We start from the raw sequence: 144,179 nt of genomic DNA on the forward strand, positions 1-144,179 counted from the left end.
TATAAATTTTTCTCAGTCCTGTTGAACTGCAGCAGCTTTTAAACTGCCTTTTAAACTCAGGTGTATGTCACACTCTGGGAAAGCCTCAAAAAACCTCAAAATGCAACCCCTTTCTGTTCTTTGATTTTACACAGAATTTGGGGTTTTATATGACAGCTCCTCCCTGTTGTCACTGTATATGAAATCTTGACCCAGCTGACGTTATTCATGACTTTTTTAAAGGGGACATGGAAAAATGAAACAGGAAAGACATAGAAGCCACCTTTGCTGTGTGCTTTTTGTTGGTCATAGACAGTGCAATTGGGTGTGGTAAGACTCAAACACAAGACATTGAGAAGTTGTGGGCTACAGATTATAATGAGGATATATGTTACCTAAACTATCATGGAATTTGCTGAAAACTTTCCTCATATTTAAAAAAGCACCACAAAGACTCATTTATATTTGTTCAGTGCTAACTGAGACACCAATAACATCCAGAGGCTGGAGGAATTAGCAGCCATTTGGGAATGCTTGCTCTTATCAGAGGTGTCCCCTCAGAAATCTGTGAAACATGGGGTGTGAAATGGCCCCATTAAAAAAGATCATATGGAGGCCAGGCTTCAGTAGCAAAAAGTGCAAGTAGCCCTTGCAAAAAGTAGTTACTTGCAATGACAGTAAATGGAAAAGAGGAAGCACCTGCTGAAAAGGGCATGAAAGCATCTTTCTTCACGAATTTCCCATTGGCATCGAGAAAGTGCTCAGGGTAGAACATGTCTGGTTTCTCCCACTGCGACTCGTCGCGCAGGACTGAGGCCAGCAAGGGGATGATGTAGGTTCCCTGCAAAACAGGACAGGGGAATTAATCCCTGGACAAATTCAGGAAGAAGAAATGTTAAAAAACACTCCTGTAGGCATCTCACCTTGGGAATGAAATAGCCTTTGAGGGTGACATCTGCAGCAGTCTCATGAGGCAGATCCAATGGCAGGATATTGGCAAACCTCTGGATTTCATGGACAACAGCATCTGTATATGGCATCTGAGTTCGGTGCTCGATCCGTGGGGGGTTTGACCCTATCACTTGATCTATCTCTTCTTGGACCTTTCCTGAGGAAAGAATCAAGTATGAGAAAGAAACAAGGTCTCGTTCAGCCCTGAGACATCCTGTGCTTTATTGATGTAAAGTAGAAAAAGAAATGAAAATCATAAATTCTCCAAAAGTCTTTTTTTTTTCCATTTGGAAATAATGGAAGGTGAACAGAATTAGAGTATTTGATTGTTTCTTTACGAACAAGAAACGTAAAGACTTTTTTTTGCTCCCTCTCTTCTGTCTAAAGTTCTTACTCTGCCCTCTGGAGTCTTAGAAATCCATTTTGACTCCAAACAGCTCTGTACTATCAACTGGAATGGAGATGTCAGACGAAGGGCAATTCCCTGAATCTTCTCAGGTATCTGATACCTCAGTACGGTCCATTTAACATCTGCACAGGCCTTTGGTTTATCAACAGCCCATTTCTGAGGGAAACCTGGAACAATTTCTTTGCCCTACACAGGACAGCTTGTGTCTTATTAATTAATGAGATCTTCCTGAGCAAAGGGCCTGGTTTGTATGAACTCTGTTTATAATCTGTGGTAGATTGGCCAGTGTGTCCCTCACTGGGTCTGGACCACAGGGCACAGCATTACCTAGACTATAATTGATGGGAAATCTTGGCTTTTTGTACTGTGTATTAACAGATGTGTTGACCCTCCAGCCTCACATTTGGTTCCTAATGCCCTGAGTGTAACAGTATCTGTCATAAAACCACTTACTCTGAATTTCAGGGTATTTTAGCATCAGCAGAAAGCCCCAATATAGTGTGGTGGAAATTGTCTCAACACCAGCAGTAAACAAATTGCTCATCAAGCTTAACAAGTTGCCATTGTGGAAGTAACCATTGGTAGTGGATTTCTCCTGAAAAAAGTGGTTGAGATAAAAGGGTGAAAACGTAAAGCTTTCCATGTGAGAATGCAATTTATGTAGAAAAACATTTACTAAGAAGTAAATACTGTATTTTAAAATGAGTATGAAAGGCAAAGAAGAGCTTTGGGCTTGTACCTGGAGAATAATGCTGACCTAGGTTTTATATTCTGCATGATCTCTGTATTTACTGGGGCCAGCTGCAAAGGGAGCTGCTTTCTCTATGGAGAAGGTAACCCAGATATATTAGAGACCCCAAATAAGAGTCCCAGTAAAGCCCAGGTAGTGATTTTATTCTGTGATGAGTTATGTTCTTGAAAGAGCCAGAAAGTCTAGGACAACAGAGAAAGCAGATTAAAAAAAGAGGCAGCCTCTGTAAATATATGGATACAGTCTGAAGGAAATAAATAAGAATAAATGTTTGCTGAATAGAAGGGGTTGGAACTGCAACAGAGTGAAGTATCTGTTCAACTCTATCATTTTGTTATATGTGTTTTGTCGAAGATAGATTTCCTAAAGAAATTTAGCTGTAATTATAAGGACTGGAAGGAAGTTGTGTCTTCACAGAACCATAAAAGTTGGAATGAATGAGAAAAATTTCAGTTACCTCCTGCTGCTTAACCAGGAAAGCATCGATAAGGCTTCTTTGGTCATTTTTGTCCAGGTTTTTGAGATGTTCTAGAAAAGTAACTTTTACATAATCATGGAATTCATCTCTGTTTTGGAGAAGAGTCTTGTTAGCCCTTAACAGGAATCCAAGGTATGGGAAGATGTTGTACATCTGCAAGAGTGGAAGTTGTTAGAATTTACCAGCCAGAGGTCTGAAAACACTACAGAAACAAATTAGTGATATTGTGCCCATTTTGCAGATACAAAGTCAAAAATTAGCGTTAATATTTTGTTCTTTAGAATATGAAAAACTAATTCATGGTAGATAATCCATCAGGGACCACCAAATACGAGGAAAATTCTCAGCCCCAAATTATTATTTTGCAGGAGTAGTGTTGATGTCAGACTCAAACAGCTGCAAGTTACCACCATGGAGATGGAAATATTGTCCAGTAACTTTTTTTCCTGTTTTAACTAGCTTTACCACTAACTGTCTTTTATTTTTCAAAGCCTAAAGGAACAGAAATTAATCTGGTGTGAGGCAGCATTGCATGCAAGTATCAGAGAATATTTATTACTCCTTAGCACTCTTCAAACTATAGTTTAAGTTTGTTTTTGAGAGACTGGGAGTTTGATTGTTGGCTTCAAGATTTACAGACTGTCTCCCAAGCTTTGTTTTGCACAAGAAATTGCTCTGTAAACCTATTATCTCCCAAAGTCTTAGATTTGCCTGTTTAACAGAAGACACTCACTACCAGTATTGCTACTTTCCCGTGGAATCCAGTGGAAAAGCAACATAAGTATGTTTATCATTACCGTGACCAAAGGTTTCCCAGCAAGCCTCACGCTTTCATTGGTCAGATTTAGAAGTCTCACAAATCTGGAGTCTTTGTAGTCAAATCGTTTTCCAAGTAATATTGACACAATTATGTTGGCAACTGCTGCATTAATTATTTTACTGGCGTCAAAGGGCTTTCCTATACAATGAACAAAAGAATGTGTTATGTTGTGGCAAGAGATGTAATTTGTAAATGTAAATTTAATACTAATTATTGCTATTTATTTCCTATGATTGATTGCCGTTACTGATCATCATTCAATGCCAGAATACCATGCAATGACACAAAAATGCCAGAGGAGCCAAATCCATCAAATTCATTCAGCCTGTAGTACATTTCTTAAAAAGATCTGAACTTCAGAAGGTTCAGAAGGACTCTGGGTCCTTGAGCAAAACCTTAGAGGTGGCACTGAAAGAGGTTTCCCAGAGAAGCTGTGGCTGCCCCACCCCTGGAAGTGTTCAAGGCTGGGTTGGAGCAGCCTGGGATAGTGGGAGGTGTCCCTGCCCATGGCAGGAAGGTAAATGAGATGATCCTTAAGGTCCCTTTCAACCCAAAGCATTCCATGATTCCATGTTTCTACAGGTTTGAAGAATGAATCACCCACCCACCTTGTTGTGAGGCGATGGTGTCTCCCAGGTACCCGTATTCCTCCACAATTCGATCCTCAATGGCCCTTTTCCCCATCCCAAAGTCTCGTAAGGTTGTGAGAGTAAATCTTCGCATCACCTTCCAGTTTTCACCATGGGCAAAAACAACCCCTGACACAAAGAGAACATTTCAAGGTGGCAGAAGATTAGAAATAACTGATTTTTCTAGACACAGAATGGAGCTGTTTACTAGTAGTCACTTTTAAAACCTAACTTACTTCTGGCTGAGTCAAAACAACTTGTCTGAAGTATTGTCAGTCCTCAACAATAGTTTTGTTGCACAAAAAAAAAGATAACTATTTAAGATGTAGCTAATCAAATCTTAAGAAGAGTATATATCCTAAGAGACACTTGTCACTGAAAGAAAGATGGCATTGGAAATTCAAGTTCAAACCACTGACCATCATAGTTTGGAAGTAGAATTGAACTGAGATCTCATGTGTCTGATGATTTCTGGACAAAACCGACAAGGCATTAATGTCTTTAAAATTCAGGTAGTATCTTAAAACTTCCACAATCAGGTTTTTCTTTCCACTGAAATTTTTACACCAATATAACTAATGACTTCAGCTATATTTTTTCTCCAAAGAAAAAAATAAAGTGAAAAGAAAGCTTAAGTGAATAATATGTTCAAAAAATACAGCTGTTAAAATGTGCACAGAATTATTCCTGACTTTGCCCAAGGGTGTAATTTTTGGAGATGTAAATATGAAACTCTCATGCTCTCATTAGAATGAAGCTTCGGTATGAAATTCCCATTTTGAAACCCAGCTCAGTATACAGTATGTCCCCTTTTAAAATAGATCCCCAATTCTGTTTGTGTTCCATTCTATTACCATATTCAGAAAAAACACAAGTACAGAGCCATGTCATGAGAGCTAGAAATGCTTCTATGGCCTGGATGCCTGTTCTAGATCCTGAAATTGTCGCAATATCCACTATCTGTTGCTGTGGTTATTTTTAGAGTTGTGGCTGGTTTGTTGTCACTGTCAGTAGTTTCAACTTTGAATAAATCCACTGAAGTCAATGGCATTGCTCCCTATTTCCAATGCCTTGTGTGGCCTCAGATCCAAAGTGATATCCCAGCTCCTGCTTTGTCTACAGGAAGGAAAAAATGTTGAACAAGTCAAGCTGACAAAGGAAAAATAAAACCAACTTACCATTTCCTTTGGTCAAATCTTCAAAGACTGGGATTTTAGGTCTCTCTGCAAATGCATCTGCCTGGTTTACAAGAGCTTCCTTCACTGTCTCATACCCAGAAATCACAACTACTTTCCTGTGCCCCATCTGAACACTGAAGACTGGGCCATATTCCTTTGACAGCTGTCAGGAGAAGAGAACAGGGATTTACAGACTTTACAGCTTATGAAGAAATTCACCCTTTCAGTGCTGCTTATTTCCCTGTCCTGCTTCTGAATTTCTGCCATGTTAAATATTTTCCCAAGTCCAGGGAAAGAGAATTGATTTCAATAATGTGAATGTGCCAGACATTGTGATGGTTAATGACTAAATGGCACAGTTGGGAGTGGAGCCCCACTGTGCTAAAGTAAGCAGAAGTGTCAACCCTAGATCAGCAAAGGATTATGCTGACAGCTCTGTTTTCCCTCAGAAACCCCTCTAAATTTATTTTTTACTCATGTTTTCATACTTATTTCTATGCTATTGTGTTTCTTTTGTTCACGGGCTAAACCTGTTCAAACCTTTGCTACCATTATTGTATAACCTCTCCCCCCCCAAAAAAAAAAATCCAGATTTGTAGGTGCGAATATCCCTTTTGAAATCATCAGCAAGGAGGATGTGTAATTGCAATGTCTAAGTGGGAAAAACTCTAAGAAAGGAGCAGGTTCATTGAAGTCTTCGGACTCAAAGTCAGGAAAGCCCTGCAATAAACTGGGTGGAGAAAGTACTAGAAGAAAAACAAAAAGTTTATTATTCTGGCAACTGTTGGCCCTGAATATTAAGTGTATATAGTTATCTTCAGCTTTTGGGGAAGGAAGGAGGAAAGAGAGATGAGAAAGTTTTCTGAATCAGTGAAGGCAAGAAGCTCCAGTAAGGTCCAGACATATCAATCAGCGGAAAGCAGAGGGAGTTAGACCACATATCAAAATCACTCCTTATTCAGTTGCCTTTTCCTCAAAATTATCTCAAAAATAAGGTGGGCCCTTTTTATTAATTTGAGAGTTGTTTAAGGCTGAAACCTGGATGCATGAAGCTGCATGGAGTAAATATTACAGTAAAGAACAAATCTTTCTGCATTCAAAGTTTTCTACTCAAATAACCATCTCCTGTCCCTTGCTAAAGGATCATCCATGGATACAACATGTCAGGGACAGTAGGAGAAACTCTCTGACATCTTGGACTATGGGCTCATTGATATGTGTAGTTATGGGACCAATAGAAAAGAAAATTATTACCTGTATATAAGTCCTGTAGGGTCTCTTCAAATCAAATAAATGAAGGTTTCCAATTATAGGTAATGCTCTTGGTCCTGGAGGAAAATTCTTTCTCTGGTTGTCCCAGAAACCTGCTATTTTCAAAATGTATAGAAAAGCCAGGATGAACACTAAACCAATGGAAGTGCTGCTGCTCCAGTCCATCTCTGTTCAACAAACTGTTTGCCACAGAAGAGAAAAGAGAAAATGTGGACTCTGGATCTCTGTCCTCCTGCAAAAATTTCCCTTTGGAGACTTCTGTGTTAGTCCATAAACCTCTTTCCCAGATACTTTTCTTGCAATTTGTGACTGGTTTAGTTCTCTCCCTCTGTGCTATATCTCAGCAGGGTACAGAGGCAGGTAAATGTTTGCTAGCCAAGTGTGTGCTGGGTGAGAGTATAGCTCAGTGTCGGAGTATGAAAGTCCAAGAACATGGTCCTTGACCTGGTTTTTGGTATAAAAGTCATAAACTCTGTACACTGTCCTGGTTACTGATTAATTAAGTTTTTGTCATTAGTACAGATACAGCCTTGGATACCCTGAGAACTGAAATCAAAATGCCACTGCCCAAGGGAGTAGTGCACAGACTTATTTTTTTAAAATACCTAGGAATTGGCATAACTTTGCTTCCGTTGAATTCACTGAGAATTTCAAGTCACAGAATCATGGAATGATTGAGATTGGAGGGGACTTTGGAATTTGTCTGGTCCAAGCCCATTCCTCAAGCAGGGCCATCAAGAGCCAGTTGTCCTAGACTGTGTCCAGACAGATTTTGAATATCTCCAAGGTCCTAAACAATTCTAGGATTCTAAGGAGAGAGACTCCACAACCTTCTGGGCAACCTGGAGTGCTCAGTCATTCTCACAGCAAAAAAGTATTTCCTGATGTTCAGAGGAACCTCCCCTGTTTCAGTGTGTGCCCATGGCCTCTGGTCCTGTCACTGGGCACACATTGAGAAGAGTCTGGCTCTGACTTATTTGAACCTTCCTCCAGGTGTTTATACAGACTGATAAGATCCCCCTGAGTCTTCTCTAAGCTAAACAGTCCAATCTCTCTGTGTTTCCCTGTATAAGAGATGCTGCAGTTCCTTCAGCATCTTTGTGGCCCTTTGCTGGACTGTCTTCAGTCTGTCCATACCTCTTTTGTACTGGGGATCCCAGAACTGGACACCTCATTGAGAAAAGATGTCCTCTGTTGGGTGAGGAAAGAGGGCTGAGGTACAGTCTGACTCATGTCTTAGACTTTAAGAGAGTTGAGCAGCAGAGAGGGAGTTGTTAGAAGAAGCAGCAATGGAGAAGAAACCATCCAGGTCTTTCACTGAGACTGGCCAGAGAAGCTGAGCCACAGCCTGAAGAACAGTGTTTGGAAGAGTTTCTAGTAGAAGTCTAGAGCCCTAAATTGTACATGGCCTTGAGGCAAGAAGGTGAAGGCTGTGTGAAGGGAGGTGCCCAGGCTCTTATCTCCTAAAAGCATCAGGATCCCTGCAGAGATATGACCAGAGGCAGAGGAGAGGAGTCAGCCCCTGGGGATGGGGGTGCAGAGACCTAGAGGAAAAGTGCCCTGGCACATGGCTGGGAGCCTGGAAAAGGAGCTCCAACAAGCCTGCTCTTGTACTGCCTTACCCTGAGTCTGCTACTGTCCCAGGGTCTCTGAAAAACAGACCAAGACATTTCACCTACCTGGAATGCGTCCTGGAAAAAGTCCAGGGCATGTGTCCAGCTGAGTGCCAGTTGGCCTGATTCTACTCCACCTTCCCAGATGGGGTAAAAAGGCACAGAGAATGTCAGTCTTTCCACATATATCCGGAATTTAATTAACAACAAGGAGCTGAGGGGTGACTGAAAGGTGAACTTCTGCAGGAAGGCTTGTGAAGAAGAGGAAGAGCTCTCTTTTGGCAAGACTCTCACAATACATACTTTTTTAACAGGTTGATCCCACTGAGAGAGAAAGAAGACTATACGTCCTCAAGAAATGTCAAACAAATACAGTTGGCCATCTGATCATTAAATTCATGCATTTAATCAGCAACGGATTTGAATACAAATATGAAAAGAAATTTTATAAGCAAATATTCAGCCAATGGCTTTAAAATAAATTTGCCTTTCAATAATGAAATACAAAGATACTGCTCTGACAGAGCTGAAGAACTGTAAAACAATCTTCAAATTATGATCATCCACGTGTTTTGACAATAAGCTTGACCTTTGGTTAGTTTAAATAAGATATAATTAAAGTTTTTATTTGCTTAAAAAAATAAACCTTATTTAAGCTTTTTTAACGTAAAAACTAACATGTCAAGGTGAGAACAAAGGTAAGACAGAATGTTTAATGGTTATTGGAAGGAATAAAAAATTGTCAGTCTTTTATGAGAAAGAAAAGAAACACTGATGATCATAAACCTTGAATTTAGAGCAGTTTGCTTTACTTTTCAGTCCCAACCTCTGAGCTTGTCCTCCACCCCATCTCTTGTTTTCCTCCTTACTTTCCTTTCCTGCCAGTGTGAGGCTCCCTCATGGAAGAGCAAAGTTCTTGGTAAAATATTTTATGTCCAGTAACATATTACACAGAAGTTGTAACTAATTATTAAAGAAGCTCTACTGACTCAGGGTGTTTAAAGTTTTGATTAACTGGGAAATAACCAACCAAAGAAAATACCCTAAGACAGAGAACCAAATGCCACTGGCAGCTGAAGTATGGAGGTGAGCAATTAGGGAAATGACCCTTCAGAAGAACAAATCATACACTTCAAGGGCACAGTGACATGGGAAAGAAAGTAACATTTGAAGCTCTGATTAAACAAAATGATCTATCTCCCTCCTCTGTTTTTTTGAGAGAACCTGAATGACTGATTTCTCTGGGACAGGAAACTTCTGAGAAAAAAAGGCAGAGGACAATAATGAGTTCTTGAAGGATGAGGGTCTGGATTACTATGGAGAGATTACAAGGAGAACTGGAGAACCAAACTGCATAGTTCATTTTTCCCCTTTTTGTTTTAAAAACTAAAGATAACTGTTGAGGGCATTATTCGCCACAGAAGGTTCAGCCTGAATATTAGGAAAAAATTCTTCACTGAAAGAGAGGTTAAACACTGGAACAGGCTCCCCAGGGAAGTAGTGGACTCACCATCCCTGGAAGAGTTCTAAAAACAAGTAGACACGGCACTTCACAATATGGTTTACTGGGAAAGGTGATATTCCATTCCAGGTTGGACTTGATGATCTTGGAGGTCTTTTCCAACCTTAATGATTCTATAATTCTGAAAGATTTACTGACAGTGAATGGTACTTCTTCACTCAGGCAGTGTTGACTCACCCAGACATTCCTGGGTGGTCAACACTCAAAATCAGTGAAATTACCTCACCTCTGTAAGGTGAAAGAAAGACCCTCTGAATCCCCAAACAAGATTTTGAGGGGTGACATTCCTGTATTGAATATAAGATTTTTAAAGGCTGTCTACATATGGAATATTTTTGAAGTACTTCAATACTTTGCAAATTATACAAAATCCCTTCTAAAATATCTACATATGCAATATTTACATTGTTAAATACCTTCTCCATTTTTACAAATATGATTGTGTGAAAGCTTTGAAAGGATAAAGCATATTTTATAGCCAACAAGGTAGAACAGAGTCAATTGCTGTACATCTGCAAAAGAGCATATCTGAACTGAAGTGTATTACAACATATGTGTTTTCATCTATAGGTAGAAATGTGGAATATATAGCAGTATACAGCTGATATAACATGAAACAACCCTGACTAGTATCTTTCTAAAGTTTTTGAAGGAAAAATACATCAGCAGAACTGAAAACATATGTGCTATTTTATATGAGGGTTTTTCTCTTTAGTCTGATGAGTCAGACTTGAAATAAGATGCTAATATAGATAAAGTCTTTAAAGTTCACCCACTTTAGCTTGTTCTTCTGAGACATCAGTGGTAGCTTTCCATGTCCAAATAATGCACTGAAGTGTTCCTTCTGCTAGATTTCCCATCCATTGCTTCTCCCTGGATTACTCCATACACATGGGCACAGATGTGGGGTGTGACTCTGCTTCTGGCTACTCTCATCTTGTAGAGTTCCTTCAGCTCCCTCAATTTTTCTCTCTCTTAGCTGAGCAGCCACTGTCATTACTTCTCAGGTTGAGTTAATTTACATTAATTTAGCTTCAATTTTCTTCTTTCTGCTTTCTCTTGTTTTAGGAGACAGTGACTTCAAAGTCAGTGACTCACCACATGGAAGTCCTCTCTGAGTCTTCTGTAGGTTGGACATGGTTTCTTTCCAATCAGTTCCTAACAACTCATGCTTTTTTTGGAGCTAGCATTAGCTCAGTTCATATTTATTAACATTACCAGTGCCACAACCCAAAGACATATTATGCAACTACCTGATTCTCATAGCTCCTACTCAATTCCCTTATTGTGTCCCTGAAACAGTCTAAAGAAATCTGTGACTGTAATGAAATTTTTCACAATTTCACTTTCTTCTCCCTTTCAATACACATATTAACAATGAATCTTGATACTCATATTGCCACTTAGAGTAGCTCATCAATCGCTGTATTCTGTGCTTTGCCATAAGGATGACTTCAATATTTTGTTTCCTGTCGTAATCAATCTTCAAAACACAGCCCATTTCCCCCCCACCCCCATCCAAAAATAAGACAACAAACTTTCTTAAAAAGTTAATATAGGATGCTCTGGTGAGAAGCTTGTTAGAATCTGAATAAAAACTATCAATTAATTTCTTCTTGGTTACCTCTACACAGCTGAAGGTCTGTGATTGTAACACAGAGATCTTGCAGTTAAATATATTATCCTGGAGGAATCTTGAAACCCAAAATTTGTTACAATAGCTATATTGACTCAGTGGCAACCAAAGATAAAATACAGATAATTTTGATGATGAACAAATATATTAGAAAGACCTAATTAATTCGTCTGGGCTTGGCATAATGACTACATACTCTAAAATCAAGCTTGTTTTATATCACAAAAATATAGTTATTTACAGCTACTTCTTAAAACCCCCCGGTGGTAAGGAAAATACTTAGATGTTGTTTCTTAGTATTAGAAATGTAAAAGAGCTTCATTAGCACAAATATTACAGACTAATTATTTTTCTACATGGCAGCTTCAAATCTGCTGTTCTCATCACGGTTGCTGGAGTGAATTTCATGTCCTTTCTCCTCTTCTGGAACCTGCCATAAAAAACAGAAGAGTTCAGTTAATGAGATATAGACTTACTTTTGCCATGAAAGAAGACTGAAATGTGCTGAGAATGTAATTCTATTTGTATATATTATGTGTCTGCTTATCAACATTGGCACAACCTGACACGAACCACCAGTTCTGGATTCTGAGGGGTGAATTTAGGGTTTTGTTCATTGAAGAATTCCCTAATGCTGATGTCAGCCGTGAGAGTACAGAATATATATCTGGGATTTTCAAGGAGCTCTAAAGAAACAAGGAGACTTCTCTAAAGAAATATAGATGATGTTGTATGCCAGATATCAGTGTTCCTTCCCATTATCTGATAAAGCTCATATGGAATTGGGTATTTTTGATCAGTGTTAGTGATACTACAGGACCTTCAGTAGAGCAGGGGCTGTTATTATCACGGGTCAACACAGGCTGTAAATTCTTCAGGCATTGTAAAACTTTCTTTTCCTGACATTTTTTAACATTTACATGTGACAACACATTTTAGGTCTTTGACTTTCCCAAGGTCAACCAGCACATATCTTGCAGAGTTGTCATTAAAATATTTTAGGGGTTTTTTTTGGCTGGTTGGTTGGTTGGTTTTTGTTTGTTTATGGTTTTGTTTGGTTTTTTTTGTGTTTTTGTTTTTGTTTTTCTGTTGCTGCACCTGATCTTTTGGCTCAAAACTTTCCCTTAGACTGCAAACCTCCTCTCATCAAAAGCCAAATTGTGTGGTTGGTCCATATTGGAATTTAATTCATTTAAACACTTAACGAGAACTCCTTTTTGCTTCAGTACATTTTATTTACAATGAATGTATGTCATGTATTAATTCTTGCCTTGCCTTTTTGGGTTTGTCCTGGCATAAAGGATAAAATTCAGGTTGTCTAAATTAGGAGTATGTCATCAGTCTCTAATAAGGAAGAGGATAGTTGATACAGTGAGCACTTAAAAGAGAGATAAAGAGCTCCACTGACATATCAATCTGTTGGCTGTATTTCTACTTTTTGTTCAAAAGGCCATGACTAGCTAAGAAGTCCAGAAAAGGTCCTGAAGATGGCCTTGATAAATCCACAGCCCGAGGCAGAGCATCATTTTTGAAAGTTGACTCAAGTGTGCAAACCACCAACTCAGGAGAGCAGGGCTGCAGTGTGATGTACATTTTCCAATATCACGAAAATAAAGAAGGTTGTATCTTACCTCCCAAAAAACAGAGTCATCAAAGCAGTTCTGGTCAGAGACTTGTCCCAAGAAGGGCAGCTTTAGAATAGCACCTGCAGGAAAAACAGCATCAGAGGTTAAAAAAAATGAGAAAATCACCAAATAAATGTCCCTAAGATGTGCCCTGGGGAGCCAGCTAAGATTTCTGACTCATTTCCTTATCTACAGAAATATCCAACCATTTTGGAACATCAGGTCACTTATTCTGAGGGGTGATGCAGATTTCTTCATATAAACATGAATAAGAGCTTGTTTTTAATTGCTCAAACCTTTCCCAGACTTCAGACTGAAATTTCCTGGGCTTTTTTTGTTTGGAAGTATTCAATAACACATGGAAACATGTGACACCTCATTGAATATGTATTAGTCTCAAACTAGTTACTGTTCAGAATTTTAAATCTGGAGAAGAATTCCATCCAGAACAACATCTTACTATTCCTATGTGTATATATATATATATATATATATATATATATATATATAAAAAACTCAGTATCTTTGAAGCATGTATTCAGTAGGATATCTAGAATCATGGAATCATAGAGACATGGAGGTTGGAAAAGACCTCCAAGATCATCAAGTCCAACCCTGACCAAACATCACCTTGTCAATTAGACCAGAGCACTGAGTGCCACGTCCAGTCATTTCTTGCACACCTCCAGGGATGGGGAGTCCACCACCTGGGCAGCCCCTTCCAATGTCTGACAACCCTTTTAGTGAGAAATTCTTCTTATGTCCAACCTGGACTTTATTTGAAGAAAAAAATATTGGAAAAGCTGCATTTCTACGTTAAAGTTTCTGCCAGTGTGCCATCATGCATTACTTCTATTTTGTGTTATTCACACGAAACTGTTGATACATTGACGTTCTCCATGGAAAAGTCTCTAAGTTCACACACAGTTCAGTTGCTACATGCGTCAGACTGACCTGTCAATGCTCCTCCCACCAGTGCAATTCCAAGTGTACTTCCCAGGGCAGCGGCCTGCTTGCCAGGAGTTAGCTGGACACCATGCCTGAAAGGGGTAGGAAACAAACCATTGACTATTGGAAAATTGGTACACTTTGAGACTGATGGTTGGTCTTACAACATTGTGCTTGCTGCCTGCTGGACTAGGTGGCTCATAGGAAAATATCCTAGAATCATCAAAGTTGGAAAAGATTTCCAAGAACATTAGGTCCAACAAATCCTGCCATTGTTGTGTACAAGACAAATCATGACTTTAATTTGACTTTTGGTTTAGACTTCAAATGAAAACAAGTTCTTTGAAAAGATTATTAGTATCCTGTAAGCTTTTAGAGAATGCTCCCTGTTGTCAAAAAGATCAGCGTTTCGTCTTCTTGGAGTCTTATAAGATAGTGGAAAAGACCCATTTTCCAATTTGTTTTGAAATATTACAGTTGCCAGCAGTGCAATTGTAGAATCATAATAAATATTTTTCTATGTTTGAATGGTTCTGTGCACTGAGCTTTTTAATGATGATTTTAATTTATTTGTTTTCATTTGCATTTTTAATCTGGAACAAACTTGGCATTTAAACAGTGTGTTAAAGGCAGGAGATTAAGAAAAATCCCATTCAAACCAGAATATGATGCCTGTCATTAAATCAAAGGTGTATTTCTGAAAAAAAATATCATAATTAGATCCAAAGAAGGTAGAAAATTAAGATAGATGTTCAAAAATTAAAAGAAACCTTTCTCTCATCTCTCTGTAACTCACATTGTCTGGTCTGTTACCGCAGTTACTATGATGCCAGCGATACCTCCCAGAATTCCAGGCAAACCATGCAAATTATGAACTCCACAAGTGTCTTGAATGTTCAGCTTGGATTCCAACAGAGGCTGAAATGAGGGGAAATCGGAAGTTTATAGTGAGTTTATAGAATTCTATGATCTCTAGAATGATGTGCAAAAGTGCAGAAGTACAAAAATAAAATCATTATTATTAACATAATCAAATTATTAAAAGTCACCATTGTCTAGAGTTTGCTGCATCAGCCAATTTCTATCCTCCCTTTCTAGCAAATGCATGGAGCTCCAGGAAATCCAAAGGGCAATAAGTAAATGAGAGCAGAGGTGGGTCCCCAATACTTACAGTCAGGAAGCGGAACCCAAGGACAGAGACAATTCCAGCAAGGATCCCAATGCACATGGCACCAAAAGGGTAAATGCGTAGGTCAGCACAGGTACCCACTGCTACTCCTCCTGCCAGGGTGGCATTTTGAATGAGTACCTGCAGAGGGGACACAGAGGGGGAGGTGATAAATGAGGAACAGTTTCCTTTTAGGGCTGAGTACCTCTGAAGGCTCTCTTGCACACAGAACTTTTCCTTTTCTTCAGGTGAGATTTTTCCAATGAAGAGGGAACAGGAACTTAAAGCAAAGTTCCCTGTTACATATTCTTGCTGTCTGTTCAAAGTTGCTCTAAGCCACTTTAATGAAGTCCAGCTTTTGCAAAGTCACCAAAACTCATATGATCTCTTGAGAATCCAGGCTGAGCGAGTGAGAGCTGCCTCCTACAACAGCAGCAAATCCAGATCCTGATCATGCTGAGCTCAGAGAAAACTCCATCTGGGGGAAAGGAGTGGGTGAAAATATAGGGCTGGATTTTAGGGCCAGGAGATGAAAGGTTGTCAGCCTGGCAGCCTCAAGTTAGTTTGGTTTTCCCTGTTGTGCAGGTGCACTGTGAGATTGTCAGGGAATAGGTCCTTGCCTTGGGAGACCTATTTTGGCTCTTGTAATAAGATAACTCAAATAGGGCTGTCTTTGGAATAAGACCCAGAAGTCCACCTGAACACTGGACTAATGTCACTATGATCCAGCAGGTCCTGTGGACAAGAGAAAATCATCATAGATTCATAGAATCATTAAGGTTGGAAAAGACCTTTAATGTTATCAAGCCCAACCATTAACCCTGCACCACCACCTGGACAGTCTGCTCCAGTGCTTTCCCACCCTTTTTGTGAGAAATTAAAAGAAATAATTTCTCTATACTAGAGGTTCTTACTAATAATAAAATCAGAGAAAAAGCTATTACAGCACTCAAACCTGTTTGGTTTAGAGCTGATTAAATCACATAAAACTTAAGAGTAAGGAAATATTTTAAAATATAAAATATCCGTGTTGTGGTCATAGACTTGGTATTAAAAGCCTAAAAAAAAAAAGAAAATTAAACACAATAACTTTAAAAAGTAGAAGAACTAGCCATATTTTAACAAAATTCGTATTTGGAAAAAACCCCCAAACATTTGAAGAAAGACTAAACTCCACGCAAACATAAAGAAAATAGTATAAAAGTAAGTTGGGGATAAGAGGAAAGTGGAAGAAGACCTCCATTGAAACTGCTGGGATCAGTTGACGGGCTGAGTCCATTCTCTCCCCCCCTCCCCGAGAGGGATGCCTGGGGTGAGAAATATGCTCTGTGCACGTTAAATGCTGCTTTTAGGACTAGAGCTTTTGCTTGTGCTTACTCCCTGGTATATTAATTAGATTGCTTCGTATCAGAGCTTGTGCTTGCTTAATATTTGTATCAGTAGATTGCTTTAAAATATATTTTTGCAGTAGACGCTATCACCGACAACTTTCAAACCTTATTAATCTGTCAGAATTTGTATTAATAAAAAATATTATTCTGTAAATTGCTAAAGTGAGTCCTTGCAGTTGCTGGTGGCGGATAACACCTTGGCAGGACCCGCTGAGGGGTCCAGGCTCTGTTGAGTTACCCCTAACAAGGGAGGTCGAGGTACGCTCAATAGATCTGGTGGTGAAGGGTCTCCTTATGAAACACTGACAGACTGTTGGACACCAGGGTTTCAACTTTCCTGGGGGATTTATGAGCAAATACCTGAACTCCCACCTTTCACGTGACACCCTTATCATAGAGGGTTAACTTTATTTAACAGAGGTCATGATGTGATTCTTACCATACTGAATTTGCCTCTTTTGTCCACCAAGCTGGAGAGGGCAAATGTTACGATGGTACTTGCAGCCAAGGAATAGTAAGTGTTGATAATTGCTGTTATCATGTCTCCCCTACTTGCAATGGCAGAGTTAAAACTGGGCCAAAACAGCCAAAGGAACAGGGTACCTGGGTGAAATACAAGTCAAAACAAAGCAAAGGCTATTCAGTCATAAAGAGTATTTTAATGTGAAAGACCCAACACAACACAGGTAGCTACAAGAAATGAGGGAGATGATTAATAAGAAACATGGACTAGCCAAAATACTGGAAAAAATAATAGAATACACAGCTTTTGACACTGGCAGCTGGGATTTTGACACGTGATCTCTGTCAAATCTTGCTAACATGCTGTGACCCCTTGTCACCGGCCACTTATTGCCAGAGCAATGTGAAACCCCAATCAGAATAAGAGGCATTAGCAAGACAGTTCACATGCAAATCTTTTATCAGCTATAGATATAACTAATAGTTTTAGTTGTTTAATTGGTCTGTGAATAGATCTCATGGACACACAGGTATATGGTACACAGTCATTACCATGACAGGCACAACTCAATCCTTTTAATTGTGATGGTTTTCTATGGAAATACTTCTTAAAAGCAGAAGATTTAACAAAAAGGAAGTCACCATGAATGTACAGTGAAAACGCATCTTTACTTTGATCTTTCCTTTCTTTTAACCAAGGAAAAGCTGTATAAATATATGTGTATCACTGAAAATATGGTCCATGCATCAGGCTATAAAGAATTTACCTCTAGGAGTATACTTAGGAAAATGAATGCAGTGCAATAATAGGAAAACAGTTAAAAATAGAGATAGAAGAGGAATAAACAACTAACTGCTCAGCACTCACTCTTACTTCACTTACCAATCATGGCAAACATATCTGAGTGATAGGTAGATTCATCATTTTCGTGTTTGTTTTTCAGACCAGGACGATACAGCACTAAGGTTACAGCCAAACCAAAATAAGCTCCAAAAGCATGGATAGTCATTGAAGCTCCAACATCTGTGGCCTGTAATAGGGACCCAAAATAAGACCTCAGATTTTATACAACATAAAGATGAAGATTTGATGAAAGAGAAGTCTGGATTATTTTAATGGTTTAATTTCTATGGTAGAAACTAAAACCTAGAATATGCAAACAGGAAGTATTGCAAAATGAAAGCATTTGTTATGAAGAGAAAACAATTATTGCTAGATAGTTGTACCTGCAGTACTTCGGCAACTAGATGTTCATTGCATGCAAAGATGGTGATCTCCAGAATTGTCAGGATCAGCATCTGAATGGGAGTTGTTTTCCCCAGAACTGCTCCAAATGAAATCAAAGCAGTTGCTGTACTGAAGTCTGCATTTATCATGCTGATAGTAAGAAAATAGATAAAAACAAAACAAGGTAAAGCAAAAAACCATGAAAAAGAGAAAAGTAGTTTAAAGGCTGTAATATCCAACATGACATATTAATATGATAGAGGTTTAACTTTTCAAGTATAAAATTATCAAGATCATCTTTGGGGGTAAAAATTAAATGAAATCTTTCCAGATGGATTTTGTAGGGATCTTATCAGCTGCTGAGGAATAAGTGTGGGATGGTTTCCTCCTGCTTATACCATAAATGTGCTTAACTGGTTGAAATTATAATGAAAAAACAGATGAGATGTACATTGCAGATGTGCAGGGATAGCATAGAATCATTTAGGTTGGAAAAGAACCCCTAAGACCATTAAGTCCAACTGTTAACACAGCACTGCCAAGTCCACCATTAACCATGTCCCTAAGCACCACATCTGCATGTTTTTTTAAAAGTTTCCAGGGATTTGACTCCACCATTTCTCTGCACAGCCTCTTTCATTGCTTGATAACCCTTTCTCTGAAGAGATTTTTCATAATAACGAATCTAAACCTTCCCTGGCACAACTTGAGGCCATTCCCTCTTGCTCTGTTACCTGGGAGAAGAGGCCAAACCCCACCTGGCTACAACCTCCTTTCAGGGAGTTGTAGAGAACGAGAAGGTCCCCCCAAGATTCCTTTTCTCCAGGCTGAGCCCCCCCAGCTCCCTCAGCTGCTCCTCATCAGACTTGTGCTCCAGACCCTTCCCCAGCTCTGTTGCCCTTCTCTGGACACGTTCCAGCACCTCAATTTCCAGCCCTGACTGCCACTTGGATTTCAAAGATGACAGGGAGGTCTCGGCTTCAGTCTGATGGTTTATATCATTCTGAAAGTCTTGCATGACTTTCTGTCACTGTGCATCATGTTTGCATGACCTGTCAGGCAGGTTCAGCATTAACATGTTTTGGGGAATGGGAAAGGTAAATAAAACTACAAATTTGTCAAGAACTTGGAGCACAGAGAGGCACTAAATTATGGATCCGTCTACAAATGCCTGCCTGTGAGAATTAAGGAGCTACTTAGAGTATTCCTGCTTGTCCCACAGTAATGTTTGGATGCTGTTGCTTTCAAAATTGTCTACAAGTTGCCTCAGAAAATAGAACTTCAGATGTGAAAAACACTCTGAGATCTCAGTAGAAGCAGGATAGATGAATGGGAGAGGGATTAAAAGTTACTGGAGACATTGCTCATGAGGCCTCTTATTCTGCGATCAGTGTTCAGACCCTACTGCAGTGTGATGCTCGTGAAAATCACTCCTTAGGAAGCAGAAGAAAACCTTGTGAGTGGATAGAGATGCTGTTCCAGACTTTCTTCTGTGATCTTGTGAGTCATGGAAAGACAGATCCTTCCATGCCTGCTGGATGCAGGATATGCTGTGCTACTGCTGAAATCTTCCAGCTTCTACAAGTCCAGAGACTCAAAGCAATCTCTCTGCAGGACTTACGGCCCACACATAATGTAGCACCTCAAATTTCATTCCACCCTTTGGCTCCTTTGGCCCAGGTGTGGCCCCCTTAGAGGTGAAGAGAGATGGATTTTGAGAGGTGGACAGTAAGGCTTAATGAAATTTAGGTGAACCTAAAGTCTGATCTCATAGATAGTGTAGTTTATGGCTTATCCTGATATCCTAAGGGATAGAAATATCAATTTTTGTAAATTCATATATACCTTCTGACATCAATTTGGATTTTCCCTCCATGCATGTGCCAAAATCCTTGCATCAGGGTTCCCCACTGGAGACCGAATGCAGCAATGAGCATGTTGATGCCAACACTGCTGAATCCATATTTCTTCAGGAAGGTCATCAGGAAACCAAATCCAACAAATATCATCACGTGGACATCCTGAAAATCTGAAGGGAAAACATGTCTGTGTAGTGACAATGAAAAGTGACTGGGAAGTGCAGAAAGCTAGGGATAAAGGAGGATTTAATAGAAAAGAATTCTGAAGTCGTCTCATGGATATGACACATTCTTCCCCACTTCGTGACCAGTCTACTAGCTGAAGACTGAGTGTCTGGGAAATGCAAAACCTAATTATTGATAATATTCCTCCTAATATAATTATAGAAAGAACATTATGGTTGGTATCCCTAAAAACTACTGTACAAGACATTGATTTATTTACATGGATAAAAGAAAAAGTCATTTTAAGGTAAAGTTTAAATTAAAAAATTAATATCATTAGTCAACACACACTTAGTCTTTCTTCAAATGTTTAGACTTTTTTCTAAATATGAATTTTGTTAAAATAGGGCTAGTTCTTCTTCTACTTTTTAAAGTTATTATGTTTAATTTTCTTTATTTTTAGGCTTTTAATACCAACTGAGTGTATGACCACAACATAAATATTTTATATTTTAAAATATTTTCTTACTCTTAAGTTTTATGTGATTTAATCAACTCTAAACCAAACAGGTTTGAGTGCTATAATAACAGCTTTTTCTCTGATTTATTGTTAGTAAGAACCTCTAGTATAGAGAAACCTTTTCTTTTAATTTCTATTTCATTGCTCTTACATACCAATATGCATGGAAAACTTGAGACATTGAGCTGGTTAGTATAATATTTGGCTTGAAGTTACAATTCCAATTACTTTGAGCATTTCTTAGTTTTGCTATATGTGTTACCAGATTCAGCCAAAAGAGGGCCCAGAAGTATAAGTTACTGGAGATTCCTGATAAATTCTTCTGTATTCACAGTGTCATATTCCAGCCCTGACCTAGCACTGAAACACTTACAGGTGTGTAGTAACAGCCTTTATGTTGCATCTAAGAAATGGCACTGTTAGTTGGCTTGGAATTAGATGATCTTTAAGGTCCTTTCGAAGCCAGGCCATTCTATAATTCTATAGAAATGCAGGTGGTTCATAAATATCCCCAATCCTTTTGCCTCCTCCTCAGGCTGGACATTTTAAAGCTGTCTGGACTTATTTACACAAATAAGTGTAAATTAGAAGTCCCGGTTAAAACTAGGTTAATTCATGGATGTTGAGGACAAATTTTATTGAGTCTAGCCTAGCCTATACCTTGAGCTTTAACTACCTTCATGCTTTGTTATAGAGAAGAGTAGGTCTGGAATGATTTTAAATGATGAATAAAACAGCCTGATTTGAACTGAACTGTTTCAGTAACTGGTTGTGTTTAGCAAAGCATAGTAGTTCTATTCTGTGGGGCAGGAAAACAAAGATTGGAAAAATGCTCCAGCAGATCCTGAGCAAAACCATTGCACAGGATTCTCCAAGGCTGCCCAAGACCAACATAATAATTCCAATGCAAGGTGGTCAGTCTTAACACAGAGATGCTTGTGGTATCTAAGTTTATACTAAAACTGTTTTGCCTAAAGTAGTAAACCACAGAACCCTGAAGAGGGATGCATTGGTTTTCCTAAGCCTTGAGTTATGGATCAATCACAGGACAAGGCATACAGGATCCCAGTACTAAAGAAATCCTGTTGGAGTGCTTGAAGAACCATCACACCCCCTTGTTCTCCCATTCCAGCGGCACAGGGCACCTGAAATTGTCCATCCAGTTTGCCATGCCTGTACTTGTATCCAGTAGAAATAGTATAATGCAAAGCTATACGTTGGGAATGATCTCAGCTCAGCATTCCTTCGCTGAGTGCAAAGCTATGGTGATCCTCCATTATTATTTTCATTTTTTCCTCTGTTCAAAACAACGGAAACAGCTCGAATTTATTGTGCTGAGGTGTTTAAGACATATAAAATCAGGCCCTGCACTGCAGTTCTGAGAATATAAATTTACCCCTGGATGGAACAATTAAATCTCTGAGGTACAGATGTGTTAACATCCTTGGGGACGGCATGGGAAGCCATTTGAACACATCATTTTGTGGACTCAGGGGAAGTCCTGGCTCAAAGTATATCCTAATAAACCTATACAACCACAGCATTAATTTTCTGTCAGGTCCTCAGGCAAACTGTGCTTTTGTGTGCACTTTGTAGACAGCTAAATTTTAGAGGAAGGGGTCTTAGAAGTGAAAATACAGGTATTAGGAAATCCTGCTTTTTATTCTAGTTCTTTATTGGCCATGAGCTCTGTCAGGTCAACATCGACAAGTCCAGCATGACATCCCTGCTGTTTGCTTAGTTTATGTCTCTACTGGTAAAGTGAGCAGCCTGGCCAAAAGGCACATGGCACAGGTTGATTCACAGGTTGAACCTGTACAGCTACCTGTTCTTCACTCCCAATTTTTCCCACCTGTACTACTTATTAAAAGCAGTCCCTTATCCATGCTATGCTTAAAGTCATACCTAGGAGCAGGTAAAGGAGCCGGTTTGTATGAGCCAAACCTGTTCCAGAAGGTTGCTCACAGGTCAACAGTGTGGGCAGCTGAGGGACAGCACACAGGAGCAGCACAGTCATACACTGACTGTGCAGGGAGCCAAGGGAGACAGCAGGAAATTCCTCTCACACCTCTTAGACACTGGTATTATGGAAGAAATAACTATAGGTGGTCCCTAACTGGATAGGTTACATTTAAAGACCTCTTCTTTGTGATGTTGGTGAGGTTTCTGCCCTCTCTCTGATGCCTTTTTAAAATGGAGATATTAAATTAAAGCAGCCTACCCCAGGAGCTCCCCAGGGAACACAGTGGCCATGGTGATGTGTGTGGTACAGGCAACCTCCATGCAGAAGAAGTTTACTCAGAAATGCACCACAGTACTGTAAGACTATTAAATTGCTGGCATTAAGCAGAAGAATCCAATGCACTTTCCTTCATTTTCCCTTGTATAAAGGGGACTCCAAGAAAATGCAGTCAGTTTAGTACCAGAGCCAGAGGTATGATACTGAGAATGGAGGAGTCATTTTCTCTGTTCTTGAGTGGTGAAAAATCAGTAAACTGAATCTAAAGGTCCTGTGTCCTAAACATCATCCTTCTGGCTTACCAAATTATACAAAGATGGCTCAAACAATTCTGTTCTGTGGTTGTATCTGTTGTTGTCATGTTCTTTTGGGATAGAGTCAGGGAAGGGGTAGGTGGAGAGGTGTTTTAGGCAATAGCTATGTTAAAAAAAAAAAAAAAGTACAATTATCCGTGCTGTCAAATTATTACTGTGGTTTCTGGCATAGCTTTTGCCTAGGTGTCACCTCCTGGGTGACAGTGGACCAAGAGTCATTCCCAATATACTGTCTAGCTAAGGCCACCTAATTTAGGAACTTGGGTAGTTCAATACAATTCGGATAGTTCGATATGACCTCAGCTAAGAGAGCTGGGGTTGTTCAGCCCGGAGAATAGAAAGCTCTGGGGACACCTTAGAGCACCTTCCACTACTTAAAGGGGCTATGAAAAAGAGGGAGAATGACTTTCTAAACAGGCAGATAATAAAGGAGGAAATTCTCTGTTCTGAGAGTGGTGAGATCCTGGCACAGGTTGCCCAGAGAAGCTGTGGCTGCCCCATCCGTGGAAGTCTTCAAGGCCAGGTTGGACAGGGCTTGGAGCCACATGGGATAGTGGAAGGTGTCCCTGACCATGGAAGGGGGGTTGGAATGAGATAATCTTTAAAATCCTTTCCAACCCAAACCATTCTCTGACTCTGTGATTATCATTGATGTGGCCAAGTTGTATCACAGAAATGGAATGGGCTCTGGCATAGCCTAAGTCCCTGTATCTCAGGGATACTGCTGCATTTCAGTGGGGTTAACCCAAATGTGAGTGATTAGCTCCTGATGTTCATCAGCTGACTTGCATCTGGAGCTGAATAATGCTGTGCATTCACTGTTCTCTCAGCTAGACAATGCTCTCTGTGAGAATACATGACACAAGACTAGACCCTGAGATCACATTCCCCTGTAATAATCACTGAAAGGACAGTTAGAATGAGCCAAAATGAGGGATGCATTCAAAATTACAAGGGTACTACTTGTACTTCTGTGATCCTCATTAAGAGGACTGAAATCAGGGCTACAAGTCATTGAGACAGCAGAGCCAAGGAAAAGAATGAGAAACCTTCAATACTGCCAGGAAAACACAGTCTGCAGTTCTGCAAACTTTGTTTTCTGTTTATTCACAACAATCTTATCTTTGCATGAGGAAGAGGAGGGTGAGAGAAGTCAACAACTACTTCTCAGGCCAAAAAGCTTCCTCCTTCATTTCATCAAGCATTTGCAGAGCAACAAATCAACAGAAACATTTGAAGGCTGAACTATCATTGCCTAACGGAGCTACTGCTTTGGAAGAGAGCAGGGGGTTATCCACCTTGTCACAAAAACTATGGCCCTTCATGGAGTCTGTATTCTGCAAACATTTTGTAATGATGATGCACATGCTGCCCAATTTCCATGTTCTCATAAGACAACCTTTCAAAACCTGGATGATTAATGTTCTAATAATTTTAATTATTTAATACAGTTATCAGGATAGAAGTTCTGGCAAGAAACGCTCCCATCCATCTCTGGAAAACGCTGGAATCTTTCAAAGCAATACATAGTTCTCCAGGTTTTGACCTGCTGTGCAAACACTGGAACTATTTTCAGGACTCTTCTCTCCCAGAACAGTGAAATTCTCAGCAGTTAGGTACTTACAGAATTTTATATGTGCTCAACTTGAATTTATCTTTGAAGCCTGCTGCTTTCACACCTCAGAAAAATTTGTTTGCCCCAAAGCACGACTTTATTTTCTGTCTGTATCAGCAGGTCTCTTAAGTTATTCAGAAATCTTGCCTAGGATTAGCTTAAAGAAATTCTAACTTCAATAATTCTTAGACAGCAACACTTACGTGGGTATAAGGCGTCAGAGTCACTACCGATTTTATATTCCACAAATATCCCAAACAAAACAATGGTGATCACTTCCAGAAGGAGCGCTAGGATGGAGAACTTGAACCTCATGTTGGTGTCCGAGGCTGAAGGCATTGCTGCAGAGCAGGGGGCTGGGAGAGCTTGATAATGGGCGTTTGCCTCCAGCAGAGCTGCCTAATTCAGTGGGTCTGGGTGATACAGCAAAAAAAAAAAGAGATACAGAGGAACGAACACACCGTCACACCCACTATGGGAGGGAAATATTATGGATCAACACGGCGATTTCTAATTTCCCAGGCTATTTCTGTGTGTGAAATCCTGCTTACATGCCTTCCCCCCCCCCACAATGTGTATTGCAAACCAGCTCATTCAGCTACAGTTGTGCTTCTCACTGCCTCCCTTTAAAAAGGAAATAGCCTTCAAGAAAATCTCACAGACCCTGGTTTGCTGCACGTAGTCAGGAACACAGCAACTCTCAACTGTGTTTCCTGTGGTCAATAATATTTTCAAGTTGTAGCTCTTCTTTGAAAAGGTAAATAATTTCTCATCTCAAATAAAGCATAGAAAATCTCCTGCCTTCTCATATAGGATGTGATAAAGCAGAGAGAATCTCTTTCAGCATCCTGAAGACATACTTGATTTTATTTCGTTGTGAAGTTCTCATTCTCAGAACACAAGGTGTCATTGTAAATTTTATTTAGAAAGAAAATTATTGTACTTCTTTATAAGTAGAAAGGATATTCCTAGTTCTTAAAAAAGAAAGCTTTACATTATTAAAAAGGAATTTGAAGAAAACAACTCAATTTTTCGATTTGAATTATTGCCTTTTTTTTGCATTTCCCTTAACTCAGACAATGCAAATAGGTCAGAGACCAAATCTGTTACACGGTTTTAAAAAGCTCAGATTATAAGCTTTCTCAAAAAATGAAGGAGAAAACCAAATTTCACCTAGATTATTGTTGCATGATCTTTTGCTCTTGAGAGTCACATCACTTGTCAAAATTTGTTCTGGCTCCTCAAAGTTTCATGGATAAAAAGTCATATTGATGTGATGGCAAGTAACTTGGTCTCTCTTATTTCATCAGTCAGAAGATGGGCCAAAATTGTATAGGAGGAGCCTTTATTTTATGGAAAATTGTACCTAATAAAAAAAGGGATGATGTTGCAGTAGTAGACTAATTGGTGATGAAGCAGTAGAGCCAGGGTACAGCAGTAAAACACTGTATCAGTCCTTGGGTATAGAAATCAACTTAGTATATAGATTCTGGGAGATGATGTTCAACCGGGCTGCTGTCCTGGAGAGATACTGTTGGAAAACTGCTCACATGAGATTTAAAGAACTCAGTTATTTTTAAGGTAACTCTGTACTGGTGCACAGGGCAGTGCCATGGCTTTTTCTCTGTTCCTAAGTCCAATTCACAGTTTTCTAATATGATGGTAGAATTAGGCAGTAATCCAAACTAAGTTTAAAATTATCTCAGCTTTTTCTCCTCGCAAATGAGTCTGTGCGTTTGGAAGGGAAATCAAATTATTCAGCAAGAACACACCAGTCTATCACAGGATCAAACAAGTGGTAAAGCTAAAATAAGAACATACGTGTTTTTTTTTTTTCTTTGTAGAGACTGTATTTCATTCAAACAGCTCAAAGAGAGGAAACAGGGCTTTGTTAAAATACTGTTGCTCATCCTTGCTGTGCCACAGGATAAGACAGACAGCCAGGTTTGACTGTGAGGACCTGTGAGCTCTTACATTAGCACAGGAAGTGATTAAAAAAGAACAAACTCCTGAGCAAAGTTCATTGTTTTTTACCCATAGTTCGGCCATACATATCTTGTGTTTCTCAGTTACATAATGCTTTCCCTGGTGAAGATCTCACATGACATATGTGCAATTCTTATTTGAAGTCCTCTCAGGGGTACGGAAAAGTTTCCTTGTTGAAATCTTACTGGGGAAAGTGCCTTTTAATAGTGCTTAAAATTTGAAATGGGTCAACTCCATTCAATCAGGACTTTCTCTGTGGTTATTACTTTATATCTTAAATCGCATTCAGATACATAAACACACAGACACACCACTTATATCAAAAGAGTATTCATACCTTTTTCATTTTTTTTTTTTTTTTTTTTTTTTTGGGGCCAGAAATAGTAACTAAGCTGTTTTCCTGATGAGGTGAACCAATGTCCAGCAGCCACAGATCATTGGGTCATAGATATGTACAGATGATTTGCATGCAAAATAGGCACTCTGGAGAAATTTCAATATTTTTATACTCCAGTATTTTTTTCTTCTAAATAAATGAAACATTTCTCTCTCATCATGAGCAAGGTGGAATCTGTTACCAATTAACTTCAAATATTGCCAACATTAAGCAAAAAAGGGCTGGTACCATCAGCTGCCAGGGAGAAAGAAGTTGTTTTATCCAGAGGGTGGAGCTGAGCTACTTTGTTCACTGGATTTTTTGGGAAAACCCAGTTTGGCCTGACTCGTACCCTCTCTTTTTGCCTGTTACAATGGGCTTTAACTTGTATCAAATTTGGGTCTGGGCACTGCTTAAGGAAATGGCAGGTCTTTTGGATATTCTCTTCAAGCCTCTCCAAGGATGAACATCCATACCCTGAGTCACTAATGGTGGCAAGGAAAACAGTCCTGGCTTTCCTCAGCTAAACCTTGGACTGTTGTTCTCTGCGACTGTGACAAGATGCTGCTCTAACCAGAGCACCGAAAATGACAGTTTTAGACTCTTTGTAGCTCATCCCAACCTGATAAGACTTTCACAGGACAGCAAAAAGGCATGTTCACAGCATGTAGACTCCCCTCTCTGCCAAATCTGATTTCTCCAAGAAAAAAGGGAAAATCAAATCACAAGAAGCATTTGGCACTGACAAGGATCTGTAACCGCTGTCCCCTGTATACACAGCTCTAAACAAAAATAGCTTCATTTCTCTAGTGGAAATTCTCTGGGGAAAATTATCTAAAGGAGAGGAGATTATTCCCACTTTTTTTAGGTGTTTTGTGTATGAATGAAGTTCCCTACTAAATTGTTAAACTTCTACAGATGGTCATGGGCCCTAGATCATGCCATCTGTGGAGAATATGGCATGTTTGTCCTGTTAAATCATGAAAACAAGGGCTGGATCCTGCAGCCCTAGAGCACAGTTGAAACCTTTGTTCACAGAAGAAAATTAGTAGTTCCTGCATTTTGGTCTGATATATTTCCCAGCTGAGGCAACTTCCATATCAATGGCTGTTGGTCATTCCCATTTTTTTTTCCTGATTGTCTTGTTTCTGACACAGGTTTTTCAGGTGATGGGCAACAACCACCTGCAACATCTCATTTCAAAGTCTTTCTGTGTCCATCCAGATGCTGCATAGGGCAATCAAAATGTACACAACTGGATCTGCTGGTCTTCAGGAAATTCCCTTGTGTCTCCTGATTAGCTTCATCCCAATCCCTATGGCTATAAATGCCATGGAAGAAGTGAGATTGTTCTTTAATAAATATTGTTGCACACCTGGATCTACTAAGTAACTTTAGGTATTTGTCTTTTAAATGGCTGTTGGGGCTTTTATCCTATTTTCCCAAATGATGAAAAAAGAGGGTGTTTGTGGCATAGCACAACCTCTATGTAAATAAATGAGAGCAGTTATGGCAGAGTTTCAAGATTCTAGGACGATAAAATCCCCTTTGGACATGTTTGTTGGCTGACAAATGCTCAAATCAAGTTCAGGATGTCTCCTAGAAGAGGCTGATGTTATTTGAGACTCTGAGCTCAGTTCATTGAAGTATGAGATATGAATATCCCCCAGTCAATGATGTGGATTTACAGAGCATGACCTGGGTGCACACCAATCTTCAAGCTACTTCTTGGTGTGTGCTCTTGCTGTGAACACAGCTACAGAGAGCAGGGAGGTAGGATAAGGTGCAGCCCATCTGCACACTGTAGCAAAAACATTTCTTAGATCTCCTGGCCTTTGAGCTGAGTAAGATTTTTTCAGAACATTGACATTTATCCCATTTCTGTGGTGTCACAGTAGAAGTGTTTTTTCATTAAACACTAACTTTAATTCTTTAAGTCAGCAGATCGCCTACCTCTCCTCAAGTTGAAAGCTCAGCCAAGTAAATGCAGTTTGTCCATGCAGTCCTTAAATAGCCTTCACCTTAAAGAGGGAACTAACAGCAAGTGGGTTTTGCAGCTCCTTGGACAGCAATGATGAGATTGTCTTGAGTGGGTCCATATCACCCCCACCAGCCTCTTACCTGATTTCTTACAAATGTGAGGAAAATAAAGTCATTAAGGCACCACTTAAAATCTGTTACAGGAAACACTAAGATGTCCACCAGAAGAGCAAGTGGAAATGGACAAAAACCAGTCACAGATTATAGGTAGATGATGGTTTAATTTAGGTCAATATTAGAGTGCCTCTTGCTGAAGTAATTGCATTTTGTTTTTCCATTTGAAAGCTTACAGACTTTGTTCTCTAAGACTTTACTTGATTACTATACAATACTTTTATTCTTTCCAGTGAGCAAAGAACTCATAGGAGTAAACACTAGAAGGAATTCCAGAGAATTACATGCAGTTAAAATGTGTTTGGCTAAAGTGGGACTTGAAAAGGAGCATGGTTGGCTTAAAAACTTGACTCTCTCATATTTGACTTTTATCGCATGAGCATTGCAAAGCAGGAATAAAATGCAGAGGCAGAAGCTTTTGGTTGAGGTGTATCCCAGAGTTGCAGAAAAGCTGTTTGCAAGAGATAACAGAGCTGTTCTCCCTTCTGCAAGGGCCAGTGAGCTTGTTTGTACTGCTCTGGTGATAAAAAGGGCCTACTTCTGCTAAGATGGATGATTTGCATACACCTAAAAACTCTACCTATTATCCTGTGAGAGCAATAAGAAAGAGTAAAATAGCTACAATTACATGTCTGTTTTTAAGTCTCAGATGGCACTTACAAAAGTTGTTAGTGATAAGTCATGTATGTTTATTGACTTTTCTTACGTTACTGTATTTTTCTTGCTCCTCACCAGTTCTCTGTGCTTACTCACAACTGGGCACTTGAGGTGGCTGCTCCTGCCAGGATAAAGTCCTTTACCAAATCTTGCTCTGAGGGTAAGTAGGTGTTAAGCTTCTGAAAAAGCCCAAGGAGATGACTGCAGACATGGCAGTGTGTCATTTCAGTTGTCTTTCCTCACAGAGGATTCCTTCTAGATTTCAAAATCCAGGCTGTAGCTGCGAGTACACCTGTATTTGTGTTCACTCTTTGCATCATGCCAGAAGAGCATTAGGAAAGGGCACTTCTACAGAAAGTTGAAGAGAATTGGGTTGAGTCTTGGGTATTAGGAAAGAATTCTTTACTGTGAGGGTGTTGAGGCACTGGCACAAGTAGGAACCTTTAAAGATCACCTCATTCCAACCCCCCTTCCATGGGCAGGGACACCTTCCACTATCCCAGGTTGCTCCAAGCCCTGTCCAACGTGGCCTTGAACGCTTCCAGGGATGGGGCAGCTACAGCTTCTTTGTGCCAGGACCTCATGACCTTCACAGCAAAGAAATTCTACCTAATATCCAATCTAAACCTTCCCTCTGCCAGTTTAAAGCCCTTACCCCATGTCCTGTCAGTACATGCCTTGAGAAATAGTGACTCTAGACAACTACAACTATGACATTAGTTGATGTAACTGCAGTGTTAAGTGTATTCATCTCTTTGCCTTGTCTGTAACAAGCTGAATTATAATCCCTGCCTTGTGGCCCAGGATCTTTTTTTCCTTGTATCAAATTTTTACCACTTTTCTGTGTTACTGAATTTTAAGGTGTCTCTTCCACTATTTGTGAATGGTAATTTTGGTGATTTCCATTTCCCCATTTTCTGAAAACTGGATATATCCCTTTGAACTTCATGAATCCTCTTTATTTATTTTGCCACAGATGATGATTCACAGTTACAACATTACTCAGTAAAAGGCTGTGCTGTTCCTGCAAAAGTCCTGTGTGCTCTCTTTGTTGTAAGGAAAGGCCACATCACCTGAGTGATGATTCCAGGAAAACTAGCATGTTTTCTGTTTCAGCAAGAGAGCCTGTTCCCATGCCTTCCCCTTCATTTTGCCCTCCTGTTGAGAAGGTTAAATACTTCTCTCTCCTCCAAATCTTGCAGAATGCACAAATGGTACCGAAATCTGAAGCGAGATGCATGATGCTAAGTTTGCCACAATAATTGCAATTCATGCATGAAGGATCAAAGAGAGTTCAAGGAGTCAAAATCAGGGAATGTTCCTCAATGGAAAGGTCTGTTAGCTTCAATTTCCCTAGCTAAGGGAGCTCCTGGGTTCCTTCACACAACGATCCATCCACAGCAGCCAGACTGAAGGGGGTGTTTGGTAGATTGAGACTGTAGAAAGCAGTAATCTCTGAGCCACACCACAAGTTGAACTCCAACATAAACCGTGTGGTTTGTACTTGTGTTAACACTGATCCACAAGTTCTAATCATTTTGACCTTGGCACGAGTTGCAAATGTGGGTAGAACAATTAGTACATAAAAAATTCCTACAAGAAACTCCCCTATTGTTTGTTTTTCCTGTGTACAACTAACATCTCCTGCAGTTGCCTGAATATTGAGACAGTAGGGACTTTGTTTGCAGCTTGAGAACTGACCAGATGAAAGCCACGATTTGTGACTTTCGTAATTAATTTACATCGCTGGTTTTTTAGTTATCAGGAAGTGAATACTAAATCACTGAGTAACCAGAGGTAGCCCTGTGCTATTGAACTGACAAGATGAATTTATTATTTCCTCACAATGGGCCAAGGACAAATTCAATGAACAACTGCAACCCAACTTACTATCTAAAACACAACACCCCTTCCTGGACAAGCCAACACTGGAGGTACTACTGTGAATTGGGAGCAAATAAATGGGTATATAAAGAAAAATAACTTCAGTGGAAAAATCCAGTCTCTGAAACATTCATGCCAAGCTGTGAAAGACACAAGTTTTCATGCCATAGCTCATTAGATGCCATATAGTTCTTAGATACTTCCCATTTACCTCTAAAACATGCATAGAAGCAATAAATAACTCCTATAGGACTGGATAAAAATCTTTTACCCTGGTTTGTTCAACAGATATGTCTAGATCTGCAATGACTCCTAGTGTGAACCTGCTGGAATAATCTAAGCTCCAAGGGTTAAAGCTTGGTTTATGACTTAGTATGGTCAATATTATGACAAAGTCATCTGGATTGGTTTTGGGTTTCAAATGCATCCATCCTTATGTTTATTGATTACAGAAAGGATGGTCCAAGGCTAATCCAGGAGACAGGGCCAAAACCAAGACTAGAGACAGGCACAGATGAGACAGGCTGAGCCAAAATGGGGCTCCTGGGGCCATGGGCAGGTGGTGGGAGAACCTTCAAGGGGACTTGGGCAGGGACATTAACATGAGTGCCCTGAGTACACTAAAACCTCCTCAATGCTCATTATTAAATACTAAGTTTGGATGACTATTGATATTTCTGGTGATTTTTGTCTGTCCAGCAAGCTTTCTATATTTTTGGATGGCTTCTGCCTTATCACAAGTTTTTTCTCCCAATCCTTACACTCTACAGTTTGCTTTCATTTCACTTTTCCCTCCTGGTCCTTTATACATTTCATTTCCATTGCCTCTTCTCTCCTTTCCGATTTATAAACTGATTTCCTCAGGAACATTAATGTGCTGCAATCTGTGGAAGAAACAAGATTGCTGTTTCCAACACCTTATTTATTGTGGCCGATTTTTTTTTGCCTCTTCAATCACCCAGCATTTGTCTGCTTAGGAACATGGAATTTTTAAGTCATTGAGGACTTTTCCTGCAATTGTAGGTAGGCTAGTACATACCACCTTAGATAAATGTTTTCCCCTCTATTTGTGAAGTTTTTATGTCCCTCTTCATCAAGGGTTGGACTTGATGATCTCAGAGGTCTTTTCCAACCCAGTTGATTCTATGATTCTGTGATTGATTCTATGATTCATTCCAATAGAAGGCTGCTGCCGACTTTTCCAGTTTAAATTTTTAGAACTTTTTTTTTCACCAAATTTGGTAACACAGTATATATACCCTTGGTTTTGTGCTGAAAATTAAGAATGAAGACCAAGATGTTGAGAAACATCTCCTGCCATAAGAAATAGTGACAGCTGCACAGGAGACACTCCTAAAAAACCCATTAACTTAAGAGTCTGTTTCAAAAAAACAGGAGATATTTTATATGTTTTCTGATACATTATTGGGTGAGGGTGGAAAATCTCCTCCACTGTATGGCCAGAGCTGCACAGTCACATTTGCACAAGAGGTGAATCCATTCTTGCTTTGAATTTACAGAAATAATGTAATTTCTGTGTCTTAGTAGTTCTTAGAAACTCTCCCCTACTCCTCAGTGTTTCAGTCCTATGCAAAAATCACAAGGGCTACATTTTTTTGCTGAAATAAACATCTTTTGTCCTTTTAGAAATCACTTGGTGGGAAACTTGAGTTATCATTTGTGTCTGTACAAAGAGTGCTGTGCATCGCTAAATAAAAATAACATGGTTTAACATATATTTCCTTATTATCTTCAGTATACATTTCTGGAATTTGTTTCCATTGGGAAAAGACTTTTAAAAGAAGATAGGTGAATGGTTTTACCTGCCCTAAAATAGAAACTCATGTTTTAAAGTCAATCAGTGAAATAAAAAACCTTGTGCTTCATTCAAAATTTGTCAACAAAATGAACAAAAGCCTTAATTTGATTTTAGTGTGGCAGCTTGGCTTTCCTCCTTTACTTCCACCAATTTATGCAGAAGTGGGAGGTAGAGCAGAAAGCAGAGGAGTGTTATTGATGCAAAACAGAAAGTGACAAATGTCATTTGTTTTGAAATGGTCATTTCCATCACTGCGGAAAAAAATCCCCAAGAATGTGATGGTAACCATTTTAAAGAGTCACTTTCAGTTACTCACGTGCTGAGCCTCGGATTACCCGTCAATAACAGACTGAATAGTTAATATGGGCCATTTCTTTAATGTGGGGGAGAGCATTTCCATGTTGATCTGTTGCCCTAACTTTTCCTAAAAACTGCCTTTCTGCAGGACTTGTTATGGATGCTGGTGACAGAGTATCTCTGTTAGTCCTAGGGAACAGCCCAGCTGTGGCACTGCACAGACCCCAGAGCAGAGGACTGAGCCCAGTGACCAGCCCATGAACCTTCAGATGTCACCAGCCAGTCGGCGTGGGAGGGAGTGCCACTTCCTTCCTTGTATCTCCTGGTGCCCCCTGTCCCCTTGACTCGTGGTCAGACTGAGATACAATTACACTGGAGGTGTGGCTATCAAATGTGATACTATATTTAACAGGTCTCAGTGCTTCATAGGTTCTTTCTCAGCGTTCACTAATTAATCTTCCTTGCCCTGAATGTCTTGGATTATCTCTGTGGTGCAGTCAGTGGGTCTGAAGCTCAAGGTTAAATGTCTTGCTCTCAGCCCAGAGCAGAGATAGTAGCTGTCAAGAAACTTCTTAATGAGAAAGTTCATCTCCTGTTTTTCCACAGTTTTACTGTGGCCCTTACATTTAGAGGAATGCAATTTTTGGCAGCCTGGCCTAGAAAACCAGGAGCAGCCCAGGGGTGGGAAACATCCTTGTCCTGTTCCTGCTCTGATGGACCTTTGCTGCTTGGTCTTGCTCAACCAGCTTGCCAGACTTTTGGTTTTTTGGAGACATTCTGACAACACAAATTTCTAATGGCATGTGAAGGTTTTCAACCCTTGCTTTCCATTTAGTATAAGGTCCTGAGGAAGTGAAAAACTCCTCAAGTTTCTCCAGAGGAGGTTTAGGTTGGGTATTAGGAAAAATTTCCTCGTGGACAGGGTTGTCAAACATTGGGACAGGCTGCCCAGGGAAGTGGTGAAGTCACCATTCCAGCAGGTGTTTAAAAGGTATGTGGATGGGGCACTTTGAGGACGTGGTTTAGTGGTGAACGTGGTTGTGCTGGGTTAAGGGTTGGACTAGATGATCTTAGAGGTCTTTTCCAACCTTAATGATTCTGTAATTCACTGCTTAACCTGTTGTTATTGTAGGTGAGATATGTTAAAGACATCAGTGAGGCAAGTTTGATGGAAGATTTGTTCTAACATACCAACAGCTGGAGAAAAACAGGTAAGATACAGGCCCATGCCTCTCAGCAAGGCTTTGAGATACTGGAAGTGAAAGACCTCCACTGGGCTTAGCCCAGAGGCTGATTCTCAGGCAGCCAAATTAGATAATGATACTATTGCAGTTGGTGCATTTTAAATATCAAAAAATGTTCTTTCTTCAGAAGCTGTCAGACTGTTAATTTACTTCATAACATTTGTTCAAAACTATGCTTAAAAACCTTGTCATGTAAATTGTCTGCTGAAGAGCTCTTACACCACTCCCCACAGATAAGACTTAGACTTGTACCATAGTAGTTGCTCTTATCATCTCTCAGCATATGTGCTTCTTGTGAGTATATCTGGAATCAGAATAAAGAAATTCCTGGTGTTATTTGTTTCATGCCTGGACTAACACCTAAAATGTAGCACAATGCAGCACATTCCAAAAGCATCTGCTAGTACCATAAAGGAAACAACTGTTAAGACATCAATATGAAAAATAAATTTGTGAAAATACAGTCAAAGAATGGAGAAAAATTTCGTTTGAAATGCTGGATCTCAGGGAATGTCATATTGCTTTTACCATATTGCTTTTACCTCATCTGTGTTTGATAAGCCCACATTCAGCAGCATCTCAGTCTTTCCAGGGACATGAACAACTAAGTGATCCAAGCACTCCTTGGTGCCTGTGCTAAGAAAAAGGAACATCCAGGTAGCATTTAATCTCACCTGCTATTTGTTCTATTCCACATTGGTAGGGAAGCAAAATCTTATGAAATCCCCTATAGAAGTATAAAAGTTGTGCCTGGATACCCAGCAGTAACCAAGCTGGGTGCCTGGTGCTCCAGGGAGGCACTTCAGGTTGCAGAAGATCCCTTCCAGTTCCTGCTGCTTCCATGCTCAAACACCATAGCCAGATATCCAGAGCACAAAAGCTGGATCTTTGGGGAGTCAACTCACAGAAATCTCTAATAATAAAATAATTCCTTGTTAAATATTCATCAGCCCAGAGAGAGAAGGAGGAAAGAGGAAATGTGTGTGTGGAAGGAGTTTTAACATCCATCTCTTTGGTTTAAAGCAAAAAATAAATCTTGAAAAATAACACAGAAAACACCTGAAAGTTTTTCCAAAGTCGTGTATATTCCTGTAAGAGAGTTGAGGTTTCATAGAATATTGTTTTCCAAGGAAACCATAAGTTTCTTAGGAAATTTCCACACAGCTTTGGTTTGAATTACACTTTCCACAAATGACAGAATGGTTTGGGTTCGAACGGACCTTAAAGATCATGTTGTTCCAAGACCAGGTTGCTGCAAGCTCCACTCAACCTGGCCTTGAACACTTCCAGGGATGGGGCACCCTCAGCTTCTCTGGGGAAAACTGTTCCAGGGCCTCAGCACCCTCACTGTCCAGAATATTTTCCTGTTATCTGATATAACCCTGCCCTCTGTCAATGTGAAGCCATTCCCCCTTGTCCTGTCACTCCATGTCCTTGTAAAAAGTCCCTCTCCAGCTTTCTCAGAGCCCTGCATTGTGGCACAGTCTTGATGGTGAAACTGAGCTTCAGGCAGGGAGAAAATCAAGCCTACCAGAATTAGTTATGGATATCCTGGAAACCTTAATTTGATGCTATCAATTGCTTTAATATGATAGTAATCTGACCAACAGAGACAGGATGAGACAATAGAGGGGAAGAAACCACTCCCAAACAGCTTCTATATATAGTGATTATTTATTCAGCCAGTATTAACTAAGAAATTCTGTGCAAGCAAGTGTTAAAATCAGGCCATGGTAGGCCCAGAAAGTTAATATCTAAAGGAAGGAGAAGTCCTTTACACGGGTAGCAAAATGAAAAAGCGAAGCAGATCAATGTCTGGATATGGCTCACCCTCCTGTGTCTTGAACCAGAATTGCAGTCCTAAGGAGAAAATTATTTTTACTGGTCTAAAATAGGAAGGGAAGGTGACAAGTAGGATCTGCCCTGCTCAGGGCTGGTATATGTGACTGGAGAGCTATGGAAGACCAGCAGCAATCTTGAGGAGCAGTTGGAGTGCCCCTGGGGCATCCTAGTGCATCCTGAATGGCACCAGGATGTATTATTCTGGGAAAGCGTAAGGAAAAAGATTAGTAGGAAGACACCGTTTATCACCTGCACAAACAGATTTATCAGAATCTTTGTGTTTAGATCACAAAGTACAAGTTGTCAGATTCAATGTGTGCCTCCTATTTCGCCTGTACAAAAATTACATCTCTCTTTGTTTTGTATTTCTCTTCCTGTCTTGTCCACAATCACATGAAGTGTAAAAGAGCCTCAAAATATCCAGCAAGAATTTTCCAAATTAAAGAAACCAAACCCTTGATTTACAAATAACTTTGATTAAAAGCTCTGTTTGTGAACCAGTGGTAAATCATGTGTTTATTTAGCAGGAATATGTTCCATTGACAATCAGCAAAAAGGTAACAGAAGAAAGTTTAGTGGCATTTAATATATTATGCAAAAAACCCCTGAAGTGTCTTAAAAGTGTTTTTCCCATTAAAAAGAAATTAATCAGTGGCAGATCCACTGCAAGGAAAGCCACAAAATAACACATTAGTAGCTTAAGCATAATTTTTACAAAGCCTAAAATAACATCAGAACTTATTTTGGGGTACTAGTCTAATTTAGGACTAAAGTAATGGTCAGATTCCAGATAAAATTGTTATCTATAGGTCAGTCTGAGCAGATGCACTGAGGGTGAATACACTTCACAGTGAGTTCTACGCTTCTCCTATGAATCTCACAGCAGCTGTAATGACATCCACCAGGACTTTATATGATCTGAGTGGTGCATTTGCAGGTTGCAGGACACTTCTGCTTCACCAGTGAGTGGCTACAGCCGAACAAAGTTTTCAGGTTCTTGCAGTTTCCAAGGAGGTCTTGATACTTGCAAGGATTGGCTAAAATAAAAGAGAGAGAAACAAAGACGTGAAATATTAATGGAAAACAAAGTTTTGGTTTGATACTTCTGCATTTTCCAAAAAGATTTGAGTTTTTCTTGTCTATATAATCTTTGTACTTTTTCTCTGCTGTTAACATTGCTTGAATATTATAGAAAGGGAATGCAGGTGGAAAGGTGGGTATCAACCACCTGGTTGAGATTGGAAGGCACCTCTGGAGGTCATCTGGTCCAACCCACCCCTGCTCAGGGTTGTGCCTGTTCTGGTGGGATATTTAACCACTGTTATTGCAAGGGGTGGGTAATGAAAGGGGCAGCTCTAGGATCTTTCATCCAGATTAGCAAGAAATAACTATGCAAAAGTAAAATGCTACACAGGATCAACATCACTATCTGAGGTAATGCAATGTTTGTTTTCAGGAGGAGAACAGTCACTTACTGCAAAGCCCTTTGTCACAGTGGCCAGGACAGTCTGCACATTTTGGTCCACTTCTGTAAGGTGTAGCTATTTGCATTGCATTATTTCCTCTGAAATTTGAAAGAAATACAAGACATGACAAGATTAACATGAAGATCTGGGCCATTAAGAGGAGTTATCGCAATGAAAGGCATCCAGAAGTTTTTGGATAAAAGTGTTTTCATAGGCAGTCATGTTTTAATTTCAGATATTCACAGAAAACAATAAATTTGATTTTAAACAAGAGGGACAATAAGGTTTAGAGAAACAAAATTAATTGACTACTTGTATAGCATCATCTACAAAAAAAATATATGCTTTCTAGCTCTGCCTTTCTAATGGTTTGCAAGTGTTTGGGGCTTATAAGGCAATCATAAAATCACAGAATCATAAAATTATTTGGGTTGGGAGACACCTTAAAGATCACCTTGTTCCAACCCCCTGCCATGGGCAGGAAGACCTTCCACTAGACCAGGTTGCTTAATAACCTCAGCAGATCCTTTCTGACACCAGCTGCTTGAGATGGGCTATTTACCTCTAAATATTCATTTGCTCTTGGCTTTCACTTTGCATCTGGCTTTCTGCTTTGTGGTCCAAGTTATAGCATGGTTTATGCCTGATTCTGCCAGAGATACGCCTTTGTTCATCTGCTGAAATTTCCCTAATAACTGTTTCAATGTGAAATAAAATAAATATTGCTATTTAAACCTGCTGTTAAGCCCACAATTCACATTAGTATTTTTAAAACTATAAAAGGTTAAAGTAGACTGCGGTCATTTTATCCTACACATGGCCAGTGGGGCACAGGGGGTTTGGGAAACATATCCCTAATCCACAATTATCCATATCCATAATGAGTAAGCAGGCAGTACGTACGCAGGGCAGTACTGGCAAACGTAAAAGTACTTGAAGGAGTTCGTAGGGCAGTAGGAAACTGCACATCCAACCTGGTAACTGTTGTACCAGATTAGCTGTAGAATAAAAAATAAGCACATTATTTCAATCATCTTTATTGAATTCTCAACAAAAAGCTCACAAAATGACAGAAGGTATTTTTTCTTTCATTTTTTTTTCTATTTAGCTTTTAAGTTTACAGTTTAGTAGTCAGAAAGAATACGTAGAAAAACGAGTTTATCATCTCCAAATGTTTTTGAACATATTTTCTGGGAGGAGACTCAAGTTTAAGGTCAAATACTTTCATCTTGGATATTTTGTTTTGACAATTCTTATCAAGAATTTCATCCATATATAGAAAATATTTATTTCTAAATTAAATGTATTTATTTAAAGATATTTTTAAATTAAAGGTATTTTTAAATTAAAGGTATTTCTAAATTATTTCTACAAAATAGTATTTTTTTTATGGACAGGTCTTAAAAAATACTGGTTCCCTTGCTGCATAATTAGATAGAAAAGAATTTTAATTTATCATTCATCTTCGCATCAGAATGTAAATGATAGATAATAGTTTGATGACACTGATAATTTTTTTTAATAATTATAAATAACTCCCAGCTGCCTTAACTGTACTGCTGTAATTTTAGTGTATCACTGCACTGTGTTTCAGTTTTCCTTACCTGAGTGTAGCTCTCGATGTTGACATTTTTGGAGGTTGCTCCATACCCATATTTGAAATTGGAGGACTGACTGTACCATGTTTGGATTGTATCAGGCCATGTTCTTGGGTAAGATGATAGCAGCACATTCTCACCACAGGTGACACCTGCAGCAGAAATAAGTCTAGTTTATTTCTTAGGAGAGAAGCAAGCTGTGGGGTGGGAGGTGGGACAGAAGGGTTGGAGTTTTAGTCTAAAAAAAAAGTCTGGGATGCCAATCTCTTTGTCCTCTGATTTTATGAGCTTTCAGGCACAGATACGTAGACCACAAAACTTTACACAAAAATGTCTGTACTTAGTCACACCAACAGTCGTCTACGGCACTCTCTTGTTTCCAGTGAGAGACAAAAGTGGACACTTGAAAGGTACAAATATAGGGCAAGTACATACTCTCCAGTTCCAACAAATTGTCCTTTGGGATATTTATCTGACAAAGATGATGGGTTTGTGTTTAATAATCATAGAATCATAAAATGGTTTGTGTTGTAAGGGACCTAAAGATCATCTAGTTCCAGTCCCTCTGCCACATATGGGGGCACCTTTTGCTAGACCAGGTCCTAAAAAGGTATTCTAATAATAATAACTATTCTAATAATCCTAAAAAGCAGTTCTACAACAGATTAAAAGTTATCTTTATTTCTATTTTACATTCCCAGGGGTCATCTGCAAACATTAACCCATCAGCTCAGATTCCATCCTTGTCACTACCATTAAGGGTTCTCTGCTCCCTTGGACTGACTCTCATCTGACACGTATTTGCCCACTTCTGAGCATTTTTGGCAGCTTTATCACTCCACACCTGAAAGACACAAAGGAAGAAGTATCCAGGTCATAAACAGGTTAGTGCTGTTCATGAGAAATAAAAAAAAATGGGGAATGGCTTGGGTCTTGTGTACTGAATGTTCCCATGGTCCTCAACAGAAAGAAAAGGAGTCATGCCAGTTTACACTCCTGGGGCACAGGAACCACATTTTTCTGCTCTTGAAGATTCCAGAGCAGGTAACTGCAGAGTTTTATCAGACAATCTTGATTTCCAGATGCTCTCGATTATTAGGATTTTTATAACATATTGTTGCTTTCTGTCAGACTTGTGTCTGAGTGAACACTGCAGGGAGCAGTGCACTAGATAGTATAGAACTGATTTTTGGCTGAGGTACAGCTGAGATGGACTAAGAAGCACCAGCTGGGCTTTGAACCTGGGGAATGTTTGCAAGTCTCACTGTGCAGGCTTAACCACAAAGCACCAAACAGTTCATCTGCTCGTGGGATAGGGATAACAAGGAATATCAGGAGTGAAAGGGATGAGAGAAATGATGGGCAAAGCAAACTCAGGTGAGGACAAATGGTTATGCAGATCTAGATGTTTTATCTCCCCCCAACAGTGTGTGATTCAGAAGCTGCTGCTCGGACTCCTGCTCCTCCTTTGCTTCACATGCTCTTTGCTTCATCCAGGGCATGTGTTTTGCTTTTAGGAATTATGGAATCATAGATAGTTTGGGTTGGAATGGACCTTGGAGGGTCATCTAGTCCAACCCCTCTGCAATGAGCAGGGACACTTTCAACTAGACCAGGCTGCTCAGAGCTCCATTCAACCTGTCCTTGAACAGTTCCAGGGATGGGGCAGCCACAGCTTCTCTTGACAATCTCTGTCAGTGTTTCACCACCCTTATCATTAAAAATCTTCTTCCTATATCTAATGTAAATCAACCCTCTTTTAAATGAACACCATTAACCCTTCTGTTATTGCAAGAGGGCCTGATAGAATGTTTTCCCCCATCTTTCTTATTGACCCACTTTAGGTACTGGAAGGGGCTCTAAGATCTCCTTAGAGCATTCTCTTCTCCAGGCTGAACAGCCCCAATTTTCTCAGTCTGTCTGCACAGCAGAGCTGCTCCAGCCCTCTAACTGATTTTGTGGTCTCCTCTGGACTCACTCCAGCAGTTCCATGTCCTTCTGATGTTGGGGATCCCAGAGCTGGAGGCAGCTCTGCAGGTGGGGTCTCACCTGAGGGGGCAGAATTCCCTCCCTTTCCCTTCTGCCCACACTTCTGGGCAGGAGCCCAGGACACAGTTTGCTTTCTGGGCTGCACATGGGCATTGCTGGCTCATGTTGAGTTTCTCATCCACCAACACCCCCAAGTCCTTCTTTTCAGGGCTGCTCTCAACCTCTTCATCCCTCAGACTGCTTTGATACTGGGGTTTCTCTATCCTTCCTTTGAAGGGAAAAGCAGGCATGTTGTAATGCATAGCTTACCATCTTCAACATGTTCCTGGCCGTGGGAAGCACAGATCTGCGTATTTCATTGTGTTGATCAAGGATCTCTTTTTGGTTTTTAGACTTAGAATGAGGAAAAGACAAAATTTTTGCTATTTTATCTGGAAAACCCTGGAAAACAACAACAGTGAAGGTCGCAGTTAACAGAAGTTTAATAAACAAGATAAATTATGAGCTTCTCCTCAATACAAAGTTTCTTGGAAATTCTCAACAATCTTTTATTTGTTCTTCTATTATTACAATATTTTTTTCCTTCCCTCCTTGGTTTAAAGTGCACTTTTCATTAGGAGATGTGACCTTAAATGAGATTTGTAGGTAGGAATAGTGCCCTCAGATTTCTCCACATCAAACATGGAGAAAGTTTAGCTCTGGAACCAAATCTCAAGGCTGGCTTAGACCTCTTGTGTGCACTGAAAAAAGCCTCTTCTAGCTCTTGTGTGTTGTAAGCTCTGGAAGTATGTGAAGCTGCATTAGAACTTAGGACTGTTTGCAGACCTTCTGAAGTACCTCAGGTCAAGAAAGCAATGAATGACTTGGGTTGTCTCTTAAACAACATTGTGAGGGCATCAGTCCTTGCACAGAAAAGGAGCTGCAATGCTTACACTGGAGTTTTCAGGCTAAAACATCCCTCAGGAAAAGAGGGATACTTAATATCTAAACCTGAGGCAAATCAGTCTAGAGATAGACACCTTCACTGTCTTTGTCATTACTGGAGAGGGCACAGGAAGCTCAGTCCATGACATCTGCATTTCATTTTAGAACTGGAAGAAGCATTTTCTTAAGTACCTCCTCCTCCATTAGTAGTGAGACTGACAGAGGTCTGAACAACTAATACTTTGATGCTGAAGTCAGTGAGGTGGGCTCTGCCACTGGTGCGAAGGTCTCTTTTCTAGGCACTGGTTCATCTTACTTAATTCTAGATATCCATACAATAGATGTAAATATCCAAAAGTCGTCTCAGTTTACCTTTATGGTCAATGAAAAAAACATAAAATGAGACTAAATTTTGAAATGTCCAAATGTTATGAATGAATCCCACTGCTTTGCCTTCACAGTTCAACTCTAGGTTTTAAGGAATGTAGTTAGTGGCTTAAAATGGCATCTAATGCCATTTGAGGTGTCCAGAGAGCCCTAGATATGTGTAGCTCACTGTACAGCCACTTGTGAGTGGCTCAGGGACCCTGGAGAGTCTCAAGCTGCACTGAGACATGTTTGGGCAACTGAACCTACCCCAAGAAGAAGCGTAGTACATCTTGTTTAAATTAAGACATTTGCAGTGGTAGAAATAACAACTCAGCCACTTATTTTAGGCTGCTGCTATACTCAGGTAAAGGAAAGAAACAACTTAAGACATATTTCCCCTGAGATTTATAGAAGAAAGAGACTATTTTGTTCCCTGAAGTACTTATTTATTTTCATTCACTAATAAGATCTTGATAAACAGCTCACATTTAAATTCCTACATAATAGATCTCTACATCTTACAAGGTTAATCCTCTCTAAGAGATTTAAAAATCATATTTCTGGTTCTTAGCTAAACTGTTTATTTATCTGTGGAAAATGTGTTTTTAGAATTAATCTCACAAAGGGAAGAATATTTTGATAGGCAGAATCGCAGAATGGTTTGGGTTGGAAGGTGCCTTAAAGATTCAGTAGCTCCAAACCCCTGTCATGGACAGGGACACCTTCCACTAGATCAGGTTGCTCAAACAATATACAAATAATAATAATAATAACAATAATAATAACAATAATAATACAAACCTCATGAAATATAAGAGTTCATCTTTGATGTGCTATATTAATATGTTAACAATAATTTCACCCCTGGACTGTAAATATCTGGAGATCACTAGACCAGACTGCACCAGGTCAGGTACCTGCACAATGTGCTCAGATATGGCTGTTTTGCATAGATGAATATTCCTACCTGTCCATCACACTGGTGTAGCAGAGCAGCCAGGAAAATGATTGCAGTTAGTAGATTCATTTCTACAGGGGGAAAAAAAACACACAAAAACCCAAAGTCCATTAATCTCTGTTCCATATAGTTCATGGCATAACGTGGTATGTGAGAGAGATGCAAAATTGTTACAAAGTCAAGCCTGCACAAAGAAGTTTATTTTAGTGGATCCTGAATATAAGCTGGATGTGCTGAAACTGTGCAAATGAGTATATGTTGGTGCATGGGCACCACTGTCTCCTACAGACAGAAGATTTTACCTTGCATTGAAGCAGGGACTGTAAGTAGCATAAAGGTATGTGTTCCTTGGATCAGTCCCCCTTTGAACTTCTTTATTCAAGATATCTTGAATTTGCAGCATTTCTTTCATCTTCGCTTCCTTGTATTAAAAAAAAGCCCATTAATGTGTTCAGTGCTGTCACATCAGTGTCCTGCTCAAGCATCATCCATAGTGAGAACTGGTTTTTTTTGTGTGGAGCACTAAACACACCAACAGTTGTCTCCCTTTCTGTCCCTGCTCCCTGTTTCCTCATTAAATCAACCTCATAAGGGCTGATTTAATGGTGGTGATCACCCTCATGTTACACCTGACACTGAGACATAAAGAAAACTTGCATATATGATAATATTACCAAATAATGTTGGCTATTGCCCTCTGACTCCTAAGACACCTTATAGAAGCAAATACCACAGAGATACACAGACAGTCTGAAACACACTTGTGTATATAGGATGTTTTTTCTACATATGAGAAGAAGCAAAAAATACATGTCTTTGTACTGATGAGGATATGTAAGAGTTAATGTAAAGATGTGGCAAAACCCTAAGAAAGACTAACTGAACTCAAGAGGCTACCTTAAAACAAATTGAAGTAAGAGGAAAATAGACAAAAACCATTAAACATAATAAACCTTAGATCTGGCCTCTGAGAAAAATCCACAATGTGAGCAGTACAAGTCAGTGGTAGAGATCTAGGAAATCCTGCTTGACAGGGAAACTAACACTGTGAAATTCCTTCTTACATCTACTCTAAATTGACCCTCCTTTAGTTTAGAACCATTACCCTTTGTCCTATCATGTCATTCAGATATTTGGTCTTTAGCTTGTTTTCCCATAATTTCATAGGGAAATCACTTGCATGAGGTAGAGGCAGGGATCTCACTGATATTGATGAATAAATTCATAAACTGAAGGGGTGTCTTTGGCCACTGAGTAGTTATCTTGCCTTTACATGCAGAAACAAAATCTCTCTGGGAGTCCCCAGATAAGTGCTGCAGCTGGAAACATAAAACATTTCCAGATCCAGAGTTAAACAGTTAAAATACTTCTGCACATCTTCGACTGTACTATCAAATCTGTCCCTTGGACTAAAAGTGTTGGGCTTTACTTTCAAAGTCAAAATATGCTGATTCTCAGATACAATTATCCTTCACTGTCAATAGTGTTCAATCCACTAAATTATTTCTATCCTTCTGAAAAGACAAATGCCAGCAATGCACTTTTAGGCAGCTCTACGTGAAAATCTGAGGTTTCATGCAAGTTTGATTAAGTGTAAAAGAAAAAATACATAAATTGATAGCTACAAAGCTAGAAACCATGTTCTGTTTTAAAAATGCAGTCATGGTTAGCCTGGTGTTTCACTCCTCAGCAGAATCTTTCTCCTGCCAGCTAAATCAGCTTTCAGGGCAAACCAGGTTTGAAAGTTTGGAAAAGAGGGAATATTTGTCTTTTCAGAAACTTTGTTAACTTTTTTCTTCTCTGAGTTTACACTATTTTCATTTAAAAAAATTCACTCTGTATTAAGAAAAGACAATCAGCTTATTGCATACATAATATATATTAGATATTTTAGTAGCCTAAATAGTGAAAGCTCGGACAGATAGTTAACATTTAGAGATGACACAATTCTGAGTTCAGCTGTACTGGTATATCCCAATATTCAGGTGAAATAAATTCAACATAAAAATAATCCAAAAGAAATTAGAAAAACACTTCCCATTGTGGACCATGCTCTGCAAAAGGAATTTATTTATGCTCACAGTTGAAGAATGAAGCAAGTGGGTCCAAGTGGTACATTTTGATCTAAAGAAATATGGGAATTAGATTCCACTGATGCCATTTCTCACCCCCACTGGTGGAGGATGTGCTTTCAGAGCAGAAGATACTATTTATTTTACATTCTTCCTCTGAGATAATATAAGCATTTTCTTTTAATTATCACGTTTGACAGTGCTTGGATATTAACTCCATTAACCTCCATAGCACAGTGCCCAATCAATACTGCCCAAGTGACTCTTTGGATAAAATCCTAAGACTGAAGTTAAATTTTGCATACTTTACCTTCAACCAGCCAGAATCCTTCTGTGTCTAAGGAAGTGGCAGGAGAGTGAGAGGCTCTCCTCAGTCCAGGGCTCTCACTATATATACATGTTCCCTTTTATTTCCTTGTCAATATTTATTGCTGATAAATGACATCAGCTTTGGGGCTGCCCATTTTGGAAGAAGGAATTTTCTTAAGAAACAGGTGCCTGAAAGTTAACCAATCCAGCTCCATTGTTCTGGATTCCTTTTGCTTGTCTCCAGGGCAAGGAAAAAGAGAAGATAAAAGACCTGTCCTTTTGCAGCATTTTGACTTTGACTGGGCCAAAATGCTTCTAGTTTGCTTATCAAGCTACAGTGCTTATGTGCTCACAAAGTAAAAGCTTGAGGTTAGGACTGGTTGCTTTGCAATTGTCTTTTCTGACTCTGGCAAGAGAGTGGGATAAATATTTTGAGGGAGAGACGTAAGTCAGCAACTTTGCCACGTGCAGAATGCCCAGTGTTGCACAGTGGGCAACACAGTGGTATTTTCTTCCAAGTGGTTCCTGAACTTCCATTTGCTGAATAAAGTTTGTATTCCATTAGCTCACTAAGGATGTGGCACTAGGCATCACTTTTTACAAGGGCATGCAGTGATAGGACAAATAGGAATGACTTTAAACTGAAAGAAGGCAGGTTTATACCAGATACTAAGAAGAAATTCTTAATAAGTGCATGGTGAGACCCTGGAACAAGTTGCCCAGAGAAGCTGTGGCTGCCCCATCCCTGGAAGTGTTCAAAGACAGATTGGATGAGGCTTGGAGCAACCTGGGATAGTGGAAGGTGCCCTGCCCATGGACGGGTGGTTGGAACTGGATGGTGTTTAAGGTTCCTTCCAAGCCAAACCATTCTGTGATTCTGTGATTCTGTGATTTTGTGATTATTGTACACATAGCTCACTCCATGTGTTGTTTGAGAGTAAGTTACTTGCAGAATGGCTGCAAGTGTTCCATTTTCCTTCTTTGGAGGGATGAGGAACATGTGTTTTGCTCTAATGAGGCATAGAATGATTTGGGTTGGAAAGGAACCTAAAGATCTTCAAGTTTCAACCACCTGCCATGAGCAGGAACACCTTCCACTAGACCAGATTGTTCAGAGCCCTGTCCAACCTGGCATCACTCAGCTCACCTTTCCTTTTTGCAGAATCTTTGCTTTCACTCGCTTATAAGGTAATATCACAAAGGTAGCTTTGACAGGTCCTTGTTGCTCAAACACAACCTGTCTTGCTTCTTTCTGTGGTGTCTGTTGGCTTTCAGAAACCATAAAGCATCAGCACATCTCCTCTGTCCTTTCTTGAGTTCCCTTCCTTGTCCTTGCCTTTACTGTGGTGTGTTGCACTGAGCACCCTTTTCACCATGCTGGGTTGAGGTTGCTGCCCACAATACAACTCAATATTATTTCATTGTCTCCAGACTTCTGCAGAATTTCTGCAGCCATGTGCTGTTGCCAGCATTTTAATCTTGAATTATAACCCCTGTGTTGGAAAACACAGCTGCCCTTGTTCTTTGTTTGTATAGCGGGCAGCACTGACGGGAAGTCGTTTGCGATAAGGTCTCCCACATCCTTCCATGTTTTGAGATAAGGGAAAAGGTGCTTTTTTATCTGAAGTGCTTGGGACAATTTTGATGAGACCAAGGTTATCACCACGAGAAAGCCTAATAAGCCACCTACCATGATTATTAAGATTGGATTTTTCTTGACTGTGAGGGGAGACAGTCTAGGATCTCCAGTTTCTCAGTGTCCTGGGAGACACTTCCATTATTTTACTCCATCCACTGTACCCAGAAATTTTCATTAATTCTCTACAGTCATCTGAGCTTTATTTGTACAGTTCAAATTAAATTATACTACTCAAAGTATTTCTTTGAAACATGCCACACCTGTTTAAATACTTAAACCCATTTGTTCCATAAAGAATTATTGTCAGATATGCTACAATTAGTGGTCCATGACTAAAATACTTGGGAAGTAAAAAAAAGATTAACAAAACTGACATCCGAAACCATGGTACAAAGAACAATGTAGCATAGCAATTTCCACTTCCTCATGTGGATTACCTGAAGGGATGGAACAATTTAATTAAAAAAATAAATTAAGAATTAATTCCAGAGAGTTCTGCAAATATATGTATATTTTTAAAGATAAACCTATGGAAAGTTCTTAAAAAATTTCAACTTGAGACATTTGACTGTAAGTTCTTCTTCCAACACTTGCGTAAACCTGAGCTGCAAAAATGTGATTTAATCTCGAGCGAGGAAGATAAAAATCCAGTTTCTTCAATTCTTTATTTCCAATGAAGTTAATGACAGCTCAAGTAATGCTTTACATTAAAATTCAGGCAGTTCTGTGTGGTTCAGAGTTTGCATAAATCTTTTTCTTAGCTATGCAGAACACCTTGCAGGCTTAACCTTGTTTGGCAAAAAGGAACATTATTGATTTTTTCCAAGTGACCCAACTCACCTTCCTCTCCATATTATTATTATTGAGAAGACAACCAACAGAGTAATCAATCAATCAATTAATAAATCAATCAGTTACTGTCAGAGGGGTGGATACCTCACCAAAAGATCTCTCCCAGGCAAAGGCAAGGCACATAAATGCCAAAAGTGTCTTTGAAGGCTGTTGGACTACCAGGGCTGAGGTGTTGGGCACAGATGACCTGCAAATTGGAAACTGTGACTGCAGCAGCATTCTAATTCTCCACCATTAGTTTTGAACTGGGGGAGGTGTTGTGTGTTCAGCCAGGATGAAAAGCAGGTAGATAAAATCCGCGCTTCTCAGAAAAACACAGCATTCCATGTCTACCTTTGGTCTTCAGAGAGCCAAGCTACTCATCATGGCACTTCTCCAGCATCTTTCAGTCCAAACAGATGTTCTGATCAGCTTGGAGCCCGCTGTGGCACATCTGCAGCCTTTAGGGATTGAAATTTTCTTTCAAAGAAGACATTTTAGAGACCATTGACTCCGAGTGACCTCTCAGGTGTGCTGTTGGAGGAAGACCTGCAGGCTGGCAGTGTGTTGTGGCTGCCCCATCCCTGGAAATGTTCAGGGCCAAGTTGGATTGGGCTCTGAGTAACCTGGTCTAATGGAAGATGTCCCTGCCCGTGGCAGGGGTTGGAACCTGATGATCTTTAAGGTTCCTTCCAACCCAAACCATTCTGGGGTTCTGTGGTTACAGTACATCCTTTCATGACACTGTGAAACTTGAAACCATTGCCTTGGTGACTATTCATCACCAAGGAAAATAAACAAAAAACCTAAATGAACCAACAGTAACTGTACATAAACACGGTATTATGGAATAATTAAAAAAAATTGTTATCCCTCCCTTCTGCCCCCATAAAATGATCTGTGAAAAGTAGGCTGTGCCTTAGAGTTGTTTTTCTACATGGTTTTAAAAAATTTGTAGCAAGAAGAGTTCATGGTTTCCCTGGATAATAAACTTTGTTCTTTCCTAGTCTTACTGCTCTGTAACTGCTTTTAAAGTCTAACATATGGAATTGCAGAAGGAAGCTCTGTGTGTGTGTGTAAAAGTCATTTTCATGAGGTCCAAAATGAATTAGTAAATGATTCAATCACTAAAATGATACACTTTTCATATTGAAGCTCAATACGTGTGTGTGTTCATGCTCTTTTCAATCTTCTCTGTTGAAATGTGGCAAAGCTGAGCAGGGTAAAAATGCATAATAGTCTTTTTTAAGCATGTACAGATTGGCACTTCAGCTATACTTTGGATGTAGTAATTAATTAGAAACATTTTCTAACTCTATACCATGAGACATCAAGAATCTGCCTCCAGAAAAGAAATCTGGGGTAAAACTCATTCCAACTCCTGGGACAACTCAAAAGTGAAAGTCTTGTATTTGAGTTAGAGATTTTCATCTCCTTTTTAGTAAATAGATAAAACACACTTCTAAAGTTGCCTTTAGGAAGCAGCTTATCTAATTTATTTAAAATATTACACTAGAATAAGTGAAACTATCAGATACAGGTCAATCACATCTCTCCCATAAAACAAATAAATGAATGGTTGTCATGAGTGAATGTTAATAATATGGAAGGATACAAGGAAAGTAAACACAAAAGAATTCAGCATGGAAAACTCACGTAGAACAGCACTATTTTTTTCAGACATGTCTTTGTCTGTAATAGTCAGGTGTAACCAAACAAAACATATTCATGCACAGTGGATCTTTTAGACCAAATCTGTTATTTAAAATAAATCTGATGAACAGGAAACAGAGAAAACAAACCAAAGTAACATTTCTTAGAATGCAAACTGACCTTTGATATAGTTATTAATAAGTGAGTTATTTATTTCTTATTTTTTTTCAAAGAAAGTGGAAAATACATCCGTTTTCCTCCAGTTAATAGTGGAAGACACAAAAAAATGCAGACTCAAATTGTCATTGACATCTCAAATTCAATGATGATCTGGAGATATTTGCTTTGTACTCATGGATAAAAATGGTTTTACAGGCTCAACTTCAGTTTACACTGTTAATGACTTCAGACATGGGTGTCTGTGAAAAACAAGCTACACAAATTGAAGATTTTTGTTAATTCCTTTTTGTTTGCTTCATGAATTTGCTTGAAAAAAGGTTTCCTCTAATTTAGCAATAGTGACAACAATGTAGGATCTTCTACTGTGAAATCTTTAAAAAAAGGTGGGCCCTAAATGAATTCTTTTACATGTTTATATTCCTTAAATGTTTATATATGAGCATTTTAGTCTTTTCTTGCATTTGACTTAAGAGTAAACCAGAGGCATTGTAGATGGCACAGAAAGAAGGTTGGTCTTCTTGTAATAGTGTTCAGTTGGTAAAAAATATCTTGAACTTGGTGCAACAGAAAGTTATGTTAAAATGTAAAAGATATAAGGAAAATCCAATTTACAAATCAGTAAATCTTACATGGAGCATTCCATTGGACTGGTTATAGTAAGCAAATGATAAACATTCGGAGCAGTGATAAGAAGTATTCATTGAATCTCCATTTAAAATCATGGAATCCGAGCTTGAAGAGCCATTTGGAAATGATATTGCTGATTAATTGCAGTTTGACTCATAATAATTTTTGAACTAACTATGTATAGACACAGCCAAGGTTCTTTGTGGAGTGGCTTCTCACCATTTTTCTTTGTAATAGCATAGATTTTATAACACTCTGAATTTGGAAACTACTTGATAAAAGATGGATCTAACCTACATAACCAGAGGGTATTTTACATACACACTCACAGAATATCTTGCCTGAGAGGGCTTTCCACACCCCTCACTAAAGCTGAGCCATTCCATAGCCTGACGTGCAGGAAACATGGGGTGGGAAAAAAGGCAAGGAGTATGCAATTTCCTGAAAAAGGTCCTGAGGAAAAGTGCTGTAAAGAGAGGTATAGAATTCTGGTTTCTGCATCCTGCAATGTTTTCCCCTTTAGAGAGACATGATCTGATAGAAAATGTACACTCATTCCAGAGAGAGGAACCTAGAACACTCTGTTCTGTAATGGACTGCAGAAAAATAACTGGTAAGGAAATAATATTTCCTAATTGAAACTGATACTCATCTTTCACAGCTTTCTGCTGCTGGAGAATATCCAGTTATTCACAGCAGTATCAATGATATCTCGGTACACGTGCTTATGTCAGTGCTTTTCTGTGGAAAAGGCAGGGAAAAGCAAATACATACAATTCTTCATAAATAGATGAATAGACTCTTTTGAGAGAAGTCATAAAGTACAGTTGTGTCTGACTAAAAGACGGTGTCTAAAATGTAGATTTCTAAATCTGACAGAGGAAGGAGATCTTCTAGGTTAGTGGAGACCTAAGTCTAAATGCAGCACCCGTATGGAGGCACTTGGCACCATTTCATATAAAACAAGATGTCCAAGACACCCTTGAAGTGCTAAAGATGTTACAAAGTACATGTGGAAGACCTGTGCCTTTCCAGATTGTAGCTGGAGCCCTGGCAGGATACCCTGGGGCACCTCAGGAAGTTGTGGACTCAAGTGAACTAAATGCTTAGATGAATGTGAAAGGCTGAGGGAACTGGAATTGTTCAGCCTGGAGAAAAGAAGGCTCCAGGGAGACCTTAGAGCACCTTTCAGTACGTAAAGGGGCTCCAAGAGAGCTCAAGAGGGACTGTGGACAAGGGTGATGACTTCAAACTGACAGAGGGCAGGGTTAGATTAGATATAGGAAGAAATTCTTTACTCAGAGAGTGGTGAGACACTGGCACAGGTTGCCCAGATAAGTTGTGGCTGCTCCATCCCTGGAAGTGTTCAAGGCCAGGTTGGATGGGGCTTGGAGCAACCTGGTCTAGTGTGTGGCATCCCTGCCCATGGTGGGGAGGTTTGGAACTTGATGATATTTAAGGTCCCTTCCTACATAAGTCATTCTATGAATATTAATTGACTGCTCTATAGCAATGCAGGCATTATGTGCAACTATGAAATTATTAATTATAGCTCTTAAATCTAATTTAAGATACAGATCCACTATCAGATTACAATTTTATAAATAATGTGACCCAATCCTCTTCCACTTGCTAAGATGTTGACCTGATAAAAAGTACATTGGGTTGTTCAGTGGGTGCCCCTCAGCTGTTCTGGGGGACTCATGTCCACAGGTTGGTATCACTGCTATCTGCAGGTGTCCACACTCTTGCTGCCAGAAGATTCACTTTCTAGTGCCCTTTGATTCTATTCTTCATTTTCCATTTTTTCTGAGTTTGACCCCAGATTTTCCCTGACCTCATGCCCCATTACCTCATCCTCAACCCCTCTCAAATAAACAATCCTTTCCTAATCCCATTTTCCCCTTAAAACCTAGTTTTACTTCTAATGTATTCCAGCCACATTTCTGAGCATTCCCTGTGCAGTCTTGACTGTGTATGGTATTACTGGCACAGTAAGTGTGAGTGCTGTTGCAAACCAAACCAGCCCTACCATTTTCCTGTTCATACTGTCTGTGTTTAATTTACCATATCCAGCCACTTGACATAATTATTCCATTTGAGCCTTGATTCTCCCACTTGAACACAAGCAGGTTCTTATCTCATGTGCCAGCAGTTTGCATACCAGAGCAGCAGAGTAACTTGTTTCACATTTCTTCTTTGGGTACGTAAAGGAAAATGTAAAAGTTCCCTTTTAAGGACTTTGCTACCACAAGGCCTCTTCATCTCACAGGCTTGCTTGATGGAAGTTTGAAATATTAGATGTGTTTTGCTATCAACATAGCTTCCATGGATTTTTGCATTGCTTTTTCAATAATTTGATTCAGATCAAATGAGGTCAATGATTCAAATGCTCCTTTAGGAACTTTTTTCAGTGGAAGTTCCATATCTATCTTTGCAAAGCTCTAAATTACTTCTTCTGTGTGATGACTACCTTCATGTATCTGGGTGTTGGAATCATAGAATGACTGAATGGTTTGGGTTGTAAAGGACCTTAAAGATCACCTCATTCCAATGGGCAGGAATGACATCCACTAGACCAGTTTGCTCAGAGCCCTGTCCAACCTGGCCTTGAAACTTGTTCATGGTTCAAAGGTTTGTTCAATTAGTTCTTTTAAGTATTGGAGGTGAATTCCATCAGCCTTGACTCCACCTCTGCCATTTCACTGCTCTCTGTAATCTTGCAGGTGGATCTATCCTGTGTTCCATTGCATGAGTACCATTTACATGGAGATTTATTGCATTTCCCCTGTGTATGGCCAGGGGTTTAAATGTCACTGCCTGGATTATCCCCATACCTGTGCAGCATTAGGAGAGAAATAGAAAAAAGCTTTTACATCATGACATTCTCATATGACAGATCTGCAGGTTGCAGTCCCACAGACTTTTGTCTTGCTTGTCCTTTGCTCTGTGGAAAGCAAACACTTTGAGTTAGTGAGGTACCACTCCCACAGAGCCAGAGAGTGTTTACCAGGAAATTTGCTGTTTGCCAAAGTAATTTTTCTCTAATATTCCATATTGTACAAGCAGGGATTTTTTTCATCTGCTCCAAGAACACTTTCAGTGCCAAGCACCAAATCACAAACTCTGTTGAAGTTATCAAATAATAACTTATACAAGTTAATGTATATTTACTTTAAAAGAACGTCATCATCTGAGGGTGTGAGTTTAAGAACAAATTACTACTCCTTTCCTTGATTTTCCTCCCTAAATACTTTTTCTTTCTTTCTTTCTTCCTTTCTTCCTTCCTTTCTTTCTTTCTTCCTTTCTTCCTTCCTTTCCTTCCTTTTCTTCCTTTCTTCCTTTCTTTTCTTTATTTTCTTTCTTTTTTATCTTTTCTTTCTTTTCTTTCTTTTTTTTCTTTTCTTTCTTGCATTGATGAGGATGAGATTGCTCAGCTGGCTGTCGAAGTTGTGCATCACAGAGGTTGTTCAGCCTGGAGAAGAGAAGGCTCCAGGGAGACCTTATTGTGGCTTTCCAGGACTCAAAGGGGGCTTAAACAAAAAGGAAGGAGAGCAACATTTTACATGGGCAGGTAGGGATAGGTCAAGGGAGAGAGGTTTTAAACTAAAGGAGGAGAGATTTAGATTAGATATTGGGAAGAAATTCTTTGGTGTGAGGGTGGTGGCAGAGGTTGCCCAGTGTGGCTACCCATCCCTGGAAGTGTTCAAGGCCAAGCTGGATGGAGCTTGGAGCAACCTGGTCCAGTGGAAGTTATCCCTGCCCATGGCAAGGGGTTGGAAATAGAGAATCTTTAAGGTCCTTTACTGTCCCAGCCATTCTAGGATTCTATGACTCTATGACTTTATGATTCTATATGCTCCAGTTCTGTGCAGGGGTTTTCCCAGGATGCCTTAGGGGACCACTTCCAATCTATGTGGAGGTTTTGCACCTCCAGCCTCCAGGAATGACCAAGCACATGAGTTAAAAGGTAGGCTCATCCTTTGAACAAGGAGAAAGTGAATGTAACCCCATGCACTGCTGAATATTCTCACTAACAAGCAGCTCCAGACAGCAATTGTCCTGTGAGAGTGGTGTCCCTTTGCTTTCTGATGGAGACCATATATCTATCCCCTTCCTGGGCAGGGCAGGATGGCTAAGGACACACTCTTGCACACACAGCAACTTGTTGGATAGACAGTCTGGGGATACAACTGCGTGGGTGTCATGACAGAGGCTTTCTTATCTCTTCGCAAGCTCTATTTTTCCACATTTTTATATGATTTTGATCGATTTGCTCAGGTAGTGGTATCTGATTGAAGTTTCAAACCTACACACACTGACATACAGACAGAAGGGCTTTATACTGACACGGAGTTATTATATTAACACAGACCCACTCCCAGCAGGGACAGCTGTATCACCAGCAGACATTCATGTCAGAGCAACTGAAATTACAGTCTTGGCTTGTGCTGCTTTAGTTGTCCTTGGGTTGATGACAGTGTCTCTAGGAGTCCCCGGAAATTTTCACTTTAATGTGAAGTACCCTGCCAGTGTTGTTTCCTTATGGAAGATGCTTTTTATGGGTACAAATTGAAAAAAGGGGAAATTTAGGTTAGATATTAGGAAGAAATTCTTTACTGTGAGGATGGTGAAATGATGGAACAGGTTGTCCAGGGAGGTTGTGGATGTCCCAACCCTGGCAGTGCTCAAGACCAGGCTTGGATAAGGCCTTGAGCAACCAGTGGCAGGTGTCCCTGCCCATGGAAGGGGGGTTGGGACTAGATGATGTTTAAAGTCCCTTCTAACCCTTAACATTCTATGATCCTATGACATTTTCATCTAACCATTGCCCCTAGGATAACAATCTGGAACCTCAGGGCTCTGAAGGCTTTCTTGCAGATTGACAAAATTCAGGACCAACCTGGCCTTGAAATATCCAGTAATGTAACTAAGAATTGACTTGACCTTCTGGTTTACTAGCAACAAATTCTTATTTGCATTTGAGGAAAAATGGAAATTTTTAGTGACACTGAAGCTTCAGCTGTTCAGTTTTCCACCAGAGGGCACTCCTATATTTTCAATGAAGGCAAGTTTCTGAACAAGACTGAGCAGTTTTTCGTAGCTTGGTGAGTGTGTTGCAATTCCAGCTGCTACACGGCAAGGGGAAAAATGCAGGAGCAGAATCACCTGGTCACACATCTGCCAGCACTGGGCATCACTGGGCAGCCTCCTATGACATCTGATGGGGCACAGCAAGGCTTCAGTATTGCACGTTTGTCATGCTGATGCATGTGAAATAAATAATCAGTTCATACACACAGTGTTTGACGTGGCCAGGATATGATCCAGATTAATTCAGGATTCAAGGGATATGGGTCTTCCTCCTGAGGAGGAAAAAGGCCTCCTGTCTCACCAGTGTTGGTACCAGATTTCAGCATTTTCTAGGAAATATTGTATCCCTTGCACTGTCCTGTGATTTTACCTTTGTTCATGAAAATACACACTGTTACAAAAATTAAATCACTTCCACAGTTGATGCAGCTTGGGTTGATTGTGTAGTTTTGATTCCCAATAATTTATATCAATATATAATAAAAAAACAACTATCTGCAGTCAAATCTGTAGAAACTGAAGCATCTGTTAGTTTAGCTGTACTCTGTCCCTGTCAGGGACATATATGTATATCATATATATGCGTATATATATCCTTATCATATATTATAGGGCTTTTTTGACCCTATTTTAGCTTTTATTTGGTTTTAGAATGATATTTCAGTAGTTAAGGTAAACACTTGGAGGAAGAAAATCCAGGCAGTTTGTATATTGATGACAGAAGAGAAAGCATAGTTTTTTTGGGGAAAAAAAAAGCCAAGGCTTTTCGATGAAAAATGCTTTAGAAAATTAGAAGTTTGCTTTATTAGGCACACAAAATTAAACCACATTTCTTAACAGGCTCTGTCAAGGCTGAATTACTTCCTAGGGATTTATTAAAGTTAGATTAATTCTTTAGTTACTGGAAGATTTGGCAAAGGCAGCTTAAGGAGGATATAAACTCTTCTGGTAATTTGATCAAAATATATATGAACAGAGTCAGCAGAGATTGGAATTATGGCAAACCAAACAATTTACATGTTCTGGCACCATGTCAAAAGTGACAGATTCTCACAGCAAGTCATAAACTGAACGGGTGAATACTTTGTCCTTCTTCTAAAGTCAGTGAGAAGGAACAGCCTGAAATCAGACTGTCACACTCAACTCTGCTCCAATGAAACATCTCTGTTAACCTGCATTCAGGTGAGACAACACAAGGGAGAGCCAGGCTTAGCTAACACAGGGGTGACCATGTGCCCTTTTTTCAGTCCTTTCTTCTCAGTTGTATTTTTCCTGTGGACACTTTTAGTACCTTTTTTTCTGTCACAAATTTTTTTCCCAGCTGGTTATAGCTCTGCGAGAGGTGCTTACAGAATCACTGCTCTTCACTGCCCCTACAGATGTCACACAACTGTGACCTGCTGGTCTAGTCAGAATCAGAGAAAATAATAGAGAAAAGCCAGGCAGCTTTTAGTTACAAATGCTCTTTGTAATAAGGTCTTCAAGGTCCCTTCCAACCCAAGCCATTCTATGATTCTACAGAGACGTTTTGTTTGGCTGCGTGGTTCTGTGGTGACATCTCTCCCTCTTGCTACCTCCTGTGCCTCAGTCACTGTCTGCTTTGACCAAACTCATCATCTGTAATATAATTGAAGGGAGATCAAGAATTTGGGGTCTCCTATGAACGCGTGATGTTGTAGATGATCTCTGTGCTTTCAGGTTTTGAAAAGGGGAAAATAACTAGTTCATCTGGTGGGATTAGTCACTTCACTTCTCTGCAGTGTTTCACAACTACTTGTCTTAATGTTTTTCTTAAACTTCTTCTCTTGACCAAGTGCAGAAAATCTCTCAGTGTTTAACCACCTGCCAGTATCTCCACTGTTCAGTTTCTGGCTTTTCAACCACCACCCTTTTGCCCTGCACATCCCTCACCTCCCAGCTCCACCCCAGCCAAGCCCATTGTCATTAAAATTAACCTCTCTATAGATACAGGTCACTCAGATTTGCAGATGATGAGGAAGACCTGTCCCTGCAAGAGCATGATCTGGACTGCTGGAGTGGGATTCATCTCAGCCAGCTCTAGAAAACAGGGTTCTCCTTCAGAGCCATTCTCCTTCTTCTGCCTTTGTACATAATGGAGGCACTTCAGGTCTGCATTTTACCTCCTCTTCTTACAGCAGGTGCCTGAGACAGGCTGGATAAGCAGATAAAGTAAATGACTGCTTGGACATCACCAAGATTTTTAAAAAAAGTATCATATAGGTCAAGCCATTCACTATTCTATATCTCTTTCAGGGTAAGGTTGAGGAAGATAATTGTTTTGAGAACAGAAGTAAGGGAGAACTGCAAGGACATGAATGCTATGTCTATAGTACTATGTGTCTAGGATAACTTTTGGGTCTCAAGGCCAGCTCGTTTGGATCTGGACACTCTACCTCTTGAACCATGTCTTCCAAGCTGTTGATAATGAAAGGTCTTTATCAACCTTTCAACCATACCAAGGCTTTTTTGGAAGGTCATGATGGTTGGTCTAAGCCAAACTAATGTCAAGGACTAAGATTATAAAGGTACAGAAAACCATGTTAGTGCTCAAGCCTATGTTCTGCCTCTCTGTAATGTGTCAGTACAAACGGACACAGAAAAAAGAATGGATGGAAAGGTTTCAGAGGAAGACCTAGAAAAGAAAGGCCTAAAGCTAAGAAGAGATTCAGGTCATGCCATGGAGACAGCATTTACTCTTCCTACTGTAGAAATCAATTAGCGATGGACAACAGTGTGTATGTATCCACTAAAATACACAGGGAATGTGTTTTATTCTACAATGGACACATGTGAGGAAGACCCATGTGAGTGAGTTCATGTTTATTCGAAACAGAAGTGCAAGGTCACCAGAAGGAAAACCTACTCCCAATGGATTCATCTTCTCATCAGTGTGTTACCTTTGGAGCCTGCTTGATGGTATCTCTATATGGTCTCTAGGAATGATCAAATTGTGCTGTTTCCTCTGTGAGAATCAGTGCAAAATCATACCTCTTCCCTTCTTCAGCTGCTTGGCTGCTCACAACTACATCATTCCCACTATGTGTGAACACACAGTGATGTGTACACACATCACCCACTCCTGCCCTAGATCCCAGGGCTATTTTTAGAGTCTGCATTTGCTGGCATGCTTCCCAGTTGCATAGTCACACAACATGCAACACACCTCATGGGGAGGGACAACACTACACACACCACACGTATGCCATATATATGGAATATTCAGGCATGCTGCACAACTGCTACTTTGTCTTTGAGACCTGCCTGCTGCTTCCCCAGAACCGAGCTCATACACTAACTCACCCAGAAGGTGTCCTTAACATGACACACTTGATGGAAGCAGCAGCATGGAAAAAATCTGCTACATCTCACAGAATCACAGAATAACGGGTTCAACTAAATTGGAGATTATCAAATCCAACCTATGACTCAACACCACCATGTCAAACAGACTGTGGCACAAAGTGCCACATCCAATGTCTTCTTAAACACCTCCAGGGATGGTGAATCCACCACCTCCCAGGGCAGCCCATTCCAATGTCTGATCACTCTCCCTGTAAAGAATTTCTTCCTAATGTCCAACATAAATCTCCCCTGGCACAGATTAAGACTGTGCCCTCTTGTCCTACTGCTGGTTGCCTGGGAGAAGAGACTGACCTCCACCTGACTATAACCTCCTTTGTCATAGAGTCATAGAATGGTTGGAAGGGACATTGAAAGATCATCTACTTCCAGCCCTCCTAAAATGGACAGAGACACTGAGAGAAGGTAAAGCTTTTATGGCTCTGTGGTTCAGCCCCAATAGGGAACTGAGCCCCACAGATGCTCGTTCACTCCACCTTTGTAGGATGGGAGAGAGAATCAGAAGGGTAAAAGTGCAAAAGCTCGTGGGTTGAGGTAAAGACACTTTAATAGGTGAAACAAAAGCTGCACACATGTACAAAGCAAAATATGGAGTTCATTCACTATTTCCCATGGGCAGGCAGGTGTTCAGCCATCCCCAGGAAAGTAGGCATCCATCCCATGTAATGGTGATTTGGAAAGACAAATACCATTACTCCAGAAGTCCCTCCCCTCCTCCTTCTTTCCCACAGCTTTTGTTGCTGAGCATGATGTTATATGTTACAGAATATCCCTTTGGTCAATTGGGATCAGCTCTTCCATCTGTGTTCCCTTTCAGTTTCTTTTACACCCACAGGTCCCTCACTTGTGGGGCAGCATGAGAGGCAGAGAAAACCTTGACTCTGTGTAAGCCCTGCTCAGCAGTGGCTAAAACACCAGTGTGTAATCAACACTGATTTGGTCACAAATCCAGAACATTAAGAGTTACCATGAAGAAAATTAATTCTAGTACAGTCAAGTCAATATAGTGGCAAACAGTTTCACTGACTACAAAGATGAAGACCAATAGCAATTGCTTTTAGCAGTCTGAAATGATCCTCTCATTTTTCTGTAGATCCTGCAGTGCAGCACCAGCCCTGTGTGTAGATGTTTGCCAACCCAGATTATGACATAATGTCTCTGAGATAAATTGAGTTTCTTATGAATTGTTCCACAAATTCACCAGTTTCTCTCCCTTATCCCCTTTAAAGACTGTCAGTAGGACTAAACTGGATGTAGATGGCTAGAGTAATTCAAGATGGGCATGCAATGATAGGACAAGGCTTTAAGCTGAAGGAGGGTAGATTTATGTTAGAAATTGAGAAGGAATTCTTCCCTGTGAGGGTGGTGAGGTACTCGCACAGGTTGCCCAGAGAAGCTGTGGCTGCCCCATCCCTGGAAGTGCTCAAAGCCAGGTTGGATGGAACAACCTGTTCTAGTGGAAGGTGTCCTTATCCATGGCAGGGAATTGGAACTAGATGATCTTTAACATCCCTTCTAACCCAAACCATTCCACGATTCTATGATTCTATGGATCCTACCTCCTATATTAGTTTTCCTGATGTTTTAATGGGTAAACTTTGCTTTGGTTTACTCAGGAGCCGTGTGGTCCCTCTTGGCCACCCAATGCTCGACCTGTATAATCTTGTTTTATATTAACTGGTAATGTGTGGATTGGCTGGCAACTATGGCTCATTAGGTGAGGGGTCAGCCTAAATGGCCTTGTTATTTGGTGTTACTTCCTTAAATGCAGCAGAAGCTAACGTGTATTGTGTATCCCCTCCTGGCAGGATGGGCCTCCTGCTGCCACCCACTGACGGCAGAGCGGGTCCGATGCTGCAGTTCACAAAGTGAACAAAGACAGCTGGGGCTCAGGGGAGATGCTTTGTGCAGAAGATGAGATCAGGCTCAGACACTGAGCTGCTTGGGGCAATGTATTATTAAATGCTATCTACTGATACACTACTTCTGTAGGAGCTGATTAATGACATCCTGCTTTATTATTCCTTATCTTTTATCTTCACCTTGTTTCACAGATGTAGCTGGCAGTACACGGCACTAACCATGGACCCGTGGCACTCATTAGATAGTGGCTGCTCCTCACAAGTGCCATCAGGCATGCAATTCCTGCTCCTGATTCTGCTAACGATGCTGGTTAACACATTGCTGCGTTGCTGTTCAAGCCACCTAGACAACATGGTCTTGTCAGTCTGGAATGAGCTTATCTTTTACTTATCATTTTCTTTGACACCATCCTCTGATAAGCTGAGAGATAAATACATAACAGACTCTGCAATGTATTCCCCTGGCACTAAATTCTTAGCAGTAACACTGTAGAGGGGTTTCAACTAACGAGTGCTTCGTTTGACCTGTTTTCTATTTTGTTCAAGTGTTGCAGCTGAAGATCTTAAGGCACATTTAAACTAGAAACATATTCTTGTTTAGCCATTCCCCATACCTCAGGAATGGCTCCGTCTCTGAGAGAATGTGGGAATTTAATTTCAGCAGCTTAGGGCAGGTACAGGGTATAGACAAGCCAAGCACATCCAGTTGCTTAAGGTCCTGTTCTTAAGGTATCAAAGGTTTCACCTCGAAAGGTGAAATGAAGCGGGAACAGGATGGGAGAGGAGGAGTGTATGGTCTGATGTGGGGATCCCAGTGACCATAGGGACCTATCAGGGACAAGGCATGCTGCCTTGCAATTATGAAGAATGTATTATAATGGTTTTTAAGTCTTTTACCAGCACTGTCTTATTGCAACATGACCCTTTGATACCACAGTCAGTCACTGAACTGTCCTCATGCCCTAGAAACATTGGTAGCTGGACCACACATAAAGCAGTGGTCATAGAGCACATGGCACAGGATTGTGTCCAGATGGTTCTGGAATATCTCCAGTGAGGAAAAATCCACAACCTTTCTGGACAGTCTGTTCCAGTGCTCAGTCACTGCACGGGAAAGAACTTCTTCCTCCTGTTCAGGCGGAACTTCCTGGGCATCAGTTCCTGCCTGTAGCATTTTGTTCCACTGCTGGGCATCCCTGAGCAGAGCCTGGTCCATCCTCTGCCCCTTCCCTGCAGACACTGACAGACATGGATGAGGTCCCCTCTCAGCCTCCTCTCGAGGCTGAACAGCCCCAGCTCCCTCAGCCTTTCCTCATCAGAGATGCTCCAGTCCCTTCATCATCTTTATCACCCTCCACTGGACCTGCTCCAGGAACTCCATGTCTCTCTTGTCCTGAAGAGCCAGAACTGGCCACAGCACTGCAGATGTGCCTCACCAGGGCTGAGCAGAGGGGCAGGATCACCTCCCTAGACCTACTGACAGTGCTCTTCCTAATGCACCCCAGGATACCATTGGCTTTCTTGGCCCCCAGGGTACACTTCTGGCTCACAGAGAAGCTTATTGTCCACCAGGACCCCCAGATCCTTCTCTGCAGAGCTGCTTTCCACCAGGTCAGCCCCCAGAGGAAGGTTATGGACATCACATGGAAGAACTGTGCAGTTAGCTCTGGCTGTGGGTACTGTCCGTCTGTGCAGCTATTCCCTGCAGTGCCAGAAGTCTCCATCTCTGCCCTCTGCACAGGAGGATCATGGATGTGTGTGTTCAACAGTATGTATGTGCTAGGTCTTATTACTTTCATTTGAACCATATCTCCCTAATTTGGAAATTACTTTTGTGGCTTTGTCAGACATGTTACCAAAGCCAAAACAGCATCCACTCATCTGAGTGATTCACTGAAGAGAATTTGTTTTGGCAAGATCAGTTCATGAAGGATCCATGCTGATAATTTATGCTCTACTGATTACAAAATGACAGATAAAAAATTTGCTTCATTATCTCCCTGGAGATCTAAATTAGGCTTATGACCTTTATTCCCCATGTCTTCAGGGGTGAGATGTATGAGGATTGATTTTCACATCATTACACTACTTTGCTCTTACGAGTGACTGAAAAATCAGTTCTTCTAGTATAAGTTACAGTGGAAGGGAATAGAAATCACTACAAGAAAGACATTGAGGGGTTGGAGTGAGTCCAGAGAAGGGCAGTGAAGCTGGGGAAGGGTCTGGAGCACAAATCTGACGAGAAGCAGCTGAGGGAGCTGGGAGGGCTCAGCCTGGAGAAAGGGACAACCTTATTGCTCTCTACAACTCCCTGAAAGGAGGTTGTAGCCAGGTAGGGGTCAGGTTCTTCTCCCAGGTAACAAGAGATGGGACAAGAAGAAATGTCCTCAAATTGTGCAAGGGGAGGTTTAGATTCTACATTAGTGAAAACTTCTTCACAGAAAGGGTTGTCAAGCACTGGAACAGGCTGTTCAGGGAAGTGGTGGAATCACCACTCCTGGAAGTGTTAAAAAATGTGTAACTGTGGTGCTTAGGGATATGATTTACTGGTGGACCTGGCTGTGTTAGGTAAATGGTTGGACTTGATGATCTTAGAGGTCTTTTCCAACCTTAATGATTCTATGATTCTATGTTTTCTTTCTTCATAGTAAAGGACTCTCTTAGGAATGAGGGTGATGGTTCTGCCTATTTCCTTAATGGTAACAACATTGGATTAGCTATTGCTATATCCTCATTCTTACTTGGATCTGTGTTAATTATTTAAGAGTGCAGTAAGTCATGTTCCAGCACTCACACCTATGCCCTGGCATTGCCCAATTTACTAGTAGACATGTCCCCAGCTGGTAGGGCAGGATGTCATGGAGGGGAAAAGTGGTGGAGATGAATGAGAAAAAAACCAGCTGAAACATCAAGCACTCTGAGTTGTGAAATTGGGGTTTTTACTTAATGATCATTTTCACACTAGAAGAAATGCCACTGAAATGAATGAGTCAGAAATGTGTGCTGAAATTATTCCGTGCCAAAGGCTCTGGGACTTGAAATCTTCAAGCAGCTTTCTTACTAAAAGAGGACTGGAATGGGAAGCCATTGGAAGGTGAGACTAAAATAATATTTATTCCCACTGTTGACTGCACAGAAGAACATCTTGCCACCCAAAGGTCACAGAGTGGGGATTCCATGTTATTTATTCTAATTGTTACTTCTTTCTGAAAGAGAGTCAGATGAAAGGTTGTTTACCTGACTTCTGTTTTTGCCTAGGAAATCTTCAGTTTCTCACATGACCTGTTTGTGCTTATGCTGCTAAAGATTTAGGCTCCCTTCAGGACCTAACACTAATAAAGTTGGTGGAAGTTTAGTGAACTTTGTTTCCTGGTAATAAGAAAGAATGAAAATTACGATGAATTAGTCACTGAATAATTTAATAACTGATACAGCAAAAGAAGACATTGCAAAAATAATTTTGGAAGGTACCTCTACTTGTTAGTAAAATCAAAGTTTCCAAACACAAGGACCTTTCCCCCTTGACTATCTGTTAATGTGAATAAAGCCCTTTTCTCAGACAGTCCTTTTCCATTAGAAGGCAGGTTCAGGTACCTGTATTTATGCAAAGTGCAATCTCATACTATAAGAAAAACATGTTTCAAACAATCTTGTTTATTTTCTGGTCCTGTTAATAGTACATTAATTTAAAATGTCCGTCAAGTTAAACTAGTTGCATGACCAAGCACTCTCCATCTATGCTGAGAACATATGAAATATATGGAATCACCGAACTTTAAACAATGCTCATTAGGCAGTGTTTTGGGAAAAGAAAGATGAAAAAAACTAAATATTAAATGTATCTAGCAATCAAATGACAAATTTTAATTGAGACCTCTATGTTCTAGACCATTACACAAAGAGAATATATACATGCTCCAACAGCTTTTTTTCTTGTGGGAGTCACTGGACTGAAGTTGGTCCTTCTGCATATGTGGGAGAGGCTGGATGGAAGCAGCTTTTGTGAAAGATGGATGGATGTCCAGGAAGGGAAAAGCTGAACCTGTTACTTTATTTCAGTTTTGCATTGGCAGGAACCAGGGCGATGAACTTGACGAAGCTCTGGGTAATTCCAGGAGACTTTGTCAAGGGAGTTGGAAAAAAATATCTTCAAACTTTCAAGACTTGGCTGAAAATGAATTGAAACACAAAATTAATCATGAGTGGGAAATGAAGACCTGCAGCATTTCTTTTCAGAATAGTTTTTCATCAACCTTTATTTTCTCTGTAATTTTTTCCTTGTTGTTGTGATTTACTTCACAGCAGCATCCAAACACACACATCCAAAATTCTCAGTTCCCTCAAGGAGATTTCTCACTGGACCAGCAAGGTGTTTTGAAGCTTTCTTCCTTTATGCTACAGGCCATGGTGAGAATTTGGTTAATTCCATAACAGAAGACTGAACCTTGCACTGTGATGCTCAGCCCATATGTTTTGATTTTCTATTAGAATTCTAAAAACTCAGGTCTGCTACTTGCCCTCATCACGTGTGTTGCTACTGCCACCTGATCAGCCACTGTCATTCAGAGGAGGAAGAAGAAGAAAAGATAAAGAAGCTGCCTTCTTCCCTGGCATTTCCTAGATGCAAGGATGGGAATTGTCTCTTCTGGGCATGGAAAAGCACATGTATTGCTGCTGGAAATCTGGAGCTCACACTTCTGTGCTATCGTTGGTATAAATATATCTTTGACCTCACTTGCAGACCACAACTCTTCTTATGATGGAAAGTGTTCATGAGAGTTTCCACATGGAGATTCAGACATTGTCATCTTTAATTAAGGGATTTGGGACACTGGTGTACACCAACCACTGTCTAACATTTGCCCACCCTTATCACAGCCACCTGCTTCTTCGGATTCATTCCACAGTTCATCTCTCCCAGGTAAAGCACCAACATGGTAAAATGTGATTCTGTAATAGTGCTTTTGGCCCTGTATTTAAGCAAATAATTCCAAAAAAATTCAATTTGTATAAATTAATTTTTTTTTTTTTTTTAAGCATCAACTTTACCCGGGACACAATTGAAATACTTAGAACTTACTGCACAATCCATCCTCACAAGCATTAGGGCAATCCCCACAGGGCTTTCCTTCCTTGTAGGGTGTCTTCATGGAACTTAGTAGATTCCCCCTGAAAAACCAACGTTATCAACATAAGCTATGAAGACATTATACAATATCTGAGAAGAAAATTTAATTATAAAGGTGTTCATGTATACTAATTTGCACTCACTCTTTGGTTATATGTCAATTTTTATATATGTATAGGGTTTATCTGTAAAGGTTTTGGCAGTGGGCAGAGAGGGCGAAGGGGAGAGAATCTGAAGGACTGGTTTTTGTGAGAAGATACCAGAAGCTGCCCCTGTTTCAGACAGAGCCAGTGCTGGCCAGATCCAGGTTGGACCTTCTGCTGCTCAAGTCTGAGCCCAGCAGTGACAGCAGAGCCTCTGTGATAACACATTTAGGGAAGGGTAAAAACTGCTGTGCAGAAGAAAGGAGTGAGACTCTGAGAGAAATAACTCTGCAGACACCCAGGTCAGTGAAGGAAGAGGGGCAGGAGGTGCTCCAGGTGCTGGAGCTGAAATTCCCCTGCAGCCCGTGGTGCAGCCCATGGTGAGGCAGCTGTGCCCCTGCAGCTCCACAGGGGACCAGAGATTCACCTGCAGCCCACGGAGCATCCCACAATGGAGCAGGAGGATGCCTGAAGGAGGCTGTGATCCTGTGGGAAGGCCCTGCTGGAGCAGGTTCCTGGCAGGACCTGTGACCCTGTGGGGGACCCACGCTACAGCAGTCCATTCCTGGAGGACTTCAACCCCATGCAAGGAACCCATGGAGCAGTTTCTGAAGAACTGCAGCCTGTGGGAAGGACTCACACTGAAGTTCATGGAGGGACTGTCTCCCACGAGATGGATCCCCCACTGGAGCAAGGGAAGAGCATGAGGAGGAAGAAGCTGCAGAGGCAGTGTATGATGAACTGATCAGAGTCCCCATTCCCATCCCACTGTGCTGCTGAGGGGCAGGAGGTGGAGAAAATCAGGAGTGAATTTGAGCTTGGGAAGAAGGGAGGGGTAGGTGGGAGATGTTTTTAGGTTTGGATTTGTTTCTTTTTATCCCGTTCTGATTTGACTGGTAATAAATTAATTTCCCAAAGCCAAGTCAGTTTTTCCCATGATGATGATGAGTGATCTCCTCTGCCCTTATCTTGACTCATGAACTTTTTGTTGTATTTTTAATTCCCCTATCCTGTTGAGGAGAAGAATCATAGAGGGGTGGACTACTGATGGTCTGTCAAGGTCAACCCACCACAAGATATTACGCTGTGAATGTGGAAATGAATTTTAGGCAGCATATGAAATAATCACTCTACCTTAAAATTCCCACTAAAGTTTATTTGGTATTAATTATAGTCTTCACTGTACTGTACATATTGATCTACTTTTCTGAACTGAGATTTCAAGCTGAATGTTGAAAACACTTTTTTTCTGATTTACTGCTATGAAAATTGGGATTTTTAGGCAAATGAAGTTTAATTTGAAAATGGATGTTGCTTTTATGTGTTTTATGATTTTGCTTGTTTGACAACTCTTTTGATGAGTATCTTTCTGTCTTTTCATATTCCTAATACACTCTTCAAACCTCTTCCTCAGCTATAAGTGATGTGCTCTATTACAAATGTCACCATCTCCCAAGTAATTTTGATAATGCAATAAGAAGTTCCAAAATCAGAATCAATACTTACATGGGGCAGTACTGGCAGACATAAAAGTATTTGAATCTGCTGTTGCTACAGGAAGCGAGACCACATGCAACTTTATAGGAATTGTGCCAAACCATCTGTAGGTATAAGAATAAAAATCATAGAAGGATGAAAAATACGTATTTGAAAATCATTTAAATGCAATATGCATTACAGAAATGTTTGCAATGAAGTCACTTATTTGCCCTTTATATTAAAATATGAGTCCCGCCTTGCTGAAAACTTCCTTTCACCCCTATTCAACCAAAGAATATTGAGGATATAATGATAATTAATCACACATATATACAAAATCTATCAGTTAAAATGTCTCCGTTACGTATACTTTCATTCAATGAAAACTGCTAATGTAGGAATCATTACGTGAAATTTTGTATCCTGTGTTTTGTGCAGGTGAACAAAAGGAGGTTATGATAAGCTGTTGACCAACTGGAAACTCTCTGAGTCAATGGAACTTTGTAGACTGCAACAAACCTATTTATATTTTGTTGCTGATACTTTAATAACCCTGTTTTTCTAGTGTCTGGACAATTTTCAGATGTTAAACAAACAAGTTGCTTCCTCCTGAAGTCTTTAAATACCATTATCTTTACTCTTTATTCCATAAGACACTTAGCCTATTATTTTCATTTTAATTCTGTTAGTTTGAAAGTTTCCATCTTGTTTTGTCAAAATAACCCTTTAGTTCTCTATTGCACTTATTTCCTTTAAAAATGAAAGGGTAACAGTTGCTTAACTAACATGTACATATTTATTTATTCAACCTGAAATATATATATATATATAAATGCATCTACCTGAGTGTAATGGCCAATCATAGCACCTTTAGTTTTTGCTCCAGTTCCATATTTGAAATTTTTCTCCTCATCGTACCAAGTCTGAAGAACATCTGACCATGAGAATGGGGCGGTGGACATGAAGATATTTTCACCACATAGTACATCTGAAAAGAGAAAGATCCTGAGAAAGGCATAAAGGATACACATGTGAGGAAAAAAACCCCAACAAAAGGTGGGACGATTTTCACAGAAATTCTCATCCCAGATGGAGCAGCAGGATGTTGTTTTTTTCCAGTTCTGTGACATCATTCTTTGTTAATACAGAGGTTGTCACTTGACCAGTTTGCAGCGTGGCCAGCCAGTCTGTCTGGTAGTTTGGTTGTTGACAGACCTTCTGCATGACTACAGATACACCTGCACGTGTGTGGCACAGGTTCATGACTAATTTTGTTATTTAGAAGTTACCAACCCCATCATTATTCAGGTCACAGCCCAGTAATCTTGGGAAAATCCCAAAAATCCAAAGTTAACTCCTGATACACAAGAAGATGTCCACATTGTCTTGACCTACTGTTTTTATTTAGGTCCAAACTTACTGCATTAGTTCTCATCTGGGATTCACTTTAACAAAACCCAGACAATTTGGGTTTTAGGCAAAAAGTATGGACAGGACTGTCCATATCTTAAATGTGACCTAGAGAGAAGTCAGTGAGCACCACACTGGGCACTGACTGTTGTTAACACAGTATGGCTGTAACTTCAATATCCAAGGACTGAAGTGTTAATCTGAGCCTCAAAGACTGCAAGTTGCCTGGGGATTTGTCATGTCTTAGAAACTATGCTTAGCACCACCAGCCAATTTTGGATCTTCACCCCTTGCCCCTTTCTCTCCAGATATTTTGAGCCAGCACATGCAAACTGGTTCCTACCTTAGATTTGGTTTAGATTCTCTTCTTTCTGATGGGTATTTTGGGAGAATATGCTTTATCTCTATGATATTTTTTCATCTACTGTAGAAAGTGGGATATTCCTATTTAAAACTGATGCAACTGGGATGAGAATGGGATTGAACTTTTCTCACTTGCTGGACAGACTTATATCGAGAAATTTCCCTTTGTCCCCAAAAAATCTAAATGTTATATAAATTGTATCTCAAAAAAACCCAACAAACGAATTCAAAACTGGTCACATCAACAACATATGTGACATTATTCAGTTACACTTGTGCTTCACTTACCTGTTCTCCTCAGATTAGGAGGACTGTGACTTAAAGTACATTGATTGGCCCATTTTTGGGCATTCTCTGCAGCCCGAGGACACCATTCCTTAATGAAAGAATAAAATACCAGTCATTCAGACACATGCCAATGAATAGCCCCTCATAAGGGAACAACGTTTGGAGATTACATTTCAAAGCAGAAAAAGTAAAATATAAAATCCTTTTCATCCCCCTTTTTGGGGGGAAGGGATGGGTAGGCAAAAAGTTACTATGTATCCAGGGAATAGAAACTGTGGAGACTGATGAAGAATGTATCAAAAAGAAATTAATAATGCCATGGATCCTTCTTTTTCATTTTCCTCTAAAAGAAAGAGGCATTATTTTTCATACAACACAAAATTTTTCAGAAGTTTTTTTCATCTGTCCAGCTTTATGTTTCTCTTGGTGCTGGCCATGCTCCATCCTTGAGAAAGGTCTGGAGAATGAATTTGTGGCTAAACAAAATAATGTAAGCTGCATACAGTCTTGTGCCTCTCATAGAGTCCATTACTCATTAAAAATAGATTTACAGCACACAACTTACCATCTTCATCATGTTGCTGGCAGTTGGTTTTACTCCTCTCCTGAGGGCATTATGTCTGTCAACAATCAGCTTTTGCTGATCTGCTCTGCTGGTTGACAGAGCATCGACACCTTCAGCCTCCTAAAAGGGAAGAACATGTTATATTTCTGTTTTATTTGAACATAACTAAATCCTGTATCCTTTCTAAGAAATGTTAAAATATCAAAATAATTGTATTGCTCAATTATATTGATCAAAGAGATGATCCTTGGGATGGAGAGGAGGTTCTGTGATTACTGTTTTATCTCCTAAGTATCTCTAGGAGAACATCCATGTGGAGCAGCATGACAGTGATTCCATGGCATGGAGCTTAGCAATAACAACATTGATTCCTGTTTTGTATCTTCCAATCCTCTGTGGAGGACTGAGGTATTCTGGAATGCCTCTTGTGCCTGTAGACTCTTAAATTTAGGCAACAAAATCAGGCTTGTTTACTATTATTATAATTTCCTACATGAGATTGTGAGGAAACAGGATTTAAAAATCAGCTGAAGACATGAATGTTGTTATAATGTAGTTCCCTTCTTCTGTATCTTATACCATGTCTATAATTTTTTTTTTTTAATTGAGGGAAACTGTTGTTTAATCACAGGATCATCACAGACCTCTTGTGGTACTTCACCAGCACATCCCACTGAGCAGAAAATGAATGCCTATACTTTCATGCCATAGATTTTGTTACAATTCTACCATAACTGATAGCATTTCTCAAACTTTTCATGTGTTCTCTAATTAAAAAAGAGCCATGTGAAGAACTCAGTCTCTTCTGTACATTAATTCTCAACTAGTCTTCTAGTTGGAGAGCAGAAATTGAAGAGTTAGAGGGAAAAATAATCAAAAAAAAAAAGTAATCAGGGCTTCAGTCATAATGATTCTGAAGCAGAAGTAGCAAACTATAGACTTCAGTCTAAGTATGGGTTGGCAGGAACCACTATGTGTGTGCATTCAGTATCTTACTTTAGCTGTTTTAAGGAAATCAGGGACACATGATGGGAGGATGGATCTTTGAGCAAAGGGAGAGGCATGTAGCTCAGGATGCGTAGGATGAGGAAGGAATTAGGTAAGTGCTGTCTGTAAAGCTGTGGGAAACTAATGGAAAGAGGGCTGGATCTTTGGGAGAACCTGATTCCTGGATCTGTGTATGGAAACTTCTGGAAAATATAGTAATCTCTGATCCAATTCATAAGTAACAGTGAATCTTTAGATGGTTTATTGTGCAAGTGTGCATCCAGTTGACTGCTTCAAATGGAAGCAGACTCCAAAGTTAAAAGTTTTCCAGATCCTAAATATCTAATCAGACTCTTTAGGCATGGGATTGGTGTGTACAGGAAAAGCCATATTCAGTCAGAACACAAGTGCCTCAGGGCCCACCCAAATTTTTTGAGTACAAAGTGTGGATCCTACCTGTGCAGTGGATGGAGGCAGTACAGCCGTGAGACACAGGAACACCACTGGCAGAATCATCTCTGAAAAGGGAGAATGAGGATTTGATTTATTTTTTATATAGCTTTCATTTCTCTGATACTTAATGCATCTTTTTCCAGTGTATTTCCTGACTTTTGCCCAAGTAGCAATGTAATATGGTTTTTTCTTTGTTTCCTCCTCGCCTCCTCCCATTTTACAAGTAAAATAATAAAATTAATTGCCCCACATTTCCAAATTTCTATGAATGAATTGCTTTGTATATCTCATACTTCCTACTGTCATCCTGGTTGAATATCTCCACCTGAATTCAGAGGTGTTTGTGCTTCCCTTTCTGTAAGAAGCCTTATGCCCATTGCCAAACTGGAATGGGATAGGATGCTACTTTTAGCTTGTTTCTATGTCTAGGTTAGCCTGAAAATTTCCCTACTCCTATTTGCCTGCTTTGACTGGAGTGCATTGGTTGAAATGGGAATTAGACACTGATCCTTGTGCAGATCCAGGAGTCAGGATTCAAACCCTAAAACTCAATGAGCAGCACTGTGAAGCCTTGCATGTGAGCTGGGGCAGAACTGGCTGGGCCAGAAATGGACCAGGGAAAGACCTGTTTCAGAAAGCTTTATTTGTTTTTGTCTAAGACAACTCTTGATTATATTACAGGTAGTGTGGAATGTCAACAGAAACCGGAGCCTTCTCTAACCATGTGATTCTTGGGGATGTGCTTTGCAGGTCCAGGAGCTGGACTTTGATGACCCTTGTGGGTCCCTTTCAACTCAGGATATTCTACATGTATATGATTCTAATTGAAGAAGCATCCACCAGAATCTGGACTCCAAGTCTCCACTTGCTTTGGAGGCTCAAAGGACCACATCACCCCACTCCAGTGACCCAGGAGGTCACTGCAAAGTTCAGGTATCTACAATTAGTCGTACAAGTTACATGCAGCTTGTTTCTGTTACGTTGGACAGGCAAGCAGGTGACTAGTGTGGAATTTACTCATTTTGGCATTTTTCCCAGCCTCCTACCCAAGGGAATTTATGGGCATGTTTCCACAGAGATATATTATTAGCTTAAAACCAGAACCAGCAGCCCCTCAAAACCAAATAAGTTAAGTTATTCTTGGGGAAAGACCAATAGGGTTTGCTGATCTTTTCATGTTCAGCAAAGCCCCTTTCCCTTGAGGCAACCAGTTTATATAAAACACAAGGTGCCCTGGAGAACACTATTTGTATTTGTGGAGAACATGTGGAAAAGAAAAACTACCTTTTTCCAACTGATACAGCAAGGTCCCTGCTCCTCAACAGCTTCACTACCTGGCACTGGAGGTGACCCACAGTTCCCAACCTGTAGGCAGAGATGCTGCTCCAGCTCTGCTAAAGAACAAAGCCCTTTGAAGTGGACTGTGACTATGGGCAGCTGCAGCTCAGAGGCTAAAAAACTGGACAGACTAGTCACATCTGTCCAATTAATCTCTCACAGCCTTCAAAATAAAGTGACTTATTCCAAACACCTGTACTTGAAAAAAAAATCTGGTTGATCCAGGGGAAAACATACTGATATTTAACAGTAAAAGTAATTGATTTCGTGTTCTTGGTACTGCTTTATGTCACTTGCTTTGAGCTCTGCCATCACCTGTGCCTCCTTTAAATGCTTTGGGATAACAGAATTTTTTTCTTATTAAATTTTCGAACACTTATTTCCCAGAGCCATTCCAAAACTTTGCAATGTATCTGATCTAGGTGTTTAGCAACAAAAGATTATACTCCCAATATCATGAAAAAATGATTCTTTTCACCTAATTTTTAGCTAGAAATTAAGTAGAGCTGGGGGTTATTTTTAGCTGTACTCAAGTTACAAGCAAAAATATGTCCTTTGAGTGCAAAATATGATGATATGCAAATTCAAACAATCCTTTTTGCATGTAAAACACATTTTAAAGGAAGAATAACTCCGCTGAAATTCTGAAGCTTTCTATTTAGTAAAGCTAACTTAGAGACATAGGCAAAGTATTCATTCACTGTAATATTTTCTATGAATTAACTTACAATTAAATATAATTGGTAATTTAATACATGATACAAGTTTCAAAATGCCATTGGAATGCTTTTTAAGACCCAGTGGGTTTCCCACTCCAAGATATTAACATACTTTTGGCAATCCCACTGATTTCAACCAAATGCTTACAGTTTATGAGATGTAAATTTAATTGCTCTGCATTAATTTCTAGGCATTGGTCCTAAAATCAGTCTCTCTCTCCCCCTCCCCTGTTCCCCCTCAATCAAACATAAATCAGGACATGTGCCAAGTCTTACTGACTTTCCTGCAAATCCATCTGTATACCAGTATCTGCCACTGAAAGATGGTGCTTTAGCATCCCTAGTTTGTATCAATTTGGCAAACTTGTGTGAATATACTTTTTCCATCTCTCCTTCTAAAAAAAAAAAAAAAAAGGTGTATCCTAAATTATTCATTGAATTGAATATCCATTACAAAAGAACATCCCTATTATTTTTTTTATTATTCTTGAAGAAGACCTGGAATATAGTCTCTGGCATTCCACTTGTACAGCATTATTGCACAAAGTCTTACTTAGCAGCCACCTTGCACAAGAGGAGTAAATTGAACAAGGTGGTAATTTCATCACTCTGAAAATAGGTGATGATAGTCACATATACCAATAAAATATACCGAGCTCAATGTATATCCCATTCAATATGTTTGACTGTCTCTCTGTCCCTTTCTCTATGTGCATATAATCTGCCAAGATGCTCTTTCTTGCACACAGGTGTCTTTTCATCTGTCATTTCTGGTTGTTCATCAATTTTCTCCCTCTTTTTTTTCCAGCTTTTGTTACAAGGTTGTCTGTGTAATCCTTATTTTTCGCTAAATAAAATCCTCTTTCTGTGACTGCCCTAAGTTGTTCAAGAAGCCTTCTGACAATAAGTTGTACTTTAATACATGAAAAAAATTACAGTACTCAAAGCCAACAAATCAATGTAAATCCTACCTTTTGTTTCCAAGAAGATCAGAAATTTCTTCTATCTTTCTTCAGGTAGTTGTGGCAGTGACCAGACTTCTTCCCTGGAGGGTGATTTATAGCTCTTCTGTTTCCTGATAGGACAAGGTGACTCAACGTCACAGGTATTACAAAATTCAAGTACTGACCAGAGAGAACAATGTATTTTTCAAGTGCAAATTCACCCAAAAACGAGGTTGTTTGCTTTTGTTCCATTTTAATTTCCTCTTCTTGTACTGGAAGAGATGGAATACTCTGAAATGAGTTTTGGGTGTATTACTCCTTATATGTGAAATTTGCAGTCAAAGGGAACGTGGTACAAAGCTCTCTGCTAATGATTGACATGTCCAGTTGTAGCAGCACTTGATCCTAATCTCCAGCAATGCCAATAACCTCAGGTGGCTACTGAGCTGTCTCCAGACTGACATTGTTCTAACCAAGATGGAATCTTGCCTGTTGATTTTTCCATGGGGATTTAAAAGTCTTGGGCCAAGTTCCTGTTCAAGCTATGGCTTCTTTACACCCATCCTATAGTGTAAAAGTCAAAAAAGGAGACAAGGATATTTCTGTAGTTTATACTTTCACCCAATATTGGATAAAGATTAAAAGATTACTGTGTGCACTAACATTAAAACACATATTTGTTTTGGCATTTCCGGGTACATGTGGTGAGAAACATTGCCATGGGTGGAAATATTACCAGGTCAGAAGGGATTTGTGTGCACATTGACTGCTCACATTCAGTCACAAGTAATTGCTAACCAGATCAGTTGTCATTGCTTGCTTTTATATCAAATATTGTTATTTTTCTATTTAAATTCAGGTCTTCCCTCTTTGTAGTCACACAACTCCTACCCCAGTCCCTTGTGAAGATTTCAGAACAGGCCTTTGCTTTTCAGCACCTGGGAAACCTAGAAACATCTGCCAGATGAAATGGTAAAGGTGTGATTTGTTGATTTGTAATTACAGACAAAGATACACTCTATCAGCAAGTTTGGGGTTGACACCAAATTGCAGGGAGCAGTTTCTATGCTGGATAACAAGACTGTCATTCAGATGAATCTCAAAAACCTGAAGAAGTGATTTGATGAAAAAGATATGAAAATAAACAATAGGAAGAGACCAAGTGTCTAGGGAGCAGCTGTAGTAAAAACACTGAGGGATTGGACTTGTGGATCATAAGATGGTTTAGCTTGTGAGGGATCTTAAGATCATCCAGTTCCAAACCTCCTGCCATGAGTAGGATGACCTTAGAGGTCTTTTCCAAGGTAAATGATTCTATGACTCCAGGACAAGTTGCATATGAGTCATCAGTGCTCCCTTGAAACCGTGAGGGCACTGCTTTAGTCACCAAGTAGCATGAGTACTGAAAATAGTGATTGTACCCACTTTTTCAGCAACTTAGAAACTGTGTCGGGACTACTGTGTCCAGTTTTGGAGTCCCCAGTGCAGGAAAGACTTTAAAAAGTAAGGCCAGTAAACAGCCACTATGTTTGAAAGGGGAAAGGAAGAGACTGACTCTTTTGCAACACAGACATGAGGTTGAACATGGACCAGATGGGCTTCAGAGATCCTGCACAACTATTCTAAGCTTGTGTGATTTTAATATTGGTTACACTGGAAAGGCACAAAATGAGATTTGTATTATTTTACTTGTTGACAGATATGACAGTTGAATTAATTACAATGGGAAGCTCTAATTGTTATATGAGAAAACAATTGTTAGTAGCATAGTTGTTATAACCATTACGAATGAAAAGATTATATGCAGGTGATCAGTGAACAATGAGGTAAAGACTAAATGCTATTATGCTTGTCATTCATCCCTCTGCCTAATATACACTGAAACCTTGTGAATCAACTCCCCATTCAAGTGTGAGAGCTGTTTGTAAACCCAAGTGAATGATTCAGAACAACATCCTGCCCAGTAATAACATTTCTGTGAATTGAGGTTCTGTCATGACTCTTCAAAAATTGTTCCTGTAATTTATTTTCCCAGAATCATAGAACATCTCAGGTTGGAAGGGACCTCGAAAAATCACCTGGTCCAGCCTTCCACAGGAATGGGATCATTACCTAATTTAGTGCTCCTGCTTAGGACAGGCTGCTCAGTGCTGAGTCCAGTTGGGTTTTGAATGTCTCCAAAGATGGAGACTCCACAATCTCTCCAGGTAAGCTGTTCCAGTGCTTGATCATCCTCAGTGTAAAGAAGTTTTTTCTCAAGTTTAGTCTTTCAGTGGTGGGTAACCTTCAGGTTCCTCTTACTTAGTTGCCAACCTTGGGTGACGTCGCTGTTCACTGAATAAAGCAGACACCTGAATTAGAGATGTCAAAACATTTGAGAGAGATATTTTATCTTCACAACCACACAATCCTTTTCTGTTCATCAGCCCTACATTATAAATGGGGAGAGTTGTCTTATTTTCTGTCCACTGCAAACTGAAAACCCAAATGCTCATCTGGAGTTTCATGACTGCTACACAAATGGAACGGTCAATAAATGTATTGTTCTTAAAGGCCTTCTTGGCAGTTTTCCCACTAGTATTTGAGGTATAATCAGCCACATTCTCTTCTCATGTTCCATATGATGAAAATTTTCTCATTTATTCGAGCATACAATTTTTTTACTAGCCTGAACAAAAATGTGCTCTTTCCAATGTATCTGCATTTATCTCAGGGAGGTAATTCCTTTATGAACAGTGAAACCTCAGATAACATGCTTGGTAAGTACTTTGAGTCCATTACAGAGATTCCAAACTATATTAATAATCCCAACAGAAACATAATGCCTTGGCTTTTATTTCTACCTCACTTTTGTGTTTCCCAGGGGCTTTAATTTTACAAGTAAACTGGTGGAAACGTTGTGACATTAAGCAAAACCTTTGGAAAACAGCAGCCTGGAGCCTCCATTGTGTGTCACTAGGAACAGACTGATTGCAAAGTCAACCACTGGAGCACAGTGCTTCCATCTTAAAGATGATGCTGGTTCTTTCAGAAGTTAATGGCTCTTTCTTCCCTCTCCATCATCCCCAACTTCTACTGAGGGCAGAAAACCCAGGCCCTTCTGTAGCTCTTCCCACAGCCAGTAACTCCAAGCAAGCATGACCTTCAAGAAGATTAATTTTTTTGTAATTTCAGACTTCTGCCATGGCAAATGCATTTAGCAACAGTGTGTTTATTTAGAAGAATTCTGTTTCAAGAATCTACTTGACCAGGCAGTCACAAGAGATATGTAGCTAAAAATGAAATTAAATTTGCATAATTTATCTGAAAGAAGTGTTTTTGTGTTTAGGGTGAGATGTTGTTTGCCACTATTTTAGCAGTATAGCAAGGTTGTATAACAACATCCTTATACCATAGCAAGCTTTCCTATAAGGCCTTATCTTTGGTAGAGTTAATTCCCAGCATGCCTTCTGTTATCAATGCTGATTTTAAAAGGTCAGGAAGAAAATGTTAGATGTCATCGAAGGGAACGTTTGTGATAAGCATTTTGTGCCTGGAAAAAAATGATAGAGCACAGGCATTCTGTGGGTTTTTACAAATGACTTATATAAATTTCATACCCTTTGTTGCACATGGATCATTGAAGGAAAGAGTACATCCATGGCAAAGTTCCAAAATTCAGTTTCATCACTGATTTCCACATTGGACTAGTGGAGCATTCATTTCTCTTCTTCCCAATGGGATCTTTAAGGAACAGCCTGGTTTTTAGCCTGATCAGACTCTGAGGTTGTCTAAAGCAAGAGTCCATTACAGAAACAGCAGTGTGTTTAAGACTAGCAGTGTACTTTATAAAGAAAGTAGAATTGGATTTAAAAATTTACTCCATTAAGGAAAATTTTTTGCCAAAATATATTTCCCTTTTTTCCATGTCTCTCTATATGTGACTCAGAATAGAGACTAAAATCCTCTGGTCAAGGAGAGTTGTGTTCACAGTGCAAATTCATTTTGCTCCAACATCTATAGTTCCTCAGGCACTGCACATCAGAACAAATCTTCAAGTCTGTAAGGCTGACACAGGACAATTTGGTAGGACATTCAGTCATTATTTCACTGTCTATGTTGGTGCACGTGTTATCACGTGAAAGGACCTGAGAGCTGAAATGTCACATCTCTTATGGCCAAAGCCAGGGTGTCCACTCAAACATGAATCCCAATATCTTGTGTACTCTTTAGAAAGGCCTCCAAAAGCTAAAAGAGCCCCTGTGAACCTTTTTAACATGTCTATGAATGCTCTTAGGTCCTCTTTCATGGCACTGCAGGATTACAACTTGTGACCTGTCACAGAAAGGAAAAAGCCCCAAATCCTTTTGAACTGGCTCTCACAAAAAGGCCTTGGCTTAATGCCATGCACAGGAAATGTTCAAGCATAAATTTTCCAGAATTAGAGAGCTTAATAATTATTTGCTTCCAGTTTTATTGGGAAACCCCAAAATATTTAGGAGTAATTTCCATTTCTTCCATAGTTTAAAACATATCCTACTATCAAGTACCAGGTCATGATCCCTAATGGCTTTGGAAGTAGTATTGTCTCCACCATCACACTAAACCCTATGTGTATAAAGAAAATAAAAGTTGAATACTTTTTGTCAGGTGTTTTATGTTAATAGACATACACAATACAAGAAACTTTATCTATCAACCTACACATCTGAAGAACTGCTGTGCCAAAACAGTAGAAGATACAAATATAGATAATTCTACCAAGTTGTGCATTTTGATTATTTTTAAGAAGTATGTGTATGCAGTTTACACAACATTATAGCTGTGGCTATCTCCTGCATTAGTAGTCTATATAGTCACATCCCCTTTGAATTCACTTAAAAACAAGATTCACCAAGAAAGATGATAAAAATGTCTGGAGAAAGGAATACTGTGAAGATCATTAAGACCACATTCTACAAGTCATTTATGTACCTGAAATGAAATTAATTTAAATAACCAAAAGCATCTGTATTTGAGCAAGAGTCCTTTCACAGACTTCAGAAACTAACAGGTACCTTTCATGTTTCATTTCATCCTGAACCTGACATCGAAACAAAATCATGTGGTGACCTAGAAGTACCTGTTTATTTTATGATTCTTGAATGGCCATATTAAAGTTTCATATATTCTTAATTCTACCTTTTTATTTCCAATATTTTTATTTAACTAACTAATGAAAGGGATACTAAAAGTTTGCCTTGTTAGGCTAAACATGTGTAACAGAAGGTGAGGGAATTCGTTGAAGGAAGGGAATAGCCTATTCAGAGCTGATGCACATCCCTGGAAAGTTAGTCTTTTCTGTTCTTCTTTTCCTGGAGAAACTGTAGCTTCTCTCTGGTTTGTGTGCAATTTCCTCTGGTTTCTCAGAGGGCTGGGGTATGACACACTTGTGAAGATAGACCAAAAAACAGTAGAAATCAGTCAGAGTCAGAGCAAATGGAAGAGAATACCGACAGCTAAACTGTGGAAAAGAAAGTGAACTCTGTTTTTAGATGAAGGCTAACTTTGTGGAGCTTAACAGGGGCTTTTTGGTGCTCATCAGAAAGGAAATAAGAAGGACAAGAGGAGTGGAAGGTAAGTGAAAAAGTTCAGGACTGTCGGGAGGAAACTCGGATTATTATCCCTGTGGTGAGAATCCTCAAGGATTTTAAAAGATTCAGTGGTAAAGATATTTCTGGACATATTTGATAACCATCAATGAATGTGTCCACCTCAGTTATTTCAGAAAATGGGAAGTAATGTTAATTGGAGGATGAGATAAGAGGATACAAGAGGAAAAGACCTGCTTGTCAAATGCAGGAAGGTTGTGGCTCAGTCAAAAATGGAACTCAACTTCTGTACACAGGGCCAGCCCTTCCTTTCATCTGCTCTTAAAACAAATGTCATTAGAGAAATGTTTATGATGCAGATCTTAACCCATGTGCTGTTCATCCACCAGAAGGGTCTGAGCATCTTCTCTGGGTATGTCATCAATATTAAGTGCAGGGAAAGCCGAACAAGCTTAGATTATTTGCCAAAATTATAGAATCACAGATTTGTTAAGGTTGAAAAAGACCTGATGAAAAAGATCATCGAGTCCAACCATTATCCCAGCACTGCCAAGCCCACCACTAAACCATGTCCCCAGGTGACACATCTACACATCTTTTAAATCCCTACAAAAGCCAGTTCCAATGCCTGACCACCCTTTCACTGAAGAAGTTTTTTCCTAATATCCAATATTAACATCCTCTGGCACATGTTGAGGCCATGTGGTTTTGTCCTGTTGCTTGTTGCTTGGGATAAGAGACCAACTCCCAGCTGGCTGGAAAGGAAGGAACAAATGTCTCCAGTCCCAGAGCCATGTGCACTGCCTGGGAATGAGGGTTATGTGCCTTGGATCACACACCAGACTGCACTGTGCTGCTCTGTGCCATCACTGGCTGACACTTGCTGCTCTGTGATATTTGGGTGACAACTTGCAAGGTGGATTTTCCAAATGCTCAGGGAAGTTGGAAGTGCAGACATGTAGGGGAGGATTTTGTTGCTGAAACAGGGACGTCTGATGCCAATTTTGCTGCAGCATATTTGAGACATATGCACGGGACTAACAGGTATCACACAGCCCTCGTCAGAGACTCCCCTTCTGGAGTGTCAGATGGAGCCTAGGTAGGACATCCTGCAGCACTTAAAATAGCTCTAAATGTCTATATTTAGGCAAATGAATCACATCCCTATTGCTTCACACATAATGAGTCAACTTGCCTGGCCCTAGCTATGCTTCCAAACTCTGAGGATTTACCAGAAATTATCTGTCAGTTGCTTCCTTTCTGTGTTTGAGTATGTCCAGGAACAACCTGTTCTGGTGTTTTTGCCTGACTTCCTCTTTGTTGGGATACATGATGCTAAATCCCAAAGTCTGGGCAGCTGAGTAGAGTCCTCTCTCTGATTCGGCCACTTTCCTTCAAACGATAATTTAATTTACTCAGCTTCAGAGCCTGGGACCATCTTGAGATGCTGTAAAATATTATGCCTCAATATTAGCTACTGCTTCAGGAAGTTTGAGCTTCCCATTGATGTTTTGTCATGTCTGACAGCCTGGGGGGGGATGTCTCAGGTATGTCAGGGCATTTTAGGCAGCCAAAAATAGCTCAGGAAGAGAAATGGACACTCAGCTCTCTAAAGGGTATCCATTTAGTCCACCTTAGGACTCAATGAAGAGAAATTTCAGACAATTCTGTCAAATTTATACTTGACATGTCTTTATCTGACCTCAGAAAAGGGCGAACCATCCACTTTGGGTGTCTATATTTCTCCAGTGACTAGGAATGAGCTTATGACAAGATTCAAGTTCACACACCTAATTGTAGGTGTCTGTGCTTGACCAGGATGTCCTGACTCTTGTAAACTCCGGCAGTAAAACTAAGTTATCTACAGGCATCCAGAGACTTTAGGAATACCTTTGAATATTAGAGATACTCATGTGGGCCGTGTGGTTTGTTTAGACTTAAAGGTTACACTAAAAGACTTCTGCAGCCTAGTGGATCTAAAATTTCCCTCTCAGAACCAAAAATAAATCAAGATGTTTCTTGTGTCATTTGAGTACTCCAGCCCAGGTGCTCAGTTTGGTGAGATCTTGAACAAAGAAGGCTTTTCAGGACCTGATCTCAAACTGGATCCAGCTGGAATGCTTCCTTTGCTTTCCCTGGATAATGAATTGTGTTTACAGGCAGAATTTAGCTGATGCTGTAGGAGGAGACAACAGTCTTGCTATGGCACAGGATCCAGAGAGGATATTTCACTTGGAGCACATTGGATAAACACTGACTTCAATGCAATGAACCTTAGACTTATGTGGTGTGACTACACCATCCTGAGAGCATGATCAAGGCTGGATGGGTCTTGGGGCAACCTGGTCTAGTGGAAGGTGTCTTTGGCCATGGCAAAGGCTTGGAACTAATGATCTTTAAGGTCCCTTCCAACCCAAACCATTCTATATTCAATGATTCACGGAAACAATTTTCAAAGTGAAAATCTCCTCCAGAAAATACTGCCAGAGATGAGTTCTGGTTACAGAATGAAGATGCTCTTGCAGTTTAAGTTTAGGTCTTATGTGTTTGATTTTAATAAAACAAACAAAAAAATGTGCTCTGGGATGACCCTGCTTGAGCAGGTAGGTTGGACCAGATGACCCATTGTGGTCCTTTTCAACTTGACCCATTCTATGATTCTGTGATCCTGTGAAAACTGTAAAATGTTCCTTCTTTGTTTGCAAGATCTCAGACTTATATAGAAGCACTTTCTCCCTTGTGGTGTTTTATTTTTTTTTTTGGGTGGGGGGTGTTGGTTTTTTTTTGGTGTTTTGTTGTTGTTTTCGTGCTTGGACATGAGCAGTAGCCAGTGATGCTGTTTCTCTCTGTATGTGTGTGTGTGTGTTTGTGAGCACAATGCCATATTTGAAGTCTTTCACCTCGTGCTTGTCTGACAGCTGACCAAGTACCGAAAGTGTCTGTCACAGACAGATTTTCACTGCAGTTCACAGCTCACATAACAGAGGGAGAGGGGAGGGGAAAGACAGTTCACAAAATGCATGAGGAAACGTGTTGGGAAGATTCAGGGATCTCTGCAGAGACAGAGCGTCTTTTGTCTCTCGGGCAGAATGACGCCCTGGCTCCAAGCCCACCGTGCAGCAAATAACAGAGCACATTCATTATGCCCTAATGTTGCTATATAACAGTATATCTGGGAATTAAATTATAGACAAAGGTGGGCTCTTTCTCTATTAATTTTTTGTAATCTCAAGCAGTTGCCATTGTCTCACCATTCAGTAGCTTCTTTGTATTCACCGGATCTGCACATGCAGCCCAAAATTACATTAATCAAAATAAACTACAGATGCATTGAAAATGTTTCTTCATAGAAGAAATTAGTTTTCACTCCATTTATAAAAGAACAAGGGCTTATTATTGATCAGAGTTATGCAAAACAGATGGTATTTTTCTTTTTTATATCAAAGAATAACATAACCATATTTAGGTATGAATGGTGAGGCAATTTTTCAACAAAATCTTCATGTGTTAAAGTCTGATGTCTGATCTAAGATAATCATATAGATGTCCTGTAGTGATTGGACTGAAAAAGGCATCAGGAGCAGGATTTAACCCACTTGGATAACTAAAGACCACTGCATTCTGGAAATGCTTGCACTGCTGCCTTGATTGCAGAGATATTGGGCACAGATGTCTGTCTTACAAATCACTGAAATAAAAGATCTTACTTTCTTCTAAACACTCAAAATTTGCACTTCTGAATAAAGATTTTTCTTTCTACTTAAGTTTGTTTGTTTGTTTGTTTGTTTTTTAGTTTTTGTTTGGTTTTTGTTTGTTTGTTTGTTTGTTTGTTTTGGTAAAGACAGAAGTAACTTTGCTATTTAAAAAAAAATCCTGAGTAATTAATTAAAGCTTTTAAACAAGGTTATGTAAGAATCTGTAAACAAAGAAATAAATCATCTCACCCTCATATTAAATAGTCACACCAACTATTTTATAATTATTTACAGGTGGAATGAAACACTTTTGCCATTTTACTAATCACTGTTTGTACCCATTTCCATGCCAGTCCTGGAAGGACTGATAAATATCCTATTTTCTTCTGAGCTTCTTGACACTTTCTTCTGTACTTTAGTAGTTGCACAACCTTGTGCATTCAGCTGCAATGTGACATTTTAGGAAGCAATGGCTCTGCTCAGAAATAGTTTATTGTTTCAGTGAGATAAATCTCCACGAGCTTTGATATGTCAAGGGGAATTCATTTGGTGTTGTAACTCTTCCAGATGACTGATTTCTTAAACACCCAGCAAAATCTCAGCAATTGCTGTTGATTCTGCATTGATTCCAACAGCACCTGGGAATCTTGCAGGTATCCGGGTTCCTCATAGAGGATCCTGCTGGCACAACAAACAGAGCCTGGAAAGAAGAGTCTGGAGAAAGCATCAATAATTTATTTGGTGGTTTTGTGAGCTATAGGCTAACTCCATTTGTGGTACTTTTCACTTCTCAAGCAGCTAGTTTGGATTTAGAATTATAGATTTTTCCTAATGTTAAAATGAACTGCAGTTTTCATCTTTTGAATTTGCACATTAAGCCCAGAAGAAAAGCAGAGCACATATAAAGGGTAAGAACACAAATATGAACCTAAATGCTGCCAAATATTCCATGAAGATGTCTGGGGGCAGGAGTTAATGTCATAAGAAAAGATGGTGAGGGAGCTGCATTTGTTCAGCTTGGAAAAGAGAAGATCAGCAAGGACTATGTAATTTATATTCCAGCAGGGACTGTAGAGAACACAGATACATATTCTTCTCAGAGACATACAGAAAAAATGCACAAGCGGAGGGGTATGGGTGCTAAATCAAGGTGGGAGAAAGAGGTACAGTGAAAAAAAAAGTCCCATATAGTGGTTTATATATTGTGTGAAGCCTATGAGAAAGGAAAATGAGACCTTCATCAGCACTAACATTGTGGAAGACAGTGGTTTCCATACTGATAAAGGATGATAAACAGAACTATATTATGTGTCCTGAAGGAACCAGACCACCATGACAATCAAAGAGATCTCAGGGATTAATATGGATGATTTTTGTCATTCTGCCTCTTTTCCTTCCCCCTTTTTTCCCCCAACTATCTTGAGGAGGGATGGATTGTCTTCATTCTCTTGCAGTCTAGGGATGTTCACAGAGGATGGATGAGAGCTTCTGCTTTCGTGGTTTTTTTCTTTTGTTTTGCTTTGAGTTTTTTTGTTTGTTTGTTTTAAACTTTACCTGCTTGAATAATTCCCGCATTTGTCAACACGTTCTGCTCTCCATGTTTCTGACTTGCTCACTGCCAGTCTGAAACAGCTTTAGTCACCCATGATAACCTATTTGGTGGTGCCTCTTGGGGGCACACATATGGCCCATGATGGGAACCTCAGGTTTACGTTCCTGAAAATTTCCATACTCTGCTAACTGTTCAAGCTGTCCCCACCTCTGTTCTGTACAAATGTGTGCCCTAAATCTTGTCATTTCCAGATCAATGGAGTAACTGGCTTACTGAAAATCCTCTTCTGCCAGTTGTTCAAGTGTGCAGCTGACTTAAAACAGAGGTTGATTTTCTGGGGACTACTCAAACCTTGATGTTAAATATTCCTTGCTGAGTAGGTTCACATTGACTATGACTGTAGGCAATTAATATGAATTTCCCAAATGACATTCATTTTCTCTTGGTAATTTCCTTCTTTTTTGTTGTTTTCTCAGGAACAATTTCACCTGGGCAGACTATGACAGGTTGCTATTGTGAATCTGCTGCAATGCTTCTGGGTATCCATAATATTGTTTGCATTGCTAAGTGCTGTGAGGGGAAAGTATCAAAGCTCAGGGATTGTGCTCTGCTGAAGCTGATTAAACAGTTCCTTCCGTTTGCAGAGTTACGACAAATCAAACCTTCTTACTCACAAAACCAAGTTATCCAGGTTGTCTGTTAATGAAACAGATGTCAGTTTGCTTAAATGCCAGGCTTCCTTTTTTTTGTGTTCTTCAAATTCTTGAATTTCAGGCTGAGCAAAAGTTAGGAGTGTGTTCCTAACATGTGCCTACAAGAGAATTCCTTAATTTGACATTTCTAGAATTAAAAAGGGGATATTTTATATCTATCTATCTATCTACCTAAATAAATAAATAAATAAATAAATAGTTGCAGAAATTGGATCTCATTCCTTTGTTCTGGTTTTCGTCTGATTCATAATTACTCCATTGAAATACAACTATGTAGTAGTTCAACAGTAGGTAGAATTCATCTGACCTAAATTAATCTTCTCACATTAAGTCTCCAATCTAAAAGGCTGTTTAAGCTTCCTATGCAGCAGATAAAGAGAGATGGACAACTGTGAGAGGGTTGTACATCACTTTGCAGATGTCTCTGAAAAGTAGGATAAAACATTCTCTACAAGAAATTCATTTTATCCAAGGAAAATGTAAAAGGCTACATTGGATCAGATCCTTCACATTTAGAAATCTGCAGTTAGGCAAGATATCTTGAATTTTCTTTAGGAGTTTAGATACATGGAAAACAACATTGCAGATTCTCTGGGAATTCCACTGTGATGAAAAGCTGGAAGGAACTTTGCAACAGTAACATCTTTCCTGAGATCTCTCAAGGGGTGTCAAAGCAAATAATAGTGAGAAAAAATAAGATTATGATGGTCTATAGTTTAGTAAGGAATTTGATTGCCATACAGAGAGATTAAAAGGGGCAATATTTCTAGTTAATGGGCAGCAAGACTTAATAAAAAATAAAGGCTAACTAGAAGATCAATACAGCCATACTGTAATTATAGAATATAGGAGGCATAGTTTGTTTCTTTTAGATTTGGAAATGTATTCTTAATACAGAGGGTTTGTGTTGTACCACAAGAACTAATCTTTTCTATGTAAATTACATAACACTCTTAAATCAAGTGTTTTTTCTGTCTCAGTGATACATTCATAGGACCCAGTAGAGCGTTCTCAGACATACACATGGTTTCTTTCGTGAGCAAGTATCTTCCTACTCGCAAAAAAAATAGCTGAAAGGAAAGGGGACATGGAGATAACATGGATTATTCTGCAATTAGTCTTAGCTGTGTTCCTAGAATCATAGAATCATAGAAAGGTTTGGATTGGAAATGACTTTAAAGATCATCTCATTCCAAACCCCCTGTCATGGCCAGGGACACCTTCCACTATCCAAGGTTGCTCCAAGTCCTTTCCAGCCTGGCCTTAAACACTTCCAGGGATGGGGCAGTCACAGCTTCTCTTGGCAACATGTGCCAAGACCTCATCACACTCATAAGTGTGTTCTTTGAGTCTCTAGAGCTGTGTCTTTCCTGAAACCAAGAGCTGTGGTGACAGACTGAGCAGGAACACCTGGGGTGATTTTCCTCCTTAGTTTGACTTGGTGAGACTAGAGAGTGTTCTCCTAACTCAGCTGCTCTAGATCAGTAGGATAAGTGTTTCATAGTCAGCTTTGATTTTTTTCATGTGCAAAACAGAAAGAGGATTAATTTAGCATGCCAGGGTTTGGGGTTATGTCTATGTTAGGGGAGCAGGTCTGTCTAATAGTCATGTCCTTGAGGAACAGGACTACTCTCCCAATGTGTCTCATTTAGTGAGGGAATTGTAAATAGATGGCATTCAGCTTGCTAACAACAAGTTGACTTGAGATGGTGCTTCTGCGTAGGATGGAAAAAGGGCAGTATAAGAGAACACCAAAGGAAAAAGGCAAAGAAGCGATTTTTCATTTCCAGCTCTGATTAAACCACAGTCATTTCATCAACCATCCAAGGGCCGGGTTTCCCCCTTCTTCCTTCTTCAGGCTTTACTAACTGCTCATTTAATTCACAAAGTTCTGATCTATCAAGATAACAAGTCAAATGGCTGCACCCACTCCACTGATATCAACTCATTTGACACCCTTTTGTGACAAGCATGTGAGTCCACAGGAGCCATCACATTTGGGCATTGGGAAGCCATTGCACTCCCAGGCATATTGTTTACCACTTACCACTTTTATTCTTTAAAGAGATATAAACTTATATGTTTTCTTAATTTAAAAGGCCATAACAGTTAATCCCATCTTGGTTGACATGCCAGGTAGTTCTTTACGTACTGGATATGAGCACATTTGGTAATACAAACATGTCCTGTTTAAGGCAAACAGGCAAGTCAAACACCCATGGCTGGACCTGGAATGAATTAGCCAACTTGACATTACTAAAGCCACATCAAATGTCCACAAGGATCACTGTCACCTCTTCACCTACTGCTTAGTCTGTAGTTGCAAACATTAGGACAGTTTCTGCCGGGAGTTCTTTCGGGGGTAAAGTGTGTAAGTAGAGCTCATTAGATACCCTCTGAAATTTTGAAGTGATGTAGAATGGAACGAGATCTTTTCTTCATGTCTGTTCCAAAGAAAACAAAGAACCTTCCTACCTTTGGGTAGCAGCTGCTGCTACCCAAAGGAAGAAACTAATATCTGGTTTCTATCTGATTTCCAGACAGCTGAATTCCGACTTCCATAAGGTGCTAGGACTGGCAGAAAAATGCTGGTCTCACTCATTTCCATAGCCTTTTCTGTTGTAGGGAGAACTTAACCATAGCACAACTCACTGGGTTCTGAAACTGAGTGTACATACTAATTGTAGTACTTAGCAGTATGTAGCTATTGCAAAGTAATGAAAGTCTGGCACAGCAAAAGGTTTTTTCCTCCAGTGCAGGATAATTTTTGTAGTTCAAAGAATACCTGGGATTGATTTCCCATGAGATTGATTTCCCATGACTGTCCTGGATGTCAACACAAAGGTTGGGTTTCACCAAACTAGTCCTGGATTGAAGATGATCATGACATGTGTCAGCTTGCACGTGGGGATTTTTAACCATAGGAAAATTGTAGATGACGCACAATATGAGAGTTTGATTGCTTTTGTCAAGGAAAATTTATTAAACTGTTCAAACACCTCCAGAATTAAAGAGCATGGCACACAAATAAGACAGAGCAAGTGTTTAAAAGTAGCCCTTTGGACACACCTCAATTATTCTTGTCAGCCTTAAGCTGATCATTCTGGCATGCCTATATGTCCCTTACACACTTTGACCTCATTTTCATTTATGCCAATGTTTCTTTATTCTGCTCTGACAGCCCAAAGAGAACTCAAAATAAGAGCAGATATATTGCTGCTATCCTCTCTTGCCTATTTACAGTGCCAAAATAACACTCATACACATAAACACTTTGTGTATATGAGTGTATGACCTTATGCTTCTATCTGATTCATCTTTCATTTTTTTAGCATGAAAAAGTTTAAACCTTGACCCTTCCTGAGTCTCCTTATCAATGCCCAGAGTCTCATTGGGTTGACTTCATCCTTGCAGAGAGTCTTTCTCTTCAGACTTTTCTGATTCTTGTTTTGCCTTGCTGGTCCTTTTCTGTCTTAGCTGAAGAGAGTAAAAATCATTGCTGGCAGCTTATACAGACTATTATCCTACAGAACTGGCCAGAACCATCAAATTCAGATTTCCACTCTCCCAGTGTAGATATTACCAGCTCAGTGAGCTATGTGCTGTTTCACATCCTCTGCTGCAGTATAGTTGATAATTCAGAATAGTTGTGCTTTTGGAAATAATGTTCCTATACTTCTGCTCCTCTTTTCCTTATATACAAAAGAATGCCAAGAAGCTGAGGCCAGTCAAGGGAATATTGAGGAAAACAAACAAACAGACAAACAAATTTATTTTTGTATCATCTTGCATATTTAAAATTATAAAATAAATTGCACTTCTCTGCCTAAGGTTCAGCATTCTTTTCTGCAGCATCATTTCACACATTAAGCAAATAAGGGGTAACAAACGCTATTAATTCAAGCAATAGAAGAAAGTACTGAAGGGATTTTGTCTCAGTTGATGGCTATACCTAAGGTTGAGTATAGAAGCTGCTAATTTCAATACCTTACCGGGAACTGAGTCCAAATGCCTTGAACCTGTTGAATTTCGTAGCCCCATGTGCACAGGCAGTTCATCTATCTGCAGAACAGGGGCTTAAAATTTCTTGTGTCTCTCATGGAAACTGTATTCCTCTGGATCTATAAAAACTGGCCACGTAATCAAGTTTCTCCCTAAGGAATGAGATCCCCAAATATAGATATCTAATCTTTAAAAAGAAACATGTTCTCATTCGCGTAGTGTACCAAATGTCTCATGAGATAGAGTGATAAACTTTTACCTTCAGCTAACTGATTGAATTTTTAGTTAATATATACTGACCTAAAGCCACATTCCTTGGTTTCTTGTCAAACTGGTTGTTGTTTTCAGTTCAGTACTATTTGAGGAACTGCTTATTGAATAAAGAAAACTTCCATAGTAGCACAAATTTCCAGCATTATTGGCTAATTAAGGCTTTGTCTAAGCTGGCAGCTGGGGACTTTAGGCAATCTCATGCCCATATGCACTAACCATTTACATTGTAAATCTCTTGGCTGGGTCTTAAGTGACAGTCTTGCCTGATGCTGCAAAAAATGTTGGCATGAGGCTGATCTGACCCCTTCATACCATGTGCTTTGAAATTATCTGGGCACACAATCTGTAAGCACTATAAATCGATCTGCTGCAATCCCGCAACTCTTAATTTTTGACTTCTTGCAGTTCCTGCAAATCCTTTCTTTTCTTTTTGTCTTCCATAAGTACAGACAATCTCAGGAAAACACAGGCAATCCATAATCAACTATTAAAAAGGCTCAATTTCATTTCCTATAAGGGAAACTGTGATTCACCTTAGCATTTAGTCAGGTAATATGAAGCTCTAGATAGATGGTTTATAGTCCTTGGGAATGGAGGAGAAGCAGTCAGGTTGACTGTGGACAATTCAAAGTTGGTCACAAATATCAGATAAGATTTCCTTTCTGCATGATGAAGACAATGCTTCAAGGTAGCCCATGGCAGAGAAATAACATTTAGCAAGATAAAATACAGTTTACCTTAGAAACTGGTTTTATGCACAGGTTTTCCCAAGTCTTTCTGCAAGGATCTCGCTTTTGTTACATGAGCATCTAAGTACAAACTGAGCCTCTGCCTTGTATGCATGTGCAATACACATTGGAGAAAAATATTTTCAGGACTAATAGTCTTGTAAACACAAGAATTCTTCAACCCACTCAGAAAGCAGCCTGGTCTTACTGAGTCCAAAACAGGGCTTTTCTTTTTTTTTTTTTTTTTCCGTTCTTGATATTTTGTTCAGTGTCTAACAGTGGTTTCAGTCCTTACCTTATTCTATGCAATTCCTCTCCTTTTTTTCCCTCCAGATTTTCTGCATTTCTCACCATCATCAGTACTAATTATTCTTCTGATTAAAAGGATGAATGGTGATTTATAACATCTGCCTGCTTGACCTCTTTCAGCTCCACAGCATAGTGCATACATATGTAGTACTAGTCAGCCTATGTCCTGCCTAAATTGGAATTATATCTTTGATATTTTTCAAGAATTCTTCCTTTACTGAGGCAGAAATAGAGGTGCTCAACCTGGGGGACGTAGATATTTACATTCAGAGAATAGCATTCTTTTTGGGAGGGACTGAAGTTCCAGCTGAGAAAGGGAAGCAGGTAGGATAAGCAGATTGGCTTCTCTGCAGAGGCTACAATGTGAGCAGCCTTAAGGGTGGCCTGGTTAGTAAGGGAAAATTACTGAACGGAAGAAAATATCTGCTGAAAAATACTAGCAGAGATTTTGCCTGCCAGCCTGGGAGCTGTAAGCCTGGGAACTAAACTTTCAAACTAGAAACATCGCTGAAAACTGCAGCGGGTCTCCTTAAAGTGTAGCTGGAGTACCCAGAAGCCAGAGAGATCCTGAGATACCACTGATAAGCACAAAAAACTGTAACAGCTGAAAAAGTGGAAACAGTCTGGGAAAATAAAACTGGTCTGAATGAAATAAGCCCATCATCAGCTGTTGGTTCAGGTGAAAAATTGAATTTAAAAGCATCCATTGGCTCCTCAGAGTGGTGGTGTCCTATGCCCTCTTATATCTCTATGATATAAAAAGGACCTAATTTTTATCCAAAATAGTGTCTGTCTCTGAGAACTTCTTGTTCTGCATGTTTCCTCTTCCCTTCCCTTCTCTTCCCTTCCCTTGTGCCAAAGGGAGAAAAGGGTTTCTCTCTCTAAAGAGAGACTCAGTGATGCAGGCAGCGGCAGCCCAGGTTCCACACAATTTTATGAGTTCATTGTTATTGCTTCATAATTCAATAGGTCCTATGAAATAATAAATATTATACATAAATAGAATAAAAATGAGCAGCCATGTAATTTCTGATCCATGACTTGGTGGTGTGGAAGACACAGAATCATAGAACAGTTGGGATTGGAAGAGACCTCTGGAGACAGTTTTGTCCACCCCCTCTTCTCAAGCAGAGCCACCCAAAGCCAGTTTCCCAGGACCAGATGGCTTTTGAATATCAGCAAGTCACAGTTCCTGTAGTACCAGGTGACAAGGTTGAGGTGTTGAGACATTTTAACCAAAATGGTTGCAATCTTTTTCTTGCCTCTGCCAGAAGAGCAATGAAAATTGAATTTGTGAGGCTTCTGGAATTAAAACATTTGTGAACCTTTGGGAACAAAAGCAACATCTTTACCAGAAATAGCATCATCAACACCCTACCAGACTTTGGAATTATTCATCCTAGTAGGTCAGTGACCTTATCTTGTGTCTCTGGAACGTTAAGAAGACATAGCATAAACTGCAGCAAAGTCTTAAAATGCAATTTAAGATTTAAGGGAAAACATTTATTTAAATACATATTTATTTGCATTTTCAGATCTTTCACTACATTACTTTAGGTGCCAGTGTGGGAGAGATGTTTGCCAGCAGTACTTGAAATCTTCCATGGCTGCAAGAATTGTGTCTGGTGGCCATGTGTTGGGTCTTCCAGAAGGATTTCTAAGAATGCACCTGCCTAGCGGGTATCCTCAAATTTCAAGTTCATACCTGTGTGAGGTAGATGAGGTCTGGCAATTGGCTAGATGAGCACAGTTGGTAAACTCACCTCTGAACAGAAAAAAATATTTCTGAATTCCCCAAACTGTTGCAAGTTTAATCACCCGGAAAGTTCCCGTAAAAGCATGTCACAAAGGCATATAATTAATGCATCAAAGAGCGTGACTTTATTGAATGAGTAATAACAAAACATATGCAAATACAGGAAGGGATTACCTCAGTCTTGGCAGTAATTGTTGACTGTGGATATTCATGCTGAAATGATCTGGTCAGATGCTACAGTTGGGCAGCAAGCACACATTGCTGGTTCATGTCCTGCTTTCCATCCACCAGTACCCCCAGGACCTTCCCAGCAGGGCTGCTCTCAATTCCCTCCATCCCCAAGCCTCTCCTGGTGCTGGGGTTTGCCCCGACCAACGTGCAGCACTTTGCTCTTGGCCTTGTCGAGCCTCGTGAGGTTTCCATGTTTCTACTCCTTGAGCTGCTCCAGGTCCCTCTGGATGGCATCCAGTCCTTCAGCTGTGACAGCACTGTCCTTAGCTTGGTGTCATTGGCAAACTCACTGAGGGGGCACTTGATCCCATCCTCTATGTCATTGATGAAGACATTAGACAGCACTGGTCCTTGTGCAGACCCCTGGGGGGCACCTCTTGTCACTGATGTCCATCAGGACATTGAGTCACTGACCACTATAGTATGGTTGCCACCATCCAACCAGTCCCACATCCAAACTGAGAAGCTTTTTCTGTCTTTGTCACTCATGTTTCTGAGGCCTATAAGGAAAATTTAGGTTTTTACCTGTCTGTTACTGTAGACATCATTAAGCATGTGATGTGAGCAGTGCAGTCAGAATGGGAAGCTGTCTCTGGGTTAATTTACCTGTTGATTTGTATTAAATTAGTACAGCACTTCTGGCAACACAGGTTTCTGGATCTCTTGAGACTCCTTGTAATAGGCATCCTTTGACCATTTAATTGTATCACACCTATTGACATTTCAGTTATCCCTGACATTTACTTAGGCAGTATCTATAATTTAAAATCAAATCCACTCTTACAATCATTTCACAGTCACTTCAACATGGCTTAACACAGAATGACTCCCAGCAACTCCCAAGGGAGTGTCATATTTGAAGACTCCTGATATTTGATGTCTATTTTAATGAACAAACAAAAATGCATTTAGTAGCTTTACCCTTATTTTTATAGGATGAAAACTAAATGAAGTTTTATGTTGCCCTTGAGAAACAAATTCCACCATACAGTACTGATATGAGGGTTGCAGGACAAAGAGAAATGGTCCAGTTCTTGATGCTAGTGTCCTGTGCTGGTGCTTGGCTCAAATCATGCCAGATTTGCACAGCTTTTGTATGCATGGAAGTGTAGAAAATGGCTTTAAACACTGAAAGCTGCTCTGCCAGCTGGGAACCACAGCAGCTTTCTTTGTGTTTTCTCTAACACTATGTGGATATTATGGAGTAGGCAGTTTTTGGCAATCTTGATGGATTACCAGCTAAGGACTTCCTTGTAGTATGGTTGTTCCAGATAGTTTTGAGGAATCCAGTTGCTTTCTGCAGAGTTTAAGTCTCAACAAGGGTTTCAGGCAATTTGTGCTATACTGGGGCTCAGTAATACCTAATACAGTTTTGCAAATATCAGCTGATAGAGGTTTAAGCACTCACAGGTACCATCTGAAAAGTAGACTGGAAAAATGGTGGGAATAAAAAATTAGATCATTTAAAGATTTTAGCCTGGACAGCAAATCCTGTTCTCCAAACTTAATGTAGGACAGATGTTTGCTAAAATTCTTATGGCTCCATATCATGAGGAGTCATAGAATCACAGAGTCACAGAACATCCTGAGTTGGAAGAGACCTGCAAGGATCAGTGAGTCCAAATCCTGGCCCTACCAGTACACCCCTAGAATCCCACCATGTACCTGAGAGCGTTGTCCAAACACATCTTGAACTCTGTCTATCTTGGTGCTGTGACCACTGCCCCAGGGACCCTGTTCCAGTGCCCGACTATCCTCTGGGGGAGGAACTTTTTCCTAATATCAAAGCTAAACCTCCCCTAGTTTAGTCTAAGAAGGAAGACCAAAAAGGACTTTCTGAGTGCTAAATCTGGTCCCACTGACATTTGAGAGTTTCTCCTTTTCTTTTCAATTCATAAAATGTTCTCTTAAAACCAGCTTATATTTCTTGCCAACCATGAATTATCTTTCACACAGAAAATCAGTATTATCTTTTTGTCTGAGTACAGACAAGGATTCCTTACTGCAATTTACATCATACGAGCACTGAGAGTCTAAAAACAGAAAGACCTCTCTTAAGTGTGCTCCTGGAACAAGGGAAAGTACGAAGGAGAATAGAAAAATTTTAAATATATATATAAAGAAAAGATCAAATCATGGTCTTTTATTCTCTTTTTAGCCGCTGCATGTTTAATCACTTTTTTTTTTTTTTTTTTAACCAGTAGAAGTGTTTCAAAGAGCTTGTGGTGCCATGGATCACAAGTAGAAAAGCATGTTAGATAAGGCAGCAGTATCTTAGCCAAAAATCAGTAATTTCAAAGCTTAGTCAGGGAGGTTTGTGGATGGGTCACTTTCTCTGCTTGTTCAGTTCAAAAGAACAGCACCCTTTATACACTTTGTGTCTTGAATGAGGTACCACCTCCAAGGTACCACTTCCAAGGTACCAACAGCAAATGCTATAGAAATGATGAGATCATGCCTTGATGATCCTTGAGGTCTTCTCTAACTTCTATGATTCTATGAGGCTGAGATCATGTGTCCAGAGTCTAAACAGAAGGTCAGTTTGTTCAATCACCAGAATTCAGCATTTACATCCTGCATTTTAATAACATGCTTTGCAGTTTTAATGCTGCAATTTAAGAGAAGAAAGGAATATTGCAAATAATTTCATTCATAAAGAGTTACTAATATTTAATATTTGGAGTAATCATAAAGATAGAAACTCTGCATTAAGTTCATGGTCCGATATGTTCATAACAGTAATGGTGAAGCATGATATTCTGTCTGCTTATTTGCCCTGGCCCTGATGAAAGGGGTGATATATAAAGCATAATGAACCATAATTGCAAAGCAACTCGTTAGCTGGTCTGTACTGAAAAAAAGGAGATACCCTGTTTTGCTTCATTTACTTCAATTTCATTTGCTTCAATTAGATCCCTAGAAAGAAGTCAAAAATTCTAGTTCAGTCCTTCACTTGCAGTTACAAAAATATTTACAGACACTTGCCATTGGAGAATTATACTTTAAAAATAGAATGTGCTTAAATTGCCATAGACTTCACATGTTTTTATAATAACCACATCCATTGGTATTCACATGATCTGTTTTGGGGTATTTTTAAGACACAGTGATTATTCCCACAGTTTAAAATCAAGAGACCTCCTTTCACAGAGACTGGGACATTCAGGTGAGCCCATTTCTGGTCTCTTTCCTTACTCAACAGATCCTACGGGATTTCATGCCACATTTCCTGATTCCAGGAAATAAAAATTTGAGAAAAAATCTTTCATTGAAATCAAAATAATTGGATGTTTCACAGGATGCTCTAAACCTTTAAAGCAATTGCTCTACATACATGATCTACAGACTGCCATTTGCCAGTTTGTTCACCTAAAAAAAGTCTCTTCCATGACATCTCAGTGATGATTTACAACCAGTTCTCCTGGAAGTTGTTGGTGGTAATATCCTATTTGCCCCTTCTTCTGGATGAACAAGGAGATGAAGCAAGGATGAGAAAGTTTAAACCTCAGCCATGTCAAATGAATCTTCAGATATTAGATAATTTGATATTTTTTTATGTAGCCTGGACTCTGATGTAAATTGTTATAAAATTCTACTGCAAAATTGTTAGAAAACCTTTTCAAACACAGTATTTCTTGGTAGATAGTTTATCCCATAACCAAGGAATATATTTCCTGTTGCTTAACTTCATTTTTAGACATAATGCAAGACATGGGTATTTATAAGCCATGTCATTTCTGACAATATTTCAGAAAACTACTGACTACTCACAGTATTAAAATATTACCTCAGTGATATTGAGTGGCTAAGGAAATAATTAGTTTCCTTTAGTTGGCACTGAATGATGATAATACAATATGTGACCTTTCCAATGCTTATAAATATTATAGATGCTTTTACAGAAGTTTCAACACTGTGTCAAAATATTTACTTACTTATTGTAGATTTGGGCTTCTAATGAGCTAAAGGATCCTGTCTCATTCATCCAAAATAACTGAAGGCATAACTGAGTGAAAGCAATTTTTCCCAGCCACCTGCATGAAGAGCATTTGTTGAAATTGCCTTTTCCCTGTTACCAATTATATCATATTTGTTACTAACAGTATCACATTGAACTTCATTAACCAACAGCTCCTGAATCCTGCAAAACTGAATGTGCTTAATTATAATCCCAGTTTACTATGATTAATATTGCAAAAGCATCCCAACTATAAAATTAAACTTATTAATTGCAACTTTAATGCTGAATGAAGTAATAGTACAGCTAGATTTTTGTAGTTTGTGCTTGGCATGGAGATTGTGTGGTTGGACAGGGAAACACTGTAATCATTGACAACTGAAGAGATTTTTTTGTCACCTTTGTAATATCTCTGAAAAGTGAGAGTGATATTGTGCTAGTTCACAACTTTATCTTTTAGCACTTTCACTACTAAACAATAATTTTGGGAGCATTGGAACTACTGAAGCTGCAGATGGGATTTAGCTGGCAGATTAAGACATCAACATTTAGGTGGCTACAGGAGGTGTGCAATAGGTGTTCAAATCACTATGCAGCCAACAGAGCTCAGGGAAACCTACGGTGGTTCAGCTGACCAAGTGTCTGAATAGCTCCAAGGTTATCATCAGCTCTCTGCTGTTAGGGACACAGATTTCCATTTCTGTTCTCTATTGAGTCATTAATTTTCATGTCATTTTAGAATAGAATTTAGATTGTCATTTAGAATCATACGCTCAATCACAGAAGAGTTTGAGTTGGAAGCAACCTTTAAAGTTCATCTAGTCCAAGCCCCCAACAATGATCACGGACACCTTTCACTAGACAGGGTTACTCCAAGACCCATCCAACCTGGCCTTGAACATTTCCAGGGGCGGAGAATCCACAGCTTTTCTGAGCAACCTGTTCCAGAGGTGGTGTTCTCATCACCCTCACAGGGAAGAATTTCTTCCTGATATCCAATCTAAACCTTCCTGCCTCAGTATAAAGCCATTCCTTCATGTCATGTCACTGCATGCCTATGTCAAAATTCCTTCTCCAGCCCTCTTGTATCCCCTTTAGGTAGTGGAAGGTGCCCTAAGGTCTCTCTGGAGCCTTCTGTTCTCCAGGCTGAACAGTCCCAACTCTCTCAGCCTTTCTATAGAACCTAAAGTGAATTTGATGCCACGAAGTAAAGCAACATTAGGAAATAATCCTGAGCACTGGCACCTGTGTTTGCATGGCCTGCTGGTGGCCTGGAACAGTTTGTGCTCTCCCAAATGATTTCTGGGCATGATCTAAGAGAATTACATTAAATGACTGGATTGTAAATTATTAGATTTATGGAAAGCTTCCAATAATTTTAAAAAGATTTTATTAAGTTTATAAATGGGAACTAGACCTTCGGTCAGATGGTAATGAACTCTCCTTAACTTCTAAAAATGTTGATGTATGTGTAGAGGAGAAATACTAACTGGCCATTAGATGAATAAAAATTACTGTAATGTGTTTATTCTGCTATGAACACTGGTCTCACTCAACAACAAATCCATCTTCTCTCAGTGCTTAAATTTAAAATTAGATTTATTTGGATAAAATAAATTTAAATTATTGGGAAGTTGTATTTCTTGTTATGGTAACTAAGGTAATAAACACTTTATACTTTCACAAAAATCGAGAAGCAGGAGAAGCTTGTCAGTCAATTATTATCTTTCAAATCAAGAGAGTTTCAAAGAACTATTATTATAATAAAAATAATGTCTTAATTTTTATTTTCCTTCAGAAATGTCATACAAAGAAGATTTATAGAGAAAATTAACTGCTAAGGTGCTTTATACTCAGGAAGAGTAATTTTTACTTTTCAATATGCTGATGGTGATGAAGAGAAAAATCAATGAAAGTTTTCAATTTAATTTACTTGTAAGACAGTCCATTTTTTATGTATCCTAAAAATACTTTGCTTTTCTTTTACCCTATTACTTATCACATAAACAGTCTCAGGTGTGCGATCCAGAAATAATAGTCCTTTACTTTACAATATCACCATGAAAAGAATGTTAAATCACCTTAAAATTTTCTCTTATCAAAAATGTTACTTAAATAGACGTGATATACTTAATATGTATATCTATTAGTAGATATACATATATCAATATATATAAATATTAAAAATACATACACTTATATACAATAGGCTTAAATAGACATGACCTCCACAATTTTTTTTGTGGACTCAGTTCTGACTGTATATGTTTTTGGGGTTGATTTTGATCTTACAGACTCAGATCAAAAAACAGTCCTGTTTTATGAGGAAGAACTTTGTTATCATGAGGGTGACTGAGCACTGGAAAAGGTGCCCAGAGAGACTGTGGAATCTTCTACTCTGGAGATATTAAAAAGTTGTCTGGACACCATGCTGAGCAGCCTAGTCTGAGGACCTGCCTGAGCAGGGAGGTTGGGCCAGGTGACATCCCATGGTCCCTTCCAACCTGCCCATTCTGCAATTCTGTGATTTACCTGGGTAAATACTGTAGAGCTCATGAAAAGCATCGACATCACCACAAATAAAAGGAGCAGGATAAAATCACTTGGAGCGGAGCAGGACACAGCAACAGAACTTGTTATTGAAGTATTATTACAGCATTCCTGTAAATATAGATGTTCTGTATCAAGCAGCTGCTTGATTTCTCTTAGAAGTGATTGGGGAAAAGATGATGTTTAATGATGTGATTCCTACTGAAAATTTTAGTATTTCATGCAGGATGAGTTGAACTGAAATCTGGAAATGCCCATTTTCCCTCTTGACAACAACAGGGAGACTACTGGGCTTCCAAAGGGATTTTCCCTTTGTTGTTTGCCAGAACTGCAGGTACTGCACCTTCAGGCCTTATTTCAATGGGCTACTGTGCAAGCAAATTACCTGAAGAGGAGTATATAAGAAGAGAACAATTATTCTCTTGTGCTCGCATCTGAATGGCCTAGGGAAAGGATAAATGGGCCGGAAGGAGGATCCGGGAAACCGCAGGCCTGTCAGCCTGACCTCAGTGCCTGGCAAGGTTATAGAGCAGATCATCCTCAGTGCAATCACACAGCACTTACAGGATGGACAAGGAATCAGACCCAGCCAGCACGTGTTTAGGAAGGGCAGGTCCTGTCTGACCAACCTGATCTCCTTTTATGATCAGGTGACCCGCCTGGTCAATGAGGGGAAGGCTGTGGATGTGTCTACCTGGACTTCAGCAACGCCTTTGACACCATCTCCCACAGCACACTCCTGAAAAAGCTGGCAGCCCACATCTTGGACAGGGGCCCTCTGTGCTGGGTTAGGAACTGGCTGGAGGGCTGGGTCCAGAGAGTGGTGATGAACGGTGCTGCATCCAGTTGGCAGCTGGTCACTAGTGGTGTCCCCCAGGGATCAGTGTTGGGCCCAGTTCTGTTTAATATCTTTATTGATGATTTAGATGAGGGGATTGAGTCCATCATCAGCAAATTTGCAGATGACACTAAGCTGCAGGGGGGAGTGTCGATCAGCTGGAAGGCAGGAGGGCTCTGCAGAGGGACCTGGATAGGTTGGAGAGTTGGGCTGATTCCAACAGGATGAAGTGTATATATATATATATGTATCTATACAGAGGAGGAGGGAGAGCAAGAGAGACAGTTTTTGAAAACTGCTAAAATTAACTTCAATGTTTTTTCAGCATAGTGAAGTCTGGTTGAATGGTTCTTTGTGTTAGATCCTTCCAGAACATGTAAGCCTCTAAAAAATGTAAGCAATAAGTTTTATCCTGGTAAACAGTGAACATTAATAGTTAATCATCATTAAATTTAATAGTCAATGAAAATCCTCATATTCTATCACTTTGGTGATGTTTCTTCCCCCTCCCATTTTCCTCCCATTTTAGCATATCTGTGCTAAAGCTTAATTTTGACTCATATTTTTTGAGCATAACTTGGCTAAATCCCTGGAGCAGGGGCTGAGAACTGAACAACTGGAGAGTCACTTAGGGCAAGATCCTTTTCCTTTTCTTTTAGACATGGCTTGTAAAACTCTTTCAAGTTCTTCATCTAGACTCTTTGCAGTCAGAGAGAGAAGCTCCTGATTGCAATTAATCTCATCCTAACTGAATGGCTAATAAAGTCTAAATTAATCAATTTAAATTTTCTCTCAGTTTTAATTTAATCACTGTTTAGAAAAGAGCTACTCTAGATTGGCTGCAGTATCACTGCAAAATAAATATCTCTTGGAGCACAAATGATTTTGAGTTTTGTACTTCCCTGTCCAGATGTAGCAAATACATCTAGAAGACTGAAAACAAAGGGTTCCTGCTGAAGGGTACTGAAAAAACCCTGGTTTCACCAGCTACATTTTCTTGTAAACTGAGATCAGTCCCCTTTTTCAATGAACCCACATACACTGATCTGGGTTTTGTCATAAAGAGGAATGTCAAACAGCTGCAGAAACCACTGCAAGTTAATTCTTTTACTACTCAATACTTAATTAGAAAAGAAAGACAAGTCTTCAAGCAGTATCAGTCTCTACCACATAGGCTGTATCATGCACCCCGCTGGGCATACACACATCCAAATACAGATGTTCAGGAACACTTGCACTCACTTGAAATAGCGTGTTTGCAACTTTTAGTGATTTCTCTGAGGCTGTTGTGGCATCTTAAATCTTTTCCTATGCCTTGTACAGAGCTGGTTTGATATGTCTTAGGCAAAAATTGCATTTTGTGGCTGTGACAGAAGTGTGAAGGTTTTTATGGAGATAGATGTGATGATGAGTGACAAGAAGGATCAGTGGGGTTCCGAAAGAAGATGTGAGTTTGAAGGAAGTTTCAGAGATGTGAAAGGGGGCTTTGGGATGAGACCAAGTAATTACCATGAAGATTTGAAGAGCTGTGAATGATTTCAGGAAGTTATTCCAGGGAGAAAATTACCTTTCCCCCTTCCTTACCTTTCATTAACCTCCCCTTGGCAGCTGATCACACTGTGAAGTTGCAGTGGGACCGTAGCACAGTCAGGAGACTACCAATCTCCTTTTCCCCAAGAAGCACCTTCTATCTCAAACATCCCTTTAAAGGACTGTAGAATCATAGTAAGATATAGACTGAAAGGGACATTAAAGGTCACCTTGTTCCAACCCCCTGCCATGGTCAGGGACACCTTCCACTAGACCAGGTGGCTCCAAATCCTATCTAGCCTGGCCTTGAACACTTCCAGGGATGGGGCATCCACAGCTTCTCTGGGTAACCTGTGCCAGGGCCTCACCACCCTCGCTTTTAAAATTGTCTTTTTCATGTTTAATCTAACACTATTCTCTTTCAGTTTAAAACCATTGGTCCCTGTCCATTGCTCCTTGTTCTCTCACTACAGGCCCTGATGAAAAGCCTCTCTCTGCCTTTCTTATAAAATGCTCCACATAAAAGGACCTCTGGACCCACTCCAACAGGTCCTTGTCTTTCTTGTACCAGGGAACACAGATCTGGACACAATATTTCAGGATTCAGGTGGAGTAGAGGGGAATCATCACCTCCCTTGACCCTCTGGCCACCTTTCCTGTGATGTAGCCCAGGAGGTAACTGGCCAGGTCAACTCCTTGGCACTCCTGGACTTACATCACTCCAGGGAAGATTGGGAGAGGATCTGTCTGGTCCTGCCTTAGAACAATGGAATGGTGGAGAGGGATTGTAGGCAAAGCCTGGAACAGCCCAGGGAAACTGGGCTCAGGGAAGGAGAAGGCATCGGAAAGACAGTGGCAGTGCCGAGAGGGACATAGAAATGTGTCTCCAGTAACTTGTTCTACTGTAATGCTGCAGAAAGGGTTCTACTTCTATTTTTTTTCTCCATTTTCTCTACCTCCAAACAATTCAGGAGACTGAAAACCTGCTTGGACCTGATGAACTTGAAAATCTACTACAGTTTGGCTGTTATTCCCTGGGATTCGAACAGTTGCACAACAAAAAAAGAATTACCCCATCAAGTTTCATTGTGTTCAGGGCCACAGCCTTGAACTGACAAACATTGCTCCAAGCTCATGGTCTGACCTGGTGAAATAGGTGAGCTCAGGCCTGTAACTGTCCTCTAATTTTCCCAATAATTAAAATCTGAGCAAAAGGTAAAGATGGTTTTGCTAAACTCTTCACCTTGTGCTCCAAGTGAAAGACATGGAAAACTTAGAATGTTGAATAACAGGATCCAAGTTAGGTCAGAATGTCATTCCTGTAGCTCAGACAAAGTTAAAACTAAACCAAAAAAACCAAAAATCAATATCTGAAACTATTTAATGCCTGATTCTTTTAAATGAAGGAAGCCAAGCCCTGAAGCCCAGTAAGTCACATACCAAAACATTCATATGTTCTAGCTTTACATCATGGGATCAGGATATGGATATATTCAGATACCTGGACAGTTCAGTAGTGGTAGTTTCAGCAGGTTCCACAGACAAATTTGCTTTTACAAGAGCCAGACTGCCCAGCAGTTGCTCACCCAGCACAAATTCATGGCTGATCATGTGATGTCTTTGTCATTCAGTGCTGCTCAGGAACCACAGGATGACAAATCAGAAAACTGATGGGTTTTTCTTAAAAAGATCTCAAAAGATCTGTTGTAACAGCCACGTTTCAAACTCCATCTACCCACTGATATCTTCAAGCCTCAGTCCACCTTCTTGCCTGATCAGGCTTCCTTGGCCACTGGAAAGCAGGACGCAACAATTTGACACTGAAAACCGAAGTTTCAGAAGGAGTGTTTAAATGAACAGCTTAAATGACAAACAAACCCAAAAAAGGCTGAAGATCCGTTGTGGAATCACAGAATGGATCAGGTTGGAAAGGACAACCAGTGTGGTCATCTGGTCCAACCTCTCTGCTCAAGCAGGGTCTTCCTAGAGCACAATGCCCTATTCATTATTGTCTACTTCACATTAGAGGTTTCCATTTCTTATTTGAATCACATTTTGACTAAGATTCTTCCAAAGGTATCAATGAAGACTCATTTCCGTGTCCATGAAAAGTACAGAAGTAAAGGACTTGAAAAAACCACAAGGTTTTGAAACTCTTTTTAGTCACTTTTAGCTCACAAAAATAATGTCCAAGAAAGCTCTGAGATTAACTGATTCTTAGTTATCCATTACTGAGGGAACACTGGCCTAAGTGCAATGGTGTGGAATAAGAAAATGCGTATTCAAAGCCTGCACGTAGGTGGTTTTATGCCACACCATTGTGCTTAATCCTCTGTTCACTAAACCACACTGCAAAAATAAATTGGCATAAAATAAAATATATTCTGAAAAGAAGTAGGAAGTTCCTCCTGACTGACAGCGGCTTGCACTGCCAGGGCTTGTTCTATATTCATACTTACAAAATGCAGATTATATTTCTCTCATGCTGGCAAGCCAATAACTAAGCTTCACTGCTTTTGGCATCCACTAGATTTTTGTCATACCTCCCTAATATGCCTTAAGGGTACTTGTTGATACCAAGAATTGAAACAAAGCTTATGCTTTCGGTTGCCAAGTCACTTCAGCCAGATGGAAACATAAATCTGGAGCCAGAAAATATTATTACTGTTATTTGAATTCGGAATGTAAATGGTGGCTTTGTCTTTACCATGCAAATGTTTCTTCTTGTCATGGAATAGTCTAACATAAGAAAATATCTATCTTTTTCAGGCTTCCTTTGTTGCTGTCCTAACAGTTTGGTTTTAATATGCTGGGAGGTCTATAACCCAGCTATATTATAAATACATAATAAATGAATATACCATGTTCCTCTATGGAATTTACTTCCTCATCAGCTGAGGAAGGAATAACAATGAATAATGGGTGTAAGATGAAGCCAGACAAATCACAGCAGAGTAGCACATGTATTTAACACAGAAGGTTGAACATCCCTGGTAGTTCATCTTGGTGTCTTTACATCAAGATTGAACATATTCATGGAATATCTATTCTCAATCAGTTTCAGGGAGATTCAGTATAATACAGTTATATCTGGACAGGATATTATTGTTGTATTGCCCAAAAGATGTTAGAAGTTGTAACCATCCCTTCATAAATCTATGAAATTCCAAAGTCAAAAATAAAGGTCTTAGTTTGTTGAGATTGTGCACAAGCCATCTTTAAAATAGCAGTACATTCTCGTTGTTTGTGGTTTTTTTTGTATAAATGCGGTTTTTTTCCATAATTTGTGTGGGAAGATTTAATGAAAGGAGAGAAGTGACACGAAATAGAGAGCAAAGTATCACTGTGACACTGAACTACTTCAATAAAATTTGTGAAATAAAACATACTGGCGTACTCTTCTGAATATCAATAGGTTTTCTGGTATTAACTCCCAAGACTGGAAATGAAAATTATCTTCTGAAGATAAAAATTAAATTAGCCAATGTGTATTATCATAGAATGTTAGAATGGTTTGGGTTGGAAGGGACATTAAGGATCATCTATTTCCAGCTCCTCAAATAGACAGGGACACCTTCCTCTAGACCAGGTTGCTCCAAGCTCCACCCCTCTGGCCTTGAACACTTCCAGGGATGGGGCAGCCACAGCTTCCAGTGCGATTATATGTATTTATCTCATGGAAACAACCTGGATTTAAGAGAGGTCATCTGAAACTGCACAGTGTCAGCTGAGGATGGTGAAGCCTTTAGCAGCTCTTTTTACATCACTGTAGTCAATGCAGCCCCATCCTGTTATACCAGAAACCCTTTATTCTCCCCTGGAGAGAGCAATCAAATTAAGTTGACACTTGCTCTGTCCCAACTGCTGTATCTCCTTCAGCTGCTCTACAAGAAGCAGCAGTGAAATAATCAGATTCATTAAACTTTCCCCAGAGTTGGACCAGGCCAGACTTCTGCTCTGAGGAGTGATGATTTTCAAGAGAGGTGCCATATTTTCTTCAAATATGGAAATGTTCATAGAAGCAACAACTGAAGGGCCCACATTGTAAGAAACATCAGCTTCCTGATTTAAACTTGGCAATTTTATCTTCTGATCAGCCCATAGAGACTGGAGAGAAGCAGCATCAGTCAGGACGAAACTTAAGAGAAAAAGTGAGAGTCGAGAAATCAGTGATGCTTTTATGCATTCCTTGCCTAATAGCAAATAAATGACAGGAGCACTGGAGAGTTTTCCCAGTGCCTGTGCAGCCCAAGACATGGCTGTGCTGCTGGGGATGTGTGAGGTGGGTGGCTCAGTGATGTGCTGGATCCCCAGACTCGGGGCCAGCCCTCTCACAAGACTGCCCTGGCACCGGCATCCCACCGCCTGGTGTCCGAGCCAGGAGCCAGATGGTCTGGGAGTCTGGAAAAACACGAGGACCGACGCTTCCAGGGCAATCTGCATACGTGCAGCCTTTCCAGGGCTGATCCGGAGCTGCGAGCCTTCCAGCCTGAGCAGCCCCGATGGAGCCCGGCCAGTGTCACGTTAAAAGGCACTGCTGTGACAGACCAGATTGTCCCTCGCTGTCAGCAGCTGTCGGGGCACCCAGGGAGTGCGTTTTGCTTCGGTATCACAGGTGTACCCATACTGCTGAAAGAAGCCAGCGCGGAGTTTCTGTTTCTACAGATATATCTCTGTTTCTGGCTGTTGCTTCTTACGCAGGATAAGTTTCATCTTCTGTAAAAATTCCTGTTCCCTAAAACTCTGGCGTTACTATGATGAAAAAGCTCGTGTCTCTGAGTACTGCGGATTCTAGCAGCGGTTAAAAGCACCATCTAGTGGCATAGGGGGGAGTTTACGTTGAACGGAGAAATTCTGGCTCTTTCAGAATCATAGAATCCTTAAAGTTGGGAAAGACCTCTAAGATCATCGACTCAGTCACAACACAGCACTGCCAGGTCCACCACTAAACATTGTCCCTAAGCACCACATCTATACGTTTTTAAACACGTCCAGGGATGTTGACTCCACCATTTCCTGGGCAACCTCTTCCAATGTTTTACCACTCTTTCAGTGAAGAAATTGTTCCCAATATCCAATCTAAACATCCACTGGCACAACTTGAAGCCTTTTTCTCTTGTCCTATTGTGTGTTACTTGGGAGAAGAGACTGCCCCCCCACCTGGCTGCAATCTCCTTTCAGGTGGTTGTAAAGAGTGACAAGGTCCCCCCTGAGCCTCCTTTTCTCCAGGGTGAGCCCTTCCAGCTCCCTCAGCTGCTCCTCATCAGACTGGTGCTCCAGACCCTTCCTCAGCCCTTTCCTGGACTCACTCCAGCACCTCAATCTCTTTCTTGAATTTAAGGGCCCAAAACTGAACCAGGATTCGGGGTGAGGCCTCACCAGTGCCAGCACAGGGGGACAGTCATTGCCCTTGTCCTGCTGCCACACTATTGCTGCCACAGGCCAGATGTCACTGGCCTTCTTGGCCACCTGGGCACACACTGGCTCGTGTTCATCTGCTGCCAACCAGCACCCCCATGTCACTCTCAGCACCACCAGGAAACTTTCCAGCCACTCTGTCTCCAGCCTGTAGTGCTCCTGGGTTGTTGTGACCCAAGTGCAGGACCTGGCACTCCTCCTTGTTGAACATCATGCAATTTGCAGTAGATAAATTGCAGTCACAGACAACAGAGGTGTCAGCACCTCCCTCTGGTGTTTCTCTCCATGTCAGCTGTTGAAAGATGCTTGATGAAAGACAAATTTGCAGGATTCACAGAAGAGCAAACCCTACTTCACTGCAAGTTCCACATCTTGCTGCCCCCCACGCTACTCTTTTGCCTACTCACAGAAAAGAAAGGGACAATTTCATCCTGTTCTCCCAGAAATTGCCAGCAAATCCTTCAGAACAGGACTTATCTAAGGCAGAGAGGGGAGGTTTCAAACCAAAGGAAGTGTTCTTTTTTCTGCCCCCTCACCACACAAGCCACCCACATCTCCCCTGTCCCTCAAGGCAATCAGTCATAGAATCACAGAAATATTCTGGTTGAAAAAGGCCTCCAAGATCATCAAGTCCAATCTTCATATTTGGCTTCAGAACAGGATATGTTATCATTGGTGGCAAGATATATCTTTGGGAACAGCATTCAGCTTTGGTCTGCACCTTCCCCCAGCTGGCAGCCTGAATGACCAATTTCTTTTACTTGTACCTTAAATGGCAATGGACTCACCTGTCTTACTGGAGACTTACTCTCTAGAAACACATATAGAATGGTTTGGGTTGGAAGGGACCTTAAATAAAGTTGTTCATCTCATTGCAAGCCCCTGCCTTGGGCAGGGACACCTTCCACTAGAACAGGTTGTTCCATCCAACCTGGCTTTGAACACTTCCAGGGATGGAGCAGCCTCAGCTGCTCTGGGCAACCTGTGCCAGGGCCTCACCACCCTCACAGTAAAGAATTTCTTCCTAATGTGTAATTTAAATCTATCCTCCTTCAGCTTAAAGCCATTTTCCCTTACTATATCACTATGCATTTTTCCTTTACTATATCGCTACATCTGACTTGTCAAGATGTCCCACTGTTCTGATGTGTAGGATTTCCCACCCCATCCTTGCATCTAAAATGATGCAGGCCTGAAGCACTTAGAGATGAAGGATGGGTGGGTCATATGGGAACTAAACATTTGTGTAGTAAACTAACAATGGAGAAGAAGGGTAGGAACCAGAGACAAGGCCTTCAACACCCGAGTTTATGCCCTCTGCTTTGTCATGCTTGAAGGCATGTGTATTGAAATTTCTCTTTCCCATCAAACAGGCACCTCTATCCACATAACTGATCTCCCTCCCTGCCTTTATCCACTTCCTCATGTATTGCACCATGCATTGTCTTTGTCACCTTTTATCACCTGCCTTCCTTCCTGCTGATTGGAAACATCAAGGGTCAGCTTCAAATGTTGAGATTATTAACAAACTTACAGTTGGGATCATTAATAAATTTGTGAGGTTTCAGAAACTGCACCCCTGGTTCTCTGATGCATCTTCAAGTACTGTGTGTTGTATAGGAGAAACACAAAAGGATTTCTGTTTAGTGCTGGAATGCTGAGAGTAGTTGTGAAGTCCTTCTTCTAACGAAAGTATTGGTAATGGGGTAATTCAGGTTTTGTCCCAGTCATTTTCAGTCTCAGTAAGAGCTCCAGCACATTCCTCACTTGACAACACAGAATAGTTTGAAGTCAGTCTCATTTCAATGTCTTGGGCTTCATTTCTTCAGCAACAGATTTTAAAATCCCATGGAAATCTCTGGTTCAGGAAACTTATGCTGGGAAAGCTGTTTGTTTTCTATAATTCATGTCCAACTACAATTACAAGGGTAGTGACACCCCTCAGGCCTGATAGTCCATGAAGTTTGATTCTTGCCTCTTGGCTGCCTTGGTGGTAGGTCAGTGCCCTCACGGAGAAATTTATGATAACGAATAAATGTGATAATTGTGATAAATGTCATATGTTAAGGACACAAATGGTCCTTATTTTTCATATAAAATGCAGGAGAAATATATCTTGCTCACCTGGTAAATACAAAAGAAATATTTAGACTTATCTTAAATCTAAAAATATTTTAAAAACCATCTGTCCATATGTCTGTTATATAATTACAAAAGCACATAGATAACACTTTGAAAGGTTGAGTTAATTAAAAAATTGTTGGTTATGTATTTCTGAAAGGTTGCATTCGCTGTAACCCAGAGAAAAATCTTCCATTCTTTCTCTGTACCATTCCATATCTGGTAGGTGGATTAGGTTTTTGGCCAGCTAAATCTAAGCAACAATCTAAAAAATCAAGAAAAAAACAGGTATCCTTCTAATGTACTGACACACACACACACTCTTTGGTGAAACAAACTCAGCCAAATGGCATCTCTTAAGTTTCTTGTAACTCTTTTTAGGGTGAAAAAGCAGGTCTTGGAGCATAAACAACAACATGAGTAACAATAATTAATGATCGTGGTCTCTAAGACCAGCTGGAAGTGTGAACTGTGGTGACATGTGTGTGAAGCAGCAGCTCCTGCCTTCTGCTGAGTTACAGGCTCAGCTTGAGCCAGGGAATAAAAGGAGTTTGAAGGCATAAGAATGGACTGGTGAGAGAGGAGGAAGGTAAAGGGACACAAGAAAGCATTTCGTTGGCAGGAGTAGAAGGGCATTCCAGAATCAGTAAGGTCAGTAATGTTCCTGATACAACATATTTTCCTGGCTTTTCATCTGGGAAAGATTGGATATGTCCAGGTTGAACTATTTTCAGTTGTACAGGAGACCAGTGCCCTTGATTCCAAACCTGCTAATATAATTCAGGGGTGGGTACAAGAAGCAAACATGTTATGCAGGAAAACAACCTGTTCTGAATCTGTGTTTATCTTTAAGCTGCTGATGCAGAGAGTAGTTAAGCACATGCTTAATTAGTAAGGTGTACACTCGCTTAGAAGCATACACAGATTTTAGAGTTTGCTTGAATTTTTTCCTGAATCCAAGTTTCTGCTTTTATTAGTACTGGTATGACATCATATATGTTTGTAGCTTTACAAACCAAAGATGAACGTGGCACAGAGAGATTAGAGAGACAGAAAAATCAGAGTAAACGTGAAGATCTTCAGTTCTTGCTGATTTCATCTGCACAATTTTATTATCTGGTAAAATAAAATAAATGAATCCTTTTTCTGGGGTAGCTCTATTCTTGGTATCTTTGCCTTAGCAATACTTTATTTCCTTTTTCATTCTGCTTTCCCATTGTAGTGAAACACATGCAAGTTCTGATATAGAACAATCTGATTTTTTATTCCTTTGAAAGCCTAAATTGTGCTGACAGGAAAAGGGACTGTTGATTTGTCAATAGTCCATATCTGATGTATGGAGAAAATGCAGATATAAGATAAAAATGTGATGGCTTTAGAGAGAAACTGAACTTAATCTGTCCTGTCTTGGCATACTGACATTAGAAGTTTCAAAGTGCTCTCGAAAGAATTTCTCCAGAAAGCACACAGTCACACAGTCTTTAGGGGGATTAAAATCAAGGGAAAAATTGAAAAATAAAAAGGGGAACCATCCTAAAATATCCCAATCACAGGCCATAGAATAGTGTGAAACAAGGAGGGATCCTTCCACAAGGAACATCAGGTGTGTGTGGGTGCTCTCTGGAATGTGCCAATATCAGGGATATTTAATGTATGGACAAAAAAAAAAAAATATTACACTCAGACTGGCTAACCTGTAGGTTGGAGTAGAAAAGATCCTTTGCATCCTAAAAAAGCAAAATGCAGAATTAACTGGGGAAAAGAACTTTTATCTGCTCCTCCCATCATCAGTGCCCGGCACCACGTGCATTCCTACATCACATCACATCACATCACATACTGGTCATGAACACACAGAAGCCTTCCCTATTCCACTCCTCTCCCATGTTCCCTGGAGCTGTGTCTATCCTGGTGAAGATCATGAGAAACCTATGCAGCTACTTTTTAGATGAAAATTTTAAACTACAACCACATGTTTCTTTAAGTTTTACTGTCTTAGGTCATGTTGATTTGATCTCTGGACATCTCATCTCTTTTCCACCACTGCAGAGAGATCCCACGTGTTCCACAATCCAGGATAAGACCTGTACTCTGCTGTACAGCACATTCACATTAGCAAATTAAACAGGACTCTGGCCTTGTACGGTTGTGGGTTAGCAATGACCAGAGACCATTTCCAACAGAAAACTTGCGTGCAGCCTCTTTTTTTTAACCCTGAGAATAAGGGAATATCACAGTATTTGAACGTGTTGCCTACCTATGGGATAAAGAATGGGCCCACCAATATTAGTTTAATATTATAGTTAAAACCACAAAATCAACCTTTTCTTTGGGAAGGTAAAGAGTATGTACACATATAACTGTGCCAAGTTTCACAACCAAAGGCCATGTGCCAGGGAGTTCTCCCTCAAAAAAGTCTCTTGAAAGCCTATGGTTTGACTGATTGGTCAATTATTCATTTTATGTGCAGCTTCATTAAGAAAGAAACAGCAAATGCTTTGTCCTGTCAGCACTCAATGTAAGATTCAGGCTCTTAGAGGGTTTAGGCACTTGACTCCTCTACAGATGTTGGAAAACAGGAGTTGGAAACAGAAACCTGAGTGCTAAATACCTGCTGAGTATTTGGTGCTTGCATAGTTTAGGGGAGGAATCTGGGCAGAAAAACCCAGTTTCAAAAACAAGCTACTACAGAAGTTGAATACTATTTTATGGGGAAGGAGCTATCTGACTTGGCTTCATTACAGATTCACACATTCAATCACACCAACATCACTTTTCAAATACCATCTCTTACAAATGGATGTTGTTAACTTTTCCCGACAGTAAAGGCACAGCATGTGATTTTCATCCATCAGAGGAAGCTTAATAAATCAACCAGTACATTACAGCTTCACGCCAAGTTAGCACCTTCATCATGGAATGAAATTAGCAAAGCAAATACACTGGCTAATTGTGAAATATGCTAATTACCAGCTCAACCCGTGAAATAAGGCATGAGTGATGTGTGACGAGCTTTGTACAGAGTCGTGAACACTTGGAAATGCGACACTTAAATAAAGTCTAAAACTGCTTATGCAGAGAGAAAGGAGAACAGACAGGGCTAGGGAACAGGCATGGTGGAAAAATATTTTCATAAGAAGTTTGAAACCTTTTCACTTCTGCTACTCTCATGGGATTAAAGGCTGGGAGTGGGGAAATGCACTGATAACAGGCTACGGACCATTTTCCATCTATTTCACACCAATCTGAGTCTATTCAAGGTCGTTACCAAAGAGAATTGAGCTAAGCAGTTTGGGATAAATTCACAAGTTGGCACAGTTTGACTTGAAGTCAACAGAGCTATGGTTTTCCATGGGTAGAGAATTCATCCTTTTATTTGATGAATTCAGACTCTCTTGCTCACCAACCAGGCACTGACAGCGGGGCTTTGCAAATGCCCCTCATTATTGAGAATGAGAAGGTGATGCATGGGAGTTATCCCAGCCTAGGACTTTCTCTGCCATTCACCTTGTCTCTTCTGTAGACTCATATTTCTATTTTTTACACAAATTTCCTACTTATGTTTTTATACCGATCTTCTAAATTATGTAGTGTTTTCTCTATTTAAACTTCTCCCCCCAGCTTTTCATCCTTGCAGAGGAGGGAAAAATGGTATTGAGAGAAGGACAAAGTCTTACTACAATTCAGCAACAAGGTAAAGCAACACAGATGCAGACAATGAGTCCTCTTTTGTAGCGTTTCCCCTTTCATGCCCAACAGTTCTTCCTCTCCACTCTGCTCTCATGAGACCCCACCTGGAATGCTGCATCCAGCTCTGGGGCCCCCATACAAGAAAGATGCTGAATTGTTGGAATGAGTCCAGAGGAGTTCAAAGGGCTGGAACAGCTCTGCTCTGGAGACAGGCTGAGAGAGTTGGAGTTGTTCAGCCTGGAGAAGAGAAGGCTGCAGGGAGACTTTATTACACCTTTCAGTGCCTAAAAGGGCTACAGGAGAGCTAGAGAAGGACTTTTTGCAAGAGCATGGAGTGACAGGACAAGAAGAAATGTCTTTAAGGTGAAAGAGGGCAGGTTTAGATTAGATATTAGCATGAAATTTTTCCCTGTAAGGGTGGTGAGGCCCTAGAACAGATTGTCCAGAGAAGCTGTGGATTCCCTATGTCTGGAGGTGTTCAAGGTCAGGTTGGATGGGGCTTGGAGCAACCTGGTCAAGTGGAAGGTGTCCCTGCCCATGTCAGAAGGGATGGAACGAGATGATCTTTAAGGTGCCTTCCAACCCAAACCATTGTATGATTCTGTGTTAACTGTTATATTGTCAGCTCTTTCCATGGAAGTCGACTCACAGGGTACATTCACATATACTCTTGAGTAGTACAGCCAAGCTTTCAGAGCCTTTGAAAAGCTAAAGCCTGAAAATGGCCTGATATTTTGATTTCTGAAAATGGAATTAACCATTATTCCATAAAAAAAAAAAACAACAAAATTCTAAATCTTTGAAAATACTCTTCAGAAAATTGTTGCCTGAAGCATTCCCATCTGTCCATTAGATTGACATGAATTCCCAAGTAATGTTTTTATAGTAAGGTCACCTGAAAAAAATCAGTAATTCCATGATCACTTTCATTTACACAGTACAATGTTGTTGCCAGAACATCCTATCCTCCAGCCCTTTACACTCTCACCCTCCCTCATGCCAATATATGTGTGATGGGTGATATATATCATACATGGGAGTCAAACTGCAACAACTCTTTGCCTACAGAAACCTCAGAAAGAAACAATGGGTGCCCAGGGTAAGTGGAAAGAAGCTTGAAAATGGTTAACATGCAGATTTTTGTTAACTTCTTGCAGCAAAAAACACTCCAAATGTACATTTACGTCCTTTTTCCTAATTGTCAGCTACTTGTTAAAATGATATCCTCAGCAAAAGCAGATGAGGATTGATGCATTTCTACCATTTTGAAGTAACTTACTCTGTCTACATTTAATATAAAAAAGAAATTATGACTATTTAAAATTAAAAATAAGTATTTGCAGTAGTACTTTTTCTGTACCTGGAAGGGTTGTTTTGACTCTGCTGAACAAAATGAAGCTGCGTGAGGGGAGGTCTAGGTGCAATATTAGGAAAGATTTCCTCACCCAGAGGGTGGTTGGACACTGCAACAGGCTCCCCAGGGAAGTGTCAAGGCCCCAAGCCCAACAGAGTTCAAGAAGTGTTTTCAAGATGCTCTCAGGCACATGGTGTGACTCTTGGGGTGTCCTGTGCAGTGCCAGGACTCAGGATATTCTGCGATTCTGTGTTTCTATGAAATATTAATGACCCTATTAAGCTTCTATCTAGTTAAGGACTCCCTTTCAAAACAGAGAGGCAGCATTCTAGCAGAAACCAGTTGCTGACTTATTCCATCATGGAATGGTTCAGGTTGGAAGGGACCTCAGTGGATCATCTGGTGCAACCTCCCTGCTCAAGCAGGGTCATCCCAGAGTACATGGCACAGGATTGTGGCCAGACGGCTCTGGAGTATCTCCAGTGAGGGAGACTCCACACCCTCTCTGGGCAACCTGTTTCAGTGCTCAGTCACTGAAAGAAACTTCCATCCTCATGTTCAGATGGAACTTCCTGGGCATCAGTTTCTGCCTGTGGCCTCTTGTCCCATTGCTGGGCACCGCTGAGCAGAGCCTGGTCCATCCTCTGCCCCCTCCCTGCAGGCACTGACAGACATGGATGAGGACCCCTCTCAACCTCTTCTCAAGGCTGAAAAGCCCCAGCTCCCTCAGCCTTTCCTCCTAAGAGAGATGCTCCAGTCCCTTCATCATCTTTGTCATCCTCCACTGGACCTGCTCCAGGAGGTCCATGTCTCTCTTGCCCTGAGGAGCCCAGAAATGGACAGAGCACTCCAGATGTGCCTCACCAAGGTTAAGCAGAGGGACAGAATCACCTTCCTTGACCTGATGGGACACAACCAACTGGATTTTGTTCCATGTGTTCCACAGACTCCCACGCAGTGTTGACAGCAAATAAAATGCAAATTTCTTTTGCAAGACCTCTGACTTGTATTTTACTTTCTGGCTGACTATCTTGTGACTACAGAGCAATGAGAACTTACAGAATGAACAAAAAGGAGTTCGATGAACTGATGACATTGTTTCCAAATCTTTTTTTTTTTAATTTTCCATCTTGAAGGATTAAATAGCTGAGCCTGTTATCAAAAGTTTGTTGCTGGATCCCAGCAAGAGAATGCCCCATTCCTGGAAGTGTTCAAAGACAGTCTGGCTGGGGCTTTGAGCAGCCCAAGTGGAAGATGTCCCTGCCCATGGCAGGGGATTGGAACTAGATGATCTTTAAGGTCCCTTTCAACCAAGCTATTCTGTGATTCTGTTATTCTATGCCTCACCATGTCACAAAAGGCCAGATGTTGCTTCTATTTTAGAATCATTAGAATTGTGGTTGGAAAAGACCTTGAAGATCATCAAGTCCAACTGTCAAGACAGCACCACCACCATGTTTGTCATTAAACCATGTCCTTAAATGCCACATCCACACTTGTTTTAACATTTCCGGGAATGGTGTTTCCATGGCTTCTCTGCTCTACAAACATTTCTGTGATTTATTTTTCCCCTAATATCCAATTTCCTAATTCCTAATATCCTAATTTCCTACTATCCAATCTAAACCCACCCTATTGCAACTTGAGGCCCTTTCCTTTCATCCTGTCACTTGTTACCTGGAAGAAGAGATTGACCCCCACATTGCTACAAACTGCTTTCAGGTAGTTGCAGAGAGAGAGGTCTCTCCTAAGCCTCTTTTTCTCCAGACTAAATATCCCCAGCTCTCTCAGCTGCTCCTCATCAAACTTGTGCTCCAGACCCTTCTCCAGCTTTGTTGCCCTTCTCTGGACACGCTCCAGCTCCTCAATGTCTTTCAGACATAGTCCAAAGGAAATGAGTTTTCAAACTCTGCTGAATTGGGGTATTAGACTTTATTAACCACATTTTCTTCTTGCTGCTGGCCTGAATCAGTCACTAAAGTCATGCCTGCAGAAAGCTGATTAGCCTGACAGGAGAATGAGGCGTGAGATTTTAACATTTGGAATATTAAGTGTATAGAAGACATGGGGGAAAAGCAGGGTGATGTAAAGAGACAGTGTATTTAGAGGAACTTACATGTTCCTCAGTGCATTTCCTCTGACAGTTTGCAGAAATACAGTGAGTCAGCTGTCATCATATAATGTATTAGTATAAAACAGTGTAAAAAGGGACAATATGCTGAGGCACTGATTAAAGAGAAAGGGGGAAAGGAAAAAAAAACCCCAAACAACCAAGCTCTTTGTTAGTGAAAAGGAATTGTGTGAAAGTTTGGAAAAGTGCCTCCACTCAACTTCAGGAATTAGTTTTGAATTAGTTGGAAGTATTTTCATTCAGACTGCAAACCAGCCCAAAGACCACCTGCTGTGAAATAAAGGAGCACAGACCAGCAGTTATTATAGCAATAGCCATAAGTTTATTGCTTATTGGTACTAAACTTAAATCTTAGTAATTTTGAATTACTGAGTTAGCTTAGATTTATGGAGATGCAGGATCATTTAGAAATGCAGTCATTCCAGCAGAGTATATTATCTAAACCAATTTTCTTATAGTGATGCAATTGCAATACCATAGTTACGGCTGTATCAGCCTTTCCATTATAAACTTCTATTTTCAGGGGCTTGTAATTTGACCATAAAAATTCACTCCTTGTTGAAACTTGGCATACAAGGTCTGAGATGAACAACTGTTTTTTTTTCCTTCAAAATGTAAAGAAAAAAAGAATCAGATCTGTTCAGCCACTTCTAATGCTCCAACTTTGCAAACAACGAAAGCAACAAAGCAGAAGTTGGCTGCTTGATATCCTTCACTATCCGTTTGCCATAATTCAGATGAGACCCCTCTTGGTAAGTAGAAGATGCAAATTCTAGTGAAAGGTGCCCCTGCCCATGGCAGGGGGTGGAACTTGATGATCTTTAAGGTCCCTTCAACCCAAATCATTGTATGATTCTATGAAATTGCTCCTGTGGTGTGATGGGAAGGAAAATTAATCATACATGTTGTTGGATGGAGTTGGGGGAAGATTTGCATGTGCAAGGATGAGACTTCGAGTTTCATGAAAGAGTTGCAAACAACTTTTTAAGACTCTCTAGATGCAAAAAAGAGAAAAGTTTTGGAAAGTTAAGCAGTTCACAGGAATCCACAGGCCTTAAGAAAACACTTTCTCTCATTCATTTTTGCCCTTTTAAAATTTTTGCTCACAACTGTTATCAACCTCTTCTCTCTAAAGAATTCCCATGGATGTAATTGAGCTGAAAGATTAATATTTACCTAAATTAATTCAACATTGATTCAATTTATTAATTTTAATTCTGATTTATTTATTAACATTTCCACATAAATCAGTGTATGCTCATGTATTAGCTGAACCTGCTCATTTCAAATGTCCCTCTCTATCCACTAGAAGGCACACCTTCCATTCTGATTAATGCATTTACAAACGGGAATCTTATTCCAAACCATGTTTAAAAGCATTTTTTCCATCTGATCTTACAATAATGCAGATAAGGTCTGACATTTCAACCAACAGAAAATATATTAGTTTTGGCTTTAGCATTAAATGAATCTAGCAATGATTATTTTGCCTCTGGCTGCTAATTATTGCCGTGCAGTACTTCAGAAATACTTAAAGCCATGGACTGTGTAAATCTACAGCAAAGTTCCAAAAGTCACAGTTGGATGAAGCACCTGCACAGCAATTGCTCTGGCAAAGCCTTCTCTTAATCTCATTGTGCATTTAGCTGCAACTGAGGTTCTGTAAAATCACCCCTGTGTAAGCAATTCTTAGAACTGTGAGATGGACTAGTATTGTTTATTTTTCCTGTGGTTAATAGGCCATAGAAATGGAAGGTCTGGTTTAACCTCAGAAAGGACATCACATACTCCTGTTCCTTGAGAGGTTGATCCGACGCTAAAGGAAGTCAATGGCATAATAGGCCTATTGATTGAGACTAAATCAAAACCAATAGTAGTAAAAAAAGCGTCACAGTGAACTGTGTTCCTAAAAATCTGAACCTTGATATGATTTAGAAAGTTGAAACAATGTGATTCAATATTCGACACTTGACACACATTTTACACACATCTAAAATAAAAAATATGGTGCTGTTTCTGATGTGGTATAGGAATGGGTGCCAGCCATAAGATTTAAGGTACAAATCTATGCCTGCTTTATGCAAATCAGTATTCATTAGTGTGTAAAATGGTGAAATTTCTTTCTATACTATTGAAATTAAGTTATATTTTTAAAATATAACTTAATTTTTAAAATGGATTCTTACATATTCCTATAATTCTGAACAAATGTTGAAGTAGAGTAAAAAGCTGGGGATAACACTCAGATTTATTTCTTCTGGCATTTGGATCTTTAACCTCAAGCATTTAAATGATTCTTAATGGTCAAATGATTTAGTGCTTACAGATTACTGTATACAGCCAGCATATCTCAAAAGCAAGCTGTGATTTGAACCAAAATAGAACTGCTGCAAGGGAAACCCTTTGCCTTGCATGGAACCCGGAAAAGTGATGGTAAATTGTGTGATCATCAAATTACAGAATCACGTAATGGCTTGGGTTGGAAAGGACCTTAAAGATCATCCAGTTCCAGCCCCCCTGCCATGGTCAGGGACATCTTCCACTAGACCAGGTTGCTCAGAGCCCTGTCCAACCTGGTCTTGAACAGCTTCAGGGATTGGAGTGATGTCTTTCTGGAGAATTAAACACATGACTTTAATCAACTAAACCTGGTAATCTTGGCCTAACGCTGAGATGATGAAATATTGTATTATTGTCATTTTGGTGCTATAATATTGGCTTTATCATAATGAAACACTTCTGTGATTGTGTTTGTATTGTTGTACTTGAGACTGGGCAACTATAAAAGGTCAGCTCTTGCCATGATAATATTTTTTTTGGAATAGAATAGAAAATATCAACACTACGTAAGACCACGGAACTATCAGCATTACCATTTTATATATTTAAAAAATCAAGGCTTAGAAGAATTACAAGTTGGAGAGCATCCTTCAGATTTGGAAAACTAATTTTACATCCCATGCAGTTCTGTAAGGGGAAAAAAAAATAAAGTAGATATTCAAAGAAGCTGGTTGGACTCTTTAGGTACCCCAACATCTTGATGAACAATTTCGGAGTTATTTGTCTGTCTTATTTAGGGATAGTTTGATGACGACATGAACAGAACTTCAGCTTCAGTGGACTTTGCCCTCACTCTAAGTGACACCTCCATGTCAAATCCAGGAGTGATTGTCCCCAGCACGTGGAATTGGCCTGTGCTATCCTAAGTCCATATAAAATATATGGAATGTTTAAGACTGCATGGAGTTTCTTTATGCTCTCTCTGATGGCAATGAGACAGAGGTGAATGACTCAAAATAAGAACTGGCAGAAAAGAGCTTCTACACCATGATAATTTTAAATTTTCACACTTTTTTTCCCAATTCTGCTACAAGATGAGAGAGTAAAACAACAAACATTTTCACTAGACAAAATAAAACAAAATAGAGACTATTTTGGATCAGGTCAAAACCAATGTTTGTTTTCATCATTTTAAAACATTTTGTTTCAAAACCAGGGTTTTTTTACACATTCTTAAGTGGCAAATTAACTCACAGTTTGGAATGCTCTCGAGATAGAAAAATTCTTGAAAACAATACTTTCTCACACACTGAAAGATTTGTTTCTGTAAAATTGGCATATTCTAATACTCTCCTGAGGGGAAAAAAAAAGCTTCAGTTGGATTCCTGAACAGTATCACTAAAAAATATAGTTATTAGGAAAGGTGGAGGGAAAGGTACAGATGCCAGGGGTTATCCTTCATGTTGTTTGTACCTAATTTTGGTTTTGCCACTGTCACTTGGCTCTATCAGGAGTTAATTTAGCTCTTGTTTTCAGGTATTCCATCTTCATTTCCAAAGCTGCCTGCTGCCTACCTCCCACATGGAAGATATATTCACACGTACTTCTTACTTCCTCAGCAAAACAGGGAGCTGAGCTCTCATGGGATCTCACCTTACAGACCCGATGTCTTTTATTCTTTCTTTCCACATTGGAGAAGAACAAGAGTTTATATTTTACTTTCTTTCCTTCTAGTCTCCCTATCCTTAAAGTCATTACTATAGATTAAAATCAAAAAAGGGCAGTAGAGCATTGGGAAACATGACCATGTTTAGCAAAGTCAAAATGGGGGGTCGGAAAAAGATGATCTTTCAGGTCCCTTCCAACCCAAACCATTCTGTGATTCAACAATTCTATGAATTAGAGAGTTGGTAAAATTCTCGCTTGTGCTTATTTAATACCAAGCAAAAAATTGCATCTATTATGCAGAGAAATTAGGCATCATCATAAGGACATGAGGCATGAATTTACATCAAGGAATGAATCAGTACCAGCAAATAAAATGGACCATGGACCTTTCACTGGAGGGACATGGCATTATGGAATGCTGGATGGCACCAACCAAAGACGTGTTGAGGAACCTGCTAAAAAATGGTGGGAAGACTGTGGGACTCATCTCAAGTCTGTGCCGTGGAGCTGGTTTGTTTATTTGTGCAGATGTAGTCTGGGAAATTGGGTTCTGTTTTCTTTTACATTTTAGAAAGAAATAAAACCTCAGTAAACACGCTCCACCTGCTCATGTCCGTTTCCCCATTTGCTAATGGGTATAAAAGTCTCAACCTCTTTCTCAAAGATCCTTGAGATCTGCTGATGGGAAATTCTATATGTCAGCCAAGTTTTTTCAACAGCACTGTGCACATAATCATTTCTAAGGATGATGACTTTAGATCACAAAGTCCTTTCTAGGAAGTGAAATGACTTTGGCACCAGTCACTACCATGTAGAACTATTGGTGTGATTAGGGCCAAGAAAGTTGGAACAACTTTAATTCTTCCAGCCAAAAATGTGGCTTTCTGGCAAGTAGAAAACTGGCTGAACCACTGCCAGATGCTGCATGCACAGCTGTATAGATTATGTGCCATTGCAATTCTATTGGTAAAATGGGCCCACAAATCCAATTCTTTGTGACTGGACTGAAGTTGAAAGGGAATTCGTTAAAGAGGGTGGAAAAAAATAAAAAGCATGACCTATATCTCAGAATAAGAACTTTAATATTATTTTTGCCAGGTTATCTTCATTGGTTTTTGCTTTATACAAATCCAATAAAGTGCAAACTAATAACATTAGTTTATTTATTGCTATAGGGATCAGAAACCCTTGTTCTGATCCAGAACTCTACTGAGACATGGAAAGAAAATGCCCCAAACAAAGAGAATGAGCTGGACTGTGTCCAATCATCTAAGGAACTGAGACAAAGCACTGCCAGGGAGTGATATATCCAGGGAGAAATATATGCCTTAGATAACTACTTTAAGAAAGCACCAGATATTTCTATAGCAATATTCTCTTTCTCTGTCTAAATGACCATGGACATAAAGGTAGAATTTTCTGCCATTTCCCTTTTCCCCCACTGAGACCTAAAAATACTCTGAAATCCTGAAGATAAAAATAGTCTAAAAATCACACTGAAGGAAAGCTTAGAGGGATTGGAGGATACCGGAAAAAGACAATTACAGAAAATAAGGATAGTGTAACTTGGTTTCAATAAAAACAGCTTGGATTTTCTTGGTCAACCTTGCAAAAAGAGACTGGCAGAAGGAAAATGACTCTGGGAAGTTGGTTCTGAGATATGGCTATAGAGAGTAATAACAAGAGTTAAATTCATTTTGCAAAGGGTTTAAGAGTCAGTTCTGAATGGTCCAATGAGGAACAGTAGAAAAAGAAGTTCTTTATTTACAAAGCCAAGTGTGATATAACTTCACACTGAATGGTCAGATGTATTAATATCCTATTTTAGCTTATTCATTTATTATTCTTTGAATAAAGAGCTGAATTTATAATGCTAAGTACTACAATAATCTGAATTAGAGAGAAACCATAGTTGTAATTTGGCACAGTATGTTTAGAACTTTTGTAAGAGACACTCAGTCATAATTAAAAAGCCCCTGAAATCTGATTATTAGCTCTCTCCCTTGTTCACCTACTAAGTTCATACAATGGTGAGACCAGTCCTGTATGAGAAATTAGGACACCTGAATTATAGAGGGAACATTATCTGGAAAACACAATATAATATATGGGCACCTCAGCCATCCCAACCTCTAAAAACACAGTTCAGCTCCTCAGTGATCTCATGCTCACATGTTATGACACACTTTCTGACACATTTTCTTTTGAAATCCTCCTGTTTTCTACGCTGAATCTATCTCAAAGATAGATCTTTAATCTTCACTCCTTTCAGAAAATATTAAAATTTATAACTAAGACTTTGAATAGCGTCTTGTTTTGAATAAATGCTGAGGTCAGATACCAAACTTATTGGTTGTAAGGATAGGCCAGCACTGGGTGTCTTGAACTGCCATGCCCAGGTCTCCTTACCTTGCCTAAGTAACTGTTTACATTAACAGTAATCAAATAGACCAAAACTAATGAACACACAATAAACAGAAAATGGAGCCAACATTGCTCTGTTCCTTGAGTTAAAAAATAAATAAAATCTGCTTGTCTTTTAGGGAAAATTGAATTTTCTTGTTCAAATCAGTTCATTTTACCAACTTATGTTTGTTTTCTTTCTGTGGACTTTTATCCATAACTATAAATTAATTTTTCTTTCAAAGATCTCTCAGTGTTATAACTTAGTTATTAATTTTCCCCTCATACAGTGGCCTTTTGTCCTGTCCACTGACTCTGCCAATCTAAGCTGAAACATTTCTTTACTAGAACCAGCATTCATGTCCCTCTTCATTTTTTTCCCCTTTGCTGAAATCATTATCCAACCAAACATGCTGCAGTCCCTCAGTTTGAGATTCACTTCACTCTGATTCTCTGGGTTTTTTTCCACCATAAATTTAGATTCAGAATTCCCTGCCCAGTAGGAGAGGGAGGAAAGATGCGTGCTGGTCATTTGCATATTTTAACAGACGGAGCTGCTTTTACTGTGCAGCTGTCAATGCAGAAGAAATATTCTTTGGGGTAAAGCAATACACTAGGCAAAAAAAATGCTTGTGAAGGCTTCCATCTCTTCCTCTCCTGCTTTTCCACCAATGGGGACAGAAGAAGTTGTCATGGTATGAGATTATCTACCCTCCATAGTCAGAAGGACAGATATCCCTGGTGGCTTCTGGAAAGCTTGTCTTCCCCAGACACTAAAATCCTTTCTATTTTAATGCCCCAAGAACAGATGACTGTGCTTTTCAACTGCTTGGGTTTTGCTAATCAAACAGATTGGATTAAATTTTGCACTAGACCCATAAAGTAAAAAGTTTCTGTGCTCAATGGTCAGTGGTGGCATCTGCTGCAGCAAAACTCCACTCCAAAATTCTTTCTGGAAGAAATCAGGACTTATGATCATATTAAATTCTGCCTCTTTTCCAAACCAGGCACTTGCTATCATAAGCAATAATAGAGTGATAAAGAAATGAACATAAATTATGAATTTTTTACTGAAGGTGGTGGAATGGAAGGATTAATCGACATATTTTTAATGATTAAAAATCAGATATACAGGAATGTTGCCTAAATCAAAGTGTTGATATTATGGAGGCCTAAAAGTTAAGCTGAATATGTAAGCCATCAATGGGGAAAAATAAAAGCCATCTTGAAAGACTTATTCATCATTCCATAATACTTAATGTCTAATGTGGAATATTCCCCTGAAGCTATCCCATTTTATTAAAAGTGAGGAAATATCGATGATTATCTTAACTGACCACACAAGGTTTAGAAATCTAAACATGGATGTGAATATTCCTGTGTGACTGGATTTGCTGAGCTGAAGAGACAAGGATTCAACCAGTTTTTTGGTAATGGTGCCTGAATATGTCTGGTTTTCAGAAATCTTCCTTTTCTTTCCATTTATGTTTGTCAGGCTTCAGGTTCTGAGCACAGGGATTTGAGATGCCTACTCAATTAAACTGTGTCTAAAATTGCTACCAGGATGGAGGCAGTTCCTTGGTCAAAAGCAGTAGCACAAAATATTGATAAGAATAATTAAAAGAAATAGGAGCAGAAGACACAAAGGAAGAGTGGCAATATTTTATACATGATGAACTGCAGGGAAATATCAAGGAATCATCAAATCTGTCTCTATATTTGGCCTTTTCCCCTGACCACTGCTACCACTCGTGTGACCCAGAGCATGTTTATCAGTCTAGAAAGTCTTAATTTAATTCTTATTTCAGTCCCCCTGATACATTTGCAGAGCTACAATTTCCACCATGCTCATTGTTAGAGCATAACCCACTTATTTCATATGCTTCACTCCTCAATGCAAAGTGCCATGTCTTTTTTTTTTTTATTTATTTTGTATTTTATGAGTTGTGTCCAACAATACTGCCCACATATTTTAAAAGTGGCAACATAAGGACTTATTTGCAAGAAGTCTTGAAGCACCATCAAGGACACCTGCTTGCAGGATTGTATTAAATTGAGATCAGCCAACATTACAGTGTATTTCAGCGCCAGAATCAGCCAAAAATATGTCCCTAGCAGTGCTATTTTCATTATTCAGACCTTCACCCAAAATCTGTGTAACTGCCTCTTAAATTAATTTTCACACTTGCCTGTCTCTGTAAGTAGCTGCAGCAGTGTGCTGTGTATTTTAACTACAAGGAAATATTGCAGGTAGAAGATCTCTCCCTGAAGTCACTGGCATCCTCCTTAAATTCAATCCACGGTCTCTCAGTCCCATGCTTGCAGTGGGGGGCACCTGTCATCTTTTTTATCATGGCAAGATGTGCCCTAGATTCTGCACCCCCTCCCCTTCCCACCATACAGGTACTTGTGAGTGTATGTTCTTTTCCCACTGAATTTTTTATTCAATAAATAAATAAAACTTTCCTGAAGTTGCTAAGGTCTCAAAGGTGCAGGAACGCGTAATATGAAGGGGAGAAAAAAAAAAGGAGAATAAAAAATAAAAAAGAAAAGAAAAAAAAGAAAAGAGTTCAAAGGCAGCCAGGCAAGGTAGAAAGGAAAGATCAGTTCAGTGGGACATGCAGGGAAATGGAGTTGTTCTAGACTAAGATCAGTGGAAAGGATGGGAAATTTTAATAAATTCCAAATACATATCATATTGATCTTATGCATTTGGGCCAATGTCATGTGGGTTTGCTACAAAACCTAGATTGAGAAACAAAATGCTCAGGGGATGCAGCAAACTTTCACAGGTAGCAAAATACTGATTTTCCAGGAAAGCAATAATTAATGATGCCATGAGGAAAGTATCATTTTCCTTCCTGTAAGATGCAGTTGTACTGAACTTCTCTTCCTCTTAGCTGGTGTGTAGACTAGGCTATACGAATACTTTAGGCATAATTTACAGGTCAACATCAGCTTTTCCTAAAATCGGTCTAAACCTCAGAGTTTTCAGTGCTTTCAAAGACTCACAGAATCATTAAACTTGGAAAAGACCTCTAAGATCATCAAGTCCAAACATTTACCCAGCATCACATAGGTCAGCACTAAACTGTATCCCCAAGTGCCACCTCCACATGCCTTTTGAGCAGTTCCAGGATTGGTGAGTCCACCACTTCCCTGGGCTGCCTGTTCCAGTGCCTACAGGTAATATCATATGATTTCTTGATTAAAAGAGTAAGGTCCTTGGGATCTGAGTTTTTAGACAAAGATTAATACAAAGCCACCATTTTTACATCCTCTAGATGTTTTTGTAGCACTAACAGGAAGTGATAAGAGGGTGAGGGTGTACCAGGCTTACACCAAACTTCTGCAAAAGGGGAATTTCACCTGCTGGAAAAAAAACAGGCTGGAGTCAACCTGACACTGCCACCACACTTCCAGCCCACACTAAATTATCTTTTCCACCCTCCATATGATGATTTCCCAGATGAGATTTCAAAGGCCATTGCCTTTGCCAGACAGTTAATTTTTTTTGAATGATCCTTTTCTATCCATCCTAATTCTACTCAACTCATGAGGGAAGAGAAAAGAAAAAAAAAACAAATCAGAGAAAGATATTTTTTTAAAAAAAGACAAACAAACCCATCAAAATGATAATTGTTAAGTTATCATTTGTTTGCTCTTTTCCAGTCTAGCTGCTGCAGCAGCTCCTCTCTCGTCCTCCACTCCGCCTTAGCTCCCAAATGGTATCAATTATCCACAAATCTCACAGGGCCTGCACCATCTGAATAACAATTCATTAACCTTCACTTTCCTCCTGCTGATTAACTCGCCCCCACCACCTCCCTGATGTAGGAGACAGCGTGTTGGAAATTCAGCCAAACTTTTTAATTATGCAAATAATAAAATACCCGGAGATAATTATTTAGCCCAGGACTCAGGCTGTATATTCAATGCTCTGCTCTCATAGGCTTTTCCACTCTGTTCTCTTCTTTACATCATCTTAGTTGTGTCAAGGAGAATGAAGGATTTTCAGTTTCCCTCAGAGCAGGTGATCACTCACAGAAGCTGATCACAGATGTGCCATGGCTGGGGGAAGAACAGGTTGCTGCAAGGCTGGCCAGGGAACACAAAAAGCCAGTTTAAGTTTTCAACATCTATCCTTCAGTTCAAGCAGCCTCCAGATGAACCCCAGGTGGATCCAAAATCTCTCACTGTAAGGCTGAGTTTTGCATCTCACATCTGATAGGGCCCCATCTGTGTAAACCTGGTCTCTTCATTGGTCGTGTCTGGTACAAAACTACTGAGAACTGCTTACTTTATATCAGTCAAAATCCTTTCTTTTACCCAGTCAAATTTAATATTTCATACATTGAAAACTGAAAATCAAGTTTAAGCCTACAAACTTTTCTTTTTGACAGAGAAAACTTAAAAAAACAAACAAATTTATGAGCAGAATTTTTTTTTATACAGATACACATAACTTTCACCCAGAGCTAACTCTGGAATGGCAGGATGGATTGGTTTCAAACTCCCTAGCATACTTTCTGACAGACACATATGGGATTATTTCTATCATGCAAAAGGTTTGATTCTGAACACATCAGATTTTGAACTTGGGTCTGAAATCAGTTCACCTCATGGCTCTGACAAAGTCACATAAATATGTCTATGCACCAATACAGGTTATTTATGTACTTGCCTTTGTAGCTCTGGCTGGTCTGTTGAGTTTCTTTACCTGTAAATAGGGCTGGCATTGCTTTATAAAGCAAGCCTCTGAACCAAAACTTTCTTGGAATTACAGATCACATTGGCAATATCAAATTTTACCATCTGCTACATTTATCCGACATCATTCCTGTACACTGGAAAAAGAGAATTGATTCTGCTTGATAACCAGCTTTAAGTATAGTAGCATAAGAAAATCTTTGTGAGATTAAACAATGCAAAATTTGGGAAAGGTTGGCAATATTTTATATGCCCTGATTTCATTCTTAATTTTATAAAATTTAAAGGTTTTAAACACATCCAGACTGATTTCACTCTCCAGGATGTAAAAAAACAGTAAACCTATAACACTGCTATGTTTTGTTTCAAACCATCAAAATAACTTCAAGACAAGAACTACCAACACCAGACCATTCTATTATCCTGTAATTCCTGTTTTCTTAGATATATCAGAGTAGCTGAATATAATTAGATCAGTCTGGTAAGTGTGAAAGTGAAGATACAGGCAAAATAAGGTCTTGTTCCTAAATAATTTCTTAAGTTCGAGTAAGATTTGCTAAATCCATAAATGGGCTATGAAGAATGTTTTCTCAGCTGCTTCCTAATTAAAGAGGAGTCTACTTTTCCTTGGCACCTTGCTTGTTCCCCAGGAAGATCACCTTTTATTTCAGCAAATATAAACCACTCAAGTCATGATGTTGGAAAATTCAACATCTAAAATCCCAGCACCTCATAGAAAACACACTCCCTAACCTCTCTTGGCAGTTGAACTTAGACCACCAGGAAGCTGAAAGATCTCTGGATGACAGAAGGTGTATAAATGTTCATATAATTTTAGGCACCCAAGTTTTAATAGTTTGCCCTACGCAAGAGTGAAAAAACACACTGCAAAGCAGAGTCAGTGAAGAAAAATGCAGCCTTAGCTCTCTGGCCCACACTCAGTGTCTCAGATTATATTACTTTTTTATATCAGTGGTACCTGAGAGTAACTCTTTGCCTGCCTGGGGTTTGTTTCTGGCCTTTACAGTGCCCAGAAAATGACAATATTCAAAAAACGTGCTAAGAAGGCAAATGAAGAACAACATTTGATCTGAATGAAACATTTGGGACACAACACCAGGCCTATGGAAGGGTTACTAACAGAATGGATTCACTTCCCCAGAGGTTAAACAGGTGACCACTTAATATTTTCTGTGAAGGCGATAATTTGGAGAAGGTATAAATATCCAGCTTTAAAGCATATCCAGGACATCATTCTTGCTAAATCTTCAATCTGTGTGAACAACCAGGGTTTGTTTTTTTACTGATTAACGACACTCTCATAAGTATGGATTGCATAATGCCAGCAGGGGACACGGGTTGGGTATCAGTAGGGATTCACTGGTAAAACTCTTCCTAGTGGAGCTCCAAGACCACACCTTGCATCATCCTGAAGGTCTCCACGGGTTGGGTACAACTTCTGGTTGCACATTTGTCTTTCAAATTTTCCTACTTCAACATAAAATTATGCGGAAGTCTTTCACGATATGAGTTCATTCTTAGAATCCAATAAGTTAATGATGATTAATTAGTTCAGGTGTTCTTGGGTGTAACCATGTGCCCTCAAATAAATTGTAGTGATCCATGATATTCCCATGTCATTTTTGGAAGATATACAGCATTGATTACGTGGCTTGTCTTTTTGTTGGTACAAACCAATGCTCATTCTAGGCCAAGCTGGGTGGGACTCTGAGCATCCTGATTTAGTGGGGAGGGCATCCCATGGCAGGGGGCTTGGAACTGGATGATCCTTAAGGTCCCATTCAATCCAAACCCTTCTGTAATTCTGTGTTGATGAACTTTCAGATTTAGAGCTGGAATAAGGTTCCCAGGTAAGACTTAACTGACCCTGTTTCTCTGTCCATTTGGACTGACCTTCAAAACCAAAGTTGGAGAAGGACTCAGTTAATGTATGTCTACAAACTTGTAACTTGATTTTTATATAAGTGCTAAGCTAACTCTGTTTAATTGATTTTCCACATTGTACACTGAGAAATAGGATTTTTATGGCTCTTGAATAATTCAGAACTTTGATTCCTAAGGCAAAAAAAATGGGCAAGGAATAAAAGCATAATTATCATTGTAGCAGAGGTCAAAAGGACAAGCTGGCCATAAGTTCATAATGTGCTTGTGCTCTTGGACTCATTGTGGACTGTGGAATATTACCTTGTTGAAATCTTATTACTTAAGGAAGAAAAAAAAAAAGCACACAGGCAGTTAGCTGCAAAAGAAATGGAGGAAGTGTTAATTTTTAAGCAAGTTTGACAAAGATTGAGTTTCATATGACAAATACTGTCAGCAAGACAGGATTCTGTCAGTGGAAGAAGTTTAAACATTAACAATTTCTGTCAGGCTGTTGACACAACCACGGCAGACATTTCCCAAGATGCTGAGATGACTGCTGGCATTTGTCAACAATCCTGTCACAGTGACAGCAATAAGACCATGTCTGGAAATGTGACAGTTTTGGCTTTGTGTTCCCCTGAGCATTGGCCCAGGTGTTCAGAGAAAGTGTGGGAAAAACCCGTATTTCTGCATTGTCATTCGAACGCCGAAAAAACACAGGAGGAAAATGAGCTGTCACTCCAATTCCCATGATGCCTTTCTGCTTAGCATAACTCCACTCCACGGCCCAGGGTCCACTGGTCCATACTCTGACAGATAATTAAGAAAGCAGCAGCTTTTTCTAGACGGCTCTTCCTCATGATTTGCATTTTAGCCAGAGGCGACCAGTTATAAAAAAAACATGATGGAAAGATGGTAAGAAGCCAATTAGATGGATGGATGGCTGACTGACAGCTCTCTGGTGTTATTACTCCAGATTTCATTGTATGTAGCCTGGCAGTTTTCAACAAGAACCAACTTTTGCAGGTTTGTAGAGCTGTTAAATGAAGGACTATATATAGAATGCAATGGTTTTGCACAAATCTTTTACATTTTCCTGAAATAAACATTTATTACTTCCATTCTAGTTTAAATGCAATATTCTTTCTTAGTTAATCACAATTTACATAGCTGCATTCAGAAATTTTGGAAGACTTTGTATTAAAATAGCTCTTGATAACAGCAATTATTAAAAAGTGAGCTGTAGGTTAAACTGTGACACTGTACAACGCAGCAATAATTAATGTTTCTAAGTAACTAGTCTGATTTTTAACATAATTAAACAACACTAATTCATTTGTAAGAACAAAGTATTTGTTTGAAAGACATAAAGTATTTGAAAGAATAAAGAGAAACCTGAAATTTCTCATTGTGCTGGGAGAATCTGTTCTCAGTGGATATTTCTTTTCTTCTGGGGATCTTTATTTTTTTTTTTCTGCTGTTTTTCCCAGAAAGAAAAGATTGTTTTGCACAGGACTTAGCAGTTTTAAATATGAAATAGCTTGTAAATTGCTACTTTCCAGCTCATCTGTTCAGCTCCAACAGCTGGTAGCCAATCAGAAATATTCTTCTGTGCTAGTGCCTGGTGGCTGTATCTCACTATAAAATTTAAACATTAGCAAGGCTTTTGTTACACTTTTGTGTTGTTTGTGGGTTTGTTTTTTTGTTGTGAATACCAAATTTAACAAAGCACAGCAGCAATTGCAGTTCCAAAGCTGCAACTGCCTCCGATGAATAATGGGCTTTGGTGACATAAAAAGTCCCTTAGCTTTCTTTGGGTTCTGCAAGTTTATCCAATGCTGGCAATTGACTCCTGATGAATGGTTGGTTGTTTTAGCAAAGTTGCCCATCAGCCAGTGCTTCAAGGAATATGACTTTGTGGATGTGACTCATCTGAACTGTTGGGAGCACGGATAACAGAAAATGTTACTCCTTTTTCCTGCTGTCATATAACAAAACCGAAACAAATCCATTGGAATCTTCTTGTTCAGACCTTGATAAAATTTTTTTTTTCAGATAAAAAAATAAGACAAATATATAAATCAAATTCACAGCATATTAAAGACCAGATTATATTGATGCATATTAAATAGGATTCTGGATGTTTTCTCCCTAACAAAATAGACTGTTCATAGAATCATAGAACCAGGGAATGGTTTGGGTTAGAAAGGGACCTTAAAGATCCCCTAGTTCCAACCCCAATGCCATGGGCTGGGACACCTTCCATTAGACCAGGTTTATATTCATATTAATAAAGTAAGTGAATTTATAGTGAATTTCTCAAAGCTTGCAAAACTTTTAAAAGAGTAAGAAATCTTCTTCCTGTCTTGCTTTCTGTTTCACTTCATTTTTTACTACATCCTAGTTTTCCAGATGCTAGGAAAAGCCTGAACCGTGGGCTACAGGACATATTTGAACCTCTTGGGGAAAAAAAATTGACTTCCAATGTCACAGCCTGTAAAACTTCCCAAAAGTCAAGTCTCCACTGCAAGGTCCTTCAGCTCCTTTTTTATCATCCAGCTACACAAACTCCTCTCCCACATAATGTACTGTTACATTTACCACAATAGATGGCCCTTAAGACTTTTCATCAGCTTTCTAATGTATCTGAAGTTTTCTGCTGTAATTAAGGCTTCTCTTTTATCCTGAAAACACCTAGCCTCAGACTTTTTTTTTTCAGTAGTAATACTCAGCCCCCTCCCTGCTAGTGTTAATCCTAATATACCATAGATTTTACCCCAAAGTATCATTGCTGGCTAAATGCAACACAAAGCATAAAAACTGTGGTACCACATAAATTTTGCCAGCTAAACACCTTGAAGGAGAAACATGTTGCTCTGTGATGGGAGTTGGAAAACTAGGACAATCTGGCAAAAAACCCACTAGTATAGGAATTGGGACATGCTCAGGAAATCCTGGATGGCTGAGGAAAATCTCATACTACTTTTTCTCTCTTAAATGTAAGACCTCAAAAGAACCATGAGAGAAATCAGAATGTAGGTTTACATTTATATTCATATCCTTTGATGCCAAATTGCCTATTTCTTTTAAGTACCAGCAAAGATACGAAGATGTTGCTCATGACCATCCCTAAACTGAAATTATCATCTGCCACCGGGACAGTAAACAAGAGTTCGGACAAAGAATTTCCAAATAAACTGAAAATCCTGCTAATCCTGTATTTTCCATTTAATTTAAATATACTTCTCTCCATCAGACTTATGCCCACATTTACTTATTTTAAAATGTTATCGGTGAATTTTGGATAGAAGCTGTTCATGAAAATTCCTTTGTTTAAACTCACCTTTATTCCTCTAGGTCTTCAAAATATTCAGAAGAAAATGAAAAACAATGAAACCATAATTTTTAGGGGCAGAAAAGTTTAATTACATGTATAGTCAATTAAACAAAAAATATTTTTTTATCTGGTCCCAGAAATCATGATTTATATTAATATATATAAATATACACATACAAAAATATGCACATACATACATTTAAAGGGAGGGTTCTGCAGACAAACTCCAAAATTAAAGATCTGTCCTCACAGAAAATTACATGTGTTTCAAAAGAGACAAGGTCTGGAAGGAAGATGAGAAGGTAGAGAAGAGGGTAGGAAGGAGGTTAATGTAAATTTTTATTATAAAGCTCTTCCAGTGCTTCTCTATCCATCTGTTCCTTTGTTTATTTTTAATCTAAAAGCGCACTAATTTCAATCACTTGTTTATTTTCAGTGAAGGTGAGAAATGTTTATGGATCTTATCTCTAATTATCTAACGGTGAGGTAACACTGATCCAAAAAACCCACAGTGAAAACTGAGTTGCTTTGACTCACCACTATTAGAGAAGAAAGAAAAAAAACAGTCATGTCATAATTTTTCACTTTTTTATCTGGAAACAACCTAGGAGAATGGACAAAGTAAACATTGCAAATATTGTTTTCCTCAGCTATTTTTTTGTGACAATTGGGTGGGAAGACAGGGAATTGACCTGAGGGATGGAAGGAGGGGTGATGATGTGTGTTCTGTTAAAATTTCAGTGATATTTTATTGTACCAGGCTAAGTGATCAGATTTGGAACATGAATATTACACCTGAAACTGCTCCTATTAGTAAGATTTAGGGAAAATATCTAATGTACCTTTCCCTACCTAAAAATTAGACTTTTAGTCTAAGCTTCATTCCTCTGATATGAGGTTGAAAGAGCCAATCTGGGCAGAATCCATCTTTTCCTGAGAACTAGTGTCTTGATCCTTCAATTATTTATCTTTGTAAGGAAGAAGTTGAATCTCTAGTTTAAAGTACCACTTCAGGTGGTCGTGTTGGACAAAATGGATACCAAACTCCCTTCATACATGGCTGTGCTTTGGGATTTAGATCTTCCTCGGTTCTTTCCTTTATCCAAGGCTGGAGGTCAGGATATTGCTTGGCTCTGACACAGTGGCTGGTGTGATAAATCACTTTCTTTAAGGAAAATCCAGAAATTTCCACATAGATCTTTTGTCTAGTACTCAATTCCATCCAGCTCCTTAGAGTAATATTACAAACCTGGCAGACCTCTAAGACTTGCTTTTTCTTTCAATGTAAGTCGCTAGATATAAACTGCTGCTTTATTATTATTATATAGTAAAAAATAATCCTTTTTGCCTCTTTGATGCCTTATTTTTCCCTCAAAATTGATGAAAAATTCCATAAGAGCTAAAGGCTGAAGATACTGAAGGTGAGAACTATATTATTCACGACTGTTTATTATTACTAGTGAAATAAACCACTAACACGAGAATAAACCAGAATACTTTAGGAGAAACATTTTGTCCATGACTTTGAAGCCAAAACAAGCATAATTTAATATTAGGTGTTTTGATGGATGTACTGAACATGACATAACACCAGGCTCTTCAATCCCAACCAACACAAACGTGACGGATGAAAACAATTCTTAATGTCGAGCTTAAAAGCAGAGCAATTGTTAGAAATATTGCAGCAGGTCTTAAGGTTTGACTAAAGACCAAGAAAAAAAAATCCTTCCCTTTCCCTGAGGCCCTGAAGAACAGGTTCAAAAAGCACGGGGCACAGCAGCACAAAGTCTGATCACACAGGGGTTTAAAACCAAAAAGGAAAAATCACAGGTATTCCCTAATTGGAAGCCCAGAGAGAACAAGGGAGAGTGTAGCCTTCAAAAAGACAGAAGAACGAAGAATGAGGAAGATGAGGCATTCACTGAAATATCAAGATAAAATCGATACAGCATTTTCTGGGAAATCAATGCAGAGAGTGGAAGACATTGGAGATAACAGAGAGGCAAATGCTTTCTCTGGAGCAGATGAAAACTCCAACAGTGGCATTGAAAACAGGTGTTGTTTTCATAATTAAAACTCAAGGGAAACCTGCCTAAAGGGAGTCATAATAATGAAATAGGGGGAAAAATACCCATGGAGAGCAACATCTCATTAGGAGAGATAAACTTCACATGTGAAAAATGTTGAGTTAAATGATAAATTGTTTTTCTTAATGGCACTCTGGTGTGAGACGGGTTCAGAGGTTCTGCTTGTTTTGCTGCAAGCTGGTGATTAATGACTGGGAAGCCTTTCACGGAAGTGTGAAAGACAGGAGTGGAAAATGAAGATGCAAGTTGTCTCTCCAAAGGGACACTTTATAAAACCAGTGTCTGGACAGAAATAGGAAAGCCTTTGAGAGATTAGAAAGCCCTTATAATAAGTGGCTGTGGAATGACCCAGTTTAGTTATTTTCTGTTTGGTTTCTGGTTAATACTGTTTTCCCCTTGTAACCGATGCTCACTAAAACCTCACGAATAAGACCCTGAGGCGATTCTGAAATCATCTACAGTGTATTTGCTCAGAGATAAAAAACATCAGCGGCTCCAGTCCCTCTGACTCAGCTTGGTGTTCAGGTACCATGGAGTCAAACATCGTTCAGACAGGCAGAGCATTGCTGGAAACCCTCCAGGAAATCTGAAATGTCTGGGTGATTCCACACTTGATTTTCCATAACCTTATCGATATTGTCCCTCAAATGGGGATGTTTAAAGACAGAGAGAAACTGCTTATGTCAAGAGGTGGCTTGTAGTGCAGAGGAAAGCTAGTTTGGGCTGAATAAAACTCTTCTGCTATGAACACAGTTTTCAGAGGCACAGTGTAGCACAGGGATTTCTGATAAGGGATTTTCGGGATAAATGTCTGCAGCAGATCCAATGTTCTCGAGTTTCAATGTGCTTAGTAGGCACAGCTGGGATTCAGGAGCTGTTACAGTTGACTAACTACCTGCTGCATGCCCAGGAGTACCAAATAAACCAATAAATCCTCAAATCTGTAAACAAACAAAGCCACTATTCCAGCAAACTCCTGGGTGGGAAGAAAAGATACACCATAAAGAATTCTGTACATTGTTTAGAGCTAAAAACAACTTGGCTGTTGCACATATAGTGACTTGAAATATTTAGTCAAATGTGTCTGTTTAACAACAACATGTTTAAAATGTTTGGTTTCTAGTTAATACCCTTTTATTAGAAGTAGTAAATAATGAATAAGGATACAAAATTAAATAGCACTAAATAAATAATATTAAATAATACTAGAAGAAAAGTCATACTTCTCAACATGAATGCTCTGAAGACTGGCATCATCAACTGCAAGCAGAAACAATTAGAATGGATGAGAATTAATAATGTTCTTACATATGTAACATAGGGTCAGTAATGAATAGCAGTGATTTTTGTCTCCAAGCACATCACAGAAGAGATCAATACTTTACTGAGTTCAGATCTCTAGACATTAAGAAAGGATGTGTGAAAACTGAAAAACATGTGGAAAGCTACTGTCAGCACTGAAAACCTTGCAGTGGAAAACTGAAGTTCCATCTCTTTTACTGCATTTCCAAGGCTAAACAGTGGCAACCCTGAGTGCACAGAATATCAGGAATTATAAGAATCTTCTGTCTCATAGAGAAAAGTTCATGATATATTGCCTGGAATTAAAAGTAAGGCAAGTTGACATTAGGAAAAAATATATTTTTTTTCATTCAGAAGAAGAATAACCTATGCAGTTATAAATGACCTTTTACAGAGTTTAACTGAGACGTCTATTTGGCATTATGGCAATAAGGTATTGCTATAAAAGTTACATCTTCAGTTGATATTAATCATATCAAACTGATATAAATGTCTAGAAGACATAAGGCCTTCCTGTGATCTCTGTTCATCACTGTGCCAAAGATCTTTTCTGGAGGTGGCACATGGGGACACAGCATTTCTCTTGTGCGTGGAATACAGAGCTAAAAAGCCTTAGCGCAAACTCCTGTGCTGTCAGATTTGACAAAATTCCCTTTATTTTGGGAGTCAGTGTGGCAAATATGAATCACACTTGAGCAATGGCCCATGAATCCAAGGGGGACACATATGTAAGCTTCTGCAATTAAAATTGCACGGGGAATATGTAAAGGTGAAATAGTAATTATCAAATTGGAGCCTTGCCAGAAAAGTGGGACAGCCTTGTTGTCTTTGGTATCTCAAACTTCTCTGTTTCAAGAAAAAACAGTTATGATGTGCCTCCAGAGGCCTTATGGACCATCCTCATCCAAGGGACTGCTTTGGAAATTAGGACTGATGCCTTAAACCCAGTATCTCACAGTCTGAGTGGAACCTCAAACTGGCTATTCCCAGCGGTGCAGTAGCTATTGCCCAGCCAGAACTGAGACCCCATGGCTCCTGTTCAGAGAGCAAGACAAGTTATGTTACCTTACAAAAGTATTCTTTGAGCTGAATTATTTTAGCCAGAATCACAGAATATGCTGAGTTGAAAGGGACCCATAAGGGTCATTGAGTCCAACCCTTAACCCTGCACAGGAGCATCCCCAAGAGTCACACCATGTGCCTGAGAGCATCATCCAAAGCCAACAAAACCAGTGTGTCCTATGTAATCACTTTTTATTGCAGCCATGGGATAAGTATTGTTGTGAATCTGGAATCATAGAATAATTAAGGTTGGAAAAGCCCTCTAAGATCATCAACTCCCCTGGTTCCCCCAGCACTGCCAAGGCCACCACTAAACCACATCCCCAAGCACCACATCTTCATGCCTTTTAAATCTCTCCAGAGACAGTGATTCCACCAGTCCCCTGGACAGACTCTTATAATGCCACTCTTTTAATGAAGAAATTTTCCTAAAATCCAATCCTTTTGGTTGTTCCATACCATGCATTTGCAATGAAATAACTTATTTTTCTCTGCATTCTTATTGCAAATAATCCAATAGACCCTCTCCCAAACCAGGGCACTCTGCACAATGACAGTCAAATTGTGTCAATGATTTCCCTCTGTCCTCTCCAGAAAACAATTCTCTGAAGATTATCCATGCTGCAAACCTTGCAGTAGTGCAAAAGTCAGGAGTAGAACTTTAATACAATCCTGTACATTTTAAAGGACTAAATAATGAAAGGGTTATTGCATGAATTTCACTCACTTTTTGCTCACATTGTATTACTTCCTTCTAAAAGATTGTACAACAGTAAGTATAAGTATTATATTTATCTATACAGAGGAAACAACTAATTTTTAGTCTGATCACAGTAAATATGCTTAAAGAGCCATTTTATCTTTTAGATTTTCAACTAGTTACTCAAGTTTTCTCTTTCCTTATATGACTTTTATGTTGTAAAAGAAAAAAATCATAAAAGAAAAAAAAAAGGCTTTTCTATAGCACTCTTTAATTCCAATGTAGCAAGAAGGGCTGTTGGCATCAGTGATTTCAAAGAAGTTTCATGAAGAATGTTTTTAAGCTGCAGCTGTGTTACTAAATCAAATCCAGCCCCAGGTCCCAGCACTGTCATGTGGCAAACTGCACTGTTCATTTCTGGAATGGTTGTTGGACTCATTGTTTGGTTTTGGCAAATTCCAACCACCCAAAAACCACATAGCATCTGGTGATTTGCACATAAGGATCATGGCTGGTAGGAAATTCAGTCATTGGCTGTGGAGGGAGGATGAGAAAGATGATCTGTGTGGATGTGAACTCTCCGTCTTGGAACAGGGAAAAGTGACTGATGCATTTTATAGTCATAAAATTATAGTAAGGTAATAAATTTTTATTAAAATTAAATACTAGCATAATAATAAAAGGTTAAAGTTATTTTATTACTGGTATAGTCAGAACAAATGTTCCTCTAGTTTGAAAGCCTGTTCCTGGGTAGTGACTGCTGAGAGAGATATGATAAAAACAGCAAGAACAGGGCTGGTCCAGAAAGGTATTTCTCCAGCACATGCTCCAGACCCCAGCAGCTGATGGCCTGGGGCATTCCTGACCCACTGACTGTGCTGACTGAAAAATCCTTCCTTGCTTTTGAGGTCAGAGCACTGCAGAGTCATCCGGGTGCTGGAACTTTGCCTGTCCATGAAATAATGTTTAATCGGCCAAAGTAGCAGCCAAGCCCAATGTGATGGCCATGGAGTACTTCAGCTGTGGAGAAAGCAGGGAAGGCAGATGTGCTGCAGTCCAACAGGAATGTGATGTGATGAGGATACACTGCAGGAGCAGCTGATAGCCACGATCAACAGAGTTTGTGGTCTGTGCACACACGGTAAAAAGAAGGTTTTGTCTGATTAGAGGCATAAAGAGATTAAATGATTTGTCCCAGCTTGAACAGGGTATGTGTGTCCTGATTAGGAATTTCTTTCCACTGTTTTTGCCTTAAGATTATCCTTAGTCAGATTTGTAAGAGTCAAACTGCTTCACGCACCGACCACTTACACATAACAATTTGTAAGGAGCTTTGCAAGTAAACCTGTGTCTTCATGTCTGAGGGACTGAAGGTCTGTAGGAACTTGGAGCAAGGATTTGAAAAATCACAGAATGAAGAGAGCTACTTGAACTAGAGTTCAAGGCTTCAGAATATAAGAAATATTTGCAAATGCATATTAGCAGCGAAATGCAATGACAGCAAACCCCCTGAATCAGTCATCATACACTCATTTTAACAGACCTGCCAAAACTCCTAATTAAGGTCTCCCTTAGGACTCCTGTTTTCTATCTCATTATCCTGATAAAGTGGACACCAATGAGTCCCTTAATGAGGATTAAACTGTAGGCTTTAGTTGAATTTGCATCTCACATTTGCTATTGATGAGACTCTCCTGAAATTTCCCCCATACACTTGCCAGTTTCTAATTCAGAATTCAAAATACTGTATGAAAAATCTGGTAATAGACTCCCACTGCATTGCCTAATGATTGTCCAAAAATAAGAGATAAAAATTGTCTTTTTTGATAAACACAGCGTTTTCCCATCCACAGGCCAACAGTGTGTGTCATATTGCTGTGTCTCTGGCTTAAAAGGGACAGCTGCTCCAGGGATCTGGAAACACTCTCTTCAGTTTTTAACAGAAGGAAAAACTGAAGCGGGAGCAGATGTTTGTGACTGTATCATGTGTGAGATAAGGCCTTTGGAGACTTAATTTTTTTTCCCGACAGCAAGTGTTTAAAGTCTCGTCTTCCTTAAAGGAATTTTGATTTCATGCCTGACCCAAGAAATATGCTTTGTGTAAATTCACATGACAGAGTTCCTTGCTGATGGTTTTAGTCGACACTGGGGTAAGTCATTAGGTTGTCCTGAACAGAGAGGTGGTCCACAGCCAGCTCTTCTCTACCTCCTCCACAGCCACACTTAGTTTTGAGGTAGTATCACTACAGTCCATGTCCACACAATGGCCAGGAGCCTTCTAGGTCCTGGGAGGCAGGAGGATTACCTGCTAGAAACCAGATCAAAAAAAGGTTGCTCATCATTCCTAAAGTTCACAAGTCCTGAATCAATGTCTCGATTTATCCAGAGTGTTCAACAGGACATAATTAGCACCTTCTAAGTGAAGTTTATATCTGTGCTGCAGAGATCTGTGAACTAAGAAGCTCATTTCTTTCTGAGGATTCCTTGCTCTTCAAAATGGACAAGGATCAACACTGACACTTACAGCAGCTTCTCAAATTCTTACTTAATCTGTCCTGTGACATCTGACTGCAGGTCAGTGAGACACTGAGCTTCAGAAGAGACAAAGACAAGTACAAGGAGGAATGGTTTTCAACTAAAAGATGAGAGGTTTAGATTAGACATTATGAGGAAATTCTTCCCTGTGAGGGTGGTGAGGCCCTGGCACATGGTGCCCAGAGAAGCTGTGGCTGCCCCATCCCTGGAAGAGTTCAAGGCCAGGTTGGATGGGGCTTGGAGCAATCTGGGATAGTGGAAGGTGACCCTGCCCATGTGGGTGTTAGAACGACATGATCTTTAAGACCCTTTCCAATCCAAACCATTCTGTCACCTTCTGAGTCTCTGATTTAGTGATTTTATTTGAGACACTCACAAGGATATTTGCATTTTTGTGGACTGACACACTGTTTTTTTAGTGTCTGGGAGAGAAAAAAATATTAAGAAATATTTTCCATCATTTTTGCATGTCATCATCTACCAAATCTGAGTTGTAGATGCACAGATTCATATGTAGATTCATAGAAGCACATCTATGAATGTTTTTGCTATGGAAGTAAGATCAGTGTTCCTAGTTAGGTTCAGATAGGAAATATGACACAAATTGTAACCACAATAAAAACAGTGAGATGTGAAAGCAAATCACAGACCTCAGGCAAAGCCAGAGGAAATATGCAGGAAGACTTCAGTCATTGAGACAGTTTTTTCCAACTTTGGCATCATTGCCCACAAAACAATGTCAGAGAGAGCTTTTTTAAAAAAAGTATTTCTTTTCCCATCCAGCAACAGCTGCCATGACCAGAGTTCTGCTCTCTGTCTGCTGTGATGCCAAAGCAGTTTTCACCTCACAGTGGGACTTTCTGTCCAAAAAGGTTCCCCCATACACACGAGAGGAGTGGGGACCATAGGGGATGCCCAGTCTTAGGTATATCCCAGCAGCTGGAGGGAAGGGTGGTTTTGACACAAGCATTTTCTTCTTCCCATTTCATGGCAAGAAATGAGTTACACTTATTCAGCAAAATATGTATGTTTGGGAATAGTCTTTTTTAATTAAATAAATCGAAAACATTGAGGGAATGGTCTTAGTGCAACAGTGAGGTGGATCCAATGAAAGAACAAATCAGGGATTTAAAACAAAGTCTCTCATCATAGAATAGGCAGTTAGACCATGGAATTCCCTCTTCCAGACACTGATATCAGATATTACAAGTGCTAAATCTTCAGATGATTTCAAGTGTTGCCTCTACAACCTCGTAGACAAGAAGTTCACTGAGTTAAGTGCAAAACATAATTTCAAGTTCACAAAACCCCTGAGCTCTAAGTTATTGTAGACTGGGAAAGAATTCTGAAGAAATATTGTACATAGACAATAATTTCTCGTTCCTGTTGGAGACAGGATACTGGTCTGATCCAGAACAGTGACTTTTTGTTCATAAGTATCAACACATTTCATGTGGCGTTGCAATGGGCAACATTTTGTCTTCTCAGTCCTAAACTCTCAACTAAGGGTTATTTTTACAGAAAATTTAAAACAAAAAGAAAAAAAAAAACATAAGCTTTGTTCTTGATTGAGTCAAGCTGACTTTTATTTTGATTTTCTGTTTCAACATTGAATTGATAAATATGCTATTTGCAGTCAAAGCTAAAATTTGCTTTTCTTAGTTTAGTCACGAAATCATTTGCACTTGAATTTAAGCAGGTTTGCACAATGACAATCTGTTGTGCTTCTTAATTTGGGAATTAGGGATCTTAGAGGAACCCTACTGTTTACCAGCCTCAGTAAAATATCAGTGTCATTGTGCGCTGACGTCTTCCTTCTAAACAGTTTTGCACTAGCAGTACTGAGGTGCCTGAAGTTAATAGACAATCAGATTATTGACATCAAGGAATTTTTAATTCTAACTCTGAGGTTGGAAAAGAATGATTTTGAATCACAGGTTTACAATGGGAAATAGATTGGGGGAGCTCGTCGCTACCTTACATTTCAGGAAG

General features: G+C 39.7%; 4 protein-coding genes and 1 long non-coding RNA gene across 5 annotated transcripts in view; 1 reads left to right on the forward strand and 4 right to left on the reverse strand.

The window, feature by feature from the left end:
* LOC135412212 (cytochrome P450 2K6-like) overlaps nt 1-6,902 on the reverse strand; it is a 7,752-nt gene extending 850 nt beyond the window's left edge. Inside the window, exons 1-8 of the mRNA XM_064650765.1 lie at nt 6,450-6,902; nt 5,196-5,358; nt 3,997-4,146; nt 3,366-3,526; nt 2,548-2,721; nt 1,793-1,934; nt 903-1,087; nt 679-820 (exon numbers count right to left, since the gene is read on the reverse strand). Coding sequence (XP_064506835.1) covers nt 679-820; nt 903-1,087; nt 1,793-1,934; nt 2,548-2,721; nt 3,366-3,526; nt 3,997-4,146; nt 5,196-5,358; nt 6,450-6,632 — 1,300 coding nt within the window. The 5' untranslated portion in view covers nt 6,633-6,902. The remainder of the gene's footprint in view (nt 1-678; nt 821-902; nt 1,088-1,792; nt 1,935-2,547; nt 2,722-3,365; nt 3,527-3,996; nt 4,147-5,195; nt 5,359-6,449) is intronic.
* A 2,566-nt stretch (nt 6,903-9,468) lies between these two features.
* On the reverse strand, nt 9,469-25,207 carry RHAG (Rh associated glycoprotein). The gene is made up of 10 exons (XM_064650766.1): nt 24,976-25,207; nt 19,906-20,089; nt 18,060-18,210; nt 17,716-17,863; nt 16,810-16,973; nt 14,983-15,120; nt 14,608-14,729; nt 13,818-13,903; nt 12,870-12,943; nt 9,469-11,668 (listed from the first exon to the last, which is right to left on the reverse strand). Exons 1-10 carry the CDS (start codon nt 25,109-25,111, stop codon nt 11,591-11,593), a joined length of 1,281 nt encoding a protein of 426 aa, XP_064506836.1. The 5' UTR covers nt 25,112-25,207; the 3' UTR covers nt 9,469-11,590.
* Nucleotides 25,208-36,945: 11,738 nt separating this feature from the next.
* Nucleotides 36,946-46,750, reverse strand: CRISP2 (cysteine rich secretory protein 2). The gene is made up of 8 exons (XM_064650776.1): nt 46,718-46,750; nt 44,345-44,406; nt 42,394-42,525; nt 40,849-40,939; nt 40,102-40,247; nt 39,401-39,495; nt 38,507-38,595; nt 36,946-38,068 (listed from the first exon to the last, which is right to left on the reverse strand). Exons 2-8 carry the CDS (start codon nt 44,402-44,404, stop codon nt 37,941-37,943), a joined length of 741 nt encoding a protein of 246 aa, XP_064506846.1. The 5' UTR covers nt 44,405-44,406; nt 46,718-46,750; the 3' UTR covers nt 36,946-37,940.
* Nucleotides 46,751-55,506: 8,756 nt separating this feature from the next.
* Nucleotides 55,507-62,435, forward strand: LOC135412220 (uncharacterized). The gene is made up of 3 exons (XR_010429537.1): nt 55,507-55,616; nt 58,706-58,868; nt 62,176-62,435. It is a non-coding gene; the product is annotated as an uncharacterized LOC135412220 (long non-coding RNA).
* Nucleotides 62,436-66,015: 3,580 nt separating this feature from the next.
* Nucleotides 66,016-75,974, reverse strand: LOC135412219 (cysteine-rich venom protein kaouthin-2-like). The gene is made up of 8 exons (XM_064650777.1): nt 75,828-75,974; nt 72,803-72,864; nt 71,360-71,479; nt 70,795-70,882; nt 69,576-69,721; nt 68,761-68,855; nt 67,064-67,152; nt 66,016-66,151 (listed from the first exon to the last, which is right to left on the reverse strand). The coding sequence occupies exons 2-8, from the start codon at nt 72,860-72,862 to the stop codon at nt 66,141-66,143; spliced, it is 609 nt and encodes a 202-aa protein (XP_064506847.1). The 5' UTR covers nt 72,863-72,864; nt 75,828-75,974; the 3' UTR covers nt 66,016-66,140.
* Nucleotides 75,975-144,179: the final 68,205 nt, after the last annotated feature.

Source organism: Pseudopipra pipra, chromosome 3 (genome assembly GCF_036250125.1).
Source record: "Pseudopipra pipra isolate bDixPip1 chromosome 3, bDixPip1.hap1, whole genome shotgun sequence".
In the NCBI taxonomy this organism is placed as follows: Eukaryota; Metazoa; Chordata; class Aves; order Passeriformes; family Pipridae; genus Pseudopipra; species Pseudopipra pipra.

Coding starts and splice junctions, on each gene's coding strand:
- RHAG (XM_064650766.1), bottom strand. CDS start 25,111: ATGCCTTCAGCCTCGGACACCAACATGAGGTTCAAGTTCTCCATCCTA. Junction 20,090..24,975: donor CTCTGACGCCTTATACCCAC/GTAAGTGTTGCT, acceptor TTTTCCCTTCAG/ATTTTCAGGATGTCCACGTG. Junction 14,730..14,982: donor TTGGGTTCCGCTTCCTGACT/GTAAGTATTGGG, acceptor CCCTCATTTCAG/CCTCTGTTGGAATCCAAGCT.
- LOC135412219 (XM_064650777.1), bottom strand. CDS start 72,862: ATGATTCTGCCAGTGGTGTTCCTGTGTCTCACGGCTGTACTGCCTCCA. Junction 71,480..72,802: donor TGCCTCCATCCACTGCACAG/GTAGGATCCACA, acceptor CTTCCCTTTTAG/GAGGCTGAAGGTGTCGATGC. Junction 70,883..71,359: donor CCAGCAACATGATGAAGATG/GTAAGTTGTGTG, acceptor TCTTTCATTAAG/GAATGGTGTCCTCGGGCTGC.
- CRISP2 (XM_064650776.1), bottom strand. CDS start 44,404: ATGAATCTACTAACTGCAATCATTTTCCTGGCTGCTCTGCTACACCAG. Junction 40,248..40,848: donor GGAGCAGAGAACCCTTAATG/GTAGTGACAAGG, acceptor TTTCTGCTGCAG/GTGTCACCTGTGGTGAGAAT. Junction 38,069..38,506: donor CTGTGACAAAGGGCTTTGCA/GTAAGTGACTGT, acceptor CTTTTATTTTAG/CCAATCCTTGCAAGTATCAA.